The following is a 132,661-nucleotide window of genomic DNA, read 5'->3' on the forward strand; positions in this document are numbered from 1 at the left end:
GGAACAAAAGGGACGAGTCATCAGTCAGGTGTCGGGAAACCCATTATTATTTAACATAATACTGGAGATATTGGCTAACACAAACAGACCAATGAAGGAAATTAGTTATAAAATTTGTAAAGAAGAGGTTAAAACTATTCCTATTTGCATATGATATGACTGGATATGTGAAAATATCAAAAGAAGTCACTGGAAACCTATTCAGAAGTAAAAGAATTCCATTAGATGGAAAGGGAAAAAATTATTACACAAAAATAAAAGAGAAACACACACATGCACGCAAACAATATATATTTACTAAGTCCTGATAAATACCAAAAGGTTTTTAAAATTAGATACATGACTCAAAAGTTCATATAAAAAACAAAAAGATAGGACACTCCGATAAAAGAGCAATTGGTGGTGGAGGGGATGACTAGGCTTGCTGGTGCATAATTAGACAGTGAAACAAAAGAGAAAGCACATAAATATATCCAAATATATGTAGAAGATAAATATATGGTCAATGTGGCATCTCAAATCAATGGGTCAAAGACAGACTATTTGACAAATGGCATTGGGTCAACTGTGTAGCCATCTGGAAGAAATGAATATGTTTGGTCCTTAACTTACACTATACACTAAGATAAACTCCAAATAGGGTGAACATTTAAATATAAGTAATGAGGCCAAAAGATTACTAGGATTTAAATATGGGGGGGGAGAGAGAAGACAGGGGAGAATTCTTTAATATCTTGGAGTGGGAAAGATCTAAATTTGATTCAAAATCTAAAATCATAAAATAAAGACCCATATATAGGTAAATATAGCACAATCAAAGTAAAAAGACAAGAAACTGGAAAAAAATACAACTTATCTGGCAAAGGACTAATCCTTAGAAATCAAAACAGAAAAACTTAACAAATCAATAGAAAAATAACCAAAAGACGTGAACAGATAATTCACAGAAAAGGAATCAGAAATGAATTAATACATGAAAATATGTTCAACCTCACTCATGACAGAAATTCAAATTTAAACTACATTGAGCTATGATTTTCTACCTATCAGACTGGCAAAAATCCAAATTTTTCCAAAATCCAAATTCACATGGGGAAGTATTCTCACACATTGCTGGTGGGATTGTAAATTGGTTTGGACTCTTTGATAGGCAATACAAAAATATCAAATAAATTTACAAATGCTCATTCCCTTTGAACCAGTAATCCCACACTTTGGAGTTTTGCCTGTAGACATACTTTTTTTTTTTATTAACTTTTATTGAGCTTCAAGTGAACGTTTACAAGTCCAGTCAGACTGTCACATATAAGTTTATATACATGTTACTCCATACTCCCACTTGCTCTCCCCCTAATGAGTCAGCCCTTCCGGTTTCTCCTTTCGTGACAATTTTGCCAGCTTCCCACTCTCTCTACCCTCCCATCCCCCCTCCAGACAGGAGATGCCAACACATGTAGACATACTTTTGATGTATATATAAATAATTCATACCATTTCTGTAATGGCTAGAGATTGGTGCATTATTTATCTACTGCTGCATAACAAACTACCCCAAAATTTAGTGACTTAAAACAATACACAATTATATTCTCACAGTTTCTGTGGGTCAGGAATCTAGCTGGGTCCTCTCTGGGTTTTCTCGTGTCTCAAAAGGCTGCAATCAAGGTGCCAACCCAGGGTCTTCAGTGTCATCTAAGGCTTATCGGAAAAAGAATGTTTCCAAGCTCATTCAATGGTTGTTGGCAGCATTCAGTTTCTCCAGAGCTGTTGGACCAAGGGCCTCAGTTTCTCTCTGGCTGTTGTCCAGAGGTTGCCCTCAGTTCCTTCCTACATGGCAACTGGCATCCTCAAAGTGTGCAAACTCAGAAGGCAATAGAGTCCACTAGCAAGACAGAAGTCACAGTCTTTTGCAACCTAATCATAGAAATGACATCCCATCGCCGTCACTGTATTCTATTCGTCAGAAGCAAATCCCTAGGCCCGGCCTATGCCAACAGGGGAGGATTACACAGAAGCATGAGAACCAGAAGGCAGGGATCCTTGGGGGCCATTTGCTGCCACAACTGAAAACACTCAAACCATCAAAAGTGAACTGGTTAAATAAAGTATGATATTTTCAGATAATATAATACTACACAACTTTAAAAAGGAACAGGATATGGAAAGATTTCCAAGATACATTAATTTTTTAAAAAACGCAAGGTATAGAACAATATATATAACATGCTACCCCTTGGGCCAATAAACATATTTATTTGTATCCGTTTGTGTTTTCATAAAGGAACTCTGGCCGTGTACTCACCAACTAATACAAGGGTTTACCTGCGAGGCGGGATGTGCATCAAGATGTTGTGCATACATATGCCATGAATTAAGTGATACACTGCATAGCTCAAATATTTTAAATAATAATAACAATGAAAAGGTTTTAAGTGGTGACGCTACTCAATGTCCTTTTGTATTTTTTAAATGAACCATGTGACTATATTACTTCTTAAAAAAATTTTAATTAATAAAAAATGTATTGATTTTTTGGTAGCCTCATTGAATTCTGCAGGAGTTCTCCTACATTATTTCTGCATAAGCACCTCCAGTTCATTTTCTTTGAACCACTTATCAGAATTTGCAACAATCTATTTATTTGCATATTAACTTCTTTATACTGTCTGTCCTCCTCTCACAATACTTTAAGCTTCAGGAAGGCAAGGGCCAGGTCTCTTTCTATACACCGTGCATTATCCAATACCAGCACAGACTCGACACACAGCAGACATTCAATAATTATTAGTTGAATACTGAAGAAACAATTAAATGATACAAAAAATAAGAGTGACAATGTATCCTCTTTTAAAATCCAGATGGCAAGATGTGGCTCTTATCCCTTTACTGTACTTCTACTATACTTGATCATGGTTTGTTTTTGTATTGTTTTGTTTTTTACACACTTGTGAGCTTTTTGGGAGATGATTAAAGTTGATACAAGAAGTATAAATAGAGCCCAAATTTATTATGATTTCCTTCTCAAACTTTGCTCTAGTATCTTTAATTCTGACATTCTGTCAACAATCATTGGTCCCCTACAATGAAATAACAGAGTTCCTATTCTTAGGGAGCATTCTAATAAAGAAGATAATTTATACACACTAATGAAAAGAACATCCCAGATAAAATGTTTTGGAAATCAGAAGAGGAAGAAATAATCTTTGTCTGGGAGGAATGAGAAAATGCCTTTCGGAGGAGATACCATTATCATGGGTCTTAAATAATGGGAAAGATTTGAGTATGAAAAAATAACAGGGAAGAACATCTTCGGAGGAGGGACAGCAGGAATCGAAGTATGAAGGCACGCATGGGAAGGAACAAATAATTCAGTATGAATGGAGCCTTGGTATGAGATTGGGAGGAGGGAGAGTTAAGACTGAGAGATAGGAGGGGACAGTTAATGTATTCGTTTTCTAGGGCTACCGTAACTAATTACCACTTAAAACAACATAAATTTATTCTTTCACAGTTCTGAAGGCTAGAAGTTTTAACTCAGGGTGTAGGTAAGGCCATACGCCTTCTAAAGACTCGAAGGGAAGATCCTCTCCTGTCTCTCTGTTTCTGATAGTCCCAGGTATTCCCGGGTTTGTAGCAGCTCCAATCTCTGCCTCCTTTTTCATGTGGCCATCTTCTCTGTGCATCTGTCTCTCTGTGTCTATTCTCCTCTTTTTATAAGGACACCAGTCAGATTGGATTTGGGCCCACCCTACCCCAGTAGGACCTCATGTTAACTAATTACATCTGCAAAGACCCTATTTTCAAATAAGGTCATAGTTACAGGGACAGAAGGTTAGAATTGCAACGTATCTTTTGGGAGAGAGAATTCAACCCCTAAGAGTTACCAAGGGTCACACATATTACTTACAGGAGCTTGGGCTTTATTGCTAGGAATTAGAATTCACTGATAGAGTTCAGTTAAAGAAAGGCATCTTCAGATTTTATAAAAATCATTTTGGCAGCAGTGTAGAAAATCAGAGAGAGGTAACGCTTAAGGCAGGGGGATGTCAATACATAAAATATTTAGGAATGGGGTCAACGGGAATTGGTAACCTAAGACACATGGAATGATCGTGAATGTCACAAGACAGCATCAATTCACAGTACTAAATTTTGAGGTACAGACTCTCTGTCCTATGGAGTTCAGGGCAGGGAGTGATTGAAAGAGGCTGGCGAGGCCTGGGAAGACTTTTGAATATCAAGTCATGAGGTCATGCCTTCTGTGGGTCCTTTAGCAGCTGCTGCTGCTAAATAAATCACAACTTTAGTGTTGTTAAAGATGCTTTATAATGCAGACAGCACACATACAAGTCTAGTGACCTGACTACTAGATGTTACTGTGAGGGTGTGTTGGTCCGACCCCAGGGACAGATTCTGGCAGCTAAGTGGAGTGTTAAGATACTTTGATGAGAAATATTGGGATTAGTAATTATAATCAGGATGAAAATTACATTTTATCGAGCTAATGTCCTGCCCCCAATATTGCATAGCCTGGCACCTCTTGGGCATCTCCACGACATAGTTAGATACAAGTCTTTGGAACAGAAATATCTAGGTGGTTGTTGCTGGGTGCCATGGAGTCGATTCTGATTCATAGCAACCTGCCCTATAGGGTTTTCTTGGCTGTACTCTTTATGAAAGCAGACCCCCAAGTCTTTATCCCGGGGAGCTGCTAGGTGGGTTTGAACCACCAACCTTTCAGTTAGTAGACAAGTCCTTCACTGTTGCACCACCAGGACCACCCTATCTAGGTTAATGATGTACTTTAGAAACATTTTTTAAAAATCAAAAGCATTAAAAAAAAAAAAAAAAGAGCTATGCTTTGCATTCAAGTACAGATCAAGAACCCAAAACATGGCTTGCTCTTTGTTATTAAAAGAACTAAATAATTAAAATACTTTGAACTACTCAAATAACATAGTATTTAGTCAGAATAATCTAAGAAAAAAGAAAATGAGTTGGAAAGGTATTTTGGAAGTTAATCTGTTTTAGTCAAGCACCTGCATTTTAAAAATTAGTTGTTATTTATTTGAAACAGGAAGAAACGTCCATTTTTTTTTAATTCAAAAGTCAAATGCAGTAGGATTGTATTTATCAAACATTAGACCTGGAATCATCCCAACTGCAATATGGTTAGTATCCCGAGACTGCAAGATAGCCAGCTTGCGCCGTTAGATTTCCGCTTCCAGCTGACGGAGTAGATTGTAGCAGGCAATGCTCCCACTGAGAACAGCTAGAAAACTGGGCAAAATAAAAGTAACGGCTGTTTGAAAGCACTGGAGAGCTTCTGAGGCAGCCAGGGCTGACAGGCCAAGATCCCAGAGAGAAGGGAAGCTCACTGAGATGAGTTGCCCATTCATAGTCTTTGCCCATTTTCTATATTTATCATTTCATATCTGTTTGTAAAAGTTCTTTGTGTATTATGGCACAATTAACTTTTTTCTGATTTAAAATATTAATTATATTAAAAGAAACACATGCTTGTAAAAATGTTAAACAGTCTTCCTGTCCAGATGTAACTACTTAAATAGTATTCCACTAGAAGGTAAGTGGAGTTCCTGGGTGCTGCAAACAGTCAGTGCACTCGCTGCTAACTAGAAGATTGATGGTTTGAGCCCACCCAGAATGCCTGGGAAGAAAGGCCTGGTGATCTACTTCCAAAAATCAGCCATTGAAAATCATATGGAGCACAGTTCTACTCTGACACACATGAGGGCGCCATGAATCAGAGTCAGCTTGGAAACAGCTGGTGGTGCGTAGCGGCCCTGACCAAGAGATGCTGCTATATCATTTCTGTGCTATTAGAGAAATAAAAGGAACGGTTATTTTTAAAAATAATTTTTAGAGTACTTTAAGTGAAAGTTTACAAATCAAGTCAGTCTCTCGTGTAAAAACTTATATACACCTTATTATTCCCCCAATTACTCTCCCCTCAACGAGACAGCCCGCTCCCTCCTTCCACTCTTTTCATGACCATTTTGCCAGCTTCTAACTCCCTCTATCCTCCCTTCTCCCCTCCAGGCGGGAGATGCCAACACAGTCTCAAGTGAAAAGGAACAGTTTTCTGCAGGAAAATTCCCAGTATCCTAGTTAACACCTTTCTTACCTTTTTTATTCCTGCCTGAAGGTTAATCACAAATAAAACTTCTAAGGAATACCCCACAGACTCTTTCAGTTTTTAATTATAGTCTTCTCCCCACCTAGGATCCAAATATGTGTCCAAAAGTTTGAGTCAAGTAATAATCATCTAGATATACTCCTCCCTCCACACACATCTGCCATGTGTCATTGGACAGCTTGCATATTGCACAAATCCAAGGAGTACCACCACATTCATCAGTGCCTCCGATGCTTAGACCTTGAAGCCTTTGGGGCTGCCTTTGAAACTGAAGAGCATAAACAGGGGAAAGTCACTGCCTCGGATCTCAGTTTAGTTCGTGATTTTTAACTGTTTTGGGAAGCTGACAAAAACATGAACTCTCTTCCAAGGAAGATTACATACGTACCTTCACACAAAATTTTGTATACAATTGCAGGTCACTCACAAACCTTCTGAAGCTTGTCCATGGACCACTGTTTAAGAATTCCTTTCTTAACCCTGCAGAGTTCTCTTTAGCTCTTCATGTTGATCCTTTAAAACAGCTTTTAATGGTTTTTCTTTCCTTAAACGCCCTATTTTCCTTGTTGTAAACGACAAAAGCCAGAGTGGACTATCTTAAAAATGGAATTAGATTTTTTTTCACCATTTTTCCTGCCATTTTTTATTAATCGATAACACAGCCCAATTGTTTTTCCACACGTGAAGACAATTGAGACTGCACTAAGAACATCTTGTGTTTTTTTTCTTTCACCTTTACTTTTTAGGTTTTTTCGGGACCTGCAAATACAGCTACAACAGAAGGTAAGGCAAAAATAAAGCAACTCCCTCTTTTCATCACCATTAATTCCCCCTTGCTTCTACAAAGGGCACTTGAAGGTCATGTTCTTGCATGCCTGGCTCTTCTTGGGGAAACTTTTTTTTTTCTTTTTTTAAGTGATTTACTAAAAAGAAAGTACTGTCACTCGCCTGCCTTTCCATTGCTCACAAGCTTGGAATCCCTAGATGTGTTTATTTATCTTGGTCTAATGGTCCCTAAAGGAATCTATAATGACAATCCTTGCACTGCATCTGGTTTATTTCTGTTTTCACACACTGCCTGAGTATCTAGCTGCTCAGTAGTGCATGGAGTATCTGAGCTCAAAGTAACTTCAGGGTTTGTTTACAGATGTATTACTGGGAAGATCTGCTCAGGGCACCACCATGGTGGACTCAGGCCTGAAAGCAAGGAGGGAAATAAAAAAATAAGCCAAAATTGCATTCAAACTAAAAGATGGCAGCCCCACAGAACAGACTCCGAGAGCTGCCGAGAAGTTCCTTCTCATGAGTGTAGAGACATTGTTGTCACCTCTCGTTTTCTCATACCCCTCACCCCACCCATCAGAAATCCTGATGGCTCCACCTTCAAAATACATATCCAAAGTCTTATATTTCTCAGCACCTCCACTAGGAACACACTGTTGCAAGCCAACCATCACCTCTCGGGGAAGCTGTGGTCATTGGATTTAAGACATTTTATCTTTTCTAAAATAAGCACTTAGTGCTATAAATTTTCCCCTAAGAACTACTTCAGTGGTCCATCGGGCATCTTAAAGACCACTGCCAGGTTTAATGACTCACCAGAAGGACTCGTAGTAAAAGTAGAGATTATACTTCGGAGCTTGTAGTTTTGCTTTCAGCTGGGACAAGTAAGCCAGCAAGAACTGGTTTACACTAGTTCAAGAGCTCTAAAGTTAACTTTGGCTCGTTAAGTGCCTCATACATGTTAACTTCCCCACCCCTAAGAGTCTGGCCGCCCTTTCCCGAACACCACATCCCGCGAAGTGCTGTGTAACCGCTACTGCACTTGCACAGCATGATTTAGAATGTTGCTGATGTAATTCACATGATCTCCCTGCTTTTATGCCCTATAAAAGTGACCTCCCTAAACTTTATCCTTGAACAGGCTTGGGGGCACCCGCCCTAACTGTTTCTTTCCCTGCACAATGAAATAAAGTTGCCTTTCTGATCTCCCACCTCAGCCTCTTGTTTATTGGCTGGGACAAGTCACACAGAGCAGGATCTGGTGCTCCTGGCAACAATAGGATTCAGTACGTAGGCATACTCACAGCTATGATTTATTACCAAACAGAGGGAGAAGGTGCACGGGGCAAGGCTTAAAGGTTTAAAGGAAATGAGGTGCAAACTTCCAAGAGTCTTCTCCCAGTGGTGTCACACAAGATGTGCTTAACCCCCTAGCAACAAGCTGTGACAACATGTGCAAAATGTTGCCAACCAGAAAAGCTCATTTGAGACTCGGTGCTCAGGGTCTTCACTGGGGGCTGGTCATGAGGGACCCCCCCTAGTGGTGCAGTGGTTAAAGCACTCAGCTGCCAACAGTTTGAACCCATCCACCACTCTGTGGGAAAACTTCCTTAAATAACACAGCTTTGGAAACCCTATGGGGCAGTTGTACCCTGTCCTAGAGGATCACTGTAAGTCAGAATTGACTCGACGGCAATGGCTTTTTCTTTTGTTTTGGTCACGTAGGCAGCCTCAGTCCTGGCACACACCCAAATTCCAGACTCCTAGAAGGAAAGCAGGTGTCCAACACAAGCTACATTGACTGCATAGTTAACCCACAGTGAACCACTCTGATTAGTCAGGGTGGTGGGACCCGTCCTGAAATGCAGGTTCTCAGATACCTGCAAAGGACAGACATTGCAAGCAGGCCTTTCTAAGAAGTACAAGTCTCAGGTCTGCTACGTAAACTGCTTCCTCCATAAGACCCCCACCAAAAAAAACCAAACTCCTTGCCATCGAATTGATTCCAACTCATAGCGACCTATAGGATAGAGTAGAACTTCCCCACAGGGTTTCCAAGGAGCCTCTGGTGGATTCGAACTGCTGACCTTTAGGTTAGCAGCTGTAGCACCTAACCACTATGCCACCAGGCCTCCACAAGCAGCATCCCACAAATTTTGATATGTTTGCTTTTGTTTTCATTTAGTTCACATACTTTCTAATTTCCCTTTTGAGTTCTTCTTTAATCCATGGGTTACTTAGACTCAAAATATTTGAGCATTTTTCCAGAGACCTTTCTGTGAGTACTTTCTAATTTAATCCCATTGTGGCCAGACAACATATTTTATATGACTTGAATCCCTTTAAATTTAGTGAGATTTGTTTTACGGCCCAGAATATGACTCAGTAAATGCTCCAGGTATACTCGAAAAGAATGTGTACTCTGCTGCTGTTGGCTGAATGTCCTATAAATGTTAATTAGGCTAAGTTAGTGGATTGCATTAGTTCAAGTCTGATTTTCTATGTACTTGTTCTACCAATTATTGAAATCTCCAACTACATTGAAGATTTGTCTACTTCTCTGTAGTTTTGCCAGTTTTGACTTCAAGTATATTGAAGCTTTGTTATTAACTGCATAAAAGTGATTTCAAGACTTATTTATCATTAAGCTATAGTAACCAAAGCAGTGTGATCTGTCATAAAAATAATACATAAAGAAAAAAGAATCTAGAAATAGACTCACATATATACAGTCATAATCAATATATGATTACTGACAAAGGTGCCAAGCAATTCATTTGGGAAAGGATAATCTTTTCAAAAATGATGCTAGAACGATTGGATACCCACATGCAAAAAAATGAGCCAACGCTCACCTCACACCATATACAAAAATTAATTCAAAATGGATCACAGACCTAAATGTAAGGGCTAAAATCAGAAAACTTCTGGTTGAAAATCTTTAGTGATTTGGGTAAACCTAAATTTTCTTAAATAGGACACATAAGTATGACCTATAAAATACAAAAACAGACAAACTGGACTTCATCAGAATTTAAACTCCAAATGGCATTGTTAATAAAATAAAAAGGCAAGCCAGACTGGGGTAAAATATTGGCAAAACATATGTGTAATAAAGGACATACAACCTTAACCACCAAGACATGTACCCAAAATATATAAAGAATGTGTTCTATAGGGTCACTATGTGTCAGAATCAACTCAATGGCAACGGGTTTGGTTTTTTTGGTTTGGTGGGCAACTCATTAATAAGACGAGCATCTTCCATTTTTCTACCTGTTCTTGAGTCAATTTTTATGTTTTTATCTTTATAAAGTCATCCATTTCATCTAGATTTTAAAATGTATGAGTTGAACTTCAAATTCTGAAAGCCCCAGAATTTGTATCAGAAATAAAACTATTTTTAGCTTTACATTCTTTCTTCCTATATTATGAACCTTATAAATTCATCTGAAGGGAACAACCACAAACTTATACAGAAATTCCATGACAAAAATAATCACTGTCTCATCTAATACTTATTATTAATTTCTATAGGTTTCTGAAAGCTTGGTACTTGAGGATAGGCGTCTCTTATACTTAGTAAAGAGATACATAAGTATAATTCTCTACGCAGTCGTCATTCACAGAAAGGAACTTTTCTTTAAATTAGTTTTAAGCATTAGTACTACAAAAGCAATGCATGCTAGGAGTGAAGTATTAAAACGATCAAAGCACCCTTTGCCTTCTACATCAGAATTTGACCTATGGTTAAGTTTCCAGCTCTGTTCCTTCTGGTAGTAAGTTAAATGAGTTACTAGAAAATACTGCATAAGTTAAAAAAAAAAAAAAAAACAACCCTGCTTGTATCTGGACTGGGACAAACTATGGATGAACTAGAAATATCTGATAATGACTCCATAGCTTTGGCCATGAGGGCCTAATTAGGCCTGACCAGCAGCATTCTAACTTTTGCTATTTAAATAAAAGAGGCAGAAGACAGCATTTGGGGTTATCTTTATTAACTAGATTAAGAATACCAATTAACTCTTGGTAACAAATTACTGTCAAAATTAGTAGTTATTTCAGCCATTTAAAAATAATTTTTTGCTCCCAGGTAAAAATCTCCCCCTTCCTTTTACCCTGTTCTATTTTTTCATGGCATTGATCGCTGTCTGGAATGATAGTATATACTGATTTATTTGCTTATTGTCTGTCATCCCATCTGAATGTTCCTCCATAAGGGCAAGAGCTTTCTTGGTCTTGTTCACTGCACCATTCCCAGTACGTAATATAGTAACTGGTACGTAGTAGGAGATCAATATCTGTTGAATGAAGCTCCTACTAATTAATGGGTGTTATCTGCTTAACTAAAATGTTACTGAGTACCTACTATGTGTCAAGTTCCATGCTAGTAAAGTATGGGAATAGAGTACTTATCATTTATAATTTTATGCCCCCACCCATGATAAACACAGAAAAGACTGAAGTTGTCAAGGATTTTCTTTTACTTGGATCCACAATCAATGCCCATGGAAGCAGCAGTTAAGAAATCAAACAACATGGTGCATTCGGAAAGCCTGCTGCAAAAGACCTCTTTAAATGTTGAAAAGCAAAGATACCACCTTGAAGACTAAAGTGTGCCTGACTCAAGCCATGGTGTTTTCAATCACCTCATACGTATATGAAAGCTGGACAATGAATAAGGAAGACCGAAAAATTGATACCTTTGAATTATAGTGTTGGTGAAGAATACTGACTACACCATGCACTGCCAAAAGAATGAACAAATCTGTCGTGGAAGAAGTACAGTCAGAATGCTCCTTAGAGGTAAGCACGGCAAAACTTTATCTCACGTACTCTGGACATGTTATCAGGTGGGACCAGTCCATGGAAAAGGACATCATGCTCAGTAGAAGGTCAGTGAAAAAGAAGACTCTCAATGAGATGGACTGACACAGTGGCTATAACAATGAGCTCAAGCAGAACAATGATTGTAAGGATGGCGCAGGACCAGGCAGTGTTTTGTTCTGTTGTACATAGGGTTGCTATGAGTCGGAACCAACTGGATGGCACGTAACAATATGATTTTATGAAACTAACAGTCGCAGGTAAAACTTTAGACAACTTTCTATTGATCAGGAATATTTTATTAAAATGTTTTATGTGTTAAGTGAAATAAGCTAGAAACAAAGGTCAAATATTGTATGATTCCTCCATTTTTATGAAATATCTAGATGAGGTAAACCATCAAGGAAAAAAAGAGGATTACTGGTTACCAGTACAGGCCATGGGGCTGAGGGAGAATGGGTAGTTTAAAAAAAAAAAAAAAAACCTCACTAAATAACAATAATAGTGCTGACATGTGAACTGAGCCCCAAATGATGAGGGGCAGAAAGTACAGGGACCCTAAAGCAGGTCCAGGCCGGCACATTCGAAGGACTTATTGATCCTGGAGTCTACCATGCTGTTCCTAGCACAGGGCAGGGCCCAGGGATGATCTCCACGAGTGTCGGTTGAACTGAACAGAGTTGAAGGATCTGCCCCTACCCCTGAGGAGTCCATAACTTTAAAGAGGTTTCTACAGGGTGAGACCAAGACAGGAAGGGCTTCAGTGCAAGGCAAATCGATCAATGCCATTGCAGAGGGACTGTTCTGGGCCTGATCCTGGGCTGGGAGCAGGTGAGACACAGAGATGTTGATGTAACTGTCCTTGACCCCAGGAGCTCCCTGGGCCACAGATTCACACCTGATTCAAGGAGTAAAGAAGATGGTGGCATTTGGGGTAAGGGAGTGGAAGGAGAGAACATTCCAGGGATCCAAAATAGTCTGAATAAAGGCTTATCAAAGACAAATCCTTGTGTCTATTTAAAAAAAAAAAAGCTGCATGATTTCTTCACCAAAATTCTATGTAATTCAGTTCACTTCGTAACATTTTATAACAAAAGTTTATTTTCAAAATGCTGTATTTTTATCCACAGATCCCAAACAATTCACAAACTACTTTGATCACTTTTCGAAACCATCTCTGTTCCTCTGAGGAAAACAGTGATCAAACCCTACAGGAGGAGCCTGCATTTATGGGTGGAATGAGGTCAGCAACAGTAGCAGACTGAATGTCTCCTAACTAATCTCTACTTCCAGATTTCTCAAAGCTCTTCTTTGGTACTTCCCCACAAGTTTTCTCTTTAACTAAAAAGATAGTTAGCTCAGTTTCCTATTAAAAACAAACAACTGAGCATTTCTTCCCCACACATGATATATTTATGCAGATGATCAGAGCTTTTGAAGAATCACACACCAGTTTCCCTGATCATAGTAGCTTTGCAGAATGCTGACATTACTCAAAGTCTGGCAGGTGGCTTCCAATTCTCCCTCACAGAATACATGGTAGTAACGATGAAACACAGGACTTGGGTCATGGGATCCTACTGTGCCAAACTGCTCAACAGGTTTGTCTTTAGCAGGGTTTCCCTTAAGGTGCCAGGGAACCAATAAGTCTTGAGAATGAAAAGAAGTCCTGTTAGTGTGAATAGGCAGTTTAGAATTAGTGAATTTACTTGAATTACAGCCGCCCTCCTGAAAGTCACTAATGGAGGGAACAGAACATGCTGAACCTTGATTGCCCACGTCAGGCGTTTGCTCCACCGGTGACTCCTGCACTGACGCATCACTGCTGATCTCCTCTTTCCTTCCTTGGCTATTTCTGTTTCCTCTAAGATACTTGGACTTCTGCTTGTTGTATTCTTGTTCCATTGCCCAGACATAAATAAGTGCCTTCCCACCGGGTCTCAGGAGTCGAACAAGTTCTCGGACAGCGACCACTCTACGCTCCTAATAAAAAAAAGACATTACCAGTTATCCACCAGGAGGGGATACAGAAAGGAAACAATATAACTGACTGTAGGGCTGTTTCAATTAGGATGAACAGCCCAGGAAAGCTAATAAAGTAATTTATATAAAAAAGAAAAAAGAGAGAAAGGCCATTTTGCTATGTGATTGAGAAAAAATATATTGAGGAAGTAAGGAAAAGGGAGTTTTCATTTATGTTAATCTTCCCTGTAACTTTTCCTCTGAACGACTGGATACATGAAATAACTGGTGACCTCTTGAAATGCTAGGAGCAGTAATATGAAGCACTTTCAGGCCAACTGTTATATTTATAAAATGCCTGTTGTACAAAGAAATTATATAAACTGTATAAGGGAGACTTCTACTTCTGTCTTGGATGATGTAGCTTATGTTGGACTAACCCTTCCTCTGAAAACAACCATAAAAGGTGGATGAAATACATAAACAGCTGCTTAAGGGCACTGAAAAGCAACACTGCAGGCAAGACTTGAAGGGCTATAATCCCTGAGAGAAGAAATTAAACCAAAGTGAGCTCTACATTTACCCCAGGTTTTTTCTGAGATTATTTGCCAATTTGCGATGTGGGAGAATAGTGCACCAGCAGAAAGCTGCAGTCTCCTGGGTTGAGGAAACCAGGATCAGAGTTCAGGGAAGCCAATGGAGCTGGGAATTGAGGGACAGATTCCTGGAGAAAGGGAAACTGCAGGAAAGGGATCCCAAAAATCTACATGCAAACTTCTCTCAAGGTATCTGCCAATTCCTAAACATGCACAGGGTGAAATTCTAAGACACTCAGCAGAGAAGCACCTGGGAAGTTAAAAAGCTAAACAAAGAATTTAGTATCAAAATGATGCTAGAGAGACAGAGGCTCTTTTATCTTAGCCCACCAAGGTGTAATGTCCATGGAATACATTCCAGGCTTTTACTTGAGACCAGAAAAGCCACAACCTAGAAGTGGGGAAAAAACTAAAATAGACCTAAATCAATCCAAACAAAGCCTAAAACTAACTCTTCACAGAATTAAAATGATCTGCGGGCACTTTATTTGCTTGCCCTAAGAAAACTTAACACTCTTAGGAGGAAAATAAAATCATTCAAACACTTTAATACACAATGTCCAGCATCCAATCGAAAATTATGAGGTATGCTAAAAACAATCAGTACCAAATGACTAAAAACCAGAGAAAAAAACAAACCCTCAAACACAGTCTTTTAACTATGGTTAATATGTTCAAAAAGCTAAAGGAAAAGACGAAGAATTTCAGTAAGACCTAAAATATATTTAAAAAAAAAAAAAAAGTCAAACTAATTCTAGAACTGAAAAAATACAATAGTTGGGTTTAATAGCAAATGAGACACATCTGAACAGAGAATTACTGAACCAAAATTAGTATACAGATTGAGGCATAGACATAAAAAAGGATGGAAAATACAGAAAACAGTGTCAATCTAGAATTAAACACCTAGTGAAAATATCTTTTAAAATGAAGGCAAAATAAAGACATTTCAGAGACAAAAAAAGCTAAGAGAATTTGTTATGTACACTATACCTACGTTAAAGAAAACAGCAAAGAGAATTCTTTAAGCAAAAGAAACTAGTCCCTTACGAAACCTTGAAAACATGAGGAAGAAGGAAGAACATCAGAAATTGTAAATAATATAAGTGAATATTGACAGTTTAAAACAACAAAAATAATAATATACAATACTAATACCATAAAAAGGAGGAAGGGCTAAATGTAGTTAAACTGCTGTGATAGCTTTTGTTGTTTGGAAAGGGGGAGAAGTACCAACTGAAGGTAGACTCCAATTAGGTCTAATGCCTAACTAGCAAGCTAACCAAAAAAAACAAAAAAATCCAAACCCATTGCCTTCCAGACAATGCTGGCGGATTCGAACTGCCAACGTTTTGGTTAGCAGCCAAACGCCTAACAACTGTACCACCAGGGCTCCACCAAGCTAACAGAGGAGGAAAATATAATGAACTACATTAAGGATGCAAGCCTAGCAATCAAAGAAAAATGAGACGTGAAATGTTTATGCACACACATATGCACAGACATACATATATAAAGTTGATAAAAAGAAACAGATGTTTCCAGTTCCACAGCTCTCCTAGCCTTGGGTGATACCTTCTTTAATTGTCAAAGTAACATACACTGTATTATACACCTGATTCATTCAAAACGATCATAAAAACCAAAGAGATAATCTCACATCGCGTATATATTTGCTCAAGGTCACAAAGGTAAAAGAAACATAAAATACTAGGAGTGATATTAAGGAAGAATCAAGGAGACTGGAAAGGACACTGTAGTGGTGAAGGGATGAAGTATAGGCCAGTAGAAATCTTTCACTAATACTTGAACTCCCTTATCTCATTGTTCCCAGACACTTGGACAACTAAAATTGCCTATCCACCGTCAATCTTGCCTCACATCCTAAACAGGATCCCTATAAGGCGCAAATCTGATCAAGGCACTCGTACATGTAAGGCCTTTCAATGGCTCCCAAATTTCAAATCCATGGCATTCAACTAACAACATATGAATCCAAACCAACAAATAAATAAATGCTGCCTCTTCCACTAGACTATGAGCTCTATGAAAGCAGGGACTGAGTCTTTTTCAACTTACATTCACAGTGGTTTGCCTACTACCAGCCCATAATTGATTTTCGATGAATTATTTTTTAATATAAATAACAACAGATACAAGAGAAAGCTGGATATGAGAAATTTCTAAGAAGTTCATATAGGACTTTGTACAGGAAAGGACATTTAACATATCCGTAATTACAAAATATGGACATATGTGTATGTGTTTGTGACTATGTATATACATACATACATACACATTTGTAGAAGTATGTATTACTATCTTTTATAAATTGAAGGCAGGCAGTCCACTACCAATGAGTTGTACACATCCCTATGTGGTTAAAGGTACCAGTGTGTGCCAACATTTCATCCAAATGAACGGAATTTTTTTTTTTTTTAATTTACTGGTATAGTTGCTGCTTTCAAGCCTTTCTCTGCTCTCAATAATGCTTCTAGGTATACTGATGGCCAGAAGCTTTTGCTATAAAAAGCTTCCCCAGCCCCATTTGCTCCAGCTCAGCAGATTCTCTTGGTTACTAGTAAAAATAAAGAGCTAGTGACTGAAGGGACAAATGACACAGAAGGTCTTCTCTTCTGTTTTGAATTCAGTTAAAGTCATAAGGTCCACTGAAAATGCCAGTGACCCTACCACAGGGTGATCCGTAAAGTTATTTCCTACATCAGGCAAGAAACTACTGACATCCAGGAAAAAAAAAAAAAAAAATTCCAATAAGAGAAATATAAAATACTAACTTTACTTATTTTTAAATTGTGAACAAGGAACGAAGTTAGACTCGAATTACTGGGATCAGAGCAAGAACTCAGAAAGAAATATGGAAAACAGAAATAAAAAGACGCTCAAAGTCTGAGAAGACAGTAATCAAGTGGCCTACAGGCGATGATCGCCTAAAGTCTCTTCCAGCTAAAATTCTGTGACTCTGTAACTTTGAAGAAAGCCATTGAAAGGTAGAAGATACTTGGGGTAGAAAAAAGGCAGAAATATGTGGCAATAAAGGCAAACTAGAGTCCAATCAGGCCTCTGATTAAGGAAACAGGACTAACTCCCATGTAGCCCATCTCCATTCTGCATGCTTTTTTAACAAACTGGGCAAATTTTGTGACAGAAACAGAAAAGAATGGAAAGTAAAAGCTAAAACAGGGTCCATGACCATTCTTGCCACTTTGGTTACAAGTTCTTGAAGAGAGAAGGATAATACTTACTGCTGTTGCAAAATGGTGAATAACAGCAATGGAGATACAGGCATCACAAGACTCACTGCGGATTGGTACTGCCAACGCATCACAGACAAAGGCCTGATATTGCCTCTCCCTACAGATGGCCACGAGGTTTTGGCTACGGTCACAACCAATCTATAATAGAGAAAGAATTTCAAACATTTGGTTTAAACACTATGAGAAAATAAGAGCTATGGGTTTATTGCATACCTTAATTAGACAGATTTCATACTCATTGTGAAATGGGCTGAATTATCAGCTCTTACAGCCCAGTACGAAGCTGAAATATATATGAGTGGCAGTGTTTATTATCTCAACAAGTATCAAACAGAACTCAAATTAATGAATGGGAACAAATTTGACTATAATAAAAACAATAGTGATAGAAATGGGAGGTCCTAATTTGCATCTAATTGATCACTGTTCAGAATCTGGATCTTTCTGTAATACCACACATTAAAAAAACGGAAATTATCCCATAAACATTGACACTTAGTCCTTCAGAGGAAGCTACGTATATGATGACGTAAGGAATTGCTCATTATTATAAATACTATATTGTGATGGCACATAGTAGCAGGAGGATGATGGATTTTTTTTCTGCTTCTTAAACCCTGGTGGGGTAGTGGTGAAGTGCTATGGCTGCTAACCAAGAGGTCGGCAGTTCAAATCTGCCAGGCACTCCTTGGAAACTCTATGGGGCAATTCTACTCTGTCCTATAGGGTCGCTATAAGTTGGAATCGACTCGACGGCACTGGGTTTTTATACTTGCTAACATGTATAAATTTTACACTCACACAAAAAAAATCTCAAAATGAGTAAAATAATTTATTTCATTATTTTAAAGCTACTGAGTCTTGTTCTGCTAAATGCCTGATATGTATCAAGAATAAAGTACTGAATTCAAAATTTGTAAAATACTATTTAATTAAATCTTTTGGTACCACCAAGCCACCCTATGGGAATGAGGGCACTGAAGGCAGCTAGCAGCATGCTGTCGTCTCCCTTAGCAGGTGAGGCCTAATGTGCCTTATGCCTGTCTGGTTCTGTGGAAGGAGTCTAGGGCTAGGACTTCCCCTCCGCTCTCTAGTTTTGTTTTTGTATTCATGTAGTTCTAAGAATTTTCTTTCTCTCCATCTACACACACACACACACACACACACACACACACAGAGCAATGAACACATGTAAAGTGGGGAAGGAATGGGAGGGGCTGAAGAAACGTTAGATCACCAATTAATAATTATCCCTAGATATTTCTTCTTACTCTAATCTCTATAATAGGGAAAATAAATATATAAGCAGATTTAGCCAAACAGAAATGGTCACTGCAAGCTTATATTTACTTATTTAATTTTTTGATCTAAATAAGTACTGATCTTTAGAGTTCCCTCATCCCTTCTGAGAATAAAGGACCTAAATCTTCATGTCAACACACCACATTGAGTTAAATCACATTGCCATACTAATCATACTTAATATGAGTTTGTTCAATTTCCAATCAGAATTAAACAGCTCCTATATTCTATCCCAGATCTATATTAATTTCTAGGATAGAATAAAAAGTACCAAGCTAGAGGTAAAGTATAGCAATCTTCCCTGATCCATATTCAAGATGGAAAAGTACTATAGGGCCTATTAATAACAACAGTGGAGTGGCAAGATTCTCAATTAATAGCTCCCTCTGCTAATCAGGAAACCCTAGTGGCGCAGTAGTTAAGAGCTATGGCTGCTAACCAAAAGGTCAGCAGTTTGTCCCCCAGGCGCTCCTTGGAAACAGTTCTACCCTGTCCTAAGGGTCGCCATGAGTCGGAATTGACTAGATGGCAACAGGTTTGGTTTGTTTTTTGGTTTTACCCATGTAAGATAAAAGCCTGGCTTATTAATTTTACTTATTTTCATCCATATTCTATGCCACTCAGCCAACAGACACAATACCCAAAGGAAAATACTACTCAAATAATAAGCTTATTATATTTTGGTGCTAGCTAGCTTTCGTTACAATCAAATTCCATTCATGGGATCAGAGGTTTCAAGTATGCCCAGCTCTGACAAACAGCTGTACCTTGCTAAGAGTCCACAGGAAGAAATCAAACTTGCCTAGGCAACAAATTCTCCAGAGATAGAGCCCAGTATTTTCTGAAGAAGAAAGTTATTATCTGAGAATCAGAGACAGAATAAGAACAGGAGCCAAGCAAAGCAAGAGAAAATCGCCCTCTCCTTCCCGCCAGGCATTCGTGGTTGTTAGTCCACAGCGCTCCTTTCCAATGGGAAAGCAGGGAGAGCTTCAGTACTAACGCGTCAGGTCAGCTGCAGACTGCCCACTGACCTCGACTCACGCCTACCTCAGTACCTGCACTTATTTTGCCTGAGTCTTCCATACACTACAGTCAGATCATCACTATTTTTTCACTTCTCTTATTTTTACACCAAGAATAGTACCAAACATTTGAAAGGAGCCCTGGTGGTGCATGGGTAAGCACTTGGTTCGAATTCGCCCACAGGTCTGCAGGAGAAAGACCTGGCGATCTGCTTCTATGAAGATTACAGCCTAGAAAACCCTACAGGGCAGTTATACTTTGCCACATGAGGTCACTATGAGTCAAAATCGACTCAGTGGCACATTAGTTCATAACAGGAGCAACAACAGCAAAATGTTGTATAATGTTAACAACAGGATAGAGAATGGCTTATTTTAGATATCCCCATCTATTCAAGGAATTATGTAAAGTTACATGTTTCTGTGCGTTGGAAGGAGAACAATGACATAAAAAGGCATATTGGGCTTAAACTATATACCTTTGATCCTATATAATTTTTTAGACTCTTCAATAAAGCATTAAATACGCAATTCTGGAATTATAGGTAAAGTTAAAAAAAATTCAAACTAGCAATCAAAGTTGCAAACTAAAATAAAGCTCCATTTTTCTCCTATTAAACTACTAAATATTTCAAAACCTAAATATACCAGTGTGATAGAAGTGTGATAAAACTTATTCTCATATAGTGCTGGTGACAGTACAATTTGGCAAACCATTTTTTAAAATTTGTATTGTGCTTTAAGTGAAAGTTTACAAATCAAGTCAGTCTCTCATACAAAAATTTATACACACTTTGCTATATACTCCTAGTTGCCCTCCCCCTAGTGAGACAGCATAATCCCTCTCTCCACCCTGTACTTCTGTGTCCATTCAGCCAGCTCTGTTTCCCTCTGCCTTTTCATGTCCCCTCCAGACAAGAGCTGCCCACATAGTCTCATGTGTCCACTTGAGCCAAGAAGCTCACTCCTCACCAGTATCAGTCCAATTCCTGTCTGAAGAGTTGGCTTTGGGAATGGTTCCTGTCTTGGGCTAACAGAAAGTCTGGGGACCATGACCTCCGGGGTCCTTCTAGTCTCAGTTAGATCTTTAAGTGTGGTCTTTTTACGAGAATTTGAGGTCTACATCCCACCGCTCTCCTGCTCCTTCAGAGATTCTCTGTTGTGTTGCCTGTCAGGGTAGTCATTGGTTGTGGCCAGGCACCATCTAGTTCTTCTGGTCTCAGGATGATGTAGTCTCTGGATTATGTGGCCCTTTCTGTCTCTTGGACTCATGATTACTTTGTGTCATTGGTGTTCTTCATTCTCCTTTGCTCCACGTGGGTTGAGACCAATTGATGCATCTTAGATGGCCGCTTGCTTGTGTTTAAGACCCCAGACACCACTCTCCAAAGTGGGCTGCAGAATGTTTTCTTAATAGATTTTATTACATCAATTGACCTAGATGTCCCCTGAAACCATGGTCCCCGAATCCCCGCCCCTGCTACTCCGGCCTTCACAAAGTGTTTGGTTTATTCAGGAAACTTCTTTGCTTTTGGTTTAGTCCAGTTGTGCTGACCTCTCCTGTATTGTGTGTTGTCCTTCCCTTCACCTAAAATAGTTCTTACCTACTATCTAATTAGTGAATACCCCTCTCCCTTCCACCCTCCCCACTCTCATAACCATCAAAGAATATTTTCTTCTCTGTTTAAACTATTTCTTGAGTTCTTATAATAGTGGTCTCATATAATATCTGTCCTTTTACAACTGACTAATTTCACTCAGCATAATGCCCTCCAGATTCCTCCATGTTATGAAATGTTTCAAAGATCCATCATTTTTCTTTATCGATGCATAATATTCCATTGTGTGAATATACCGTAATTTATTTATCCATTCATCCGTTGATGGGTAACATGGTTGCTTCCATCTTTCTGCTATTGTAAACAGTGCTGCAATGAACATGGGTGTGCATATATCTGGCAAACCACTTTTTTAAGGAAGATAAAAATGTTCACAATGTTTTACCCAATAATTATATGCTTCTAAAATTTCTCATAACACAAAACATGGAAATAAACTAAACAGGTTAATAATAACTAATTACTGATTACCTACTATGTATTAGTTTCTTTGTACTAGTACACTTAATCTTCATAACACACCCTTGTTAGGTATTATTATCTCCATACTGCAGATGAGAAAAGTGACTCCAAATAGAAAAGTAATTTGCCCTAAGTTGAACAGTAGCTTAGTGATGGAGCAGGAATTCAAATCTGGGTCTTTCTCGCTACAACTCTCCATGTTCTTCCTTTTTCTCACATTGTCTCTCAATATACATGTTCATTACACTGTTATTTATAATAGCTCCAAACTGAAAACAACCAAAATGTCCACAACATCTACTTAATGAAACAGTAAAAAGTCCAGGAATTTTATAAGACTACATATCAAAATGTAAATATTAAGTAATAAAGGTGAGTTATCAAATTGCAGACTATTATATAAAACATTCATAGGAAAAACATTGGGAGCATATTCATCACAATAAACTGGTTGATTAGGGTGACAGAATTATGAGTGAGTACCTTTCCTTTCACCCATATTGTAAATTATGGTTATACTATTTTTATTTCTAAAAAATATAATTTTAAAAAATATGAAGAAAATATGCACTTGTAGGAACACCAGACTGGCAGCACATAGTTTAAAGTGCAGAGAAATGGGCAAAGGCGGTAAGTATAGTGATAAGAACACACCAAATTCTAGATCTGACCTCTGGCTTCACCAATAACTAGCTATACAACCCAGGAAATCTACTTAGTATCTCTAAGCCTCTGTTTTCTCTTTTTAAAAAATAATAGGACTATCTGCTTCTAAGGGTTAATGTAAGAATTAAATGAAATGATGCATATTAAATATTTTACTAACCACAGAAGTACAATGCAAATGTTAGTTATTATTACTGTATGGAAGAATGGGTAAACAAAAACTCTTGTCCTAAATTCTGGATATGAAGAACAATCTGCGTGTGATGGTTAACACTGTCAACTTGACTAGGCTATAATTCTCAGTGGTTTGGCAAACACTATGCATCACCTTCCATTTTGTGATCTGATGTGAGTAGTCCATCAGTTGGAAGAGGAGTTTCCTTGGGGTGTAGCCTGTATTCATGACATAAACGAATGTTCTGGCAAAGCTCGCTCTCTCAGTCCTGCATTTGTCTCATAAGCCTCTGATCTCTGCTTCTTGGAATGTGGGAAGTCTTCAGCCTGCTGCCTGACCTGCAGATTTTGGATTCTCCAGCTCCTGCAACCCCGTGAGCCAGCAGCCTGCTATCCGATCTGCAGATTTGGGGTTCCTTAGTCCCTGCAACCATGTGAGTCAAAAGAAGCCTGCAGCCTGTAGTCTGACACCCCACACACAGATTTAGGACTTGCCAGCCTCCACAATTACATGAGCCATTTCCTTGAAATGAATCTCTGTATATATACTTATATATGCTATTTATATATATGTCAATCTCTCCCTATATATTTATATATATGCTTCACTGATTTTGCTCCTCTAGAGAACTCAGCCTAAGACACTATGTACCTTAAAGGTATCTTACATGAGTTAAGGCTCACCCATTCTGAGGCTGTCACATCCTTCAAGGCTGTAGAACACAGCACTGTATATACTCCTGGTTTTCAAGTAAGAAATGAAAGGTAAATTCACAGGTATACTTCTCATCATTCAACGAACCACTTATAAGCTTCTACTGTGTGCCAAGTAAGTGGAGAACAAAACAGACATGATTCCTGCCATCTCTGAGCCTATAGTCTGGTGTTCTGTCACCAAAGCTAGTCTTCAAGATGTCTGTTGGCAAGTGCCGTAGAGCATGAACTCTGAAGTTGGAGATATAAGTTCTAATGCTTTCCCTAACAGTATGAGAACTTGGGTATGTCACAACCTATCTGAGCCTCAGTTTTCTTATTTGTAAAATGAAGATAGAAATACTAATCTCATAGACTATGTATGTGAGAAAACACAACACCGTACCTGGCATAAAGAAGATGCTTGAAAATGTTAGTTTTCTTTCCTCCGCTGGAGTAATCAATATAGTTTAAAAAAAATCAAGGTACAAAGAGGTCTTTATGAACAAATCCTCCAATTCTTATCATTATAAATAAACTTCTGGTAGTATCAAGTATGAGATTTACAATACCAACTATTTGCAGCAACAAAGAAAATCCATACCATGCATTAAGTAATTATCAAGGAAAAAAACTTGAACGGAATGTGTTCCGAGACCAAAGCACAGCGCAATCACTTACCGAATGAGCCCGGCCGAGATCAGGATACGTATGTCTTACCTGTTATTGGTAATGTTTATATTACATAAGTCTCTTCAAGGTATAAAATCTTGCTTATAAAATTTAACTCTGAAAAGAAGGCAAGCAACTAGTGCTGATGATACAAATGAAGAGTCAAAACTGTTCCTTGCCAGAAAATAGAAATTTTGAATTAATGAGAACAGCAAGGCCAGTGGCTCAGCTCTATGATAAAAAGTTTTGCCACATATACTTCTTACAGAAATGAAAAACAGTTCATAAAGCTATTTCCATGAGAGCTCAAGCTAGTATAAAAAATGGATTTTGTTAAGGAAATTTGGATGTAACAGTGATACTAATAATTTTTTAGATTTTCAGGCTATCCCCATTTGACAAAAAACGAATAACTCAGGGCAAGTCTCATGAATGTCAAGAAATGCACATACTTTTATGCTCAAAGATGATTGCTCAAAACAGACTCAAATAACATAGCTCCATTCAGGATGGAGCCTCAGCAGCTTAAAAAAACAGGCTTCCCTTTTCTCATAGATAATTCCAATTCTGTTATAATGACAGCCTTAACTCCAACCAGGCTAGTTTTCATTCATTCATGAGCCATAGAGCCTTCCCTGGAGGTTAGACAATGAAGTAGGCTCTGGAGAACAGCAGAGAGAAAGGAATGCATGCAGACCTCCCACTGATAAAATGAACAAGGACAATGGAGAGGCAGATAGATGTACATGTGATTTTCCAGTCCTTCCAAAAATCTGAATCAGCTTCAGGTTTCTGGTTCAGTTTTCTGTTTATCAAGAAATCATTCTCTCAATTGTAACAGGATAATGGTATCATTATGACTAAGTTAGTAAGGTTCACTTTACCCTAGTGTCACTGTCACAAATGATACTTAATTAGCATTTTTGGACAGTACTTAGAGATTAAAGTACCAGAAAATATTACTTTTTTCTGTGTTTAAAGTTGTGTTTTTAAGTGGCACATCAAAAATCTACTTCCTCTCCAACATGAACAAACAATTCACTAGACCTTATTCTTTATAAACAAAAATGTAGTTGTAAACATGATGACACTATATGAATATCAATGTCTTATTTTGATGAAAAGCTATTCTTTCACCTGCCTCCGAATGCATAAACTCTACCTTTCCTCAAATGCAGTAATAACTTCCTTCATACAGGTGTACAGTATCTAGGATGGGATAAAAATAAAGATTATAAGCAATCTGACAAACTACAATAACCCATGAATGTAGACTGCTCTTCATTCTCTTTATCTACTCCTTTACTCAAGTCCTTCCTCCCCTAATCGTGAGAAAAGGAAGCTCCAGTCCTCACATTAAAAAAAAAAAAAAAACCATTGCTGAGTCGACTTCAATTCATAGCAACCCTATAGGACAGAGTAGAACTGCCCTATAGTTTCCAAGGGGGGCCTGGTGGATTCGAAATGCCAACCTTTTGGTTAGCAGCCATAGCTCTTAACCACTACGCCATCAGGGTTTTCGGTCCTCACATAGCAGTGTTGATGTGAGTATTTACAACAGTGCAGTAGAGTAGGAAGGACTTCCAACCTCAGGCACAGCAGGGAAAAAGTGGTCCACTGAAAAAAAGTTATAGCACTAAAACAGAAACTTCGAAGTCAGAAATGGGTTCAGCCCTGGGTCTAGCATTGTGACCTTGGTCAAGTTAATTAATCATTTATCTGAGCCTTAGTTTACTCAGTAGTAAGATATGAATAAGTAACCTTTTTCTCCCCCCTAAGAATACTGCATTTGGAGCCAGAAGACATAGATTCAGGTTCCAGTTACATCACCTAATTATATGGCTTTGTTTATAAAAAGCGGATAAAAACATCCTCTTCATTTTTCTCACACTTAGGAGTAACTAAGCAAAGTTTCTACAAAATCCTTTCTGCTCTCTAGAGAGTTTCATAAATGTAAGATAGTTTTACTGAGAAAATAATCTTACTTGGAAACAAAATCTACAAAGGTGGGAAAAACCCCACAAAATATGGCATGTCCATAAATTTCTGGGGTGGGGGGAGGGAAAAGAATGGGAGTGCTCATTAATTTTCAATCTGTTTGTTATAAATCTTTTGTAATGTCATTTCATAAACAGACTGTCATTGAGCATAAAGAAATTAAAGGGAGTCTCATGCTTTCAGAGGTACAGGCTTCACGTTCTGGGGCAGTACTTAAAAATTACCAGAAATTAGCAGGGAGATTAAGTACATGGAAGTGAAACAACTAGAACAGAAATAATGCAAATGTTGACACAATGTAACCAATGTCACCAATCACTGTGACCAGAAACTGCAGAATGGGAGTAGGTTTTGCTGTGTATATTTTCATCAAAAATAAAATTTAAAAATTAATTAATTAAAAAAAACTACCTGGAATTAAAGAATTCTGATTATCATAAAACAAATCTTATAAATATAGGAGATAATTTTTCTTCAATTAAATATCTGTAAACTATACTAATTTTTTATAAGATCAAGAAAAATTATTAATAGTTCTCTAATTTAAGATGAAAACGAAGATGTCACAATAGTATTCATTATAATTTTCAATTCTGAAGAAACATTTGAACTGGAAAGTTTATTTTTTATTTACATGACCTGACAAATAGCATTGTATCATCAGGAAGACAGATACTGATAACCACTGAAAATAAGGAAAAAAGTCATAAACAAAAATTACTTACCATATGTAATTCTTTATTAATGCCAAGATATTTTCCATTTCCACATCCAATATCAGCCACTACTGAACCACTCGGCAAAGCTTTTAAAAACTCCACGATACGCGGCCAAGGAGTGTGTCTCGTGCTGCTGAAATGCCCAGCAATCTCTTCATAAACTCGATGGACATACTCCTGCTCCAGCTGTGTGGCTTCTCTATCGCTCTCTGGAACTGAGGGGGGAGCCTCTTTTCTCTGGCTGTCACAGACTAAGGGGTAATCTAAATGAAAAAATAAGGCAATATAAATCTTTCTTTTTTATCCAAATGATACATAATGAATCCAGTTTTCTCAAAAGAAATTTTGGTGCTTAAGAGAGGTAGGCTCTGAATTATCAGCTGCAATTCTGCATCTGCCTTGTAATGAGGATGTCTATTTCATTTTGGGATTAAAACGCCGAAACCAGACCAGCTGCCACGGATTTCAGCTCGTGGTGAACCCAGCGTGTCAAGGTAGAACTGTGCGGATTAAAACGCCGAAACCAGACCAGCTGCCACGGGCTCCAGCTCATGGTGAACCCAGCGTGTCAAGGTAGAACTGTGTGGATTAAAACGCCGAAACCAGACCAGCTGCCACGGATTCCAGCTCGTGGTGAACCCAGCGTGTGTCAAGGTAGAACTGTGTGGATTAAAACGCCGAAACCAGACCAGCTGCCACGGATTCCAGCTCGTGGTGAACCCAGCGTGTGTCAAGGTAGAACTGTGCGGATTAAAACGCCGAAACCAGACCAGCTGCCACGGATTCCAGCTCGTGGTGAACCCAGCGTGTGTCAAGGTAGAACTGTGTGGATTAAAACGCCGAAACCAGACCAGCTGCCACGGATTCCAGCTCGTGGTGAACCCAGCGTGTGTCAAGGTAGAACTGTGCGGATTAAAACGCCAAAACCAGACCAGCTGCCACGGACTCCAGCTCGTGGTGAACCCAGCGTGTGTCAAGGCAGAACTGTGCTCCGCGGGTTCAGTGCTCATCTTTTGGAAGCAGACTGCCAGGACTTTCTCCTGAGGCACCTCTGAGTGGATCTGAACCACCACACTTCAGGTTAGCAGCCAAGCTCTTGATTGTTTGTACCACCCAGGGACACCCAAATATAACTGGAAGATGCCAAACCTTAGGAAAGCCTAGAATGGGATGTGCGTGTCTAGCCACTAATAATATGTGAAATGCTAAACATTCTAATTTGGTATTTAAGAGCAGCTCCAGAGACATCTAGGTCAACTGGCATAACAAAGTGTATTAAGAAAATGTTATGCACCCCACTTTGGTGAGTGGTGTCTGGGGTCTTAAAAGCTAGCAAGTGGCCATCTAAGATGCATTGACTGGTCCCAACCCACCTGGAACAAAGGAGAATGCAGAACACTGAGGACACAAGGAAAATATTAGCCCAACAGACAAAAAGGGCCATATAAACCAGAGACTCCATCAGCCTGAGAACTAGATGGTGCCCGGCTACCACCAATGACTGACCTGTCAGGGAACACAAGAGACAGTCCTGACGGAGCAGGAGAAAAGTGGGGTACAGAACTCAAATTCTAGTAAAAAGGCCAGACTTAATGGTCTGACTACGACTGCGGGAACCCCAGAAGACACAGCCCCTGGACTTTCTGTTAACAGAGAACTAAAACCATTCCTGGAGCCAATTCTTCAGACAAAGATTAGGATGGACTATAAGACATAAAATGATACTCATGAAGAGTGTGCTTCTTAGTTCAGGTAGATAGATGAGACTAAATGGGCAGCTCCTGTCCGGAGGCGAGAAGAGAAGGCAGAAAAGGACAGGAGCTGGTTGAACGGACACAGGAAATCTGGGGTGGAAAGAAGTGTGCTGTCACATTACAGGGAGAGGAACTAGGGTCACAGAGCAATGTGTGTGTAAGTTTTTACATGAGAAACTAACTTGAGCTGTAAACTTTCGCTTAAAGCACAACGAAAAAAAAAAAAAGAGTAGCCCCAGAAAGCTTGAGAGCTCTAAAACATACATGTAGATACAGATGGCTTACATTATGTCCATTAAATTAGAATTACAATTACACTACAATGTATATTACAATTACCCTAAATTGATCTCTGTAATGACAATTTTATTTTCTTGGAAATCATGAACATCTAAGTTCCCTAGGTGGCGAGCGGTCTGCGATCGGCTGCTAACCTAAACGTTGCCGGTTCAAACCCACCCAGCAGCTCTGCACAAGAAAGGCCTGATGAACTGCTTCTATAAAGATTACAGCCAATAAAACCCTATGGAGCAGTTCTATTTTCTATACATGAGGTCTTCATGAGTCAGAATCGACTCTATATTAACAGGTTTGGGTTGTTTTTTTAATTGTCTAAAAGGAGGAGCAACCCTTGTCATTTAAAAATCCACAAGTTTTGACCAAAAGTATCCAAACAATGACCTTGAACTTAAAAAAAAATCTGTAAACTGAATGCCCAACGGGAGCTTCTTATGGTACCACTTACATTTAACAAATGCCCATAGAAAAGAAAATCTGCATAAGAAATCTGCAAAGACTTTCAGTCCCTAGGACCCAAGTTTATTTTTCTGTGCCTTTTAAAGCTCATGACAGTGTTAGATAGTCACCAAATACTAAATAAACACTGCTTAACTGATTTCAAAAAATGTTTTAAGTCCTCAGTGACACTTTTAGCAAAAGAAACAAAAACCTGTTTTAAACTCAGCTGTCAATTCAGATAACAAATATAAAGATTTCAAGTTTTCTAACAGGATAACATCTTGTAGGTATAATAAGGGTTTTTAATTTAAAATATTTTTATGATCATGACTGAATCAAAAGGCTTATTGCTAGATACTGCCCATAATTGAAAACCCAGGATATAAAAAGGGCTTTACTATCACTCTCATTATAAAATATTATTTATAAAATGAAAGAAGTTTTGGTTAATTGAGTCCACGTAACCCAGGGCACAATGTACTTGTACAGACAATTCAGAACAGCATCCTCCTGACAAGGTTTGGGCACTTGTTTTATTCCCTTCCAGGTTTCCAAACTGACCAGAACATAAATCATTGTTGATTCTCCGAGAGTTATTAACAACTGTCATCTCAGACTTCTCTGTTGGGTTAATGAGAAGTAATTCTGACAAGCTTTTTCCAACAAAGTCTATTTTTCGCCCAAGTGATACTTCACTGTCCTACAACTGTAGCACTCTTAACTGTGATTTCAATAAATAAAGTATTAAAATAATAAAATATAATCAAATACTAAGTTTGAGGAAAATAAATAAGATGCAGCCCCTGTATTCAAGAAATATTAGCTCTAATGGAGATGGTTAAGTATATAAATACAAGGCAGAATACAGGCAATGCCATTACAGAAGTTAAAAGAAAGTTCTCCTTGGTTTCAACGATACTTAAAGGATTTTCAAACTGGATTTACTTACTCCATTTTACAGTAGAAACAAATTATATACTTACTACAATTACAAGGTGTTTGTCTCACTTTTCTAAATGTGAATGACGTTCGTATTCCCCTCTTGCTTAAAGTTAGGTCTCCAACATCACTGATGATAATTCCACTTTTGTGACTCTCAGATGCTTGAACAGTATCAAATTTTCTAGGTGTGATCCTAAAGCCAATTAAAAAAAAAAAAAAAAAAAGCCAATAGCCAAAATAATTTATTTAATACTGTATACATAAAAGTATTTCAGGCTTTTTAAAAATATTAAGGGAACACATCTAGATTTTATTGCAAATATTGTTTTGGATTCCTTCAATTATAGAGAGAGTAAAGAAAGTCTCTGCCTTTAGGGAAGTTATATTCCAGTATAAAAATATTAAAAGAACGTGTAACTAACAAGTAATTCAAGGTGAAAATAGAATAACAGTAAATATTTAATTAATACAAATCAAAGCTGGGGGGGGGAGAAACAGTAAAAACAATTAAATGGTCAGTTTAAACCCAAGATCAGTAACTACATTAGATGTAAAAGGACTAAACACTCTGAATAAAGAACAAAGACTGACAGACTGGATTGAAAAAAATAAATCCAACCATATGCTGATTACAAGAGATACAGCTTAAAGATAAGGACAGAGAATGGTTGAAAATAAAAAAATAGGAAAAAAAAATATATATGAAAACACAATTATTTTGCATACACCAAGCAAAACCAAAAGTGGTACAGTTATATTAATCAAAGCAGTCCTTAAAACAAGAAGTATTACCAGAGATAAAATGGATATTTCATAGTAACAGCATCAGCCCAACAGAGATATATAAAAATCCTATATTTCGTATACACCTGAATAATAAAATAGCCCCAAAATACATTGAGCACAAAGTGAGAAAACGCTAAAAGAAGAAATAGACAAATACACAACTACTGACGGAATTTTTAATACATCTTTCTCAGTAACAAAAATCCAGCTGAGGATCAAGGACATCAACATCAGGAAACAAAAGAGGATGGAACAAAAGGGTATGTAATCAACTTTTTTTTTTTGGAACATTCTATTGTTGTTTAGCTGAAAGTTTACAGAGCAAGTTAGTTTCCCATTCAACAATTTATTTTAGTTTCGTGACATTGGTTGCAAACCCCTGAACATGTCAGCATTCTTCTTTCTTCCTCCCTAGGTCCCCCATGCCCACTCGCCCAGCTTTCTTGCCCCTACTGTCCTTCTGAACTTAGTTTTTGGGCAAATGCTATCCTTTGAGTCTTGTATCATATAGCTGGGGAACCCTGGTAGCGTAGTGGTTAAGTGCTACGACTGCTAACCAAAGTGTCAGCAGTTCAAATCCTCCAGGTGCTCCTTGGAAACTCTATGGGGCAGTTCTACTCTGTCCTATAGGGTCACTATGAGTCAGAATTGACTGGTCTGCACTGGGTTTGGTTTTTTTGGTTATCATACAGCTGATTGTTCTGAAGGGCACATTCCTCACTAGTGTTAATGTTCATTTTATAGGCCTGCCTATTGTATGGCTATTATGTGATCTCTAGGAGTGATTTCAGTTCCAAGTTTGAAGGGTATATAAGGGCCATAGTCTCAGGAGTTCCACCAGTCTCTATCAGACCAGTAAGTCTGACCTTATTATGAGTCTGAATTTTGTTCTACATGTCTCTCCCACTCTGTCCCTGACCTACTATTGTGGTCCCAGTCAGAGCAGTCACTAGGGGTAGCCAGGCACCATTTAGTTCTTCTGATCTCAAGCACATATAATCAACTCTTAAATTGGGTAATACAAATACAATAAGTAAAACAAAGATTGAAAAATAAAAAGGGAGCGGTACAAGCCATTGTGGATTGTAAGAAGGTTTAAAAGAGATCCTTAAAGTTAGATCAACTTTTTGAATGGGAAAAAAGGAATTATTTGGTAATCTTCCCTTTCAAAGTTTAGATTTGTTGTTTATTTGATAAAACTTTTCCTTCACCCAAGGAAATTCCCTTGTGTACCCTTCCAGTCAATCTTTCCCACCTTGAAACAATCACTGTTCTGATTTCTATCAGTATGGTTTCACCTGTTCCTGAATTTCATATACAGTGCATACTATTTTGTATCTGGCTTTGTCCATTTAACATAATGATTTTTAGATTATTCTTGTTGTATGTGTTAGTAGGTCATTCCCTTTTTATTGCTGATTAACACTGCATTGTACAAGCACATCACAATTTATTTACCCAAACTCTGCTGACAGACATTTTGGTGTTCCCAATTTGGGACTAATATAAATAAAGTTGCTGTGACCATTACTGTACATACCTTTTTTAGATACGTATTTTTATTACTCAAGTAAATACCTAGGAGTGAAAACGGTGGATCATAAGGTAAGAAACAGCCCGTTTTTCAAGACAGTTGTCCAGCTTTATACTCTCACTAGTAACACGTGAAAACGTCAGACTGCTCGGCATCCTCGGCAACACTTGGTATTATCTGAGGTTTTAATTTCAGCCATTTTAGTGGGTGGCAAGTGGTATCAAATTGTGCTTTAACTTGCATTTCTCTGAGGATTAATGACGGTGTAGACCTTCCTGTGTGCTTATTAGTCATTTATAGATCCTTTTTGGGTAAAGGATCTGTTCATTCTTTTATTTAATCCTTTGCTAGATGCACACATTATGGATATTTTTTCCCCACGTGTGGCTTGCCTCTTCATTTCTTAATGGTATCTTTAGATGAGCAGAAGTTTTCTTAAATTTTAATGCAGTCTAATTTGTTAATTTTTTTTTATCATGGTTAAGTGCTTTCTGTAATCTTTCTAAAAAAATGTTTGCCTGCCCAAGGCTGCAAAAATATTCTCCTGTATTTTGTTCTAGGCATTCTATAGTACTGCTCTTACATTTAAATCTTCGATCTACACAAATTGATTTTGCGAACGGTAATGAAGTAGGGACCGGTGCTCATTTTGTCTTCCACGGGGATGCCCCGTGTTCCAGGTAATGAAGTAGGGACCGCTGCTCATTTTGTCTTCCACGGGGATGGCCCGTGTTCCAGGTAATGAAGTAGGGACCGCTGCTCATTTTGTCTTCCACGGGGATGGCCCGTGTTCCAGGTAATGAAGTAGGGACCGCTGCTCATTTTGTCTTCCACGGGGATGGCCCGTGTTCCAGGTAATGAAGTAGGGACCGCTGCTCATTTTGTCTTCCACGGGGATGGCCCGTGTTCCAGGTAATGAAGTAGGGACCGCTGCTCATTTTGTCTTCCACGGGGATGGCCCGTGTTCCAGGTAATGAAGTAGGGACCGCTGCTCATTTTGTCTTCCATGGGGATGGCCCGTGTTCCAGCCCCGTATGCTGAAGAATTTCTTTTCTGCATTCAGTTGCGTTGATATCTTTGTCAAAAATCAACTGACCTTCTATGTGTGCATGTATTTATGGACTCTATTCTGTTCCACTGATCTTTTTGTCTGCCTGTACACTAATACTACAATCTTTTGATTACCGTAGCTTTATAATAAGTCTTAAAAATCAGGTAGAATAAATTCCCCAACATTATTCTTTCATATATCGGTTAAAATATTACCTAGATTAAAATTGTTTTTAAATATGCTGATTACCTATAACCCAACCTTCCACAGAAAACCACTATTAATATTTTTTTCTTTTTATTGTGCTTTAAGTGAAAGTTTACAAGTCAGTCCCTCACACAAAAATTTATATACACCTTTCTATATACTCCTAATTGGTCTCCCCCAAATGAGACGGCATATTCCCTCCCCGCTCCCTCCACTCTCTCTGTGTCCATTCAGCCAGCTTCTGACCTCATCTGCCCTCTCATCTCCCCTCCAAACAAGAAATGCCAACACAGTCTCATGTGTCTACTTGATCCAAGAAGCTCATTCTTCACCAGTATCATTTTCTATCCCATTGTCCAGTCCAATCCCTGTCTGAAGAGTTGGCATAAGGAATCGTTCCTGTCCTGGACCAACAGAAGGTCTGGGGACCATGACCACCAGGGTCCTTTTAGTCTCAGTCAGGCCATTAAGTCTGGTCTTTTTATGAGGATTTGGGGTCTGCATACCACTGCTCTCCTGCTCCCTCAAGGGTTCTCTGTTGTATTCCCTGCCAGGGCAGTCATCGGTTGTAGCCGGGCACCATCTAGTTCTTCTGGTCTCAGGCTGATGTAGTTTCTGATTTATGTGGCCCTTTCTGTCTCTTAGACTCATAATTACCTTGTGTCTTTGGTGTTCTTCATTCTCCTTTGCTCCAGGTGGGTTGAGACCAATTGATGCATCTTAGATGGTTGCTTGCTAGCTTTTAAGACCCCAGACGCCCCTCTCCAAAGTGGGATGCAGAATGAAAAAACTACTATTAATATTTAAAGGAAACCCTGGTGGCGTTAACAGTAAAATATGTTTTGAACAAGAGAATAATGTGATGAAAATGATGGCTACGTAGAGTCTATTGCACATTCTTCACTGTTGCTGTTTTTACAATCCTTTAAAAATCTAAAAACCATTATATTTGGTGCAAGTTTTTTTTTTTTTTAATATTTTATTGTGCTTTCATGAAAGTTTACACGGCAAATTGGGTTCCCATTTAACAACTTTTATACAAGTTGTTCCATGACATTGGTTACAATTTTCATAACATGTCAGCATTCTCATTATTTCCATTCTGTTTGTTTCCACTGATCTAGCTTTCCTTCCCCCCCTTGCCTTCTCATTTTGCGTTTGACTAAATTTGGTATCATACAGTTGATTGTTTAAGGGAGCACATTACTAACGGGTAATATTGTTTATTTTATAAGCCAAGCTATTATTTGGCTGAAAGGTGATCTCCAGGAGTAGCTTCAGTTTCAAGTTCAAAAAGTATCTTACGACGATAGTCTCACGGATCCCTCTAGTCTCTATTGGTCTCTATCTGGCCTTTTTTACGTATTTTAATTTTGTCCTACATTTTTCTCCCATTTTATCTGGTACCTTCTATTGTACCCCTGGTTGGAACAGCTGGTAGTGGTAGCTAGTTCTTCTGGTCTCAGGTTAGAAGAGGCTGTGGTTCGTGTGGGCTGTTAGTCTTGTGGACTAGTTTCTTCGAGTCTTTAGTTTCCTTCATTCTCTTTTGCTCCAAATGAGTAGAGACAAATGGTTGCATCTTAGATGGCTGCTCACAAGCTTTTAAGACCCCAGATGCTAGTCACCAAACTAGGATATAGAATATTATCTTTATAAACTACGTTCTGCCAATTGACTGAGTTATTCCACAAGACTCTGGTCCCAAGCCTGAGGGCAACTATTTTGGTGGACATATGCTTTGTTGGTGGTGGTGTTGTTATTGTTTCTCTTGGGTATAAAAACCATTTTTAGCTCAAGGGTTGAGCAAAATCAGTGTGAGGGCTGAATTTTGCCCACTGGCCATAGTTTGTCAACCCCTGACGTAGAGAATGTCCTTATTCTTAGGAAATACACAGAGTTATGATGTCTGCAAATAACTCTCAAATAATCCAGCAAAAATAATAGTAATGATGATATATGAGACAGAAGTAAAACACATGTGGTAAAATGTTCATAACTGGTGAATCTAAGTGAAAGGCAAATAGAGTTCACTGTACTAGGCTTACAAGTAAATCTGAATTTTTTTTCAAAATAAAAGGTTAATATTAACAAAAGGTTATATATGCCCCTAGAAGGTTTGGACCCAGAAGCCTCTGTATGCACAGACGGGGTATAGTTCAAGTAGTTTACACAGAGAATGACAACTCTCCCAAAGCAAAAGTTATCAAGGTCATCTCTATACATACCCATGTGTCCAAAGGTATCTAGATTCTCCTGTCATCACGAGCAAACTCCGACGAGGCAGCATGACTGGTACTGTGACACCATCTGAGTGCTTAAAATCCATGACAATCTTGAAGCAAAGACAAAACCATAAAGATCAATCCAAAATTTTATATACTTCGGGATAAGAATGATTAGTTGATTCCTAGACATATTTCTAGGTTAACAGAGATTAAAAAATAACCATGGTTGTAGCAGAGTGATTCTCAGATGTTAGTGTACATAACAATCAACTGAATGATTAAATACTTTGCCCACAAAGATTCTGATTCCGTAGGTCTGGGGAGAGGCTCAGGGATCTCCACTTCTAATAATCACGCCAGGGTAATGCAGATGATCTAAGGATCAAACTATGAAAAACATTAGGGTACGGGTCAAACACAGGGACTATGGAGCTGAAACACTCATATCCTGAAATGGCTCTTCTACTTACTAGCCATATGATCAATGAGAAGCCATTTAACCTTAGTTTTCTCTACCCTTACAGAGTAGTTACATAAATTAAATATATGATGGATATAAATCACAGTACCTGGCACAGAGTAAATTTTAAAAATTAGTAGCTGTTATTATTATTATTCATAGTATATTAATAATTAACAATCCAAGGAGAAATAACTATTACATGTAGATCCTCAAATAATCCATTTTGCCTTTAAAGTTAAGCAAGAGACTGGATATTAGACGCTAACTTACAAGAGATAACCAAAGAGAACAGAAATGTTTTCAGCAATTCTTCCTAAGATATGTTCAAATATTATTATAAATACCAACCTATAAAAATACAACACTCAAGAAATGTTTTGGTCCTCAGGAACCCTTCGAACATCAAAAACTGTAGTCTAAAAACAGCAATAACTGACAAATGTGAATTTAAAAGGCACGCCACAAGGCTGAAAAATATTTTTTAAGTGAACAAATCGGCCTATTTGAAAAGTAATTATGATCATCAGGTATCAGAATTTAGCATATCTTTCTACATACAAGAGCTGAAGGGAAAACTATCGCCAGGGCCATCTATCCATTAATGGTCACTCACAAAGGCTATAATAACTCCACTTTAAAGAAATTTGATCAACATAAGCCTACAGATAAATGTTTAAAAGTACATACAAATGTGCCAACAGGATTTGCCAAAATGCAATGCCAGGCACTTGGCAGGTATTCAGTAAACACTTGGTGACTGACCAATTACAACCTGCTCTAATGCTTTAAGGATAAATAAGAGAATTAGCAGCCTGATATGTGGAATTTAGACCTTAAACCAGGGACCAATAGTATTTTATGAATTTCAAGTCTAAAAAACGGAAGAAAGAAGGCAGTAAGCTATCTATGACAGTACTTCTCTGAAGACTAGAAAACAGAAAAAGGGGGAGGAAGGAGCAAGACCAAAATCAAAAGAGGGTACAAGGAAAGCCAGTGCAAGGGAGGGGGCACACATGAGCAAGCATGCAAGTGTATGCAAAGGAAGAACAGTACTCAGTTTTGGTCAGCCTCAAAGCTTCTGATCTTACCACCATATACTTAAAGTGATTTAGCATATAAGAGGATTTCTACCTACAAAGAACTCTACAAATGTGAGACCTCACTTCTGTGTAAATAGAAGAGCATCAAGATAATCACTCAGAAGACCTTATTGTAATTCCTAGTCTTGCCTCTACTCTGGATATAAGCCAAATTGGTTAACCTCTTTAGTCTAGGTTCCTAATCTGACTTTCCTAAAGTATAGCAGCAAAATTGTTGTTGTTGTTGTTAGGTGCCATCAGGTCACTTCCAACTCATAGTGACCCTACGCACAACAGAACAAAACACTGCCCAGTCCTGCATCATCCTCACAATCCTTGTTATGCTTAAGTCCAATGTTGCAGCCGCTGTGTCAATCCACCTCACTGAGAGTCTTCCTCTTTTTCGCTGACCATCTACTTTACTAAGCATGAAATCCTTCTCCAGGGTCTGATCCCTCCTGACAACATGTACAAAGTATGTGACACATAGTCTCGCCATCCTTGTTTCTAAGGAGCATTCTGGTTGTACTTCTTCCAAGACAGATTTGTTTGTTCTTTTGGCAGTCCATGGTATATCCAGTATTCTTTGCCAACACAATTCAAAGGCACCAATTCTTCTTCGATCTTTATTCATCATTCAGCTTTCACACGCATAGGAGGCCACTGAAAACGCCATGGCTTGAGTCAGGCGCACCTTAGTCTTCAAGGTGACATCTTTGCTTTTTAACACTTTAAAGGGGTCTTTTGCAGCAGACTTGCCCCATGCAATGCGTCTTTTGATTTCTTGACTGCTGCTTCCATGGCTGTTGATTGTGGATCCAAGTAAAATGAAATCCTTGACAACTTCAATCTCTTCTCCATTTATCATGATGTTGCTTATTAGTATAGCTGTGAGGATTTGTTTTCTTTATGTTGAGGCGTAATCCATTCTTAAGGCTGTGGTCTTTGATCTTCATCAGTAAGTGCTTCAAGTCCTCTTCACTTTCAGCAAACGAGGTTGTGTCATCTGCATATCTCAAGTTGTTAATCAATCTTCCTCCAATCCTGACGCCCCATTCTTCATATAGTCCAGCTTCTGTGATTATTCACTCGGCATACAGGTTAAATAGGTATGGAGAAAGGATACAACCCTGACGCATACCTTTCCTGACTTTAAAACACACAGTATTCCCTTGTTCCGTTCAAATGACTGCCTCTTGATCTATGCACAGGTTCCGCATGCACAATTAAGCGTTCTGGAATTCCCATTCTTCACAATGTTATCCATAATTTGGTATGATCCACACAGTCGAATGCCTTTGCATAGTCAATAAAACACAGGTAAACACCTTTCTGGTATTCTGTGCTTTCAACCAGGATCCATCTGACTTCAGCAGTGATATTCCTAGTTCGACGTCCTCTTCTGAATCTGGTTTGAATTTCTGGCAGTTCCATTGATATACTGCTGCAGCTGCTTTTGAATGATCTTCGGCAAAATTTTGCTTGCATGTGATATTAATGATAGTGTTTGATAATTTCCTCATTCAGTGGGATCACCTTTCTTGGGAATAGGCATAAATATAAATCTCTTCCAGTCAGTTGGCCAGATAGCTAGCTGTCTTTCAAATTTACTGGCATGGATGAGTGAGTACTTTTACTGCTGTATCTGTTTGTTGAAACATCTCAGTCGGGATTCCATCAATTCCTGAAGACTTGTTTTCTGCCAATGCCTTCAGTGCAATTTGGACCTCTTCTTTTAGTACCGCTGGTTCCTGCTCATGTGGTACCGCCTGAAATGGCTGAATGTTGACCAATTCTTTTTGGTATAGTGACTGTGCATTCCTTCCATCTTCTTTTGATGCTTCCTGAGTTGTTTAATATTTTCCCCACATAATTCTCCAATATTGCAACTCAAGGCTTGAATTTTTTCTTCAGTTCTTTCAGCTTGAGAAATGCTGAGGGTGTTCTTCCCTTTTGGTTTTCCAACTCCAGGTCTTTGCACATGTCATAATAATACTTTACTTTGTCTTCTTGAGCCGCCCTTTGAAATCTTCTGTTCAACTCTTTTACATCATCATTTCTTCCTTTCGTTTTATGTACCTGACATTCAAGAGAAAGTTTCAGAGTCTCTTTTGACAAGCATTTTGGTCTTTTCTTTCTTTCCTGGCTTTTTAATAACCTCTTGCTTTCTTCATGTATGATGTCCTTGATGTCATTCCACAACTCGTCTGGTCTTCAGTCGTTAGCGTTCAAAGCGTTGAATCTATTCTTGAGACGGCCTCTAAATCACATGGGATAAGTGTAATGATTAGGAGCACTGGATCTGGAGCCAGACAGCTTGAGTTCATACCCAAGGTTTGCCACTTCCTTGCTGTATAAGCCTAGGAAGGCAATAAATTTCTCTTGTCTCAGTTTCTTCATCTGTAAAATGTGGATAATCATAGTACCTAGCTTAGAGATAAACTCAGCACAATACCTGGCACAAAGTAATTATTCAATAACTGTTAGCTACTATTATTATCAATAACACCGGATCAAATTAGATAATATACATGAAAATCCTTTGCAAACAATAAAGAATTATATAGATCTAAACTATTTTTTGGTCAGTGGTTTGAATCCACCAGCTGCTTCACAGGAGAAAGATGTGGCAGTCTGTAGTAAAGATTTATAGCCTTGGAATCCCTATGGGGCAGTCCTACTCTGTTCTACAGTGTCGCTATGAGTCGGAATCAACTTGATAGCAATGGGTTTTTTTTTTTTTTAAAGCTTTTTTCCCTTTCTTACCTACTCTTCCAAGATAAGTATAGAAAATAAAGTAAGATGATAGAATCTACTTTTCTAGCAATTATCTGTTCCAAATACAATTCCAGAAAAAGGGATGAACTGATGAACAAATAGAGGGATAGACAGATATTTGATAAGACAAATATACACAGTGCTTTAAGGAATAACTTAATACATAAACCTATGTCAGAATTTCTACCTACTTAAAATAAGAGTTATCAGGCCAAGGGTATATGTCCACATATCAGAAAAATAATAAACATACTTTTTTTTTTTATTTATTAAGGGCAATCAATTGTTGCTTAAAAGAAATTCCAGATGAAAACTGTCATGATGGGAAAATATTCTAGGAGTATAGATTCCAATTCATTCATTAAACACAGTGTCAGGCATCAAAGGATGCAGTGGTGAATAAGAGAGACAGAGACTCCCTACCCATCTAGAATTACAGTTTCTGACCAATAGTTAACATATCATACAAATATACAATATACAATATATATATTGTACAATATATACTATACAGTATTTGCGAAATTCAAACACATTTCCTCATAGCAACAGAGATAAATGAAGTTAAAATAGGGAAATCTCAGTTTAAACAAATGATTAAAAACACAGTTGCTGTCGAGCCTATTCCGACTCACGGTGACCCCGTGTACAACAGAACAAAACACTGGCTGGTCTTGTACCATTCTCACAATCTTTGCTATGTTTGAGCCCACTGTTCCAGCCACTGTGTCGATCTATCTCATCGAAGCCCTTCCTCTTTTTCACTGACCCTCTACTTTACTAAGCATGATGTCCTTCTCCAGGGATTGGTCCCTCCAGATAACATGTGCAAAGTATGTGAGATGAAGTCTCGCCATTCTTGCTTCTAAGGAGCATTCTGGCTGCACTTCTTCCAAGACAGATTTGTTCATTCTTCTGGCAGTCTATAATACATTCGATATTCTTTACCAACACCATAATTCAAAGGCATCAATTCTTCGGTCTTCCAAATTCAGGATAATAACTTAAATTTAAAATTTACTAAGAATGGCATTAAATAGCAAATCAAAACCACCTTGACAGGCTGAGAGGGGAGCCACAGAAAGCTTCATATTTTCAAAGCTTTATATTTTAGCATCTTTAATGGTACTTTTTTCCTGATTTTTGAATAAAGAGCATCCATTTTCATTTTGCAGTGGGTCTGGAAATTTTTTAAGCCAGGCCTGGATGTTTTGCATTTTTTTTTTTTTTTTTTTATGTATTCAATCTATTGTTTTGTGAGGTTTTTTTTTTTTTTCTATAAAGATTTCTTCAATTGTTCATTCAACTGCTCTTCCCCATCCTGATCAGATAAATATCCACTCCTATTTCTTCCAGGCCTTTTTCTTATTTCATCCTTTACATTTACGTCTTCATACCTCTAAAACTTATTTTGATATACGGTGTGAGAAGTATAGTTTTCTGGAGTTGTTTTTTTTTTTTTTAAAGGAAATAATTTTTATTTATAAAATTGAATGTATAGTTTCTATAAAACTTAATTTTGTTCATGAAACATTCCATTATCAAAATAAAGTTTTATAAGTATCCTCCCATTTAAACTATATCTAAATAATGCAAACTTTAAAAGTCAAAAAGGTTTTTTGTTTTTTAATTTTTTTTTAAGGCTTTACAATCAATAATACTCCCCTCCAACTGATGAATCACTCTGCCTGTGACAACACTGCTCCACAGGAGCTTTTTCCAATTATTCTTTTTCGTTTTACCTATTTTCTTTATTTTCTGAGATGATAGAGTCAATAAAGAACAAGTTCCTAGCAAGTTCATAGGGTATTACTGAAGATACTGATTAGTTCAAAACAAACAAATATAAAACCCCCTAGACATTCTGATCTTATACAACCTTTTACACAAAATACAACAGAATGAATCCAGAAGCAGTCATCACTCTATCAACAAGTAAGATGAGATTCACAACAGAGAAGTACAGAAATGAGTAAACTTACCTCTGTTTAGACTAAACAGGAAAACGAACAATATACTGCTACTGGGAACATTTCTGAGAAGACAAAAAATTAGTTCTATCTGTAACGGCTAGAAATGGCTGAGATAGTTAACCCTTTGAGAGACACCCTGAAGAGTATCTAGACAAGAGACTATATCATGTGAAGAAGTATGATGTGTGATTCATAGAGAATGATGGAAGCTGAGAGGACAGAAGTTACTATATTTAACTGAAGAAAATATTTTCACAGCTGAGAATGTGGCAGAATAGAGAGAAATCTACCTTTCCCCTCAACTTGCCAAATACAAATCTCCTAAGAGCTCGGCTGCTAACCAAAAGGTCAGCAGTTCAAATCCACCAGGCACTCCTTGGAAACCCTACGGGGCAGCTCTACTCTGTCCTACAGGGTCACTATGAGTCAGAATCAACTCAATGGCAACAGGTTTGGTTTGGTATAGTGGCACAGTGGTCAATAGCTATGGTGAGCTACGGCTCTTAATCAAAAGGCTGGCAGCTCGAATCCACCAGGCACTCCTTGGAAACCCTATGGGGCAGCTCTACTCTGTCCTATAGGATCGCTATGAGTCGGAATCGACTCAACAGCTACGAGTTTGGTTTTCACTTGACCTAAATGGATTAAGAGTTTGCCTTTTATTTTAAATAGCAAATAAGGGATTCTGCTACCCCAACATGGGCATGTCTACCATGTCTGGGCAAGTGAGGAAGAAGAGAAGGAAAAGGAGAGACAGGCTCACCGTTGGCAAGGTTACAAGACTGAAGCTACAAACTACTTACAAGGAAATACAGCTATGCCAAAAATGTCTACTTATATACGTTCCCTGGATTTACAAATACAGGCCCCTGCCACATTGTGAGGAAATTAATCCCTAAGAGAGAGGGGAGGAACTTTGAGCATTTATAGTAAAACAAAATCATTTTCTGACTCTCCACAAAAGATGATACTCCCAAAAGTACACTTCGCAAAGCTGAAAAACAGCTGGAAAAAGAGCTCGCTGGTATGCTAATTTTTTCAGGACAAAGGAATTAACAGTAAATTTGCCTAGGACACCTTAGAGACCAATGGCTGATGCCAGCGACCTTTAGATCTCCTATTAATGATGTACAACCAGCTTAGTTTCTATCCTTTAAGACAAGTTAAAATCAAGGCCTACAACAAAACACCTTCCAAGTGGCAAGATAATGCTTTTTAAAAAGAGACAGAAGACTTGAATCCATTTGCCAAATTTCTTGAAAACTTTGAAACTTGGAATCTCAAAATTACCAAGTCTTGTGAAACCCAAAGGAAAGGAGACAATGGCAGCAACACACCTTGAAATCAACACGCAGGACCTCTCATTTTAAAACAACTAAAAGAAAACAAGCTCTGCTCCCTGGCCCTGCAGTCAAAAGCAATTTTACCAAGTACCAGCCTCCATATTCTAGTCCTCAGAGGAAAAAATCTCACATGTTAGAATATAAAGATGGGATGGAGCATGATGGCATATAAACATAAGCCCTAAAGTAGCGTAAGTAACAGCTAAATACCACTGCAGCCCAAAGGCACTTGTTTCTCGCTTTTGAGAGAAGATGTGGGAGGTAGAGAATTGCTTAATGCTTCTGGTTTCAAAACTTTCCCAGCTGATCAGGTACCATGTACACATTTACAATACACATCTCTTGTCTGCAGTGCATTTGTGAGGCAGGCAAAATTAGATCGAGAAAAAAGAAAAGTAACACAAAAATCCTGATATCGTACAAGTCAGCAAATTCCACCTTTCAAACACAGTCTGCCTTCCAAACTAGGTCTCAGCTGCTGAATTAAAAGACTCTGCCATCTCTCTTCTTCTTCACTCCCAAATGCAGATAGTTTTGAACTGTTTTGTCTGGTTAAGCTCAAGTGTAACGTAAAACCAAAAGTGAAGACATCTCTTAGTTTAATGGTCTAAACACATTACCAAATGGCAGAGAAACAACTCTGGATGAGAAAAAGACGCCAAACCAGAAACACTTTAGCCACCACTGAATACTCAGCTGCCTGAGTGACAATACGCTCGCGTACGTGTTTTACACTGAGATGGCTTGCTATCAGCTCTCATTTATGACAGTGTGACCATGTGTTTAAAGGAGCTGAGAAGTAAAATCCACCACCACCCAAAAATGGGCTCTCAAAAGGAAAGCCAGTCACAAACCACTACATATTTTATGTACATAATAAGGCTACAGAGGTAAGGAGACATTTTAGCTTAAAACATTAATTTTTTTGGATTTTCTTGTTAGATTCTGTCTTGTGCATTACACGCAAATATTTTTGAACGAAGGAATGAATAAATTCAACATAAACAATTTGAAAAAAAAAAAGGGCAGTGTATCTTATATTTTTGGACAGAAGACTTCCTAAATTCCATTTGTTTATTTTCTGACCTCTCCTCCTTAAGTCAAATACATCAAAAGGTTCATATACACAGATAACCAAACTACAACTACAGTAACAAGAACAATAATAGCTGTTATCTATTCCTGACGCACTGGATTGCTCCCCGTAAGGAAAAGGTCACTTAATAACAGCACCCACCACAATTCCTAGCATACAATTGGTGGCTGCTGGTAGTGGTGATCACGGTAGTGCCATCGTTGGTAGTGGTAGGAGTAGAAGCAACAGCAGCTGCTGTTACTATTATTAAATTCTTATCAACTCCCTATGGCAATTAAAAAATCAAGTATTAAATGCCAAATTCAGTTTACGACAGAAAGCACAGAAATGAAGTGCTTTCTCCATGGTCAGTTAAAAGCTACTGACAGAGATAATGGTGAAGGTTGCACAATACTGTGAATATAATTAATGCCACTGAGTTGTACACTTAAAAATTTGTTAAAATGGCAAATTTGATGTTATGTATATTTTACAATAATAATTGTTTTGAAGGACGTTACTGATAGGGATAAGCTAAAACCCAAATCTCCTGACTTGTCCATTGGTGAATCCGAGCCCAGATCAAATGCCTAAGGATCTGGAAACAAGACACGAATGGTTCACCTCTTCACTTTCTAGCCCTGCATTGGAATATTTGACTGAATGGTGATTAGAATCTCCACTGGGTGCCTATATTACTTCGTTTCTATTTATTCTTTGTCTGAAAGAATAAATCTGAAATTCAACTGCCTTTGAGACTGATACTGTGCAGATTTAGCCTTTCAGCATTCTCCAACTCAATGGTTCAAAATCCTAGCTGTATCTCACAATCACCTGTGAGCTTTCCGTAAATACAGAAATCAGAATAAGGCACCGTGTCTTTTCTGGAAGAAGATAATGGGTTTTGATTTGGGCAAGTAAAAATGTTTTTAATCTAAAATCTGAGGAAAAATATCAAAGCTAGAAATATTTTTGCACCCTCCACATTGCCGAGGACAATGCTGGTCACATAAGTAAAAGCTCTTTTAACAGGCCTCCATTTAATCACCCAATATTCTCCATTTCTTCTTTAAAGCGTACTTATGCCTTGAATATTGATAATAGGAAACTAACATGTTCATGTACCTCTATTATCAACTTAACAGGTCAATTGTGTATGTTTCCAAACCTCTTTGTGCCAGTTACATGTTATTTTAATTATTTAAATATTACATAAACCAATGAAAACTGAGTAAGAAAAAAGAGGTATTTTTTCTATATAAACCTAAGCTGAATGTTGCGGACTGACTCAAAAAAGTGAACAAATAAATAAATTATTGTTTTAACAGATACGCTAATTCAACAATAAAATACTGAAAATAAAAACATCAAAATATAAAAATCCACATGCAGATTGTTCTACGAGTATCTTAAAGCTTTTGCTTCACTTTAGAGAAAATTAAACTGTAAAGATAAGGCAGACTAGATGCTCACAGAAAGAAAGGCCTCGGCCCTACATCAGAATACCGGTAAGTGAATTTATATGTAGTACAAAATAAAGTGCTTGTCGTACGTATGTATCTTTTATTATTATTCCCCAATTTAAGTGGCTTTCTCAATTAACAGCTAAACAGCAGTTTCAACTACATCACTATGCAGGCTTCTACTATTGTTTCCTGGACTCCATTGATTTTCTAAATTTTATTCTAGTTCTACAATGTAGCCAGAGTGATATACTACTACTGTCTCACTACAAAGTAAACACAAACAATTCTAACTGAAAAGATAGCCGAATCAGCACTCTGAAGGCTGTTAAACTACGAATACAGCAAAATATTCCATTTTATGGTGTCACACTGTAAAACAGACTTTGTTAGCAGATTGCTGACTGAAATAAGTCTATCGCTGCCATTACCTTTATTGTAGTGGCATGAATAAAGGGGATCTTACTCCAGGTAAAGGAGAGAAGGAGTATGCTTTAAGAATGTTGGCAGTGAGTCTCATTTGTCCAATCTACACAAAAGGGAATTTTGGCTTCCGAGAGATCCTGAAAGATGAGAAAATTAGATGAAAATAGGAGAATCTTTAGAACATAATTTAGTAGGGAAAGTGATTAAAACATTTATTCCCTTCTCTCAGGCCCACACACCACCAAGTCTACTTGTCTACCTTTGTCTACCTAAGAATTTTTTAATGTTAGTGACACATTGAATAAGAAGAAAAATAAAGATTTGGTCCAATGTAATGCTGACTGTACTATGATGCAATTAAATTATCCTATGTGAGCATTTTGCTCTCTTTCCACATCTATATCAATAAACATAGTCAGCCATACAGAAGTTACCACAGCTATAGGTGCAAAGTGCATGTGTGCATGCACGTGTATATACACACGCGCACACACACACAAAGAAATACACACCCACTACGATGGTAGATCATTATCCTTTTAATGCTAAAGGCATTACTGAGATAGATGGAAAATATCACAAATAAGTTATAAAAGAATGAAAGAAGGGAGAAAGGAGCTACATAGCACAAACAATCCGTTAGACTTAACCTCCAAAAACATAAATATTCCAAGGAATCTCAGATCTGGAGTTTGGAATTAAAATAAAAATGGAGAGAAGAGATTTCTGGCTTCTGAGGCCACAAAAATTGCCTATATAATGCAAATTTTTTACCTTTTTTTTTAATTGTGGTAAAATTTATATAACCAAACATTTGCCATTTCAACAATTTTTAGGTGTACAATGCAGTGACATTAATTACTTTCACCATATATACAAATTTTAAAGGCTAAATTTGAGGTTGGAGACGAAGTTAGTATGGCTGGGGTCCAGACAGCATTTGCTATTTTAAATTCTATTTTAAAAAAAAAAAGTCTTTTTTTCCCCAGTTTGTGCTGAAGATCAGAACAGAATAAAGAATTCGTCCATTAAAACAATAAACTCGTAAAAGAGAAATGCACTGTGGAGTCGTTCCTGATAGACAGAAAAGTGATGAGAATTGCTCCAGGATCAGAACAGCTCTGGGGCAAACTACCCAGAGGCCAGGCTGAAAAAACCTAGGGAAGCCACAATGCCATTCAGTTGACAGTAGAGAAATTGGGTATCTCAAGACATTTCACAAGAAATTTTTATTCTTTCCTACTACTACGAGAGATCAAGTTGGACTCAATACCTTTTTACTGAAAGCATAAACCTGGAGAAAGAGAAAGAAATGTAACAAGACATGTAGGGAGTCCCTGGGTGGCACAACATGTGAAACACTTGACGACCAGCTGAAAGGTTGGCAGTTCAAACCCACCCACAGACACTTTGGAAGACAGGCCTGATAATCTGTTTCCAACAGGTCACAGCTTTGAAAACCCTATGCAGCAGTTCTCCTCTGTACACACAGGGTTGCCATGAGTCGGAACTGACTTGAAGGCAACAAACAACAACAAGCCCCCTAGTAAGCATTCAGTAGATGGGATCTTCACACCCAAGTGTTCAATTATCCCTGCCCATTCAGTTTAAAAGTCATCTCATAATAAAAAATATTTCTGATGAACTGACTTCTAAAATTAGCAGTCAACCAAATATTTCTCTGTTTAATACCAGCAATTATCTCTGCTCACTGTGATAACCTCTTTGGTCAGTCTTTCTGTGACTGCTGGATGTGATAAAAACTTTAGCCAATACAGTGCAAATATGAACAAACTGAAATTATAAATCTTACAAAAGGCAGAAGACTTCATAAAGTTGATGCAAGGCATTCCAGAGAGTCCTTAATTTACAGGCAAAGCCATTTAGCACTTGAGTCAGGACTTTTACAACTGAAGAAAAAAAATATGCACAATAGGTGCTTTAAAATGAAATAATCTGAATCAGAGGATTAGGATAGACTCTTAGAAAAACAGATAATAGTTTCAATAATTTTTTAGAAAAAAACATTCTCTTTATAATCAAGCTATGAAGGTCAAATGTTAAAGAAATTTTTATCATGTTATATTGTTTTCAGAAAAAAAAATGACAAATGTGACTCATTATTTTAAAAATTATTGCATAGCTCTAATATAATCTAAATGTTGTTAAATAAAAAACTGTTTTTACAACTATTTTCATAATTGTTAGTTTCATTTTTCCGGATAAGTTCTAATCAAAAGTACTTTTTCTTATTTACAAAAAATTTGGTTCTGGTTTTAAGTAGATGGATGTTAAGTCGTCATTTTTATTCTCATCTGACAAAATCCTATGGTATTTGCTGAACTGATAACGTGTCCAGCAATATTATTAGTTCATTATGACAAGAAGGTTTATGTCAAGGGCATCTCCCAAAGCATGTCTAGCCAGCAAAGGTAGGCTGCGATTTACAGCAGGACAAGCCTGTCATTGAGAGAGTAAATAAGAGCAAAAGCCTGACTGACCTTACAGGGTGTGTATTATTCTTATATGTCCTGATGCATCCTACCTGGAATGGATTGAATAGTGTCCCCCAAAAATATGTGTCAACTTGGTTAGGCCATGTGTGGTTGTCCTGCATTTTGTGATTTTCCTATATATTATAAATCATAATCTCTGCCTGTGGTTAAAGAGGATTAGGGTGGGATGTAACACCCTTGCTCAGGCCACATCCCCGGTCCAATGTAAAGGGATTTTCCCTGGGGTGTGGCCTGCACCACCTTTTATTTCTCAAGAGATAAAAGGAAAGGGAAGCAAACAGAGAGTTGGGGACCTCAGACCACCAAAGAGAAGCAGCAGGAGCAGAGCTCATCCTTTATACCCAGGGTTCCTGTGCAGACAAGCTCCTAGTCCAGGAGAAGACTGACAAGAAAGAACTTCCTCCAGAGCCGACAGAGAGAGAAAGCCTTCCCTGGAACTGACGCCCTGAGTTTGGACTTGTAGCCCACTAGACTGTGAGAAAATACATTTCTCTTTGTTAAAGCCATCCATTTGTGGTTTTTCTGTTCTAGCAGCACTAGACGACTAAGACGCCACCCTTGGTAGAATATTTCCCTGAACTAGTCCTTAGGTAGGGAAGCAGTTGAACAGCCACAGATGTGACAAGAAAAAACTAACAACCCCTTATCAACCTAGTGCACTCGATGCCAAGACAATGCTTTCACCTTTTTTTCTGCTCACTTAAGCCTCACAAATAATCATTTGCAGGAGAAATTATCATCCTGAATTACATGTGATGAAGCTAGAGTTGAGAGAGCTTCAATGATTTGCCCAAAATTTCGATAATACGTAGTGACAGAACAGTAACCAGAGCCCAGATGCTCTGAACTAGTATGCTTTCATTGCCTCATACATTTGCAACCATCAGACCTACAGGGACGTAAGGAAAAACAAACTATCACCCAATGTTACTTACCCAGCATAACTCAGTTGCTAACCTCTTCCTCCTCTTTACTGTTAAAAGCCTATTCAACTGTGTTTCCTCCTTTCTTATTTGCTGGCAGAGCCATCATTTTGTTCAAGTGTCAACTCCATGTTCATGTAACTCAGGGGTAAATGCCGATTAGTGTATACGTCAGGTGTCAACAATCTTTCTGTCAAGGGCTAGATAATAAATATTTTAGGCTTTGCTGGCAGTATGGTATCTATTGCAACTACTCAACTCTGCTGTTGCAATATAAAAGCAGCCATAGGCAATTCACAAACAAAAATGTGTGGCTATGTTCCAATAAAACTTTATATAAAAAAAACAGGTGAAGGGCTGGACTTGGCCCATAGGGCATAGTTTGCTCACCCAGTGATTGATTTAGGAGTGAGTAAGAGATTGCATTCTGGCCAAGAAAAAGTTAAGGAAGGTCATCAGGGACTCTGGCAAAGTTGCCCTTTAAAAGAAAACTAATGAACATTGTCACATGAACAATAAACTGAAATACCTGTCTTATTATCATGAAGGGAGCTAGGCTGGGAACTGAGGAAAACTAGGGTTGCGGGTGAGAGTATGGAAAGAACATGGTTCCTTAATGAAATCATTGAACTGAGTCAACAAATTAAAACTCTCAGGACTGGCCTTCTTTGAAACTATAAGACATTAACTTGTTTTTGTTATGTAATCACATTAAATTGGGTTTTCTGACATTATTTGTGGCTACAAGTCCCCTAATATATACATATCATATAACACATGTATGTACCACATTTTTGGAGGTATGAAAGCATTATAGAAGATCACAATCTAGTTATAGAGGTAAAACTAACATACTTGAAAAAAATAAATGCATACTTGTGTAAAAGTACACTAAGAGTCTTAACAAAAATATGCTCAGGTAATCAAAAAGATAAGGTATTCAAGTAAGATTTATATAAAAGTTAAGATGATCTTACAGGAACACCTTCAGTTGGAGCATTTAAGAGTTAGGAAAGATCTTAGAAATTCCCTGGGAAAGGGAAGAAAGTAAAGAGTCAAATGTAACTTCAGGATTTTAGTCCAAGAGGAGCAAACAAAACAATCACTACAAAAAATAATAAAATAGAATAAAAAAGAAACAATGATGCCACTGACAAATTATTACAATGAAATAGAACCTAGTGTAGACACTAAATTTTTTTAAACAGTTGACAATGTCAAGATGATAAAATAAAGAAAAAGGGACAAAAATATGGTGCAAAGATTCTAGGTCTAGGGAAAAAAAGTAGGAGAGAATTCAATAATTACACAGCACCAAAAACTAACAACACAGGGTACAACGCTGGGTAAATGAAAGAAGAAAAGATGACTGTCATCCTTCTGGTGACCACTGGAAATCTTACTGTAGGCCACGGGATTGTGAGCCTCCCGTTGTTACAGAAATAACAGCTTCACGTAAGACGTACAAGAAGCATACCTTCTTAAACCTTTATACGCATGGATTGCTCTGAGTTTGAAAAACATTTTCATATCCATAGCAGATTTTATTTCCATGACAATTCTTTGGCCAGGCAAGAGATATTATTAACCCCATTTTATAGATGAAACAAACACCCCAAATATAGCACCTGTTTTAAACTGAATAATAAACTGCTCGATAAACTGAAATCTTTAGTAAGCTAAATATTTTTTCAAAATTACAAAGATTCACTTACCCTCAAAGTCTAGAAAATCTAATGTCCTTTTCATAATTTATAACACGCATGTTTTCCAATTATTATAAAGAGGGATCTTAACAAATTATGGGTAACATTGCGAAGAATGGGAATTCCAGAACATTTAATTCTGCTCATGAGGAACCTGTACTTAGACCAAGAAGCAGTTGTTCAAACAGAACGAGGGGACAGTACATAGTTTAAAGTCATGTAAGGTGTGTGTTAGGGTTGTATCCTTTCACTATACTTATTCAATTTGTATGCTGAGTAAATAATCCGAGAAGCTAGACTGTATGAAGAAGAACGGGGCATCAGGATTGGAGGAAGACTCATTAACAACTTGCGATATGCAGATGACACAACCTTGCTTGCTGAAAGTGAAGAGGACTTGAAGCACTTACTGATGAAGATCAAAGACCACAGCCTTAAGAATGGATTACACCTCAACATAAAGAAAACAAAAATCCTCACAACTGGACCAATTAGCAACATTATGATAAATGGAGAAAAGCCTGAAGTTGTAGAGGATTTCATTTTTCTCAGATTCACAATCAACACCCATGGAAGCAGCAGTCAAGAAATCAAAATCTGCTGCAAAGGACCTCTTTAGAGTGTTAAAAAGCAAAGATGTCGCTTTAAGGACTAAGGTGTGCCTGACACAGGCCAAGGTGTTATCAATTGTCTCACATGCATGTGAAAGCTGGACAACGAATAGGGAAGACCAAAGAAGAACTGATGCCTCTGAATTATGATGTTGGCGAAGAATATTGAATATACCATGGACTGCCAGAAGAACTAACAAGTCTGTTCATTGGAAGATATTCAGCCAGAATGCTCCCTAGAAGTGAGGATGGCAAGACTTCGCCTCACATACTTTGGACATGTTATCAGGAGGGACCCGTCCCTGGAGAAGGACATCACGGTTGGTAGAGGAGAGGGTCTGTGAAAAAGAGGAAGACCATCAATGAGATGGATTGACAAAGTGGCAGCAACAATGGGCTCAAGCATAACAATGATTGTGAGGATGGTGCAGGAATGGGCAGTGTTATACTCTGCTGTACATAGGGTTGCTATGAATTGGAACTGACTTGACGGCACCTAACAACAACATAAACAGTGTTTTAACCAACAAATCCATCATTCAAACGGGCAGCTGAGAAATTATATGCCTCCAGAGACACCAAATGGAAATAACAATTTTAACAAATTTTCAGTTCAACTAAAGGGCAAGTTTTCCCTTCTTTACAACTTTTGATTAAAAACTGCATAATAATCTTGTTAAGGTGTTGGGGGAACACTTAGTCCCCATTCCTCTTATTTCCATAGAGGGGAAGGAATTTCCCTAGCCATGAAAAGTATAGGAAGAACACTACTAGCTTTTCTCCACCCTTTCATTTACAACTTTCCAGGAGTGAAGAAATGCTTTATCTGATTGGTCAGTCTGGACCCAAGCTTGTATGGCTCAGCCCTTTCTTCTTTTTCATAACCAGTTGGTTTATAGGCTCTAACACATGCTCCTTAATGTCCTAATGTTACATGGGCAGGCTCTGCCTCTCTAGAGCAGGTCTCCAGTTGTCCAGCTGTGCCTATGATAAGGTCGGTTATGTCTCTCTAATTCAGAAGTCAAGTATTAACAAGTCCACTTGGCTACAGATCTAAAGCCATATTCTTCTTTCAGTTTTATCCGTAGTAAAAGTGATATTCTAATCTCTATCTTTTGTCTCATTTCTCAACTGACTACAAATTTGGGAGGAAAAGACGAGGATGTTCTTTATTGGTTCTCTGAAGTTCCAAACCAATGCAGACATAAATCAGACAGAGAATTTTCTTTTCCCTCTCCCTTTACCAACATAGCTGAAAGCACCTATTAAGAACCCAAAAGTGAAGCTCACAAGGTTGGTTCTGCTCTATCAAAGGCACCTCTGTATCGACATGATCCCAGGGGCCAGCAAAGCTCTGAGAAGCCAAAGTGCTGAAGATCTAATAATGAGAACTATACAAACACTGGGAAAAAAACTAGTTAATAGTATTTACCTCCAGGAACAAGATTAGACTTCAAAGCAAACTCTAGTTAGATTAGATGACCTCATATTTTAAGGATTTTTTTTAGGCTTAAAATTGATTTTCGTCTAAAATTCTGTCTGCAGTTTGCATGGATCACCTGAAATCATACTTTTTATATCATCTTTAGCAGCTCAAGCATAGTTCAGCTACAAAAACAAACCCATCAATAAGCCTGAGCCTCTTATTCATCAACTGTAAAAATGAGGATGTTACTTTCTACTACACAGAGTTTCTGAAGGAACTGAATCAGGTAATATATGCAAAAAAGTTTACCAAAATTCCTGACATATTTTAGTTTTCTTACCCTTTTTGGGAAACCCTGGTGGCGTAGTGGTTGAGTTCTATGGATGCTAACCAAAGGGTCGGAGGTTCAAATCCACCAGGCGCTCCTTGGAAACTCTATGGAGCAGTTTTGCTCTGTCCTATAGGGTCGCTATGAGTCGGAATCAACTCCAAGTCACTGGGTTTGGTTTTTTTTTTTTTTTTGGTACCCTTTTCTATGGCCGGCAGCTACTACCTTTTGCCACTAGATGGCAATGCTGCATCAATAAGGTCAAAGTTGACAAGTTGCACCAAGGGAAGTCTGGATTTTATTTAACTGCTAAAAGTAAAATGTGTAAAAAATTACAAGTGTTTCACATTCTGGGAAAAATAAAAGTGATGATGGTGCCCTTATTTTTCATTCTAAATCACAATTCATTTTAATTAGAGACGTGAAATCTTATGAAAAAGACTTTTAACAGGGTATAAGACATGCAGACATGTTGATAGTGAATAAAAATGTTTCAAGGTTTACCTCTGCCCCCAAACTGAGAGAAATGATCTCATCCTCAAAAGCAGAATGTGTGTCAATATGAGCAGGAATTCCTGAAACGGAAAACAGGATGCCCGGTCACTTCATTTTTCCTTTTGGTAGATTTAAGATGATTCTAAATAGAGCTTTACACTATTGTGGTGAAAATACTACTTGGCAATAAGGAAGGCACCATAATTTTAGTTAAAAGAAAACATTTATAGGGAGGACGTGACTAAAATGAACCTAAATACAAAAATAACTTCAAGTTAAAAGTGCCATTGGGACGTGATTTTAAAATCAAGTCTTGAGTCACTGCTTAATTAGGACACTTATCCAATCCCAGCCCAAGAGGAAGATGTGGAAGATAAATATAAAGGGAATTGTTTCCGCTTGAGCACTGGGTTTTCTCAAGTACTTGCAGAACCTAAGCAATAGCCAGGTATAAAGACTATGCAGGTCAGCAATTAAGATATGGCTTCCTCTGGTAATCTATCAACCTATATTAATATACACCTCTTAATCAAGAAAAAGGAATTTTGTTACAAGGTAATGGTACAAAGCAAGACACAGTCCTTCTCTTTGGAGAGCTTACAGACCTACAGAGAGACAGATGAGTAAATAAGCAATTACAATATGCTGTGATAAATTCATACACAAAAAAATACTCCACAACTCCTGACATTAATAAAACCCTTAAAATCACTTGATTCCTGTAAGTATCAGATGAAGATGCTGATAACAAGTATATGGTATCAATAAACCTAAAGATTTTCATGAATATATCATCCTAGAGTTGTCTTCCACTTTCTCGAATGCAGGAGAAAAAAGAGCAAGATCAACAAATTAGTCTCCTTCGTTATATCTGTAAATTCTTTTATTTCTTCCATCATGCATGTCTCCTATGTGTTTCAAACAACCATCTCCCTCCCTTTAAATAAAGCATTGAGAGAGGAACAAAAACAAAAAAAATCATAGTTATTTGTGTTACTCTGAGATGCAAATTCCTCCTCAAGGCTTTGAAGCGTTGATTTGCAGCGATTAAAGTTAACAGAGGTAACAAACACAAGCAAATTAATCTAAGAAGTTAGTTTGAGCTAAAAAACATCTTTGATCGTACAGTTACATCATCTACTTAATTATGAAATATGTGACTGGAATTTTAAAACAGGAAATACTCACCATGACCAGGTTCATACTGGTTTATGGTCAACTGATCAGGTTTATGTTTAATGTAACCTTCCTTCAACCATTTCTCCAAAATGCTATCACAAATCTCAGGAAGACCTGAAGTCAGTAATCATAAAGGTGAAAAATTACAATATTTACTTTGCATGTTTTACCCAAGAATAAAAAATAATCATTGTGAAGTAGTCAGATCCATTGATATACCAACAAACTCACAAGCAAAACAAAGTCTTAAGAACCTTTTAAAGTTATTTCACTGATTTTAACAATAAAAATTCAAAAGAACTATCTAACCGACAACTTTGGTATTTTGTAGAATGGCAATAAAATTTATTATATACTAGAAATTAGCCTGACCATTTTCTTTTTTGTTATTTTACATGATCCCATTTATTAACAATTTAATTACTGTAAATTATTTTCCAAAAAAAAAAAAACCTTTCAGAGTGGAGCTTACTTTTATTGGAGTCATAAATGCTATTTCACAAGGAAAGGAAAGCGTTAAGACCAAACAAAGGCATAAAAAATAAATATAACTCCAACAAAAAATTATACCAAAGGACTAATACTCAGAATACATACCTCTAATAAATCAATTAGACAATCCATTAGAAAAAACACTGCCAAAGGATACGAAAATGAATTCACAACAAAGGAAATGCAAATAATAAGGACACTACAAATTAAAAGTAAAATATCACATGTTGGTAGGAATGGAGCAGAGTGGGTACATACTTGGTTAGAACATGCTGGTATAGCTGTTTTAGGGGCAATTTGTCAGGATCTGTTAAAATTTTTAACTGAACATAACCTTTGACAAACAATTCAACTTCTTAGTAGATCCCCTTGAGAAACTCTTGCATAGTGCGGAAGGAGGTACGTACAGAGCTATTCCCTGCAATAAGACTTGTAAAGGCTAAAAACTAGAAATTACCTAAATGTCTATCAATAGGCAATTAACTGAATAAGCTACGATGGGACATTCAATATAATGAAAAAGTATATAAAGATCTCTACACCATGGAGGAAAAAGGGCAAGTTGTTGTGCTAAACATAATATATGAATATAAAACACACACCATACAATATAATAACTACACATGCTAACAGCTATGTACTGTTATAGGTATATGTGTTTTAATATAAACTCATTTTTATAAAGTATTAGAAGGATCTAAAATAAACTGTTAACAGTACTTACTTCTGAGAAGTATTGGATTAAGGATAGTGGTCAAGAGGAACTTCAGTTTAATCTGTATGTTTGAATTTTTTAATGAAAAAACTGTACTATTTAATTAAAATGTTTTTGATTATTTGGAAAGCTTACCTACAAATGACAAATGAAACATACTCCCTCAACTATGATATAATTTTAATATATTAAATCTTTTTTTCTGAACCAGTATTTATTGTTTATTAATAATTACTTACCCCCAGGTAATGGCTTATTTTTATCTACATTGTTGGTCTCATAGTGGAATTCATAGCCAAAATGCTTTACTCTTCTGTGTTTTAAAGATTTTTGAACTGCATAAAGAGAAGAAAGTATTTGAAAGAAATATTAACTATTTGAAAGAAAAAGAATTGAGTTCCTTCATGTACTTCAAAGTCAACATTAAGGATTAGTTTAGTAATAGTAACTTCTGTTAATTGCAAGATTACTGACTTTAATAAATTAACTATTCTGCCTTGTATCTGCGATTCTTTCAATCTCAAGTTGTAACCAACACTTGAAGAGTTTCACCCATTAACTTGGAAGAGCCAAACATATACAGCAACACTCACAAGACTGCTAATGGGCTGGAAAGAATCCAAGTAGATAACTAACAGTATTACAGATTCCATTAAAATTCATGAGATATTTTATTTAGAATAAAAGTTTTATCTATAATTTCCATATATCTCCAGGAGGCTCTTACTATATTATAGTAGTATGGTACTAAATTGCTTATTCCTTACAGAAAAATGTGCCTTATGATGGAGAGGATCATTTAAATAATACATGTGAAAGGGTTTATAAATGTTAGCTACACCAACATTGTATAATAAATATTAATCAGTTTGCAGTTTGAAATTGATAGCTACATAAATGTTATTAGTGCCTCTAAGAACTGTTGGTATGGCTTGCCTAACATGGGATCCAGGTTACTCTGTAATTTTAAGGAAATACTAAGTTTTAAAAAACCAATGGGGGAGGAGAAGAAGAAGCAGTGACATGGCACTTTGCAGAAACTTTAAAATATCAGATTTTAAAAGTTTTACTTACCATTACCTTCTGTCCAATTAATGCTTTCCAAAAGCATTTTTTCATCCTCAGGAGAAATAATTTCTTCTACTACCATAAGGCCTGGAGGTAAGGCTTGATGCCCCGACTCTTTCCACTGTACTGCGGGCACCAAATTAAAACAGTCACATACAAAATCTAAGGTTTTTATATACAGTAGCCATTTATCAATTTGTAAACTCCCAATTATTTTCAGAAATAAGAATACTACAAGTGCAAAAAAAAAGACCAAAGATAAAAATTATGGCACAGTTTGCTCACTGCAGTTACCAGTAATAAAAGGACAGTATTTATTTAAGTATTCTGTTTGAACATGATTGGGTCACTTTTCAAATCTCACTAAGAAACAAAAGTTCGCATAATAACCATAGAATGCCCTCTATTAAAAAAGCCAGATTGTCTCTAAATAATTAATATACGAGTTTAAATGCTCATTTTTGTTCTTAGGCTGTTGATACTAGCTATGGTCAAGTAATAAAAAAAATGCGTAAAATAACATACAACTTTCTTAAAAAAAATAACGTCATTGTATGAAGAACTGTTTGGCATATATTAAAACAATTTAAGTTCCTGTGTCCTTTGAAGTTTTAGATTGATAGAGCTCTAGAAGGGAAAGAAAATAAGAATTTACAATTAAATAAAGGAAATAGTGTAATTCACATTTATTGCTAGGGATCTCATCTTTCATATTACAGACATGATTTCTGAAGCTTTTGGCCAAGCAGTTCTCATCTTTGGATCATTTAATATAAAAATTCACAAAAATAATAATAGACATCTATTAGATTTTATTAAAGAAACACTGGTGGCACAAACAGGTGAGTGCTGGATTGCTAATGGAAAGGTTGGTGGTTCGAATCCACCCAGTGACTCCTTGGGGGATTCTGTAAAGATTACAGCCAAAAAAACCCTATGGGGCAGTTCTACTGTCACTTGGGGTCACTACGAGTCAAAATCAACTCAACAGCACCTAAAAACAAACAACACATTTTATGAAGAGAATTTCAAGAATCTAAGTAGTGTGAATCATTTGATAAATATTTACCAACTGCCTATGATGTGCCAGACACTATATTATCTATTCAAATTACATAAAGAGAAACTTCGGGAAGCATTTCTTAAAGACAAGTAATTTATATTACAAATAATTTATACACCTACTCACTTATTGACTATCCCATTATCTGACATTTCGCATTTATGATAATAGTAAAAAATCTACTATCCGACAACTTTGTACACTAACAATGTACAACTGGCAGTAACGAACGCTGAGGTGTGAGATAAGAGTAACACTGGTTGTGATGGTTAAGGTTATGTGTCAACTTAGCTGGGCCATGATTCTCAGCGGTTTGGAAGTTATGTAATGATGTAATCTGGAGGTTATGTAATGATGTAGTCATCCTCCATTCTGTGATCTGATGTGGTCATCCTCCATTTTTGCATAAGGCTAATTTTCACATAACCTGGTCTTTGAAACCTAGCCATGTGAATGAGTGAGTAGTGGGTGTATTTAGTATTCTTCTCATGTAGACTAAATCAAATACATGTTTTTTTTTTTTTTTAAAAAAGAATTAAAAATACCTTGTGTATCTGTTAATTCACTATCTGCTACTCACAAGTATCAAAAGTTTGTGACACAGTTCTATTCTCAATTAAAAATGTTTCCAAGGTTGTAAAAGTGATTGCAACAGTCTTAGAAGTACATCTGGATCCAATGCAGGATTTCAAATAAAGAACACTCCAAAACTCACTTTATACAATTTCTTACAAAGCATTCAACATACTGAATGCGGGTAAACTCAAGACAGTATTTTATACAAGATTAAGTTGTGTCTTAAGCCAATCTCTTTTCAGATACAAAAGTGAGAAGCAAGCAGAGAGATATGGGGACCTCATACCACCAAGAAAGTAGTGCCAGTACCGGAGCGTGTCCTTTGGACTGGGAGTCCCCGCACTGAGAAGCTCCTAGTCCAGAGGAAGACTGAGGACAGGGATCTTCTTCCAGAGCCAGCAGAGAAAGAAAGCCTTCCCCTAAAGATGATGCCCTGAATTTGGACTTCTAGTCTACTAGAATATGAGAGAATAAACTTCTGTTTGTTAAAGCCATCCACTTGTGGTATTTCTGTTATAGCACTATTAGAGAACTAAGACACTGATTAAACAATTAGTTGAAAGCTTCTGGGTAGACACTGTGAAATAAACTGGTCACCTGAGAATCCTCAACATTAAACTCTGAAAAGCACAATGCTTTGAAAAGCATAATAAATACATCATTATGTGGGTGGGACCAGCTCCTTAAAGGGAGTCCCTGGGTGCAAGTGGTTAACTTGCTTGGCTGCTAACAGAAAGATTGGAGATTGAGGTCCACTCAGAGGCACCTCAGAAGAAAGGCCTGGTAATTTATTTCTGAAAAATCAGCCACCGAAAACCCTACAGACCATAGTTCTACTCTGATGCACACGGGGTCACCATGAGTCAGAATCGACTTGACAACAACTGATCTTTGATGTCTTATTTATCTACGTACCTTCACTACCAGTCCCACGCCTCGCACAATCTAGGTGCTTAATAAATATTTGTTAAACAAAAAGGTGCTGCTTAACTGCTGTCCTTCTTTGTATCACGAGAATGAACCTCCCAACTTACGTCTATTGAAAGAGAACTCACACAAAAGCAAGACTCATATTTAAAAAGATACCCACCATTAATGTTAAGTGAAAAAGTCAGACACAAAAGGACAAATAGTGTATAATCTTGCTTATACGAAGTATCTAGAATAGGTAAATGCATAAACCAAAAAAAAAAAAAAAACCAAACTCGCTGCCGTTGAGTAGATTCCGACTCACAGTGACCCTGCAGGACAGAGCAGAACTGCTCTATAGGGTTTCCAAGGAGCAGCTGGTGGATTCAAACTGCTGACCTTTTGCTTAGCAGCGAGCTCTTAACCACTGTACCACCACGGCTCCAGGTAAACGCAGAGACCAAAAGTTATTAGTGGTTCCCAGGGTGCACAGGGGGAAGTGGGAAACTGCTGCTTAAGGTACACTGCGTTTCTGTTAAGGATGATGAAAAAAATTTGAAAATGGACATTAATAATAGTTGTACAACATGGTGAATGTAATTAATGTCACTGATATGTACATGAAAAATGGTTGAAATGGCAAATGCTGTTATATACATTTTATCACAATAAAATTTAAAAAAGAGTTAGCCACATGATAATACCTTTTTCCACAAAATTCAAGTAGAGAATGATCTTTTGTCCTACATCACCTACTATCTCTTTTCCATTGAGTGAAATATAGGCTTTCTTGGATTCTTCCGTAGTTTTGTATCTCACAAATGAGTAGGGCTTATTAGGTGGCATCAAGAGAGCATCCACCAGTCCACATTTCTTCAAAACAGGGAGCAGTTGGTTCCTACTCACACCATTACCCAAGCCACCATTGGCAACAACCAGGATCTTAAACAAAAAAGAAAGTAACATGAGCAACTGACATCAACCTTTTTATTTTCAAATAAGATTATTTTAAGATAAGGTTTCTAAAAAGGTATAATTTAAGGAAGACAAAAAGGTTTCTTTATGGTGGCTATTTGGTTTGCTAATCTCATACAAAGAATACAAATCAATTTACTAAATATTTGGGCCTTAAAAAGTGCCCCTGTGTTGTAAATAAAGATTTTTAAATAGCTTATTTCAGTAAAATATTAATGACCACAAATTCAAATTAAAAGATAACTTTTTTTATTGCTTATGAATATAAATTTAACATAATGAAAAGGAAAGATGGGGCCAGAAGGATAAAAAAGAAGCAAAGTAGTTATATAACACTTGCTTTTTGTGAGACCCTGTGCTGTGCGCTTTACATACTTAATCCTCATTAGCATAATCTTCACGACAATCCTACAGAGCAGATAATACTAGCCCCACTATATAGAGGAAGAAACCGAAGATCAGAAAAATTAGGTTAAGATGCTGGCTGGGGGAGCTGGGTTTCAAACCTATTTCTGTCAGTTTCCAGAATATACACTTTTGATATAACCATTACACAGTTTCCACTAAAAACTAAAGGTAAAGGTTCTGGGTCTAAGACAAATCAAGTACAGATTCTATTCCACATAAAATAGGAAAATTTTCCCATGGCTAAGTAATGCAGTGAGTTTGCAATTAAAATTTTTCCTTTGTAAGTTTCATGTGTACTTCCTGTCGTTTGCAGCCCGAAAGGAAATTTTATTCTAGGGCTTTTTTTTCTCCCCTTTTTGGTCTCCTATTTGTATTCTGACGCTTACAGCCTGGTACTTAAAAAACATTTTACATGGTTTTGATTAAGATCTGTAAATTATGATCTAGGACTTCTAAAAACTTTACAATAAAAACAAATTAAACCATTTATGGCCTACTCCCATCAATTTCATCATTTATACCAGGGGTCAGCAATTTTTTTTCTAAAAAAGGCCAGATAGTAAGCCTTTTAGGCTTTGTAGGTCATATAAGTCTTTATCTCATAGTCTTGTTTGTTTGTATTTTTAAAGCTTTTAAAGCTGTAGAAACCATTTATAGCTCACAAATTAGATCTGGCTGAAAGGCAATAGTCTGCCAACCCCTGAAATCAGTATATAATATATTAATGTCAAATTATACACAAAATAGGAATATCTAGAACCTTGTTTAAACAATGTAATGAATTATCATAACTTGCTGTGACAGAACATCAAATACTTTGTATGCAAGTACACACAATAAATATAAGACCACGATACTATATGCCTAAAATTTAGTCTCAGATGGCTTGCCCCTGGACTCATTCAATGATATTTATTAATTACAGTACCAAAATAACTTGATTACATGTGGCCATATTTACAAAACACTTCCATACTCCCAAATCTAAGGAATCGTAAAACCCAAACCCTACTGCCATTGAGTCGATTCCACCTCCTAGTGACCCCACAGACTGTGAATTCCAAGCGATGATGCAGCACAGAAGACAGCACGATATGAGGGGCAAGTATTGATCTGAGAGTCAAGAAACCTAAATTTAATCCAAACTCTACCTTCACAGCTGTACATTTTGGGGCTTCGATTAGATAATATCTAAGCTTCCTTTCCACTTTATTCTGTAATCTTTATGAGCCAAAAGAATATAAAAACATCTCACATTCATGTCATATTTTAATGGCTGGTAAGTACTGTCATATACATGTTCTCCGTGGAATCTAACAATTCAGTGGGGTGTAAGGTATGCAGTACTACCCCATGTTTATAAATGAAGAAAGCTGAGATCGGAGGGGACTGCGCATGTCCAAGTAAGTGGAGAAGCTAAGAGTCAAACAGAGTTCTTCAATTCAGAGCCTATGAATTCTCACAAACTTCCTGCCGTCAAGTCGACTCCAACTCACAGGAACCCTACAGGACAGAGCAGAACTGCCCCGTAGGGTTCCCAAGGCTGTGGTCTTCACAGAAGCAGACGGTAGCACCTTTCTCCCATGGAACCACCGGTGGGTGAGAACCACAGACTTTTTAGTTAGCAGCTGAGCATTTAAGCACTGCCCTACCAGGGCTCCTTACAAAGTCTCATGTCCCTCATATACATTATCTCATTTACTTGCTGCCTTCAGATAATGAAAAGGCTTTGTAAATAAAATCTAACAAGTGAAAAATGTTTTATAGCATATGATCAAAGCACTTTTTTATGCTACAGATGAAGCTGAGTACGGAAAAAAGAAGACCACATTAGGATACAAAAGACGTAGCTTTAAGTGTCTATTTACCTACTTCCCACTTTATACTAATAAACACATCACAAGTACTCAGAACCTTAGTGTTCTCACCTATCTCATAGGGAATTTTAGGGAATTAAATATTATAATGAACATAATTATACTTTGGAAAATGAAAAGAGATGTACAGTGTTACTACTGTTAATATATACCCACAACTTTCTTCAGTTCAATTAACACAATTAATGGGAATTGAATCCATAGACTAGGCTACAAACTAGACCAAAAGTAGAAAGTTAGCAGGTCCTATCATATGTATGGAGCTCTGGTGGTACAGTAGTTAAGTGCTACAGCTGCTAACCAAAAGGTCGGCAGTTTGAATCCACCAGCTGCTCCTTGGAAACTAACCCTTGGGGCAGTTCTACTCTGTCCTACAGGGTTGCTATGAGTCAGAATCCACTCCACAGCAATGGTTTTATCATATGTGTATTTAATACAGATATAACACATGACTAAATAATTACAGCCTTTTTCTCTGAGACATTATTAGCATATATTAATACAATAAGTTACTATGGCAATACATTTACATTCAAATGATCATAGTAGTTTTAGGTCACCTGAGTGGCATAGGACACTGTCTCAATGCCTTCGTGTCTCAGCAAAGTATGCCTGGCTTTAATCTGTTTCCTTAAGAACTTCTTCTCAGTTTTACTGTGTTTGTGATCACTTTGATGGTTGCCATCCATAGCAATACTGAAAAAAAAAATAAAAAGTGTCAATATCAATTATAATCATGCTGTTCATACATTCTACAGTTTAGAAATATTTCTATGACAATTTTTAAAAATTCTTGGTTTTTCTTTTACCAAGAAATGAGAATAAACAGATCCACAGACAATAAAGTAACGTCTAAGAAAGTAACAAAGTGGTAAGAACATCCAATAGCATCTCCAGGGGTTCTAAAAAACATTCTAATGCTTTAGGTCCATTAAGTGAGCTACTTTACCCAGAGGTGATGTATCTCTTTACTTATGAAATCCTAGGTAAAACGTATGTCTTAGTTATCTAAAACCAAAAACCAAAACCAAACCCACTGCCGTCGAGTCAATTCCAACTCATAGCGACCCTATAGGACAGAGTAGAACCGCCCCATAGAGTTTCCAAGGAGCACTTGGGGGATTTGAACTGCCGACCTCTTGGTTAGCAGCTATAGCACTTAACCACTATGCCACGAGGGTTTCCTAGTGCTGGTAAAACAAAAATACCACAATAGAAATCTAGTCTCTCACAGTTTAGAAGGCGATAAGTCTGAATTCAGGGTTCCAGCTCCATAGGAAGGCCTTCTCTCTCTCTCAGTTCTGGGTAAGGTCCTTATCATCAATCTTCCCCTGGTCTAGGAGTTTCTCAGTGCAGGGACCCCAAGTCCTAGGACATGCTCCGCTCCCAGCTCTTCTTTCTTGTAGTAGATGGTCCCTCTCTTCTCTGCTTGCTTCTTTCTTTTATATCTCAAAAGAGATTGACTCAAAATACAACCTAATCCTATAGAATGTGTCCTGCCTAATTAACATAAAAAAAATTAACATAGCTGCTGCTAATCCTGCCTCATTAACACCATAGACGTTAGGATTTACAAAAAAACTCTTTGCCTTCAAGTTGATTCTGACTCATAGAGACCCTACAGGATAGAGTAGAACTGTCCCATAGGGTTTCCAAGGAGGAGCTGGTGAATTCAAACTGCCAGAACCTTTCAGTTAGCAGCTGAGCTCTTTATCTCTGTGCCACCAGGTCTCTATACTCATAGAATAATTACATCAGATCGCAAAACAGAGGATAACCTCACAATACTGGGAATCATTCCCTAGCTAAGTTGACACAAATTGGAGGGGGGGGGGTCACAATTCAATCCATGACAACATACCACAAATTTCACAAATACACTGTTAGGACCAAATCTAATAGATATGTGTACATATGTGTACATGTGTGCGTGCGTGTGTGTGGGTATATATATATCTCATATTGTATGTATACACACACACAGTATGATTCCATTTACATAAAGTCTGAAATCTAAAAGTAAGTCTATATGTGTTTAGAAATACACATATACTTCAGGAAAACAGAAAAACACTAAACAATGAAAGAGTATGACACATCTTGGTAATACAGTTAACACATTGAGCTACTAACTGTAAGGCTGGAGTGCACCTACAGACACCTGGGAAAAGGTCTGGCTATTGATTTCCAAAAAATCAGCCACTGAAAACCTTATGGAGAACAGTTCTAGCTGACACACATAGGGTTGCCACAAGTCAGAATCGACTCAACGGCAACTGGTTTACACAATTAAGTGCTAATAGCACAGTATTTAGGTGTGACGTGAATTAGAGACAAAAAAAAAAACTGGAAAAGCTTAGGAAGACTTCAAAACAGAAGAGAATCTGGCTGAATACTGAAGGATAAGAAGAATATGGAGTCATATGGAAAGAAAATATGCAGTAAAGCTATAAAGAACAGAAGCTACAAAGAAAAATGGACAAGTCTGGCAAAGACAGAGGAGGTAAGCATAGTTTTCAGAGCACAGCGTTTGCTAACCCAATGGTCCCACTCTCCGCACACTTTTTAAAGTCTTCAAAGTTACAAACTGAATGTAGAGAGTTAAATCATATTCCAAAACACCTCACAAACAAGACAGGCAAAACTCTAATCACAAATCTCAAGAGAAGGAAAATGCCAGGCCTATGGAAGAGACAGCCAGTCCAGCCTAACTAGCACACAGAGTGCATGACAGGCGCTAAGGCTGGGAAAGTAAGCTGGCTGGAGAGCACAGAAGGGAGATGAGAGGCATGGGGACCTGCAGTAATCCAGCTTGACAAGTGGAAATGCTGGCCTGATCTAGTGTAGAGGCAACAGGAAGAAAGCAAAGGCAGGAGTCATGTAGAATCAATCGGCCTTGATGACTACCCAGAAGTGAGGAGAGGGAAATCAAAGATGACTTCTAGGTTGGAGCCTGAGTGACTAAGAGACTAGTGATGTCATTTCAAAACTGGAAAGTCAGGATGAGCTGCTCTGTAAGGGAGGTAATGAGTCAGATTTAGGATATATTATAGATGAACTACTAGTGAGATCTACAGTTGCAATGTCTGGCTAGTAGATGACAATACGAAGTGGCTCTCAGGAGAGAGACTGAGATTACAGACAGGTTTTGAAGTGATCACTAGACAGGAAGGGGATAGCTGAACGGATATTTCTAACATAGCACTAATTGTAATTATTTATTCTAATGTCTGTTGCCTTGCAATACTCTACCAGTGCTTTGACGACAGGGATTAAATCATACTTTTATTAGTTTCCCCAGAACCTCGGTGCTATGAGGCAATATAACACAGCAGTTAGGAGTCAAATCTCAGGTCTACCACTTATTAGTTGTATGAACCTGTTGAGTTAGTTCTCATCTCTGTGCTTCAGTTTCTTCATCTGTAAAACTGGTATAATAATAGTGCCTATCTCATACCTTTGTTAGGAGGATAAAATGCATCTATTACTGTATTAGGGCTAATTTTCAGAACAGCCAGATCAGAATGGTTTAAGAAGACAAGAAAAGCTGAGGACTTTTTATAGCCATCCATTCCAAGATCACCATCTCTGGAACAGCAACTTTGCAGTATGGGAAGGAGAACAAGAGATGAGTGCCCTATAGAACATTTTCTTAATATTTCACAGAGCAAAGACTGCAAAGTGGAAGAAATGAGAAAGGAAAGATGTTGAATACATCTTTTTAAAAGTCTGCCACTAAAAGTGCAGCTACCAGCAGATGGCGCCTTACAACCACATTTTTATCATCCCCTTTCCCTTCTCTCTCCCTCAGTCATGCAATATTACAGCATGTGAAAAAAGACAAATGCAGATAGCCCTGGAGACCCTTCTCTTCCCTGTTTCAGTGCTTTGGCAATGCCCTGGCCCAGCAGATCTGAGTCATCTCAACAAAAGAACCAGCTGAAAGAAGTTGCTGAGCTCTGGAGGTTCCCCTTCTACAACAAGACCACTTCCCGGACCAGGAAGTTTCCACTGTTGCACAAACGTTTGGATGCTCCTTGTCATGTCATGGGAGTCTTATAGGATGATACAGGAATGACGTCACCATTTACTAGAATACGACTCATGCTGAGTCCAGTCTGGTCATGTCCACTCTAAACACAGTCTCTGTGGGATTAATGAAATTATCGCACACACTCTGCTACTTGCTTGTTAATATGTTTGTTCTTGATAGCTGCCATAGAGTCAACTCCGACTCAGGGCGACCTTATATATACAACAGAACAAAACCTTGCCTGGTCCTGCATCACCCTCACAATTGCCAGCATGTCCCAGTCAATCATTATAGCTACTGTGCCAATCCATGTCACCCAGGGTCTCCCACGCCCTCGTCTGCCCTCTTATTTCACCAAACATGGTATACTTCTCCAGAGACTGAGCCCTCCTGATGACGTTTCCACAGCAAGTCAGAAAATGTTCTGTTGTAATCCATAAGATTTTCATTGGCTGATTTTTGGAAGCAGATTGCCAGGCCTTTCTTTCCAGTCTGTCTTAGCCTGGAAGCTCCCCTGAAACCTGTCCACCATGGGTTGACCCTGCTGTCAGTTTAAAGAGGGTGTAGGAGGCCTCGGTGAGATGAGTGGGTTGGCACAGTAGCTACAATGACGGACTCCCAACATGCTGGTGACTGTAAGGATGATGCAGGACTGGGCAACAGGTTTATTATGTTGTATAAAATTTTTTTATATAAAGTCGCCGTAAGTCCGAGCTGACTCGATGGCAGCTAACAACAGCCATTTGTAGAGTACCTCTCATACAGCAGACACTGAAGAAATGCTTGTTAAATAAAATCAGTCAAAACCAGAGGCTGATACCACCAGGGGCCCAAAGATGGCAGGGATTACTCAAATACTAGCACACGAGAACTCGGGGTGTTAGCGATCCGGCCACCTGCAATGACCTTGCTTCACCGGATTGACGCCGCTCAAAAAAGCCCCAGAAACGCCTAACATGCCCAAGTTTGCAACAGCTCGTCAACTCCAAAGAAGCAGAATACTGACACAGACACCACAAAAGCACCTGCACCTGAAACATGACAGAATCACCCAACGCAAAGACACCCAACCGCCCACGGATCGCAACAGAGAGCCACCCAGGCCACCCCCGCCCCTTCCCGAGGATCTCAGCTCCATGCGGGCTAAGCGGAGAGATGAGACCGGAAGAGATGGACACCGGAAAGCAGCGACTTAAGCTCATCGCGCTCGCCAGCAAGAAACAAACCTTTGCCTCTACTCAGACCGAGTTTTCACGGGTCACCAGTCTCTCTACTCTAGCGGGTGCTCTCTCCGTCACCAATCTCCCCACTGTAGCTCCAGAAAGCCGGGGTGAATACTCACATACCACCTCATCTGGGCGCAGCCATGTTGGAGAAAACTGAACTACACTTCCCAGGAGTCAGCCGGAGAGGAGCGGCGCTCCCACAATCCCCTTCGCTTCCCAAAGTCCCGTGCGGCCACTTTAGCGGCTGAGAGTCTGTGGCCTGTAAGCGCCTCTTTTACGGAGGGAGTTCTTTTGTCTTACTGGAGGGAAATAGCAGCGGCTGGGAACCGGGTTATTTTTATCAGTGGGTACCCAAAACGGACAATGTCAAACAAGTTTATGTTTTCCATCAGTGTTCTCCACACCATAATTGGGACTGTTTGTAATCATTCCTTCTGAATCTTGAAGGGGACCCTAGGTTTGAAAGATGACCAAGCATGGGGGGGAGGAAGGTGAGCATGCATGAACATGTCAGGTGAATGGTGAGGACCACAGAGAGATGGGAAGCCGTGTGAAAGAATGTCGAGGAAGGAAAAGCGGACAGTCGCCAGATTGCCATCCTATTATTACAGAAATGGAATGATATAACCAGAGTTTCTGGTAGAAGGTGGGAGGAGAGACCACAAGAAGGTTATTTAGCAGGCCATCGCTGGGGTAAAGTGAAAAGCAACAAAATATTAACTAGGGCGCAGCAGTGACAGAAGGAAAGAAAAAATAGTTGGTGACAGATTAGAAATAAAACACACGGGAAAGGGTGATTGGATTCTACCTGCATTGGATTGTGAGCTCTGTGAGTTCCGGAAAGGCGGGGTGGGAGTGGGGGTGGAGGCACCATCCCTCTAGTGCTGTTACGGTGCCCCGTTCGCCGCCACCCACTACCCTCCACCACACACGCATGCACGCAGTGGGTTATCAAATTAAAGTTAAGGCTGGTTGGCTAGGAGAAGTGACACTAGACAGAGAATGTCTTTAACGAATGATGTGTGTGGAAAACAGATTAGAATGAGGAAAGACTAGAAGTTGGGAGGCCATTATAGGCAGCTATTTTAATGGTTGTGAAAGAGAGGGTGGGGCCCAAACTGGATAGCAAAAGTGAAGAGGAGAGGGCAAACCAGAAGTGAAATCACAGACAGGGCAAAGCACTGAAAAAAGGATGAGAGGAAACATGAGGAGTCTCCCATTGCCATCCTGCTTCTACACTACTAAAAAACTAGTTGCCATCCAGACAGTTCCCACTCATGGTAACCCCATGTGTGTCAGAGTAGAACTGTGTTCCATAGGGTTTTCAGTGGCTGGTTTTTTTGGAAGTAGATTTGTTAGGCCTTTTTTCCAAGGTGCCTCTGGGTGGACTTGAACCTCCAACCTTTATCTATTGCAGTTGAGCACTTTAACCATTTGCACCACCCAGGGACTTCATTCTACCCTACCAGATGCTTTAGAAAAGCAGTACATTCCAATAGAATTTTTGCATTGAAAATGTTTTATAACCTGAGCTTTCCAATATGGTAGCCACTAGCCACATATGCCTATTGAGCATTTGCAATGTGACTAGTGCAATTGAGGAATTGAATTTTGAATTTAAATTTTATTTAGTTTTAATTAAGTTTAAGTAGCCGTATGTGACTATGGCTACTTAATTGGACAACAGTGTAAAATACCACCAATTATTATCTATTCTTCAGATTCAATTACTTCATCTGTGTATCCATCCACAAGGACTCCTGGTGGCGCAGTGGTTAAAGTGCTGGCTGCTAACTAAAAGATTGGTGATTTGAAGCCACCAGCTGCTCCGCAGCAGAAAGATGTGGCAGTCTGCTTCCATAGAAGATTACAGCCTTGGAAACCCTATGGGGCAGTCCTACTCTGTCCTATAGAGTCACTATGAATCAAATAGGCTGGAAGTAACGGGCTCTTTGAAACGTTTGAATTTCTTAGCCTCTGTGACGAACTACTGTCACCTAGTTCTCTTTATACATTCTAATTACTTGTTTTCAGTCTTTTTCATCAGCTTCCCTCCCTCTGGCCACAATTAAATATAAGTCTTGTTTTTGACCCTTTTCTTATTCTACGGTCTCTCCCAGTCTGTCTCCTGGAGTTTTAAAGAGATTTGTGGATCATTCCCTAATCTTTATCTATAACCCAGACTTCCCTTTAGGTGGCAATTTGGTTTAGTGGAAGGAACATGGGCTTTTGAGTACGACCTGAAGTAGAAACTGCAAAACAACATTTACCTTTTGGGATTGATGTGATAATTAAATAAAATACTACACATAAAAAAAAAATTTTTTTTTTACACATAAAGTAGCTGTTAAATAGTTGTTTTTTCTCCTCTTCTGCTCCTGAGTTACAGGCCCAAATTTCCAACCACCGGCTGCCCATCTCTACCACCATACCCCTTGAAAAAGGTGGATACATAAAAATTTTGTATCCAATCCTTTGAATACAGGCCCTTATCTTTTGCTCGGAGTATTTCCTGGGCTAGTGCTCCCAGAGAAGGTGACTCTCTGAAGGGATTTTCAGCTACATTAATTTTGTAACCCCAGTGTCTTCCATAGTTTTGTTATAAGAATTCAATAAATGTTGAACTGAAAAGGAATTTAAGAAGGAATTTATCCTCACCTGTGCAAAAGCTTTGTATGGTGACCTCTAATAATTTTTCAAGGGTATTAAATGATGACCTAATGAGTCTGTACTTTTTAAAACCCTAGTTTCAACATCATGATAGCTGATGTTCTTCTGTGTAACTAGTGTAGGGATCGGCAAAATTTTTCTATAAAGGACTACATAATATTTTCACCTTTGCTGCAATACATGGTCTCTGTCACATTGTTGTTGGTGTTTTTACAACCCTTTAAAAATGTAGAAGTCATTCTTCGTTACCAGGGTTTAGACCACCAGGATTTGGCCGATGGGTTATAATTTGCCAGCCCCTGAACTTTCTTCCTGGACTCTGTAATTCTGAGCGTCTTCTCAAGGTGAAGCTAAGACTGAGACCTACAGCTGAAGACACATATTCAATACAAATGAACTTAATTAAATTATCCAGCACTACATTGTAAAGCATGGAAAAGTAGAGGTCTGTCCCACAGTGGAGTTCCAGAAATGACAGTGAGGAGAGACATATCGTTTAGAATTGCTTTTAGCTGCAAGTAACAGAAAACGGGGCTGATTGCTTAAACAAAGAGTTATTTTTCCTCAAAAGGTAAGTCATCCAGACAAAGGCTCACTGGCATCGGTTTACTCGCTCAAAAATGTCATCAAGAACCCAGGCAATTTCCATTCTTCTGCTCCACCATCCTTGGTGTGTTGACTTTTTTAACCTCGTTCTTGTTGCCTCACAGTTACAAGGTGGCTGCTGCAGCTCCAGATGTCATGTCTTCGTACTAATGTTTTAAGCTGGAAAAAAGGAACAGTCTCTGTCATTTTATCCAGGAAATGAAACTCCCAGTGGATTCCCCCTTGTTTCATTGGCCACATAGAGGTTACGTGCTGTGGTAGGCACAATAATGTCCCACGCCCCCAAAGATATCCACATCTTAATCCCTGGAACCTGTGAATATGCAGATATAATTAAAGTTATGGACCTTAAAATATGGAGACTATCCTGAATTATCCAGAGGCTCAATCTAATCACACAATTCCTTAAAAGCAGATAATTTACTCTGGCTGGAGCAAGAGAAATGAGATAGAAGGAAAAGACAGAACAATTCCAAGTGTGGAAGGATTTAATGTGGCATTGCTACCTCTGAGATGTAAGGGTTCATGTGCAAGGACTAGAGAAAGGCCTCTACTAAGCTAGGGGCAGCCCTCCAGCTGAAAGCCAGTAAGGAAATGGGGACCTCAGTCCTACAACCACAAGGAAATAGATTCTGCTAACAACTTGAATATGCTAGTAAGCAGATTCTCTCCAACACATCCTGGTAAGAGCCCAGCCTGAGCCATACCTTGATTTCATCCTTATGAAACCTACAGCAGAGAAACCAGCCAAGCCAACCGAAACTTCTAACCTATAGAACTGTGGAATAATGAATTTGTGTTTTTTTTTAACTGATAATTTTTTAGTAATTTGAATTACCAAATGGAAAACTCAATGCATACTCACCCCAGACCAGTCATTAGCTAAGGGAAGTGGAATTACATAACTCCATGGGGCTAGGATGAGGCCCATTCTCCTTGAGATCAAAAGACCTCAATGCTCTGGGGCGTGGGGGTGGCGGGGGGAGGAAATAGGGTTCTATGAGCAAGTAAAAGGAGGGAGTAGCTGTTGGGTAGGCAGTTAACAGTGTATTCCACATGGGGACTGGAAAATTTCTGGCTGGATTATCATAATACAGTTTATCTCAAAACCTAAGAGAAATGAGCACTAGAAGAATGAGTGCTCGCATTAACTAATAAAGCATCCAAAGGTATAATTCAAACAGCTTTTATACTTCTACTTCAACATTCTTCGATCAGAAAAGACTGAGAATGGCCCCAAACAGTCCGTGAAAACAGTTACATTTTCACTGTGGTTCCAAACTGTGATATTGTTTCACTGTTTTCAGATTCAATTCCTGTCTTGTGAGGTGCCTACCCCTCCTCCCCTCTCAACCCTCCCCTCCATAGACCATTTGTTAATGGTTACCTTCTGGGTTTTTCTTCTACTTTTTCCCAGAGGCAAGGGTTACTGGGTGGAATCCCCAAGTTCTTGCTTGGCATGACTCAGATTGGCCAATAAACAAGAGACCGAGATTGGGGAACAGGAAAGGCGCCTTTATTTCATTGTACAAGGAAAGGGAGTCAGTCGGAGCTGCTGCTGCAAGGACTGCTCCCCAAAGGCAGGCAGGCAAGGTAGTTTTAAGGGGTTTACAAGTAGGGAATTCATACAAGTTACTCCAGCCAGCAACATTCTTAATCATGCTATGCAGGCACAATGGGGTTTACACATAACCTCCAAGGGAAAAAAAAATAAAAATAAAGCAGGGTTCAAATGCAAAGCTGGGGAGGAGGAAGTCCAGTAAAGCAAAACCGGATTTTTAATACAACACTGTGGGGGTGGAAGCAAAGCAAACAGGGTTTTCAATACAACGCAGTGGGGTCTCTGTCTTACTCCTTCCATTTCTTTTTGGATATTTGTCATTCAGAACCAGTGTCCATTTTGAACTAGAGCCCAGCTTGGAATTGTTTGGCATATTTTCAGGAGGCGCAAATATTGGAACTAGGCCTTTCATTGTGGCTACTGACCTCTTGTTGGTTTATAATTGACTATTTACTAAATACTAAAAGAAAAAGAGTGGCTTTTATGCCCTATTTATGTGAATGTTTCCCTAAAAAAAAAAATTTTCTTTTTCCAGATTATTTTAGTTATTGTCTTTGTATCTCAGGGCCCAGTTGATCTTTCTTTATGAGTTTTTGTGAGTCCAGCTCCAACTGGGTCACATTCTTTATGCTCAACGACAGAGAATAATGGCTTCAGTATTATCTCCTAAGTCATTCCTTTCTTTTGATCAGAGATTGGAGATAACGCATTGACGATTAATAACCGGACTTAGTTGAGCCCTTAGATGGCAGCCATCGCAGGCTCTTTAAACTCATGGCACTGGTTTTCCCCTGGATGCCATCTGGTTCTTCACCAGTTAGAGTAATATTCTCATGAATCCCATTGCCGAAGTGAGCAGACTCAATGTACACCAACATTTTAGCCTGAGGCCTTCTTTTGCCTTTTAGGTATGCAAGACAATAGAAGATAAATTTTATCATGCCTAACACTATCAGGATGCAGACTAAGAATATTACTATCAACTGCAGTAGTGATCTAGCGCATGTACTTATTCTTGATGGTAACCAGCCAAATAAATCTGATGTTTGTAAGGGTGTGACAGTGTGTAACCAAGTAGCGTGCTTTCTAATTCTACATACATCCTATCCTGCTTCTCCTTTGTTATTTAACCAAATGGAACAGGAGGTATTTGCTACAGTACAGACTATACTTTCTTGGGCTAATAAAAAAATCTAAGGGTATTTTGTTACCTCATGTCACCGTGGCTAATGAGGTCAGAGATTACTGTTGTGTTTTTATCCCTGTAGCAACTTCATCTGCTATTTGTCCCATAGTGATTGACAAATTTCTTAATGATTTCTCCAATTCAGCTATACCGTAAATAGGAATTAAAGCTACCAACCATACCCTGAGTGTTGGACCAATGGGTTTCACTTTGACTCTTGTTTCATAATGTGTAACAATTTCACATTAATTTTTTAATATTTACTAGCATCATTACTATGAATATATAAAGGTAATCTTAAAATTCTCAAAGTGTGTTGCCCATACACTCACCAGAAATCTAAACAAAAGATTGCACACGCAAACTCACTGTCAGTTGGAAAGGGATCATTTAAACTAGTATAGCTGGATCCACCACATGAAAACGTATATCCATAGGAGAACAAAAAGTTTGTCTACAGGAAACAGAAGGTATAGAAAAATTCACTTATGACAACCAAATTTTCATTAGAGAATACATGATTAAAAATATAGGATGGACCTTTCCAACTGGAAGTGCCCAGTTAATCTGTTTAAAACATACTAAGTGTTCTTCTCTAGGGCAAGCTGCCCGCCTTGGTTTGCCTATTAACCATTGTGGGTCACTTTCTCAGAAGCAGAAGTGTCACAAAACTGTTTTTATGAGAGAAGAACTTCTAATTCAAGAGTTACAATATCTAAACCCATTAGTTAATTTAGGGGAAAGGAAAAGGTTTCTTATATCCAGAAGGTAGGACCTTAAAACATCAGCAGTATTCCCACACAAAACTCACAGTATTCCTTTACTCAGTCTTATGTAGTTAATTTCTGTTTCACAGGGTTCCAGATCAGCCACAGTCTGCGAACTCATCAGCTTCTACATAAGAGTTTTTGGAAATCTTGATTCAGTCTAGTCACAGTTCTTTTCATCAGTCTCATATAGTCCATCTTTTTGCTGAGATATTTTGGTGAAACGATTTCAGCAAATCAGCAAAGTAAAAATTTATCTGCAGATGACATATCGTAATATGGCCATGATTAATTTATAAACATAATACTCCTAATTATAAAAAATTCAGAACCAAATAAAGTCGGTTTAAAAAAACTTTACACAAAAATATTTTTAAATATAACAACCTTATTTTTAAAGAGCTTCAGATACAATACACTATATAATAATTTTCAGACAAAACACCATATAGTCAGGATATACCAAGACTGTCAAGTCTCTAAATACCTCAATAGTAATAAAAAGACTTCAGAGGCGAGGCCAAGATGGCGGAGTAGTCAGACGCTTCCTGTGGCACCTCTTACAGCAAAGACATGAGAAAACAAGTGAATCAATTATATATGACAATCTAGGAGCCCTGAACATCAAAGGCAAAGTTGAGGAATTGGACTGAGCAGGCAAGGGGAGGAAGAGATGGTTCAGAAGCGATAAAGAGTTGCCAGACCCGACCCAGCAGGAACCAGCATCCTGTAGGTGGGGATCAGCCGGCACCAGCGGTGAAGCAAGCAGTGGCATTCGGGACACGTTTTCCACATGAGGAGAGACAGAGCAGGCAAGAGTCCACTCACGCATCCAGAATCAGCAAAAAGCGGCACTCAATTGGCAAAAGATAAGTACCTGCATCTAACCTGCCGCCTGGATAAAAAAACACCCCTTTGGGAAAAACCTCTCTCCCACTTACTTGCCCTCTACCGGCTCTGCGCTGGGTCCGAGCTGGCTTAAGAATTGCTGCATCCCCTGGGCTGGAAGTAGGACCTGTCATGTGTTCTAAGCCATTCTCCAGGCCTTGGAGAGGGAACAAATGAACAAACAGGGAAAAGATATTCTGCCAGCTTCCCTAAGCTGGGAACTCAGAGCAGAAACAGCTCCTTTGCACAGGCACAGGCATAAGGGGTCCATGGATTTTGAATGCCTTTCGCCCCTGCATAGAACTGTGTGGACCCATTTCAACAGTGTAGGCCCTTATTAGCACAGTACAACAGGGTATATATCTGAAGTCCAACTTCAACTTTTTCAGTTATATGGTGAAGAGGTAGGTTTGTGACATTTGACATCACTCTGCCTATTAAGCCGGGTCCTCATCTACCCACATCAGGGGCCTGAGGACTAGTGGCTCCACCCACACCACTTAGCCACCAATGACAGGGGACCAAGAATAAATGGTGCCTCCCAGTCCTTACAGCCAACAGCACTGGGTGCCCTCAGTCTACCTGCAAAACCCACCCACCTACGTGTTCTAGGAAACAGGGTCATGCCTTCCTCACAGACAATCAGGGGTAGTTGTCAATCCTGTGCCTTGCTCAGCACGTGACCCCCTACTGCAGCCAAATACCTGTGCCTACACCAAATACCCCTGCTCGTCTAGGACTGTAGGTGAGAGCCTGCTGCACACACTTGGTGACCAACTACCTGAACACCGGAGATGAATCTATACAAGAAAAGTAAACAGATTCCTGGGCTCACATACCTAGTAACAGCTCTAACCACCTGGTGACAGGACGTTAGAGCTTTGAAGTCACCAATAATCAAACTAGCTTACTCAAGCAGCCTATTTAGGCATATGAAAACAAAACAAAGTGAGAAGCTAGGACACAGTAAGCAAATATAAAATAAACAAATCCAATACTTATTGATGGCTCAATATCAAATCACATAATGAAGCAGACCACGATGGCTTCAGCAAGCTCCCAAAACAATTGAGAAATCTTCCAGATGAAGAGAACTTCTGGGAATTACTGAAGCCAGAATACAAAAGGTTAACATACTGAACTCTTCAAGAGATCAAGAAGGAGCTCAGGCAAATTGCAGAACAAGCCAAGGAGCACACAGATAAAGCATTAGAGGAATTTAAGATTAGAGAAGGGCGAAATGACAAATTTAAAAGGCTGCAAGAATCCACAGAGAAACAGCAAACAGAAATCCAGAAGATTAACAATAAAATTTCAGAATTAGACAACTCAATAGAAAGTCATAGAAGCAGAATTGAGGCAATGGAAGTCAGAATTAGTAAGACTGAAGATAAAGCACTTGACACCAACATATCTGAGGAAAAATCAGACAAAAGAATTTAAAAAAATGAAGAAACACTAAAAATTATGTGGGACTCTATCAAGAGGAATAATATATGTGTGACTGGAGTACCAGAATGGGGGGGGGCAACAGAAAATATGGAGAGAATTGTTGAAGATTTATTGGCGGAAAGCTTCCCTGATATCATGAAAGATGAGAAGATATCTATCCAAGGTGCTCATTGAACCTCACACAAGGTAGATTCCAAAGAAAGTTACCAAGACATATTATAATCAAACTAGCCAAAACCAAAGGTAAAAAGAGAATTTTAAGAGCAACTAGGGATAGACAAAAAAAGAAAAACAAAAAGTCATCTACAAAGCAGAGTCAATAAGAATAACTTTGACTACTCAGCATAAACCATGCAGGCAAGAAGCCAATGGGATGACATATATAAAGCCGTGAAGGAAAAACATTGCCAGCCAAGAATTAAATATCCAGCAATACTGTCTCTCAAATATGATGCTGAAATTAGGACATTTCTAAATAAACAGAAGTTCAGGGAATTTGCAGAAACCAAACCAAAATTACAAGAAATACTAAAGGAAGTCCCCCAGTTAGAAAATCAATAATATCAGATAGGAACCCAACACAAGAAGACAGGACAGAGCAACCAGATATCAACCCAGATAGGGAAATCACAAAAATAAATCAAAGCTAAAATGCTCAAAACAAGGAAACAGAGACATCATTATGTAAAAGATGACAACACTAATACAAAAAAGGGGGACTAAAAAACATAGTCATAGATCTTTCATATGGAGAGGAAGTCAAGCCTATAAAAAGAAATAAAAGATTGGTTTAAACTTAGAAAAATAGGGGTAAATCTTAAGGTAACCAGAAAAGAAACTAAGAATCCTACACATCGAAATAAGACACAAGAAAAACATAAAGACTCAGCAAATACAAAATCAACAACAATGAAAAAGAGGAAAAGAAAATACATGAAGAAAAACAACTCAGCACAGAAAATTAAGTGGAACAAAGAAACTGTCAGCAACACACAAAAAAAGAGACATCAAAATAAACTCATACCTATCAATAATTACACTGACTGTAAATGGACTAAATGCCCCAATAAAGAGACAGAGAGTGGCAGAATGGATTAAAAAACACGATCCATCTATATGCTGCCTACAAGAGACACACTTAGACTTAAAGACACAAACTAAAACTCAAAGGATAGAAAAAATATGCCAAGTAAACAAAAATCAAAAAAGAGCAGGAATGCTGGTATTAATCTCTGACCAAATAGACTTTAAAGTAGAATCCACCACAAAGGATAAGGAAGGACACTATATAATGATTAAAGGGTCAGTACACCAGAAAGACATAACCATAATAAATATTTATGCACCCAATGACAGGGCTCCCAAATACATAAAACAAACTCTAACAGCACTAAAAAGTGAGATAGACAACTCTACAATAACAGTAGGATACTTCAACGCACCACATTCGGTGATGGAGAGGACATCCAGAAAGAAGCTCGATAAAGTCATGAAAGATCTAAATGCCACTATCAACCAACTTGACCTCATGGACATATACAGAACACTCCACCCAACAGTAGCCAAGTATACTTTCTTTTCCAACTCAAATGGAACATTCTCCAGAACAGACCACATATTAGGCCATAAAGCAAGCCTTAACAGAATTCAAAACATCAAAATATTGCAAAGCATCTTTTCTGATCATAAAGCCATAAAAGTAGAAATCAATAAGAGAAAAAAACAAGGAAAAAAAATCAAATACATGGAAACCGAACACCTTGCTAAAAAACTACTGGGTTAAAGAAGAAATTAAGGATGGAATAAAGAAATTCATAGAATCAAATGAGAATGAAAACACATCCTACCAGGACCTTTGGGACAAAGCAAAAACATGTACAGAGGTCAATTTATAGCAATAAATGCACACATCCAAAAAGAAAAAAGGGCCAAAATCAAAGCATTAACCCTACAACTCAAACAAATAAGAGAACAGCAAAAGAAGCCCTCAGGCACCAAAAGAAAGCAAATAATAAAAAATTAGAGCAAAATTAAATGAAATAGAGAATAGAAAAACAACTGAAAGAGTTGTTCTTTGAAAAAAGATTAACAAATTCGATAAACCACTGGTCAAACTGACAAAAGAAAAACAGGTGAGGAAGCAAATAACCCAAATAAGAAATGAGATGGGCGATATTACAATACACCCAACTGAAATTAAAAGAATCGTAACAGAATACTACGAAAAATTGTATTCTAACAAATTTGAGAACCTAGAGGAAATGGACACATTTCTAGAAACACACGGCCTATCTGTCTTAGTCATCTAGTGCAGCTATTACAGAAATATTACCAGTGGATGGCTTTAACAAGAGAAATTTATCGTCTCACACTAGTAGGTTACAAGCACAAATTCAGGGTGTCAGCTTCAGGAGATGGCTTTCTCTATCGGCTCTGGAGGAAGATTCCTTGTATCAATCTTCCCCTGGTCAACGAGCTTCTCAGGCACAGGGATCCCAGGCTGAAAGGATGCGCTGTGCTCCCGTGGCTGCTTTCTTTGTGGTGTGAGGTCCCCAACTCTCTGCTTGCTTCCCTTTATTTTTATCTCTTGAGAGATTCAAGGTGCTGCAGGCCACATCCCAGGGAAACTCCCTTTACATTGGCTCAGGGATGTGACCTTAGTAAGGGTGTTACAATCCCATCCTAATCCTCTTTAACATAAAATTACAGTCACAAAATGGAGGACAACCACACAATACTGGGAATCATGGCCTAACGAAGTTGACACATATTTTGGGGGGACACAATTCAATCCATAACACTACCTAAACTAAGACAAACAGAGGTAGAACAACTAAATAAAACCATAACAAAAGAAGAGATTGAAAAAGTAATTTAACAACTACAAAAAAAAAAAAAGCCCTGGCCCTGATGGCTTCCCTGGAGAGTTTTACCAAACTTTCAGAGAAGAGTTAATACCGCTACTACTAAAGGTATTTCAGAGCATAGAAAAGGATGGAATACTCCCAAACTCATTCTATGAAGCCATCATAACCCTGATTCCAAAACCAGGTAAAAACACCACAAAAAAAGAAAACTATAGACCAATATCTGTCATGAACTTAGATGCAAAAATCGTCAACAAAATTCTAACCTGTAGAATTCAACAACATATCAAAAAAATAATTCACCATGACCAAGTGGGATTCATACCAGGTATGTGATTGTATAGCACTATATGCAGGGACGATCTAGAATTAGAAAAACAATCAATGTAAGCCATCACATAAATAAAACAAAAGACAAGAACCTCATAATCTTATCAATTGATGCAGAAAAGGCATTTGACAAAGTCCAACACCCATTCATGATAAAAATGAAAAATAATAAATGTTGGAGAGGTTGTTGAGAGACTGGAACACTTATACACAGCTGGTGGGAATGTAAGATGGTACAACTACTTTGGAAATCGATTTGATGCTTCCTTAAAAAGCTAGAAATAGAACTACCATACAATGCAGCAATCCAACTCCTTGGAATATATCAAAGAGAAATAAGAGCCCTCACACGAATAGATATATGCACACCTATAGGGTCGCTATGAGTCGGAATCAACTCAACGGCAACGAGTTTGATTTTGGGTTTTTTCTTATGTTCATTGCAGCACTGTTTACAAAAGCAAAGAGATGGAAAGAACCTAGTGCCCATCAATGGATGAATGGAAAAACAAATTATAGAGTATTCACACAATGGAATACTATGCAACGATAAAGAAAACAACGATGAATCTGTGAAACATCTCATAACATGGATGAATCTGGAAGGCATTATGCTGAGTGATATTAGTCAATCACAAATGAACAAATATTATATGAGAGCACTATTATAAGAACTCAAGAAAAGGTTTAAACACAGAAGAAAACATTCTTTGATGGCTATTAGGTTGCGGAGGAAGGGAGGGGGTATTTACTGACTAGATAAAGACCAGAATTATTTTAGGTGAAGGGAAGGACAACACACAGTACAGGGAAAGTCAGCCCAACTGGACTAAACTAAAACCTAAGAAGTTTCCTGAATACAACCAAACACTTCAAGGGACAGAGTAGCAGGGGAGGGGGTCTGGGGACCATGGTTTCAGGGGACATCTAGGTCAATCGGCATAACAAAGTTTATTAAGAAAATGTTCTGCATCCCACTTTGGTGAGTGGCGTCTGGGATCTTAAAAGCTAGCAAGTGGCCGTCTAAGATGCATCAACTGATCTCAACCCATTTGGAACAAAGGAGAATGAAGAACACCAAAGACTCAAGGAAAATATGAGTGCAAGAAACAGAAAAGGTGACATAAACCAGAGATTCCATCAGCCTGAGACCAGAAGAACTAGGTGGTACCCAGCTCCCACCAATGACTGCCCTGACAGGGAACACAACAAAGAGTCCGTGATGGAGCAGGAGAAAAGTGGGGTGCAGAACTGAAATTCTAGTAAAAAGACCAGACTTAATGGTCTGAGGGAGACTGGAGGGACCCCAGAAGACATGGCTCCCAGACTCTCTGTTAGCCTAAAACTAAAACCATTCCTGAAGCCAACTCTTTAGATAAAGATTAGACTGGACTATAAGACATAAAACGATACTGGTGAGGAGTGTGCTTCTTAGCTCAAGTAGACACATGAGACCAAGTGGGCAGCTCCTGTCTGGAGGTGAGATGAGAAGGCAGAGGGGGACAGGAGTTGGTTGAATGTACAGGGGAAATACAGGGTGAAGAGGAGGAGTATGCTGTCACATTATAGGGAGAGCAACTAGGGTCACATAACAATGTGTATATAAATTTTTATATGAGAAACTAACTTGAATTGTAAACTTTCACTGAAAGAGCAATTAAAGAAAAAAAGACTTCATAGGTAGATGATGTGAATGCCCCAGTAAGCCATTGGCTTTGATGCTAGATTTAAAAAAAAAAAAAAAAAGAAGGTGCAGTCAAGTTAGCAATAAAGAAATAATAATAAAATTATGGTATAATATTATGCATCTTTGACGAAGATTACACAAAGAATAAATTCTGTAACTCAGAAATCAAAGAAAATTTTTATTTTAACAGTGAGAAACTCAATTCTTTGTTTTATATATTATTTAACATTAAAGCTCTTTAAAAATCTTATAAACCATCAAACTTTAGTTGGACAGATAAAACTTGCAACCATATTAAATAAATTTCTTTTTAATACACCTCTTAAACATTGTCTTTGTTCTATAACTCTTATAATACATCTTTTTAAAATGGCAAAAATGAAAACCTTCATTAGCAGACTCAAATATATATATATAAAATACTTGTGTGTGTGTGTGAGCTATAAAAAGCAAAAGGATATAAACTTAAATTATGATGAATATCTATTTACTCAGTTTAATATCTGAAAATTACCTAGAAGTTCTTAGAAACTATTTTAAGCTTATATACCATAAAACACAATTGTTGAAATGAAGTTTGTTCAAACATTCCAAGTTTTTATTTAAATTTTACTATTTTTCTTACTTTTCTCAATCTAACTTTAGCCCTTAAAGATTTTGTCAGCCAGCTTTGGAAATGACAGTTTCTGTTCAACTGACCAATTAATTGAGATAGATATAACCTTATCTCTGGCTAGGGATGGAAACATTTTTTTAGGCCATTTTAAGTGTGTCTCATTGTGATACTTATTTTTTGCTTTTTAGAATTCTCTTAAGATAGAGAGAGACCTTGTTTACAGTTCTTTTATGATTGAGATCTATCTAATTGTTGGTAACTTTTTTTTTTTTTAATAGTAAAGTAGCAATTTTTTCTTATTTTCTTTTGTCTTAAAAAAGTCTCCACTAACTTGGAAGGCGTCTTTCAAAATCTTCCCTGAAGCTATATGACTTCAGAGTCTGGGGGCTGGGGAGGCCTGATTCCTTACTCTCTTGACTCAAGGGAAACAAGTTTGAGTCATCCCAATTCATTTACATATGTTTAAGTTGGCCTAGGCATTTTGAAGGGCCATCTACTCAGTAAATACCAAAGCTCTCTAGCAATTTTGTAAAGGAACACATCAATTTTTGGCTAGCCAGACAGGCGGCTGGGGAGGTCTGGTCTTGCCATGCCCTCACTTTCTTGACTCAATTCACAGAAAAAAAAAAAAAGTTTTAGATACAACTTCTTAACTGGCCAGAGCCTCAGATGGAGGAATATCAGACCTTTTGTCAATGGCACTGGGGTTCGGGTTTGACAAAAACTGAGCATCAAGCAAAAGTTCCCCAAAAAGGAAAAGACAGGACACCACAAATGGAAAGCTCATTTTCCCAAAGTGTCCACTGAAATTCTAAATTGTTTTTAGTATATTTAAATTATAGTGTTTTTAAATATGAACCCTAAACCAGTGTCTCAGTAGCAGGACAAATCCAGGCTAATTTATTAAAAATATTAAGCTCTAAGTTTCAAGCTTTTGGTTTTCTTTTTTTTAACTTAATTCATTTTCTTGGCTAAGACCTAATCTCTTATTTTTGATCTCAAATATACTAGTTTCTTTAATTGCAAAGTAGTTTAAAGTAGCTACTGATGATTTTAATTTTAACATTGTGATTTTTTATTGAGAAACTATACCATAAAACAGGTACCGAGCTACCACCTCTCCCTGCGAATCTGAGAAAACAGAGCGCTGTTTCCCAGGTTTTCTCAAGAGCTCTAGGCTGTCTCGTGACCAATTTATCCTGTCACAGGAGTCTTTAATGCTCATGATGAGCACCAGCGACTGTCCTAATGGCTTTTACTGATTGACCCGTGCCCAAATTTTGTGACTTAAAGTGACCCAGAGCTCTTTGGAAATAAAATTGTCTGTTTAATGTTTCAAATGCCTGAATCCAGACACTAAACGCAGTTCTTTATGAGTTAGTAAACCGAACGATCAAGTAAAAACATCTAAGAAAGATTTTCCTTAATCAAATAACTGGTTTTCAAAACAAATAGGACAAACAAAGCTTAAGAAAACATGAGAAATAGAACAAAAAGAATAAGCGAAGGCTCGTTTTCTAAGGGCACTCACCCTGTCAGTGTCAAAGGGACATGGAGTGCAAGCGTTTGGGTCCAGGAGACAGAACCTCTTTTTTTGCTGGCTTCTGCTCCACAGTCCAGGTCTCCTCTACACTGACTGGATTCGTGGTTTTAGAATCCCTGCAACAACTACACCATTAACTCTTGTAGGGTGGAAACACCACAAAGTTTAGTAAAGCAAAAAGAAAGGTGTTATTCAGCATATATTAAAAGAGTCAGAAGTACAGAAGGGACAAGCATGCTGCCAGAGCCATGTCTGTCCGAGCCTCTGTTCTCAGTTTTTAAGGATGCAACTTAGTGGGCTGCATTCCGGGATCCCTTGAACGTTCTCCATTCTCTAGATACACACCCTTACACACTCACACAACCTAATCCTGTGTACCAACTTAACAGGCACCTGAGCCTTTTATGCCCTCAGCAGTCAGTTCCTCCTGCTTCTTAGGTCTCTCCTAAGGCCTTACCTAGAAATTACCCTATTATTTACCAAATAACCTCAGATTCCTAATGCCCTCAAAGGTCAATTTCTCCCACTTCCTGGAACTCTTCTAAGGCCTTACCTAGGTACTTACCAAACAACCCAGGCGTGTTTCACGTCTCCCACAGAGCCATGGTTTGGGTCCCAGATGGATCGGCTTTCAGAGCTGCTCCAAGGTCCCCAGGAGAAACCTTTTGATGGCTCCACACAACAGGGCTGGTCTGTTTTCCAATCCACCTCAGGAACCAAGCAGATGGCTCCTGCTCCTGGCTGGCTCACCAGAAATGTTACCAGGTGGAAATCCCAGGTTCTTGCTCGGTATGACTTATTGGCCAACAAATGAGAGACCATGGTGGGAGAACAGGAAAGGCATCTTTATCTCATTGTACAAAGAAAAGGAGTCACTTGGAACTGCTGCAGCCAGAACTGCTCCCCAAGGGCAGGCAGGCAAGTTACTTTTAAGGGGTTTACAAGAAGGGAGTTCATACAAGTTACGTCATCAGCATTCTTCATCATACTACGCTGGCAAAATGGAGATTACATATAACCTCCAAGCAAAAGCAGGGTTCAAATGCAAAGCTAGGGGGTGGAGGGGTAGGGGAAGAAGTCCAGAAAAGGAAACAGGATTTTTAATATAGCACTGTGGGGGCTCTGTCTCACTAGGTTGTTTTTTTTTTTTTTTCCTATTTATGGTTAAAAACTTTCATTTCTCAGTCTTTCCTCTCCATTTAGTCTTCTGTTACTTATTTTATCCTTCTTGGATAAAAGATAAGTTTGTATCAAGTTTCCTTTCTACGTTTTTGTCTTTCTCTGCTGCTTCCCTGGAGTTCTAACTTCTTAATACTCCAGCAAGAATGCATTATGTAAAACCATTTGATGTTCACTGTGACATTTCAGGGCTGAATGCATTATTCATCTACGGTGATAAAAATTCAAGAAAAAGTTTGCAGTTTTGTAAGTCGTATGGTGAAAGTATTCCCTTTGCAGTAATTAGAGATGAGAAGTAACCCACCACCCCTGCCACCAAAAGAAAAATAACACCATAAGAAAAGATAAGGGGCCAGCTTTTAATTTGTAATATAAAACATAAAACTCTGCTTGGAGGATTGTTTTTTGGTCATTGCAATTTGCAATATATAAGATTTTAGCTGTAAAGTATTAATTCCCCAAAGTGGTTTATTATTGACCTGCTTACTTTACAGAATAATTTTATTTCTGCAACGCATTTTTTTAAGTAGAAGAGAATAAAGAGATACCAAACAACTTAGGGTGCAAGAAAAGCTTAGGATGGCTACAAGAGTAAGGTTTGTGTACTTTAAAAGAACGTGATAAAATGCAACAATTTTTTAATGTTTTCCTTAACTCTACAAGCAAAAAAATTCTTTTAAAATTATACTTTATTTTTTAAATGTCTGGCTATTTTGAGGTTTCATGCTATCATTAATTTCTCAAAGACACAAAGATATTTGCACAAAGATTGCAAGCTTCTTCATTAACTGTACCCATACACCCTGCTGTCAAGTCAATTCTGACTCATAAGAGACCCTATAGGACAGAGTAGAACTGCCCCAGAGAGTTTCCAAGGAGCGGCTGGTAGATTCAAACTGCGACCTTTTGGTTAGCAGCCTAACTCTTCACCACTGTGTCACCAGGGCCTCCTTCATTAACTATATTACAGGATATAAATTCATATTATATGTAGTTCTCTTAATAATTTCTAATTTGGGGAGTAGACTTCTTGACAGATCTGATTAAATGGCATTTGGTTTTGACTTTACATTGTGGCTAATTAAGACTTCATATTAAAAAAAACCAATTGCCATTGCATCAATTCTGACTCCTGGTGACCCCATGTGTTTCAGAGTAGAACAATATCCCATAGGGTTTTCAATGACTGTGACCTTTTGGAAGATCACCAGCCTTTCTTCTGAGGTGCTTTTGGGAGGATTTGAACTGCCAACCTCTCTGTTATTGGCTGAGCACTTAACCATCTGCACCACCCAGGGTCTCTGATCTCATGCTAGGAGTATCAATTTTACTATTTTCTGTTGGTTACTTGTGTTTGAATTTTAATCTTTATTCATCTTCACTGTAGGGAATTTAAAATTTTCTCATCCACATGTTCATTTTGCGAAAATAGTTTTTGGATTACATAATCCAAAAGTCTATTTACCAGGCACAAAAATCATGTCTTGCTAAAAGCAAAGAAAAGAGGGTGCCAGAGTCAGCTCCCCTGCCTTATGAACTCCTACTCTACTCTTGTTTTAGAGTACTTCCCATGAGGCCTGTGACAGGTGACAATCAGACGTGCAGGCCTAAGGAAGGCTCCAGCATGTTAAATGTGAGTGGAGATTAATTTCTTTTTAGATAAAAATATAAATAAAGTTTCTAGTATATTCTTCCAGAACCCCTATGTTGTGCATACTTCAGCTTAGAGGCTACTGCACCAGGCCATATTTCTCAAAGGGGGGATCCTTAGACTACCTATATCAGAACCACTGAAGTACCTGTTAACAATGCAGAGTCTCAGACCTCTCAATACGTAATGAATCAAATAAAACCAAATACACTATACAAAAAAAAAAAAAAACCTGTTGCCTTTGAGTCAATTCCAACTCATAGTTGACTCTATGGGACAGAGTAGAAATGCCCCATAGAGCTTCCAAGGAGCGGCTGGTTGATTCGAACTACCAACCTTTTGGTTAGCAGCCAAGCTCTTAACTACTGTGGCACTGGGGTTCCAAATATGTTATAGGTTTTAATATTTTCTCTATGAACTCTAGTGGGGTATAATATATGCTCCAAAATCTCTGAGTTCAGGGCCCAGGAATCTGCATGTTTAATAAGCAATCTTGCTGCTCTTTGTAAGTGTTCAATCTTTCATGAAAAACATTGTATATTATTGGTTAACATAAAACTTTAAAAAACTGTGGCAGAGTGACAAGCTGCCAGATTTCTAGTATTTTGGAATTTTCATTTTAGGTGAAGTTTTTTAATTGTACAAGGTACAAGGGAACAAGAAGCCAGATGATCCAGAGCTCAGATGATCAAATTACTAAGGAACCTGTAAAATTGTGCCTCAAAAACAAACTATTTATTAGTGATGAAGCCAAGAGTCCAGCCCAAAGTTCCTCCTCTTTACCAACTACAAGCATTGTTGCTGTGGTAGACCATTGCAGAGAAGATTAATTCCTTTTTTGATATTTTGGAGCTTATTCAAGTGTAATGCGACAAATGTAGACATATAGATTTTTGTTTAAATAGATACATCTTTTAAGCAAAGCACATGCAAGAATAATTTACACATTATTGCTTTTAAACCTTCAATAAAGATAGTGTGTACAGAATCTTAATTGAAAGTTTAAGTGCAATATCACTCATAAAAAAGACCAACAGCATCACTCATCTCATTTCCTTTTGTTTGCCCCAGCTTTCAAAGTCAGATATAATATTATTCCCACATATTTGATATTATGGCTTAAGAGATCATGTGGTCAACAGGAAGTTAGCCAGAACCTAGAAACTACTTTTCAACATCTCTAGGAAACCTGTTGACATCCTGAAGACCAGGAATTAATAATTAATTAGCATTGATTATGGCACTCTTCATGAAATTTAACACACCAATAGATAGCTTTGAAAAATCATTTGAAACAAGAGGCTAGTTAAGTTGAATTATTGACATGGTGATATATGTAGACCATGAACTCAGATTAACAAACGTTGTCCATGGCCAGTCATTATTTGACAGGAGCAGTGGTGGCACAGTGGTCAAAGGTGAGCAGTTGGAACCCACTAGCTGCTCCCTGGAAGAAAGATGTGGCGGTCTGATGGCGGCAGTTCTACTCTGTCCTATAGGGTTGCTATAAGTCAGAATCGACTCGAGGGCAGTGGGTTTGGTTTTTGGTGGGTCATTATTTGGGACTTAGGAATCTCTGCCATATTTTTTGTGTCATCCCCTGCACTACAAATTCTTCCACAGTTCCATATGCTCTTTCAGCCCAATGAATATAAATAAATGTTACGCTGGCAGTAGCTTCACACTAATTGGCTCTAACCTAACCCCAGGAAATTAGAGGAGCGGTTAGGAAACCCTTGCCTGAGAGTTTAGGGGAAAATTGTTTAAGGAACTAAGGATATAGAAACACAGTAAACTCTTAGTTAATACTCCTTTCAGTGTAGCAGATACCTATGACCAGGAGATGGCAGCAGGGGGAGAAGGAACTTTAAAGAAAAAAAAGGACTCCTGGGCAAATAACAAGGCTAGGAAATCAGGATCCTTCCTCAAAAATACCAAAGGCATCTGGCTGGTATGGAGGTCTCTAGGAAGTGCCTTATTACAGAAGTGATCCCAGGCTTCTGTTCAGGGTTCAAAACAGGAGTCTAAGTACTAATGCCTGGGTCTAGAAGGTGTTTTGTCAGTGGAGAGGCATCATGCATTTGTGAATAGCTCAGCTTTCTGGGCCGTATTGAAGGTGGCTGTGAGAGCAGCTAGAATCTAATGGTGTAGATTACAAGTGCACCCTGTCTTTACAATTAGCTGTTAATCTAAGTAGAATCACAAAGAATAAAATGAGGGTGTCAATTAGTCAGATAAAAGAAATGATTCAGTATCTTGAAAAGGTGTTTCATGAAAAATCATACTGAATCACCACAAAGTGGAAAGATACTACAGTAAAAAGTTCACTTCTAGTACAATGCCATACATTCTTGGTTGTGCTATTTTATTAAGCATGGTGTGATTTTATGATGATCTAGAATTGCCTTTAGTTCTTCTAGGCTGTCTACTGCAAGGACGGCGATTGGAGCTGTAAACACCTAGGGACATTGAAAGGGAGAAGTGGGGTCCATGGTATCAACTAAAGAAGAGCTGAGAGCCTTTGTTTGGTGCTGTAAACTAAAATCTTTAGATTTTAGAGAGCTAATTGCATTTCCTGAGGGAAAATGTGCCTCAGGAATACAACTTCCCCTAGCCAAACTCTTTTCGGTTTTTATAAGCATGGCTAAGACCACTTGTACTGGATTGCCTGGGCCAGAGCCCAGAAGTAGGTGAAAATTAGTTATCCATCCTTCTTTTAAGTTACAGGAGAAAGTGCTCAGCATCAGATGTACAACAGAACCTTTGGGAAGCTCCTGGTAGGCTCAAAACAGTCTTCCCACTCTCTCCTTTCTCACATCCAAATCCAAGCTCATACACTCCTGCCTAGGTCAGGTTTGGAACAAGTGCTTGGCAGTTGGTCCTCAGATAAAGGATGGCGGATAGGCAATGACAGCATTGAGAGTTCAATAATCATCAATAATCAACCAAGTACCCTGGTTTTGATCTTACATAAATGGGACAAGAGAGCCTCCAAGGAATGTTCCCCATTAGCTATGGAATCCTGGTCTCCACACTAGAAGTCGTCAGACCACAGAAGTGACAGAATTCAAAGGAAGGATCCGCTCTCAGTTTACCAGATTAGGGCCCAGCTACAGCAAGCCAAATAAGAAGTACTAGGAGAATAGCAAGCATTAGAAGAAAGTACGTCCAGGTGGGGTCCTATATGGACCTGGAGATGGAGGCTCCCACCAATAGTCTATCACTAAAGACATAGCCAAGGTTTACAAAGATCCAGTCCTACTAGAACATCCCTTTACTAAACAAGGCTGGTTCCACACCAAGCACTGGTCTGGAAACTAGTGCCCCAGGATCATGCGCAGGTGCTGAAAGTAGAGAGAAGAATCCCCGAAGGAGAGATCTGTCAGGGCTTTAACATGGACCTGAGCTGTCTCCACCCTTGGTGTACACTGGAAAATTATCAAGTTTCCACAATTTATACGGACCTGTTGTAAACAGTTGGGCCTCCAGCTCCTCTCTGCTATACTGCACTTCAAGTTCCATTGGCGAGAGACCTCTAGCCTAGAATTTAACAGCTGGTTTACAGCTTTTCTCTCACACCATTGCTGCCTCCTTCCTGCAAAACTTATCAGGACTTGTCCGTAAATGCTATCATAGGAGAATTCAATAGGGCTGTTACTCACACATAGAGCACATACATGCAGCAAGTCGCTTACCACCTGAGGCAAATGATCTTAAGTCTGGTTTTTGTGTGGTCGGTAGAGGAGTCTATGACTAGACTCCAGGCCCTAAAGGACTAGAAAAAGGTAAATCCACACCAAATAGCAACTCCTCTGCACATGTCCAGCTGCCAGTGAGATAGGCCACACTGGGTCTTCAAGAGCTGGTCTTTCTCAGTGAGGAAGGAGATGTAAGGCAGCAGAGCAGCTTTCTCCTCTAATCACTGCTGTTTGAGATGCCACAGAGCTGCAGTTTTACCACAGTGGAGTTTAACGCCTGTCAAGCCCAGGCTGAGGCTGTTAGACCCTCCATGCTCTTCCTTGAACCCTTTAGTGGAAATGAGGGCCTATTAGGTAAAAACACTTCCAGGTTAAGACAAAACATACTCAGTTATTCCCGTAGTAGCGAAGACCAGGAGATGCCACCAGCAAAAACAGGAGTTCTTCAACCACTGCTGTGTATGTATGTGTGTATTTTAGGTGAAAGTTAACAACGCAAAGTTAACATTCAAAAAATTTACACACAAATTGTTTTGTGAAATTGGTTGCAATCCCTGCAATGTGTCAGCACTCTCCTTCTTTCCCTTTACAACCCAGGTTCCCTGCTTCCATTCACCTTGATTTCCTGTCCCTTCCTGCCTTCTTGTCATCATTGCTTTTGGGCAGGTGTTGCCCACTAGGTTTCCTATACCTGACTGAACTAAGAAGCACATTCCTCATGTGTGTTATTGTTCTGTAGGTCTGTTTCACCTTTGGCTGAAAGGTGGATTTCAGGAGTGGCTTCAGTTCTGAGTTTGCAGGGTGTCCGGGAACCAGAGTTTTGGGGGGTCCTCAACCACTATTCTTAAGATCTGCTTAAACCCAAGAGAAGATGTGGAACTACACCTGGAACTAGACACCAATTCACTGGGATGGGAGTGTCATGAGAAAACAGTTCATCCAAACGCAGGATACAGGCCTGCAAGTGACGTGCAAGCAACATAAAGTAGATGAGTTATCGACACAAAACACGGTGACAAAAAAAAAAAGAGAGAGAGAGATCCAAAAACAAGTAATTCTTGGAATTACCAGCAAGCATTTTCAGGGAAGTCTACAAGTAGGTAAAAGGGCTCACTTACTGGCCTAAGGCTTTAAGGGTAAAGTCCACTCCTTAGGTGCACTCCCAAACACAAGGTAAGGCCTTGATTCTTAGGGAAAGCAAGTTCCCGTGCATACCTCTCTCACACTTCTGGACTCAGACATCTTAAACATGTAAATGCCTCTCTTTCCTCTAGCCTTAGTATTAACCTAATTGCTGTCCTAATTGTTGGGAGACCCACCTGGGACACCTCCCGCCCTCCACTCAGCTTGGATGTTTTCCTGGTTCTTTCTGCTTTTCCTTTCCATAGTTAGACCAGCAGTCTGTCTGCCACCTTGAATACACAAAGGGCTGTGGCTGCCATCTTCTGTGATACAGGAACTAACTCCCTGTCTTTAAGCTATCTCCTGATTTAGGGATGCTTCCTGTTTCTGGCCAAGTTGAGGAAAACAAGAGACTGGGGTTGCAGGACTAGCTGAAACTGGCAAGAACTAGATCTGGCCTGCCTGACATGCTGTAGAGTAATGCGATTCAGCTATATGCATCCCCTCCCTAATAGAATCAGCTTTGCTCTTCCCCGAAACATGCTGGGGATGAATTCGGGATGGACTCAGGCTAAGGTACGAGGCCAGGAGCGGCATGACTGGGCCAGCGGCCAATGCCAAAGAATGCCTTAGCAACAAGAAGGAAAACACCTGGGCTTGGACGTGAAATCCCTGGGAACACTCACTGCCCAAGAACTTGCGAGAGAAACAATGAGCCTTGGTCCCAACTGGAATGGTATATAAGCTTGGGTCCCTTGCTAGGTGGTTGCGGAAAATACTCCAGCTGGCTGCCACTGGAGAGCAGCTGCTTACCCGTGTCAGTAAGTTTCCCTGAACTCATGAATCTGGAAACGGCTACCTGTCAGTTCTTTGGATTATCTGCCAGGATGCACAGTGAGTGTCTTTCCTTGCTGGGGCTGTCCCCCAACACATGCACAGAACCAGCGACCCCCATCCTCTGGGTGACCCCAGTACTCTTCTCCCTCTAGACAGAACCAAACGTTAGCGGCCCAAAATTGGGGGAAGGCTTTCAGAAGTGAAGGGTCCAAGCCTAAGATCCGGTTTGAGGGACTCCCCCCTTTTTAGACTGAGCTAGTGCAGATAGGCTGGACTGCCCTGGGAATGGTTTTTTGGGCCAGACCAGTCAGCAAGCTGGCCTCGCCTCAAGATGCATTCCTGAAGACCCCAGACCCCATTTACTTCACCCATATAAACCCCTTGGGCTACTGTTTTGGGAACCATCTTGGCAACACAAGTCCTGGTGTGCTCCTTTGCTTGGCCAACCAAATGAGGCTTTTTCTTTCACTTTCACTGGTTTTGTGTCTCTGTGGCCACGTCGAGCAAACCTGGAACAGTCCGGTTACAATAGCATTCTTACTTTTTAATATCCTTCTCTTTTGCTGGCATAGTGCTCAACTTTTTTTCCTCTCTGCATATTTGTACCTGACAGTTCTCAAGAACACTAACAAATTTCTGTGAGTGATGTCTGTAGATTAACAGCCTAAGTAATGGAGAAGGAAAAGGGATAAGGGAAGAAGAAAAAAAAAAAAAGAGGAGCAAATGAGGAGGGCGTGTATGGTCTCTTGGCATATGTGATATCCACTCTTCCTTGCCCCTTCTCTAAACAACATCTCAAATTTCCACTATAGATAAAGCTATTTTTGACTAAAAATCCAGTAAAAATAAAAAAATAGAACTACCACCCTCCACCCCATTTCACTAATAGCAGTCAACTAGTTCCTGGGTGGTGCAAACCATTAACACGCTTGGCTCCTAACTGAAAGGTTGGAGGTTTGAGCCCACCCAGAAGCACCTCAGAAGAAAGGCCTGGTGATCTACCTCCGAAAAGTCAGCCACTGAAAGCCCTACAGAATACAGCTCTTCTCTGAAACACACGGGGTCGCCAACAGTTGGGACAGACAATGATGGCAGCTGGGTTAAGTACGATTTTCAGAGTCAATATCACACAGTAATTAAAATGTAGCTTCTAAAGTCAGACTATCTGGATTCAAATCTTGCCGATACCTCCATTACTATCTTTGTGACCTTGACCTAATTTGTTTCAGGTTCCTCCTTTGTAAAGTGGGGATAATAACCGAGCCTACCTTTGGAAACCCTGGTGGCATAGGTCTAATAAATTTTGGCCATTATTACTAAAAAAAAAAAAGTTTTGCTTTAAGGTGCTTCCCCCATCTCTGTCTGTTACATCATTTTCCTTTCTTAATGAATTGGTTGGCCTGGGCCCTGTGGCTTTACCATGCCTACCACAGCCTACCAAATGTTAATGGTGAACTATGGCAAACACTGGGGCAACCGATGCTCTTCTCTCTGTGGAGTTGCCTATTAAATGATCTCACTAGTGTGCTAGTGTTTCACTTAGGCAAAGAAAGAAAATAACCACATTGTAGTCTAACCTCAATAGGCCTGTTTAGAAGTTTCAGCCAGGAACAACATACACATTTTATTGTCTTATTCCAAGAATATAATAAAATATGAAACGAATGAGCCGCAGTTGACTCTTCTACAGAACTTGGCTTATCTCCTAGGTGTGTGGTTCTTAAGCAGCTGTGCACATTAGAATCACCTGAGGGAGTTTTCAAAGAACATTCATGCATGGGCCCCACCCCCAAGGTTCTGATTTACTAAGCCTAATTTGATGTTCTGGCATGTTTATTTGGAATACGTTGCCCAAGTGATTTTGAGGCAAAACTGTTCTTTCTGGCCCCTTTCCTCCCATTCAACAAAAACCAGCTTCGGTTAGAATATGAAGACCATGCACAATTTTGATGCCACTCTTCACATAACTAGGCATACAAGGAATTTCTTGGCATGTTCTCCACTCACAGAAGAAAATGTCTTTAGTTCAAATCCTTAGCATAACCTTGATGTTCCATTAAGGCTGAGCTACTAGCAACTTCCAGCAGCAACAAAAGCCTTCCTGTATAATTTTGTGACTCAGTTCCATCCCCAGATGCTGTCTCTACATGGAATACTAAAAGCATGATGGCATGCTGTTACAATTTTAATTTTTCTCTTGGCTGCTTTTTCCTCATCCTACTTATTTTAGGAGACTTGCCTACAGTCATATATGTGGGACCCCAGTCACTTACAACTTTGATCTGGAGACAAAAAGGGAACTGGGAAAAGATAATTGAATTCTGTTCTATTTAATTAAAGTATGCTTTTTGGTGTCATAAAAGCATTGATGTTATTAATAAAAAAGACATATTGGTTCACCTACTTGGGGCCCCTGAGGCTCCAAAATTCTCCCTATTATCATTGGCTGCTTTTCTGCCTTTAAACATGTTGCCTTCTCTATCAGTCCCTTCTATACCGGCCCTAGGGAAACAATGGGTGAAGTGACCTGGCAAATAAAAAGGGGATTTTAAAAGGGTGCTTTATTTACTTATACATTCAAACACAATTTTGTCATTATCTTTTCCAAGTCTACAGAAAACAGAATTAAGTTGGGGACTTGTGAAAGCCCCCTTCGCGTATCATTTTAATTGAGTTAATATGTAAAGTACTAAGCATAATGTTAGTTATTTTTATCATTATTACTATTTTTTGTTATCTTCAGATATCATTAGGAGCCCTGGAATCACAGTGGTTAAGAGCTACGGTTGCTAACCAAAAAGGTCAGCAGTTTGAATCCACCAGCTGCTCCTTGGAAGCCCGACGGGGCGGGGGGGGGGGGCAGTTCTCTCTCCTATATGGTCGCTGTGAGTTGGAGTCGACTCCACGGCTTTAGGTGTTTAGGTTTTTCAGGTATTATTATTATGTTTTGGCTACAACTAATGTCTAGGATCTAAATATGTGGAATCTCTTCTAGAATTCTTTCTTATTAGTGACAGAAGTAAACGGATTGTGACTTCAAAAATAATGTTTTTGTGTTTCACAGACGCTTCACAGAATAAATGCCATTTCTACAATAACAAAAGAACAGGCACTCTGAATACATGAACTGTCAAGAGCTGAAAAGTCAGGCTTTCAAAGGCACAGCACTCCGTGCTGCTCTGTATTGTGATTAATACACTTAAACACAGGATGCCACGAAATGTAATGCCACAGACTTTTACGTGACCTACATACCTGCCCTGCATGAGTAACAGGGCACTGCCATGACATGCCACTGAGCTAAGAGTAGACATGCTCTTTGGTGGAAATTTTCTATTGTGTGTAGGAAACTTCTGGTCATACTAAAGAAAGATACATCACAGTCGCCTCTTCCAGTGGGCTCCCAACAGAAATCCATCCATGTTTCTAGTCTACCACTTACTCTTTTGCATTATGTTTACCTATTTACATGTCTTTTTCTGGTACTAGACTGTGAGCTTCTTCATGGCAGGCACCACATTATTTATCTTTGTATCTTCAGCACCCACTCAGAACCCAGCACATAGAAAGCACTCAATAAATGTTCACAGTAATCTTCATCTTTTTCAGTTTGCATATGAAATTAGTAGGAGAAATGTCTCCATGTATACGGTAATATTTTCTGAACCAAAACCTGAGACACGTCAAAAATACTTGAAAAATATATAGTGTCATAAAATTCTGGACAAATGTCTTATCCACGTGCTAGATGCATCATTCATTCATTCATTCATTCATTCTTCCACCTATCTACTTATCCACCACTCATCTATACACCTATTTCATATTTATTTAAAGTACACTACCAACTCCTAGGAGCCCTGGTGGTGCAGTGGCTAAAGCACTCAGCTGCTAACTGAAAGGTCACTGGTTTGAACTCACCAGCTGTTCCATGAGAGAAAGATGTGGCAGTCTGCTTCTGTAAAGATTTACAGCCTTGGAAACCCTATGGGGAAGTTTTACTCTCTCCTATAAGGTCGCTGTGAGTTGGAACCGACTTGACGGCGATTGGTTTGGTTTGGTTTTTACCAACTCCAACTCATACTTCTAAAAATGAAAAAATGTTGCATTTGACTTATTAAAATAAATTAAGAAACCAGTTGCCACTGAGTCGACTCCAACTCATGGAGACCCCATGTGTGTCAGAGTAGAACTGTGCTCCACAGGGTTTTCAATGGCTGATTTTTGGGGAAGTAGATCACCAGGCCATTCTCCAAGGCACCTCTGGGTAAACTTGTGGTTAGCAGCCACGGTTTTAACCATTTGCACCATCCAAGGAACTCCATTAAAATAAGTACATAGTCATAAAGATCACTTTTTTTTTTCCTTCTTAGTATAGAATTTTTTGCTAATAACTCATAAAATATAGCATCTTACTTAAATTAGTAAACAGGTCTAAAAAGCTTTACCGAAATTTAAACAAAAACTTAAATCAAATTCTTCCCCACCACATTAAAACCATGAAAAATGCCATACTTACTCAACAAGAAGACAAACAACTCAATCAAAAAATGGGCAAAAGAAAGGGCCACATAAACCAGAGGCTACATCAGCCTGAGACCAGAAGAACTAGATGGTGTCTGCCTACAACCAATGACTGCCCTGGCAAGGAACACAACAGAGAACCCCTGAGGGAGCAGGAGAGCAGTGGGATGCAGACCTCAAATTTTCATAAAAAGACAAGACTTAATGGTCTGACTGAGACTAGAAGGACCCCAGAGGTCATGGTGCCCAGATATTCTGTTAGCCCAAGACAGGAACCATTCCCAAAGCCAACTCTTCAGACAGGGATTGGACTGGACTATGGAATAGAAAATGATACTGGTAAAGAGTGAGCTCCTTGGATCAATTAGACACATGAGACTATGTGGGCAGCTCCTGTCTGGAGAAGAGATGAGAAGGCAGGGGGTTCAGAAGCTGGCCGAATGGACATGAAAATAGAGAGTGGAGGGAAGGAGTGTGCTGTCTCAGCAACTAGGAGTATATAGCAAGGTATAGATAAGTTTTTTTTTTTAATGAGAGACCGACTTGGTTTGTAAACTTTCACTTAAAGCACAATAAAAACATTTTTTTAATGGGCAAAAGACTTAAATAGACATTTGTTCAAGGAAGATATACAAATGCACAATAACCACATTAAAAGATGCTCAACATCATTAGTCATTAAAAAAAAAGGAAATGTAAATGAAAACCACAATGAGATACCACTTCATACCCATGAGGATGACTGAGATCAAAATCGCAGAAAATAACAAGTGCTGGCAAGGATGTGGAGAAATCAGAATCCTCATTCTTTGCTGGTGAGAATGTAAAATGGTACAGCCACCATGAAAAACGGTTTGTCTGTTTCTGAAAATGGTTCAGCATAGAATTAACCTATGTTCCAGGAATTCTACTCCTAGATAGATTCCCAAAAGAACTGAAAGCAGATACCCAGATACTTGTACACCAGTGGTCATCGCAGCAGTATTTGCAATAGCCAAAAGGTGGAAACAATCCAAATGTCCCATCAACATATGAATGGATAAACAAAATGTGGAATATTATTTATCCATAAAAAGGAGTGAAGTTCTAAAACATGCTATAACATTAATGAACCTGGAAAACATTATGCTAAGTGAAATAAGTCAGATAGAAAAGAACAAACACTGTGTGATCCCACTTATATGAAATATCTAAAATGGGCAAATGCATAGAGACAGAAGTAGATCCCTAAACAGGGATCGAGGGAAGGGTGAATTGGGAGTTAAGGGGTGCAGAGTTTCTGTTGGGGGTGATGAAAAAGTTTTGGAAACAAATAGTGCTGATGATTGCACAACACTGTGAATATAATTAATGCTACTGAATTAGCTGTATACTTAAAAATAGCTAAAATGGTAAATTTTACCATAATAAAAAAGCTACATTTCCCTTATTACATTTTCCCATCTTTTCACTACATTTTCCCATCTTTTCACTACAAACTGGTGAGTTAAGACACCAACATCCATAACATAACTTGATCTTCAGTATTATCTCACCTGAAAATGAATTAATTATATAGATTTTTTCAGAAGAATCAGAATTTTTCAGTTTTGAAATAAAAAATTGTGTTTGGTCACATAACGACTCATAGTGGCCCTATAGGACAGAGAAGAACTGCCCCACAGAGTTTCCAAGGAGCACCTGGTGGATTCAAGCTGCTGACCTTTTGGTTAGGAGCTGTAGCTCTTAAACACTACTGCTACCAGGGTTTCCCAGCATGTGCTAAAATACGAAATTTGCAAACATGTTGTAATGTGTAATAGCTATCTGTTAGAATGTTTCAATTCTATCCTTTAAATGGTTAATATGATCAAGCCCTCTGCTTTAAATGTAATTTCTTATTAGCCAAAAAAACCCACTGCCGAAGAGTTGATTCTATAGCAGAACTGCCCCATGGAGCTTCCAAGGAGTACCTGGTAGATTCGAACTGCTGACCTTTTGATTAGCAGCCATAGCACTCAACCACTACACCACCAGGGCTATTCTGGACTAAATACTCAGTAGAACTCTCTTTTAAAAATCAGGGCCTAATTCAAGTTTTCCACTATATCCACGTTGTTTGGCCATATAGATTGCTCTCAAAAGTCAGCAATGTACTGTTTATTGACAGGTTTACCCTGACAAAGAAGAAGGAGGTCATGGGCCATTACTCTAATGAAAACTATATGTGGAATAAGAATTATTTAGGCTATCTAGATTCCTGAAAAAAATACAGATTTAAGATTTTTTCGTTCTATGATTCCTGACCGTTCCTCCTCCCCCTTCCCCCGCCCCCTTTTTTCCTCAATTGGATAAAGCATTTTCTTCACAGCAATGAGAGCTGTCCCTTTTTCTGGGACGGCAACTTCTTTCCCCAATGGATTAGAAATAAGACATCATTTCTTTTACCAGCCTGACTGTATCCTCTATGTCAATGGCAGAAGTAATGGGAAGTGGCTGTCGTGGAGTACGTTCTGATGATTTTGGACTTTGATTACTTCAAATCTGACTATCAGAGGAGACCTGAGTTTTAGTTCTCGGTAGAATTTGATGATGCCATCAGCAATGATAACAAATTCACTATTCCTCCGAAAACAATGCTGAGAATGGCTTCAACTTTAGAATCAGCAACAAGCAATTTCAAAGTTTAATATCAGCTGAACTTCCTACACACCACTACTGAGACCCGGGAAGCTGGCTGGTTTTCGAACATTAAGGGAAATCCCGTCGATGTTACACTGTAGCCGTGGCTAGCCAGACCGTTCCCAAGGCAACTGATATTTTATATACTTTAGCTTACAGCTTGTGACTTAATTTTCAATGAATGCTGTTTTGACTTGTTGTGCATGAAAAATATCTTTTTGTGGGTATTCTGCATTGTCTTCCAAGTTTATCTTGACATCAAAACAGACAACATGTCCTTCCAGAGTTTCACCTAAAGGTTTCATTTTCAGTCAAAGTAGCACCAATTTTCAGGAAGAAATTATACAGTTCCTTAATTTGATCCATAGCCTGATTTTCATAGACTAAAACCTAAATCTTCTCTTATCCACTAAACTTGACTGTTCCTTATGCCTTCAAAAATGTAAATTTCCTCCTTAAAAGTAAATTCTGGTGTAAAAGCTGCCACCTATTCAATGTCAACGTCCCCTCCAACCCTCCTAGGTTGCCCATTGGTAAAGGTCATTGTAGAATTAGTCCATTAAAATTTTCACGTTGGTTTCTCTGGAAACACCTGCGGCTTCAGCAAACATTATTTTGTTAATTTCCACACTTTTGTTCAGAGTTTGCTCTCTTGCAAATAATGGATAATTCTCAATCATCTGTTTCAGTAGCAGTCTCACCACTTTAGGGCTTTTAGTTCAATAAATGCCTCCTTTCAATCCACTGTTAAAGGTATCTTTTCCTCTCCCTTCTGCTAATGTCTGAGCTCTAAACAAATTCTTTTGCATTTAGCTCCTTAACAGGCCTCAAGAGTATCATTCACAGTGTCTGTCACAAAACGACACGGTCTCTTGCTCTTGGGTTCCTGCAGTATCAGCCATCTTTTAGATATTAGTTAAGATCCCTTGGACTTGGCTAACAAGAGTGGGGGTCTTAGCAGCAGGCCTCACAGATGATTTTTGACCCACACTGTCATGCAGGATGGAGCCCTGGTGGCACAGTGGCTAGAAGCTCGGCTGCTAACCAAAAGGTCCACAGTTTGAATCCATAATATGTGTTACTTATTTTTATCACATTACCCTGCAAATTTCCCAATTTGCTGAAACTTTCCTGTCAAATGTTTCTAAATAGATAACTTCACTATGTTCTGATTATATGAAATTTTGGAAACTCTATGGGGCAGTTCTACCCTGTCCTGTAGGGTCACTATTAGTCAGAATCAACTTGAAGGCAACGGATTTGGTTTGGTTTGATCATGGGGGAAACCAGTCCTAAACAAAACCAGGCACAGGGTCTGACTGGGCAACTGAGGTAGAGGACAAAGAAGCTTAGTACTGGTTTAATTCTGTATTGGAAACAAGGCTCAAGAAAAAGCCCACATTGTGTATGTGTGTACTTGCTCCTCTATCTGGATATGAATTTCCCCAAATAATAGACTGTGTCTTATCCATCTGTATCCCCAACGTGCGACATAATGCCTGATACATAGTAGGTGCTCAAAAAATTATTACAGGAATTGCATTTTGAACTAGTCCTTAGGCCACATGGAAAGCCCTCTGTTTTGAGAACCACTGCCATAGCAGCATGTCTACGAGTCTTAGTATATTTGATTTAAAGCATTTCTTAAACATGATGATTGACTTTCACATAATCCCAGTCACAGTTTTATCAGTATAGATATTAATAGGCACGTTGACTCCAACTGCCACTTCAGTTTAATACTCAGAACTCCATAGGCCTATAAAGTCCATTCTACTGGAAAACCAGAGTGGCCTCATATTAGTTTCTAAACTTTACACAACAATCAAGGAAAAACTGACAAGGCTTAAGACTTTCTAAATCGAGAAGCTTCCTTTCTAGTTTCATTCCAAAGCTCTCATCAAAGAAAACTCTTAAAGTACCAATTCTTCAAGTTACAATGCTTGAGACCAGAACTAGATTAAAAATAAATGACCCAGGACTCCAATCCCACCCACAGAATAATCAAGCAGGAAATTACTACTTGTCCCATTGCTCAATCTTACCTTGCTAAAGAAAGAAACCTCTGGGTGGAGGCAATTTTATTCAAATAAATACCTAAGGGTGATGCTCAGTAGGAGGTCTCCTGAGCAGAGAAGTCTGTTCACCTGTCTGGAAAGATACCCAAAGTCTGCGTCACTTGTAATGGGCCAACGTGAAGTCTAAGCAGAAGGAAGAGCACAGCATCTCCTAGGTTTCCTCTTCCTCTTCAGCTCTACTGTGGTCATTTTGGCTAGGCTTTAAAAAAAAAAATTTTTTTTTTTTTGTTTTAGGAGCACAATTTCCTCCATAGATTCTTTACTCATTACGTGTAAATGCTACCTCAAGTGATCTCAGTTCCCTCGTCTACCCTCTCTGTTGATCTCATGCTAATCTACTAGTTTTTCTAAATCCAAAATAATGCATCTGGATTCATGGCTATTATTTATTGTGCACTTATGGGCCAGTCACTATGCTAAGCACTTTACAAATCATTAATTTAATCCTGACAGCAACACAATGAGGCAGATGCTCCTATCATCCTCACTTTAGAAATGAAGATGAAAGATAATAAACCCAGATCCCTCTAACTCCTGGGCTGATGCCTTAACATTATGTAATATTGCTCCAACAAATTTCACCAAACACTTTACTTCCTTCATGCAAACAAGTAGCTGCTTCCAAACTACATGAACCTGCGTCACTACCAGTTTGAAAGCAGGAATCCACCGCTTCCATGAGGACTTCTTGAATAATCCAAAGATATACTCGTCCCCAACAACTCTATTACCTGCAAATTCTATAAACTTGTCTGTATGTAATCCTAGATTACATACATAATAGATCCCAGATTACATACACAATAGGTTGTCTGTTATATTTTTCCATTGTTTATTAACTGATGAGAAATGCTTTGTTTCTCTATGATAAACCTGCTTATCATTGTAGTTTTTCTTGAACAGAGCCTACTGCTCTACTAAAAGATGTTTGAGGATGGGGGTACTTAGGAAAATGGTCCCACATTCAAAGAGCATGAGGTCACACATCTTTGTGTACTTACAGATTTGGCAGGTGTAAATGCAGCCACAACAAAGCACAAAAGAAATGCCTAGGTATGGAAAAGAGGAAATGAGTTGTTTTTTAAAGGGCCTCTGAGAATTTTAGACCAGGTTGTTTACTTTTCGACATCTTAAAAGGGCATTAGAGTCAAGTTAGGGTTTGTTAAAGCCTAAAAAACTCAATATGTTTATTCGAAGATGACGGTGGTTGAGAGAGATGAGAGCAAGAGAGAGAAAGTTGGTGATATCCACAAGAGAGGGAATAAAGATGGGAGACAGAAGTCCATGGGTATAGGCTAGTATTCAAGAATACTACTTTACTGAGATAGAAGAGAAAGAGGAAAGAAAGTGGGTGGGGGTAAATTTTATAATGATGAGCTAATTCCTAGAGAGATGACATTTGATGGTCTCTCTTGTCTGGTGCAGGGGGTAGAGCTGTATCAGCACTCTTAGAAACACAGTAGTGTGGGAAGGTAGAGAAAATTTTAAAAAATCATTGTTATGGATTGGAGGAAGCAATAATGATGCAGATTTATAGATGATGCTGAGCACTTATGGGATTTAGCTAAAAACACAAAATTTTAATGAATTATGGCTAAAGCTTTCTTCCATAGGACTTTGTGAATCCAGAAGTGGAGGGATTTGTGGCGCTGTGGTTGGAGGGAAATTAGTACACTGGGAAAGTGCAAAAATGAGCCAAATTTTGGTAAATCAGTTCTAGGGTTAGTAGGAAGACCAATTAGAAAAGAATTAAGTTCTGAGGAAACAAGTAGAGTTGAGAACCTAGGATTGATGCATGCCTGCATACTTTCTCTGCACAAACTTCACCTGAGGATTTATGACATATTGGTCATCTGCTAAACTCTGGAATATGAGGCATATCTTACTTTAGGCAGTAGATATGCAACAGGGACCACAGAGGGATGCAAGTAAGTGAAATTATTTCTAAAAGAATGTGGAATGAAACTCTTTTGTCATGTGAATAAATCTGTCCTTAATGAATCTCTCCGGAAAAGCTTCTCTCTCCAAAAAGAACATGCATTCGGCTTTGGCCCAGTTTTTCCAAAAGATTTGTTCAGGAGAATTATGAAAAAACTGGAGAGTTGAAAGAAAAGTAAATTGTGGCTAATACTTTTAACAGTGATAGAAAATTAGAGTGATCAAGACTTTGGGGTTATTTAATGTGGGGAGGGAACGTAAAAAACGTTCACTTTCGGATGATCACTAACCCAACCTTTCATAAAAACAGAATAGTGGAGGTAGAACCTGTGGAGACTTTTATTCAGTGAACAGCTACTATGTGCCAGGTGCATACGTTGCCTCACTTAATCCCCACAACAGCCCAGAGAGGTAAGTGTCACCACACTCCATTTTACAGAGGAGGAAACTGAGGCGCAGAATGGCCAGGTGACCTGATCGGGTGGTAAACGAAACTGAAATCAAGGCCAACCTTGAAGCTCATCCACTTTTCCTGATCCCCAAAAAAACCCAGTGCCATTGAGTGGATTCTGACTCATAGCAACCCTGTAGGACGGAGTAGAACTGCCCCATAGAGTTTCCAAGGAGCGCCTGGTGGATTTGAGCTGCCGACCCTTTGGCTAGCAGCCATGGCCCTTAACCACTAAGCCACCAGGGTTTCCTTCCTGATTCCAGCTACCTCTAATAAAAGCCTTTTGATTAGATACAGAGAAAATGTTCTTCATCAAACAAGAACTACAGTCCCAGAGAAAGGCACCTCTTTCCGTGTGTACGCATGTGCGTAAGAAGTAGGTTCTGAGGCCAGTCCTATTGCCCTCATAAGGGACGCTTTAAGTAATGTTCCCCAAGTAGCCCTAGACCAGAGTGCCTATAATTCCTCGAATTATAATTAACCGTGGGGTTAAGGTATTGTTTCCGAAGCTGTGGTTGAAATGCAGATACGTGACCTGGGAGGACTGACATGATCTCTCAATGCCTAATTAAAGAGCAATGTCTGAGAACTTGACCCAACTGGTCTAGGAGTTGGGAAAGGTGGGGGCTGCCTGGGCACTCTGGCTGGGGAGGTCCCCAGGCAAAAGAAAGCGGTTGAGGGGTGGGTGTCTGGGATGGAGCTAAGGTAAAAGCAAACTTTGGCTTCTGGACAATTCTCTGGGGAGATGGAGGGGAACAATCCGTGGCCTCATTCCGGGACTCTTCGGGAATCCCTTCACAAGGTCCGCAAAGTTCACCATCTCCCAGTCCCAGGCGCTTCCGGAGGGTCTCACTGGGCTGCGCAACCAGCTCCCCGCCCTCTCCTCACAGCTGCCGGGTCCGCAGACTCAACCCCTTACCCCCAGCCTCCGGCTCCGGGGCCGCTATCCCTCCACCCCGAGCCCGCGCCCCCGGCGCCCGGACTGGGCATGCTCAGTCGCCTGCCGCGTCGCGCTCCCACAGAAACCTCTCTGCACGCCCTACCGGGCTGCTCTCGCTTTCCTGCCAGCCGCCCGGGGTGCATCTCGGCTTGCTCCTTTCCACGCGACCCAGATTTCTTGCCCCACCCACGCTCCTCCCGCGCCCGCAGCCTGCGCTGCATCCGCGGCCTCCCCTGTTCAGCCTGCGCGCCAGGGCCGGACAGGCTCGTTCGCCGCCGCGGAGCGCGCAGCCGGGCGCCTGGGGAGGCGGGGATGGCGACAGGGTTGCCGCGCGCTGGGACCTGCTGAGCCTGTCGCCGCCGCCGGAGCCCAGGTGAGGAGCGGCGCCTCGGGCCGACCCGGGAGGAACCGAGGGGCGAGGGGCGAATGCCCTTGGAAAGGAGAGAGGCGGCGGTGTCTGGAGCGAAGCAGAAATGCTGCGTCTGGGGCGAAACAGGAATGCTAAGGGTTGGGGTCAGAAAAGGGGGCATGAATGAGAGGGCACGTTGCCTCGGCTCAGGGGCTCCAGGGTCCCCTAGGATCGTAATCCTCCCCCCGAATTCCACCCCAAAATTAAAATCCGCGAAGCTGCCGATGGGCTCAAGAGGCTGTTTGCATCTCGGCCTGGGTGCAGGTCGCTTAGCGACTGAACGCCGAGGACTCCGGGGGAGGGAACCCGGCTGAGGCCCAAATGGGAGGCGGGGACAAAGGGCGGCCCGGCCAGGGCGAGTGGGCGATCTGGGTCCTGGGGAACCCTTGCTCCGCTGGCTTCAGCACTAGGCGGTTCAGGGCAGAGGTTTGGTGGGTATACGGGATTGGGGGTCTTTCGCGCTCCGAGCCCGGAGGAGCTGGCTGAGGGGCTGTCGCGGCGCCTCCTTCAACTGTTGGGAAACTCCTCACTTATTAGAGCGTCTCTTTTTCCTGGGCAGGTAGAATTGAACGGGCCGGTAGGGAGAGACAGTCCATGGAGCTGTTAAAAGATCAGGGGAAATGTGGTGGTGGCTTGTGCTGTTGTGGGTGCCTTTTTTCAAAGTGTGGGTGCGGGCTGCTCGCGAGTCCGGTAACACATCTTATGAATATTTCAGGAACGACCTCGCAGGCTCGCTTGCTTCAGATCAAGTTTAATGAATATGTTCGTCAGCCTCTGATCTGCATAGGGCAGGTGGAAGCCCCAGCCAATGCCTTGAGTTTTCCAAATGTCATCCTCTCCCCTCCACCCCCACCCCGCCCCAACAGCTAGGAAAAAGAGGCTGCAACCCCCCCGGTGAGATTCAGATTGGTACCATAAATTGAGCCTGTCATTGGAAGAGACCAGTTTTGGGCAGGCATCCAGGCATTGTTCTGCATCTCTGCAGTGCCTGTGCGGGTTGTGGTGGTAGCTTGACAACCGTCCTTAACTGGAGCTGCCAATATGGTGGAAAGCAGGTAGTGTGCTGGTGTTGGGATAAACATCTTAATTATCATCTTATGGCATCACGTAGTTACAGCAGACTTAGTCATTCTCTGCCTAAAAGTTTTCTCTGAGGTCAGCCTAGTTGAAATGTTGATGAAGGTTAACCCTTCCATCCCACTACATTGGAGATATGTGTTTATCCATCCCTAATCTCTTTCATGGGAATAAGAAATGAACGCCTTCTCAGTAATCACTGTCAAGAAATCTGAAAGAAGAGCCCATTAATGTAGAAAACTTTCTAAATTGGAACAGGCTGTAAAGTATCTTTCTCTACACTTGGGTTATAAGTTCCGTTGCACCATTACATTAATCAATGAACTGACAAACAGCAGTTGGTAACCTAAAATGACACTCCTTTGCAGAAAAAACTTGCTTTTGACCCCTAAAGTGAGACAGGCACGTAACCTTCTAAAATGACCCCTGAGAAACTCCTCTTCTGGCCAAAATTTCAAGCCTCCAATATGTGATGCCAAAAGAGGCAACTCTTTTCTCTTGTCAGCCTATACAGAATCAAGCTGAAGTGCTTACATGCACAGATGTTTCACATTTAGGGAAGGCTCTTCCAACAAAGACCCACTGCAGTTACGTCACAGGCCCCACCTCCGCCTGCCTGGCTGCTTCTCCCCAGCCGGTTAAAGGGGACAGTGTGTATCACTACGCTCGATTAATGAAATGAAAAATCCCAAAATGAAAGGTTTTCCTTATTGTGCTTTGCTGGTTTAATTGAAAATATGACATTTTCACAAAATGTAAATTATTAATACATATAGTCGGGACTTACCTCAGGCATATAAATAACTTCGTGCATATCAGCTGTCTAAAAAATTTTGAGGAATGTTACAATATTCTTTGTGCTAATATTGATAGATCATATTAGAAGGGAATTGCATGAAATTAGAAATGTAAGTGAAAATGTTATGTAATAAGCATTTCCTAAAGCATGTTACTGTTCTCCCCGGAGATGCTGACAAAGAAACCCCACTGCATCAACAGACAAATCTGGCTAATTGCAGGGCTCCCATGCAGAACTCCAGTGCTCTGACAAAGCATTCCCTTAGTCCTCTTAGAATCTTTAAAGAGTCACTGGTAGAGTTTCCAGACTTAGGAAGCAAAAATATAGGACGTCCAGTTAAAACTGAATTGAAAACTTATTTTAGTGTAAGCATGTCCCATGCAATATTTGGGACATACTTGTACAAAAAAAAAAAAAATTATTGCTTACCTGAAACTCAGTTTTAACATTGGCAGCCTGTATTTTATGTGGCAACCTTAAATCACTGAAATTGTCTCATTTCTCCTTTTTGGGTCACTGATGTGTTGAAAAAAATAAAGTGGAGCAGAAATCATACATCGTTCCTCAGACAATCTGGGACAAGTTTAGTTCTGGTTTAAGGTATTGAAAATAATTCACGCTTAAAACAGTGAGTAGTTTCAGTTCAACACACATTTGTTGAGTATCTTCTGCTTGCTACGGTTAGTGAGAGGTGTCAAGGATACAAAGATAAGTAGGGGAAAAGGGGAGGACTACATTATAAGATTCATGGGACATTGTGGTCCAGTGGTAGAACTTTTGCCTTCCATGTGGGAGACCCGTGTTCAAGTCCTGGCCAGTGTACCTCATGCACGGCCAACACCCATCTATCAGCAGTGGTTTGCGTCTTGTTATAATAATGAACAGGTTTCAGTGGAGCTTCCAGACTTCGGAAGAAAGGTTTAGAGATCTACTTACAAAAATGAGGCAGTGAAAACACATGGATCACAAGGTCCAATCCACAACTGACCATAAGGAGGGTGCAGGAGTGCACAGCATTTGGTTCTATTGTACATGGGGTCGCCATGAGTTGGGGCTGACTAGAGGGAAGTTAGCAACAACAACATAATCAGAAGATGTGGAACGTGCTATGCCGCTATGCCAGAAGTGTGTGGGGGCTTCAGTGTGGAACCTCACTTCAGCGAGGTTCACAGAACCAAACCGAACCCTGCTGGGTGGCTCCAGTTGGGGAATGAGATCAGCAGCCATTTTCATAGGGCTGGCTTTGAATAGGATCCCTTGTGGTTAAGAGCTATGGCTGCTAACCAAAAGTTCTGCAGTTGGAATCCAGCAACCACTCCTTGGAAACCCTATGGGGCAGCTCTACACTGTCCTATGGGGTTGCTATGAGTTGGAATCAACTCGATGGCAAGGAGTTTGGTTTTTGGCTTGGTTTGGCTTTGAATAAGAGAGTGAGATCTTACCCTGGGAGGAAAAGAGGAAAGAAATACTGGAGCTGGAAGTTGAAGGATTTTACCTAATGATCTCAGAGAACAGAGTGGCCTGCTGAGAATGAGGAAAGTGAAAAGGGGATTCTAGAAGGAAGATTTTAAATAGTTGCTCATGGAATAGAAGAGGGGGCTGAAAAGGGACAAGTGCAGGGATTGGCAAATGGTACTTTTAAATGCGTCTCATTGCATTTAAAAAAGCAGCTGGTCTACTCATTGACTAATAAAGACCTAAGTGCTCCTTTGGTCTCCCACCACTATTCCAGTTTCCCCAGGTAAAAAGTCATCATCACATAGTTCTGGGGTATAATATTTAAAAGTTTTTATTACTTTTATATAAAAGTAGATATTGAAATACAATATTTGAGATGCTAATGAATGTTCAGTTGCTTCTGGCACAAGCTCCTGAAATAAGATAAGCAGATGCTTTGGTTTTAGCAAGTCTGTTGCTTCAAGTAGGAAAAGCTTAAATTGCAATCATTTTCTCATTTGGTCCAGCTATATTTGAGGGAGCAGATTCTGATGATGGGAAGAATATAAATTTAACAGAAATAGCACTATGTGAAAATGATCATATGCTTGTAGTACCAGAGAGTACCTACTCAGAATTTCCAAATGCAATTAATTCGAGAAAATAGCACACCACATACGTTCGTGTCTTTGAAGACCTAGCAGGTACTTTCACTACTGATCTGCACAGGCAAGTTTCCAGGGAAGCTGAAGATGAAACCAGTGCAGTCCATGTAAAGAACAGTTACTCATCTCTTGAAGATTCCAATTTGTAAAATCAAGCAGATGACAGTAGAGTGCCATTCGGAATTACATTTCTGTCAACAAATCTAGGGATCATGTTTCAGAAGGGCCTAATATGTTTGAGTATGCTAATACATTTGTGTGATTAAATTTCCACTTCGTATTGTACAATCAGTTCTTAAAATCATCAGAATTACCCTATGCTAAAAATGTATAAGGAAGTAGTTAAGGTCTTTCTCGTCAAATAATTATCGTTTACAACTGAACAGAAATCAGTTCTATCTCAGGTATTTGTACTTGTTCCTTTCTGCAGTGTCTTCCAGGTGTCCTGCTCTGTGATTCTGATAGCTTATGAGAAAAAAAAAAAAGGTGTTCAGGGGCATATTGAAGTTGCTAAAATTTCATGGCAATTAGACTATAGGTTTTACTTTCAGCGAGGTTCACATAACCATTGCTGTCAAGTCAATTCTGACTGATAGTGACACTATAGGACAGAGTAGAACTGCCCCATAGAGTTTCCAAGGAGTGCCTGGTGGATTTGAACCGCTGACCTTTCGGTTAGCAGCCGTAGCACTTAACCACTATACCACCTGGGTTTCCGAGGTTCGCATGGGTGGGGCTTATTAAAAAAAAACTTGCTACAGTGATTTCTAATGGCAGCTTATGTGGACTGTCCCCCAGAGAGAGCCTTAGCTGAAACTGTGTGCTCAGTTCACATACTAAATTCTCAGTAAATATTCTGAATTAAAAAATTCTGAATAGTCTGTTCTTGCGTCCCAGGAGCTTTTAACCCTACAGCTCACTTAGGCTGACTATGGCAAGCCATTTATTTTAAATCAGGTTCTGTCCTGTAAAATGGAAGATGCACACATTTTTAAAAAGAATGTAGTAGCAAGTCTAATCCTTTATGTCTATAAAAGAAAAATTAACTGTTGCTATGGCTCTTTTTTTTTTTTTTTTTATGGCTCTAAGAGAAGCCCTGGTGGGACAGTGGTTAAACGCTCAGCTGCTAACTGAAAGGCCGGCAGTTCGAACCCACCAACCGCTACTCAGGAGAAAGATGTATCAGTCTGCTCCTATAAAGGTTACAGCCGTGGAAACCCTGTGGGGCAGCTCTACTCAGTCTTATATGGTCACTGTGAGTCGGAATTGACTTGATGGCAATGCATTATGGGTTATGGTGCTAAGGGATGAATAACTTTATTCTCAGGGTACTTAGACAATTTATATAATGTCTCTGTACCTACCCTATATGATGTTTCAGATGCCATAAAAATAATTTACAATTTATGTTTAATTTTTTGCTTTTTTTCGTGCAAAGCAAGATGATTATTATGATAAATGTCTAAGGTGGGCTTGTTATTGTTGTCATTGTTAGTTGCCGTTGAGTTGATTCAGATTCATGGCAAGCCCATGTATGCAGAGTAGAACAGCACCTCATAGGGTTTTCAAGGCTGTAACCTTTTGAAAGCAGATTGCCAGGCCTGTCTTCTGAGGCACCTCTGAATGTGTTCAAACCACCAGCCTTTTGGCCAGTAGTCAGGCATTTAACCATTTGCATCACCCAGGGACTCCTAGAGGGTTAATTAAAAAAAAGCCCCTCTAAAAAAATTGGTCTCAAACAAAGCTGTAGACTCAATGGTCTGTAAACAAACAAAAAAAAACCCAAACCTGTTGCCGCTGAGTTGATTCCCACTCATAGAGACTCTGTAGGACAGAGTAGAGCTGCCTCATAGGTTTCTAAGGAGCAGCTGGTGGATTTGAACTGCCAACCTTTTGGTTAGCAGCTATAGCTCTTAATCACTGTGCCACCAGGGCTCCTCGATGGTCTTCACATATCTTTTAAATGTAGTTTTCATTTTAATGATTGGAATTAGGACTTGGTTAATTAGAATGCTTGGTATAAGAGCTTATTTCAGCAGCTGTGAATCTCCTTCCAATTTTTCCTTGTACAAGTAGTTGAAGAGCTGCCATATGTTTTGAAGGTTTCATCCATGATGAAATTGATAATTTATTTATCACCCAGATGTTCTTTGGTTTAACAAATATCATCAATGACATGATGAGCCCTGTCCCCTAAACTTTTCTTGCATCACCAGTTGGCATTATAAATATTTAAAGTGTCAAACCATTTCTGGAATGAATTTATTATACAAGCCCATTTCTTCTTTTTTCCTTTAGGAAAAGAATAAGAATATTCTTCTCTTCAGAATTTGGAAGGCAAATTTTCCAGAGAGTCCGTATTCCAGTAGAACACTTATATTTCTTTGGTCTTAGAATGTATTGGAATTAGCAGGAAATTTAAAACAGTTGTTTTAAGTTGAAAAGTTTAATCCTAATTCTCTTAAAATGCTAAACATTTATCAAAGCTGCTTTAATTGAAATGCAAACTGTGCACATGGTTAGTCATGATTTTAAAAACCTTTGTTAAAATAACTAATACTGAATTTTTACTTTCATATTCTGCCTTATGTGTAATGTGTATATAGCTCAATATGTAGATCCAATATATGAAAATCAGCAATTACAAAACAGATGAATTGGGTTACAGTTTTTGCTTCACCAATGAGTTCTGTGCTGTACCAAAAATTCCCCCTAAAATATCCTTAAATTGTAGGTAACCTGAAATATTTAAAATAGAGCCAGACTCATCATGTTTTTACATATACACAATTTTTCGGGAACACATCTGTCTACTAGGCTCTTGAGTAATCTTTGTGGGTACGATGCAAAAATGAGGTCCAGGCTGTGGACTCATAGCTACATTCATCAGCTGTACTCAAAGAATGTTCTTAAGTGCAGAAGCCAACATAGAAGTTGGTTCCTGCTGGCTTCCTACTGCTCTTCACTTGATCCTGACATTTCAACAGTTTTATTGAAGACTCGGATATACATAGATCATACGTATATCAGACTTGTTGATGACGCAAAACTCAAAGGGTTAGTTAATTTGTATGACAATCAGGATTAAACTTGATATCCCTTAACCCAGAGCCAGGGCAATGAAGATTACATTTGAAAAGATTGGATATGAGGTTCATTTACGTTCTAAAATTAATTGCCCAAGCATATTGTCTTTGTTATCTCGTGCTGCTGTAACAGAAATACCACAAGTGAATGGCTTCAACAAACAGAAGTTTATTCTCTCACAGCCTAGTAGGCTAGATGTCCAAATTCAGGGTGCCAGCTCCAGCAAACAGCTCTCTCTGTCAGCTCTGGAGGAAAGTCCTTATTATCAACCTTCCCTTAGGCTAGGAGCTTCTCCATGTAGGAACCCTAGATCCCTATATCCACTCTGCTCCTGGTCCTCCTTTCTTGGTGGTATGAGGTCCCCATGTCTCTGCTCATTTCTCTCTTTTATATCTCAAAAGAGGTTGGTTTAAGACAACCAATTCCAAGAGGAACTTTTTGCCCTCATTTTTTTTAAGCCACTAAGTTTGTGTGTGTGATAATATTGTTACACAGCAATGTTGTTGTTAATTGCTGTCGAGTCAGTTCTGACTCAGGGTGATACCATGTGTGCAGACTAGAACTGCTCTGTAGGGTTTTCAAGGCTGTGCCCTTTCAGAAGCAGATCACCAGGCCTGTCTTTCAAGGTGGCTGTGGGTGGATTTGAGTCACCAACCTTTTGGCTAGTAGTCGAGCACTTAAGTGTTAGTGGCTCCTTTTCCTCATTTTTTATATTTCTGAGAGTAGGATGTATTGTGAGAGCGTGTAATATTTTAAATGTCACTTTTTTTCTCCTCAACCCATCCACCATATTTTACTGAATCTAAGGCGTCATTTGTCTTAGTTATCTAGTGCTGTTGTAACAGAAATACCACAAGTGGATGGCTTTAACAAACAGAAATTTATTCTCTCACAGTTTAGGAGGCTAGAAGTTCGAATTCAGGGCACCAGCTCCGGAGGAAGGCTTTCTCTCTCTGTCAGCTCTGGGGGAGGTCCTCATCATCACTTTTGCCTTGGTCTAGGAGCTTCTCATCACAGGGACCCTGGCTCCAAAGGATGTGCTCCACTCCTGGCTCTTCTTGCTTGATGGTAATGAGGTCTCTCTTCTCTCTGTTCAATTCTCTTTTATATCTCAAAAGAGATTGACTCAAGATACAACTTTATCCTATAGATTGAGTCCTGCCTCATTAACATAACTACCTGTAATCCTGCCTCATTAATATCATAAAGGTTAAGATTTACATTACATCAGATCACAAAATGGTGGACAACCACACAATACTGGGAATTGTGGCCTAGTCAAGTTGACACATATTTTGGGGGAGACACAATTCAATCCATGACATCATTGACATATACCAGTAAATGTTTTCATTGTGGTGAAAATATATACAACAAAACACATGCCAATTTAACAGCTTCTAAGTGTACAGCTCAGTGACACTGATGATATTCTTTGAATTGCGCAACCATCCCTACTATCCCCGTCCAAATCATTCCACCACCATTAACATAAACTCAGTGCCCCCCTAGCCTTTTGGATTCATGCCTTTTTTTATTTCTTTACTATTGTTTTAGTGAGATTCCATTCCATTTTATTTGTCATATTTAAATGGAAGTCCATGACACAAGTTTTAGAGACACACTTAAAAGATGTAAACAGTGTTAAATACATTAGCAGTAATTATTGTGAAACAGTTGCTGCTTAGTAAGTGTCTCACATTGTCTGTGTAAGTTTCCACGATTACACTTGTTTGGCTTACTTCACTTATCTCCTAACCCACAGAAGTTGTAATATTCCCTTGATCTGGTCATATCACCTTCTTAGCAAAATATTCAACCAAACACATATTACTGTAAATAATATGTCTCGCATTGTAAAAAAAAAAAAAAAATTGTACAATCAGTGATCAGAATTTTGTCACAATGTATGTGAAGAATACACAAAACTATGGTATGCTGGTTGAGAACCCGTGCCTTAGACTATAGTCTGGTATGCCTGTGTATTTTCATTTGAGACAGCTCAGAGCTTCTGTGTTGGCTTCTAAAAAGAATACTAGATTCTGCGTGTGAAATCTACTAGATTTCCCATTCCTTGAGGGCAAAGACTATGTTTTCTCATTTTGTGTCTCTAGTGCCTGGAAAGAACTGAATATAATAAACCAAATCAAAATCAAACCCATTGCCATCAAATTGATTTTGATTCACGGTGACCCTATAGGACAGAGCAGAACTGCCCCATAAGGTTTCCAAGGAGCAGCTGGTGGATTCAAACTACTGACCTTTTGGTTAGCAGCCAAATGCTGAACCACTGTGCCACCAGAACATAATAAGTGCTCAGTAAATGTTTATTGACTAGAATTAAGAGCTGTGGTCTTTTCCTACTAACTGTCTGTCTGACCTTGGTCATTTGTTGAATTTTGGTTGAGGCCCTGAGAGAGAAGCTTGCTTAGGAGAGGTTTAGAGGAAGAAAATGGCCAAGAATAGACCATTGGGGAATACCTACACTTAAAAGGTGGGCTGAGAAGGAGTTAGTGAGAGAGATGGAAAACCAGGAGAGGGTGGGGTCATGAAAGCCAAAGGAGGGCCTTTCAAGAAGCAGCATCACATATATTAGAGGTCAAATAAGATAACAGGAAAATGGAGCTTGGACTATACGTGCTTTGCCTTCAACCAAGCATTTACTCACACACCCTTTGCGTAAATAAGAAGTATTCTCACTCTTGAGACGTTTGTGGTAGAGCTGTCTTTGTGGTATAAGGAAGTTGACATGAGCCATGTGTAAGTGGGTGAATGTGTATGGGTGTGTGTATATTGGAGGGATGGTGATAAAGGAAGGGAACAAGAGCCTAGAGGCTATGGAGTAAAGGAGTTGGGAGGCTCTTCAACTAGGGTAAGAACGACATGAGTTGCTCATATGTAAAGAACCTGTTGCATAATCAAAATGTTTGAGTCAGGGACTAAGAATCCCACAGTGTGACTTGCTGTCAGCCATTACCACAAACAATGGATTCTCCCACAGAAACATCGTAACTTGGAATTTTGAAATAAGTAGGCTTCAGTCTTACAGTATTTCATCAATTTTAAGATGCTTTTTTCCCCCACATCATGGAAATGGGAATGTGCCATAGATTAGTTGGCAGCATTTTTTTATTTCTCAAGGGCACATGAGATATTGGTGCATTTTACCATTGAAGGCACTGATGAAGTACCATCAAAAAGAATAAAGTAATATTCATTCAGCCATGCATACTCATGCATAGTCATAGTGCTAAAGTGAGTTAAAGGCAGTTCTGTTTGTTTCACAGCGCAAGTTGTTGCAGAATCCTGACCTAAGTGTCCTAATGGTCCCCTTCTTCCCAGAAGTGAATGCTCTTACGTCATTAGTGTGGTCAGGGTCAGCAGGATCAGCAGCTGCTTTAGAAACAGAGCACCTCATTTGTCTCCAGTTACCCTGGAAATTACCCAATTTGCTGAAACTTCCCTGTCAAATGTTTCTAAATAGATAACTTCACTATGTTCTAATTATATGAAATTTTGCAAAAAGTGCCAGTTAAATTGGCAAAACTATATCCATTTTGAGGAGCCCCGGTGGCACAGTGGTTGAGTGCTCAGCTGCTAACTGAAAGGTTGGTGGTTGGAATCCATCAGCCATTCCATGGGACAAAGATGTGGCAGTCTGCTTCTGTAAAAGATTACAGCCTGGGAAACCCTATGGGGCAGTTCTATTCTCTCCTATAGGGTCTCTATGAGTCGGAATCAACTTTATGGCAATGGATTTGGTTTTGGTTTTATATCCATTTCATTGTTATGTAAAGATAAGTTTACCATTGCTTTATTGTGGCTTTATTTAGATATTTTAATTTTTAAAAACCAAAATATGTAATTGCGTATGTACAAAATCTAGTTTGAGTATTTTTGAGGAAGAAAAATAGGATTAATATTTCAATTTTGAAAAATCTTATTCTTTTGTGGATTATTTTAGAGACAAACCTCATCAATCTTGCTCTCCATCCTTTTGTCCCCCTCCACAGAAACAGTAAATAAGATGTAGGTGATCATGGTCAAAGCCAGAAAAAAGACTGTACCTTTGAAGCAGATCATAAATATACTTTCAGGCAGCTCTGGATTCAGTGACTGGTGTGAACCTCCATTGCTATAAATCACAAAAATAAACTGTGGACGAATGTTTTATTTCTGAGGAAGGGGAGAAAATGCTTCTTAGTTGTCATTTTTGTGAGTGTCAGCAGAGCAGTTTTCAAGTTAATCACCAGGAAAAGAGGAAAGGAAAGTGCTAGAATGTGGCCTCAGAGGGATCCTTATACATGAGCATTATACCTCTAATCTGACATGCTGGCTGTCTTGTATGAAATGTAAATGCATAATTTGACAATTTTTTCATTTCTAATGGTAAATTTTCATATTGCGTGCTTTCTCTGATCATATGCATATTTGTACAAAGTCAAAACTTGCATTTTATACATGATTTGAATGCTCATAAACAGCCTTAGAAAATATTTCATTTCTTACAACTAGATGGTGCCCAGCTACCACCACTGACTGCTCTGACAGGGATCACAATAGAGGGTTCCAGACAGAGCTGGAGAAAAATGTAGAACAAAATTCTAACTCAAAAAGAGAGACCAGACTTGCTGGACTGATGGAGTCTGGAGAAACCCTGAGAGTATGGCCCCCAGACACCCTTTCAGCTCAGTAATGTAGTCACTTCTGAGGTTCACCCTTCAGCCAAAGATTGGACAGACCCATAAAACAAAACGAGACTAAAGGGACACACCAGCCCTGGGACAAGGACTAGAAGGCAGGAGGGACAGGAAAGCTGTAATTGGGAACCCAAGGCTGAGAAGGGAGAGTGTTGACATGTGGTGAGGTTGTTAACCAATGTCATAAAACAGTATGTGTACTAACTGTTTAATGAGAAACTCGTTTGTTCTGTAAACCTTCATCTAAAGGACAATAAAAAAAAAAAAGAAAGTATTTCTTCTTTCCCCTGTTCTTTCCTTCCTTTCCCTTCCCTTTATCTTTTCAAGTGGTAAGTCTTATCGCATTATATGCTTTGAAGATTATAAGTTTCTCATCTGACTAGGTCTCCCTTGCACTGAAGCAGTGTTTCTATGACTTGATGAAACAAGAAGCATGAGGTGAACTTAGCCATTATCTGAATCTAGTACTTCAGACCCGTGGTGTTCATTTGCCAGATTGATTCTGATACTTCGTCCCTCTGCTTTAAGGAGACTGACCTCCTTGTATTGTTTAGTGGATGGTCTCATCTAGCACCCCCACCAGCCACTCCTTAGCCCCAAACCTTCTGTGCCCTTTCCTCGTGTTCCTACAGAGACGTGCTTCCTGTTGGGAGGTCAGGCTTGTTTTGGGAAAGTTTCTCTAATTTCTTGAAAATTTTTCACAGGCATGCACACATGCAGAGCATAATAGAGAACCAATGGGAACTGTGAGCTAAATTAGTCAAATATTAAAACTACCAAAATGCTCCTTAGAACAAGGATGGCAAGACTATGTCTCACATACTTTGGACATGTTATCAGGCGGGGCCAGTCCCTGGAGAAGAACATCTTGCTTGGTAGAGTATCAATGAAAAAGAGCAAGACCCTCAATGAAATGGATTGATCCAGTGGCTGCAACAATGGACTCAAGCATAACAACTATTGTGAGGGTGGCACAAGACTGGGCAGTGTTTTGTTCTATTGTACATAGGGTCGCTATGAGTCAGAACCGTCTCAACGGCACCTAACAACAACCCTGATTGTAATCATCTGTAAGTTTTGGCTTTTACCAGAATATTTGCCTTCTCCACCTTTGTATGTATGTTCTCCACCTAGAGATTGATGAGGATAGGGTGGAAAAAGAGAAGCTGTATCTGTCTGCTAGATTCCCAAATCTCAGAGTGATTGCGGGATGTCACCACTATGATTTCATTAGACCTCAGAACGGTACAAGTATCTGTTGTCAGACCATTCAAGGGGGTAGCTGAAATTTTCATCTGAGTTAAGAGAATCTAGTTTGGGTTTACCGTTGCCACTGGAGCCCTAGTACCACAGTGGGTAAGAGCTCGGCTACTGATCAAAAGGTCAGCAGTTTGAATCCACCAGCTGCTCCTTGGAAACCCTATGGGGCGGTTCTACTCTGTCCTGTGGGGCTGCTATGAGTTGAAATCGACTGAATGGCAATGGGTTTATTGCCATCAGGAAACTTTCCCGATTACTTTTAGAAAAGACTTGGAAGTGATATGGTAGTAAAGACACAGGATAAATGGAACTGATCCAAACTAGCCACAGGCTTCCTTCGGATACCCAAAGCAGCTTTTGACCAATCTTATTTCTAGGAGACAGAACTATAAAAATTATTTATGGATCTTTTCTAAAATCTATATGATTCTGTCAAAACTCAACCACAAAAAGACAACCCAATCAAGAAGTGGGCAAAGGATATGAACACGCACTTCACTAAAGAAGATATTCAGGCAGCTAACAGATACATGAGAAAATGCTCTCGATCATTAGCCATTAGAGAAATGCAAATTAAAACTACGATGAGATTCCATCTCACTCCAACAAGGCTGGCATTAATCCAAAAAACACAAAATAATAAATGTTGGAGAGGCTGCGGAGAGATTGGAACTCTTATATACTGCTGATGGGAATGTAAAATGGTACAACCACTTTGGAAATCTATCTGGCGTTATCTTAAACAGTTAGAAATAGAACTACCATACAACCCAGAAATCCCACTCCTCGGAATATACCCTAGAGAAACAAGAGCCTTCACACAAACAGATATATGCACACCCATGTTTATTGCAGCACTATTTACAATAGCAAAAAGCTGGAAGCAACCAAGGTGTCCATCAATGGATGAATGGTTAAATAAATTGTGGTATATTCACACAATGGAATACTACGCATTGATAAAGAACAGTGACAAATCTATGAAACATTTCATAATGTGGAGGAACCTGGAAGGCATTATGCTGAGCGAAATGAGTCAGAGGCAAAAGGACAAATATTGTATAAGACCAGTATTATAAGATCTTGAGAAATAGTATAAACTGAGAAGAACACATACGTTTGTGGTTACGAGGTGGGGAGGGAGGGAGGGTGGGAGAGGGTTTTTTACTGATTAGTTAGTAGATAAGAACTACTTTAGGTGAAGGGAAGGACAATACTCAATACATGGAAGGTCAGCTCAACTAGCCTGGGCCAAAAGCAAAGAAGTTTCCGGGATAAACTGAATGCTTCAAAGGTCAGCGAAGCAAGGGCGGGGATTTGGGGATTATGGCTTAAGGGGACTTCTAAGTCAATTGGCAAAATAATACTATTTTGAAAACATTCTTCATCCTACTTTGAAATGTGGCATCTGGGGTCTTAAATGCTAACAAGCGGCCATCTAAGATGCATCAATTGGTCTCAACCCACCTGGATCAAAGGAGAATGAAGAACACCAAGGTCACACAACAACTATGAGCCCAAGAAACAGAAAGGGCCACATGAACCAGAGACTTACATCATCCTGAGACCAGAAGAACTAGATGGTGTCTGGCCACAACTGATGACTGCCCTGACAGGGAGCACAACAGAGAACCCCTGAGGGAGCAGGAGATCAGTGGGATGCAGACCCCAAATTCTCATAAAAAGACCAGACTTAATGGTCTGACTGAGACTAGAGGAATCCCGGTGGTCATGGTCCCCAAACCTTCTGTTGGCCCAGGACAGGAACCATTCCCGAAGACAACTCATCAGACATGGAAGGGACTGGACAATGGGTTGGAGAGAGATTCTGATGGAGAGTGAGCTACTTGTATCAGGTGGACACTTGAGACTGTGTTGGCATCTCCTGTCTGGAGGGGAGATAGGAGGGTAGAGAGGGTTAGAAACTGGCAAAATTTTTACGAAAGGAGAGACCGGAAGGGCTGACTCATTAGGGGGAGAGTAAGTGGGAGTATGGAGTAAGGTGTATATAAGCTTATACGTGACAGACTGACTTGATTTGTAAACATTCACTTAAAGCTCAATAAAAATTATTAAAAAAAAATTATTTATGGATCTTATGATTCAACATGCCCTTCCCTCTATTACCTGAAATGGGAAGAATAGCCCAAGCTGAGAAAATTAAATCAGTGGCAAATAATTTATATGTTGCTCATCTTGAAATTATCATCTGCAGAGGAAACTTGGTGTCTGTGTATGTGTGTGTGTGTGTATGTCTGTCTGTGTTTTCTCTTTGTTAAATGGAATGTGATATATATTTTTTTCACTACTGCTAAAAAAATTTGGCCTAACATTTCTCTTTTTAAACTAGATTCAGGGTGGGGTAGTGGGATATATTTTTATCTTCTGGTTATCATTAATTACAATAAATTGTATTTTGAGGGTGACCCACTTGGCTGGGATTTTTTTGGTTAAAAAAAATTTGTAGCATGAAAAGAAAACATCAACAATAAGAAGAAGCAATTAGGGAAATCTAGAGGAGAATTAAATTTATTTCACTTTCCAATGAATTCAGAAAAACTCATTCAAGTTATATATCTCTTAGGTAGCTTTGGAATATTTTACCAGCAACTAGCTATATTTTAGGAGCCCTGGTGGTGCAGTGATTAAGCATTTGGCTGTTAACTGAAAAGTTGATGATTTGAATCTACCAGCCAGTCCACAGGTGAAAGATGTGGCAGCCTGCTTCTGTAAAGATTACAGCCTTGGAAACCCTATGGGGCAGCTCTGCTCTGTCCTATAGGGTCATTATAAGTTGGAATGAACTCAGTGGCAATGGGTTTTGATATATTTTAATATTTTATGGATAGTAGAAAAAGGTAAAGAAACATTTTCATCTACAAAGGAAAATATCTAATGTATTATTAAGGCAAACATATAGAGGTAGACTGAAAGGAAAATGAGGGAAAATGTTGATTTGAAGGCCTAGTCACACAATTCCCTTGGAGCCGTTGAGAATGAAATCATCACTCAAGTAGCAGTGTAGACCAGGAGTTTGAATTTCATTGGATTTTCTAAACCCAAGGTAGCATTAGATTTACATCATAGGGGTTATATTTGTTATTAGTTATTTCAGAGTTACACTGCCAAGAATTCTTATCTCCTTGGGAATGTGACTCAATAAAGAATAACAAAAAACTCGTATTTTTTGGCTGCGCTGTATAATTTCCTTCCATAACATTTTCTAGTTTAAGAACTTCCAGGTCTGTAGTACATTTGCTTTGGGAAAGAAAAGAAGTTACTTTCCAGTGGCATAGTAACCCTTCCTATTCAAGAGCTCCCCGGTAACTCCCAGTGGAACGGTGTTAAATTTGAGGTGCAGGAGTACATGCAGGCTTTGATTATCTCAGTCTGAGTTTAGTTTGAGTTGAATATTCTATACATTCTCTTTACTTTTACCTCAATTCAAAATTTTACCTCAGAGGTTCCCAGAGACAGTATCCCTGATAGGAGAATGATTAATTGTGCTACGTCAGGAGCCAGGCTGAGAGGGTTTGAATCCTAGCTCTGCCAGGTACTAGCTGTGTGGCCTTAGAAGGTTCCTTAACCTTTTTGTGATTCAATTTCCTCAGCTATAAAATGGAGGTAAAAATTATTACTCACTTAATAGGATTTCTAAAAGTAATTGGGAAATTTTCCTGATGGAAATAATAAACCCAGTTAAATTCACTTTATGATTAAGTGAGTTAATATTAATAAAACCCATAGAATATTACCTGGCACATATAAATACTTTATAAATATTAACTATTATTATGACTAGTTTCACAAGACCTTGCACTGAAACTTTTAATTTTTAATTAAATTTTATTTTTAAATGTGTTCTGTATTTAATATATTTCTTAAAAACCAGAATACTCTAATTTTAGGCAAATACAAGAGTGTAACAGTATTTGTTTGTTACTCTTTTATTTACGCATAAACCAGCACCAGTTTCCACAGAGGTGATTCTGACTCATGACGACTCCACGGATTTCAGAGTAAAACTGCGCTACGTTGGGTTTTCAATGTCTGTGACCTTTCAGAGGCAGATCACCAGGCCTTTCTTCCAAGGTCTCTCTGAGTAGATTTGAATCGCCAGCCTTTCGGCTAGTAGCTGAGGGCTTCACCATTTCCCCCACATGGGGACTCCTTTATTATGTATCACCGTTATAAATCCACAAGCATTTTGGTTGTTGCAGGGGATACAGAATTTGAAGGGCTACATAGAAAGTAGCTTTTCCCATCTAAGGATTAAGATTTTAAGGAAAGGAGTTCTGTTCCCTTTAGTTGAGTCTCTAATTCATGCCCTGGGATGTTCAATGGACAGACTGACCTCTAAGAGGCAGAGTTGCCCCATGGTACTTTACAAAGAGCCTCAGGGGGCTGCTCCCTACAAGCAGGCAGGGCAAGTTCCTTGATACCAGGCAGAAGGATGAGCTTTCAGAAGCGACAGACCACTCACTGCTGCCCTTTTCTTCCCAGCTGGAAAAAGAGGTCCAAGGGGCAGATAACCCTACAGCGCAGCACCGAAGTGTCAATTGATCTCTGGGGGTGTTTGATCCACAGGCACAATCATTTGATCCTTCCCTTTGGATGAGTCCAGCATAATGTCCCTGTACACATTAAAAAAAATTTACTGCATATAAATTACTGCGTATAAACTGAAAAAGTTAGGAAACTCAGGTTTATGATTATATCCTTTATTTTGGTTTAAAAAGATCTGTATTTTTTTCCTTCCAATTGGGAGATTTTTAGTTTATTATCACTCTTATTGAATAATGCTGTTAAGAAGTGAACTTTTCAAAAAGGATGCCAAGTTCATTTCAACCAGTATGCATTGAGCACATAGTGTGCCAGGCATTGTACCAGGCCCTAGGCTTCCCTGGTGCCCTAGAGGAGCATATAGTTTAGAGAGGAAAGAAGCATGAAACAGATCATTTCACAACAACATGAGAGATTTAAAATAGAGTAGGTAATTCTAATGTCCACCTCAGTTTGAAAAACCCTATAGAGATGAAGTCATAGGGAAGGAATTACACACTGAGCTGCTTTCATATTCTCCTTGCATCTATGAGAGAGATGACGTTAGCGTTAATCTCTGACTGGAGAAAGGGTAACTCCATTCTGTCAGTTTGTTGTATTGTGGTGGCTTGCATCTTACTGTGATTCTAGAAGCTCTGCCACCTGTATTTCAAATATCAGCAGAGTCACCCATGGTGGACACATTTCTGCAGAGCTTCTAGACTAAGAAAGACTGGGAAGAAAGGCTTGGTGATCTACTTCCAAAAATTAGTCAGTGTAAACTTTACGGATCACAAAAAAAAAAAAAAATTGTCTGACTTCCTTGCTTTGAACATGTCATCAGGAGGCTTAATCTCTAGAGGAAGACATCATGTTTGGTAAAGTAGAGGGCCAAAAAAGGGGTAGGAGACCCCCAGTGAGATGGATTGGCATAGGAGCCACAATGATGGACTCAAACATGCTGGTGATTGTGAGGATGACGTAGGACCAGGCAACATTTCATTCTGTTGGACATAAGGTCACCATCAGTTGGAGTCAACTCAGTGTCGGCTAACAATTGTACCTCAGTAAACCTGAATTGTACAAATAAAAAGTTAATATCGGTATTTTTTCAATTAGTGAACCAGCTATAAACAGGGCAATTAACTTACTTTTCATCAAATTAAAGTCAGCAGGCCGGTGTGTAAAAATACACGGAGAAGTCTGTCTGGGCTACGATTTTGTTAGAGCACTGTGCAGATGCGGGGCAAACTTAAATTGGTCATGCCTTTAGGCTTTGGGCAGCCACTTCAGAAATGTTGCGTTGGCTATTAAAAAATATCTAGCAAAAAGGAGTAGGTTCACCTAGCATCACTCATAGAAAAAGAACTCAAAGGACATTTCTCATTAGTACTGGCTCAGAAGTATGTGCTGCTCACCATGATTTGTTATATGTCCCTCCCTTTTACACAGATTGTCTACTTTAACATAAATAGGACATTAACAAGTGTTCCTCCTTAAAAACAATGCTAGATTTAAAAATAAAGCAAGCAATAATTCTTTTTGTTTTTCTATAGAGATTTTTTAGAGAAGTTAAATCACGAATGCCTAGGAAGCAGTGAGTTAAATAGCATTTGTGCAGGCTTTCTTCTGCCATCCAAAGCCATTTTTGGCGTTGCCTCTTTAGGGACAGATAATTAGAACTAATTGTTACTGTTATCTTTGTTTCCTGTTTGGGGACAGATAATTAGAATAAATGATTATTTTCCTTCCCTTCTCTTTTCTCATCCAATCAGTAAGTCAGTTGATTCTACCTTCTAAATATATTCACCTCTGTTCACTTCTCTCCATCACCGTGTCATTCTAGTTCAGGTTCCATGAACTTGCCAGAATTTATTTTAACAGCTTCCTAAGTGACTCTTCACTGGACAGAATTACTTTTTATTTTAGAGAATACAATAAAAAGAACAAAAATAATAATACCAATAAGGAGTTGTCATTGTTGTTAGTTGCCATTGAGTCATTTCAGACTCATAGCGACCCCATAGGTAGCACTCATTTGATGCATATTAAACAAACAAAAAAATGCGTCACCCATTGAATTAATTCTGGCTCGTAGTGATCCCATAGGACAGAGTAGAACTGCCCCATAGGGTTTCCAAGGCTGTAATCTTTACAGAAGCAGACTCTCACATCTTCTTCCACGGAGCAGCTGGGAACTTTGAATCACCGACTTTAACCGGTGGGTCACCAGGGCTCCTCTGATGCATATTACATGCCAGGAACTATGCTAAACCAAATACATGCTTCAGTTAATTTTATCCTCAGAACCCTACAAGGTAGGTGTAATTACTGTCCCGATTTTACAGGGAAAAAACTGAGTCCTAGAGAGAGGTTAAGCAACTTGCCAGTTGGCTAGTGGTAGAGCCCAGATATGAACTCTGCCTCCAAAACTTGGGTACTTATCTACCATGCATACTGCCTGCCATATGTGCTGAATTTTCCCCCATAGGCTTCCTCATGGTATTAACATACCTACTAGTAAAATAGTAGATAATAAATATTAATAAATTATTAATAAGTTGATACTAAATTAATTCAGTATTAAATATTAAAATATGAAGGCTCATTTGCAATATTAAAATATGTTGTGTTACTCAGCATAATGCTGGTCCCATAAGCATTCAAGAAGCTTTTTAGTTTCTTAGTTCAATCAAATATATGAGACCAAAGGGGCAACTCGTACCCAAAAGCACGCTGAGAAGACAGGAAGGGACAAGAAAACTGGACGAATGGACACAGAGAACCTGGGGGTGGGAAGGGGGAGAGTGCTGTCACATTGCGGGGATTGCAACCAATGTCATAGAACGATATGTGTATAAATTTTTAAATGAGAAACTAACTTGAGCTGTAAACTTTCACCTGAATCACACACACACACACAAAAGAAACTTTTTAAATGAATGGATTCAGGAACCACTATGTAGAGGGCAGGGAGCTGAAATACTGTATTACTTCATTATCTTACACCATTATAAAATGAGACTTTTTAAGGTAAACTAGTTTTTTCTAATTAACTGAAATTAAATCATTTAAGGGTAAAACTTTTTTTTTTTTTTAATTCTGATAAATTGTTTCTGAAATGTATTCCAGGAGTATGAGAATTCTAATTTTATCCTAATAACAAAAACTATTGTTATGAACAACAAGTGTTATATATGCTTATTTAGTAATTCCTTCTAGACTATGATTTTAATTATCAGCTATATGCTGAGATAGCCCAAATCTTTGTCTCCTACCTGGATTCTCTCCTGACCTTCAAATCCAAGTATATCCATGGTATCATGTAGCCCTGAAAATGAAAAATGTCCAAAAGATCTCTTAAACCTCCATAACCCGAAGTCTGCTTCTCCAGAATTCCGTATCTTAGCGAATAAAATCACTGTTTACTCAGTTGCTAACCATAAACACTGGCCTATGTTTGACTCTCTTTTTTTTTTTTTCTTGACCAACTCCCAGTCAATTAACAAGAGTCCTGCTGATTCTACCTTCCAAATATCTCTCAAATCCATCACACTTTGTCTCTGTCCTTTGCTTATCCTGCTACTATTATCTTTGCTTGGATTACTATAACAACCTTCTAAGCAGTGTCCTTACCTATAATTTTACCATAATCCAGTTTATTCTCCACGCTACAATCCGTGTATATTTTTAGACATAAAAATCTGATCATGTCACATCTCAGCTTGAAAACTTTCAGTGATTCTCTATTGTTCGTAGGATAAGATTTAAACTTTAGATTGCTTATGAAGCCTTCCATGATCTGACCCTTATTGCTTTTCCATTTCATCTCTTGCCAACCCTATTCTTACCTGCCCCTCTCACCTAACACCACAGAGTCATACTGAACGTTTTCCCCTATACACATTGTACTTTCTTTTGCTTCTGGGACTTTGTAGTGCTGTTCCTTCGATATGGAGACCCCTGTCCCCCGATTCCTAAGCCTGGAATAGATATCTCCCATATCCATTGTCACAGCATCTGTCTTCCACTTGTAATGTTGTGGTTAGGTACATATTAGCGTATCGTCTTGCCTTCTCTCCTCGCTCAACCTGTGGGGTCTGGAGTTAGGGTCCATGCCCCTTTTGTTCACCTTGTGTCCTAGTGCCTAACTCTGTGTCTAGAGCATAGTAGATAAAAAAAAAATACTAACGTATTAATAAACTTTTTACTTTAGAATAGTTTTAGGTTCACAGAGAAGTTGCACAGAATCCGCATATACCCCACACTCAGTTTCCCCTATTGTTAACACCTCACATTAATATGATACGATTGACACACTTAGTGGACCAATATTGATATATTAGTACTAACTAAGGTCATCCTTTATTCACATTTGCTAGTTCTTTTCTCTTCTGGGATCTCATTCAGGATGCCACATTGTAATTAGTCATCATGTCTCTTTAAAAGAGTCTTCTCAGTCCCTTCTTGTTTATCAATACTTTGACAGTTTTGAGGAGGGACTGGTTAGGTATTTTGTAGAATGTTCCTCAGTTTAGATTTCTTGAGGTATTTCTCACAATTAGACTGGGGTTATGAGTTTTGGGGAGAAAGACTACAGAGATCAAGTGTCATATTCTCATCATATCAAGGGTACATGATATCAATGTGACTTATCAGTTAACCTCAGTTACCTGGCTGAGGTAGTATTTGTCAGGTTTCTCTACTGTTAAGTTACTCGTTTCTCTGTTTCCACGTTGCGCTCTTTTAAATGAAGTCATGCTCTACGCACAACTAGGGGATGGAAAGTTATGTCCCACCTCTTTGAGAGCAGAGTTGTTGCTGTGTGCCGTTGAGTTGATTCTGACTCATAGTGACCCGTGTGATAGAGTAGAACTGCCTCATAGGGTTTTCTAGGTTGTGATCTTTATAGGAGCAGAACACCAGGTCTTTCTCCCCCGGAGTTGCTGGGTGGATTCAAACCACCAACCTTTTGGTTAGCAGCAAGCGCTTAACCAGGGCTGTGTCACCAGGGCTCCTTTGAAGGCAGAGTATCTGCTTAAATTATGTGGGATTCTTTTGTGTAGGAGATTTTCTCCCCCATTTATTTAGTCAATCATTTATATCAGTATGGGCTTATGGATATTTATGTTATACTTTGGGTTATAATCTAATACTACTTTATTTTATTACTCAGATTATCTCAGCTTTGGCCATTGGGAGATCTTTCGGTTGTCCAGTTGACATCTCCCCATTTGTTTGTTTTTTTGAGCAATTCTTGCTTTCTCGAGCTACAAGATGCTTCAGGCTCATCTTATATATTCCTTGCCCCAACCTAGAATTAGCCATTTCTCCAAGGAGCCTTGGTTTCTTTTAGTAGAGAATGGCATTAGAACCCAAGATCTGGGCACTTGGTGAGCATTAACGCTTCTAAATTAAAATTTGGATTCATTTTTAAAAGCCACAGAAGTACAAAGAATAACACACAAAACAAGTAAATGTTTTCCCCTTTTATTTTGCTTCAGATATATTTTAAGAAATAAAACACTTATAAAGTTGAAGGCCATTTTCCCCTTCCTCAGTTCTGAGCCCCTCTCTCCACAGAAGCAACCACAATCCTAAATTGAGTGTGTAAACATTTTTTTCAAGTATGCATGGAATATTTATAAGAGCAAATAGGTGTTAAATAAGTAGCTGGATTTTATTAATATTTGGCTGAGTTCCCGGCACTCCCAGCATACTCTGGTGAGTAATCGTGTTTCCTCCCTCAGCCATTTGTTTGTACACTGAGTTCCCCACGTTGCTGTTGCTGGTGTTCCATTTGCCTCCTCTTGTGAGGTAACTTCTCTATGCTGTTGTTTCTCTGTTTCATCGCATCTCATCCCACCTTGCCACTTTGCAGGCAGCTCTGTGTGTTCTTATCAGAAAGAAGAAAACCATTAACCAGAATTATAGTCTTTGTGAAGGCAAACTGTAAAGAGAAAAATGCCAAATACTATATAAAGCCTTACTGCTATACTCACAGTGCAAAAAAAAGGTGGTGGGGGGGGGGCAGGGGAATATTGTTAATTTGTTTGGAATGCTTGGCTCTTTAACAGCTGTTTTTGAGCTTAAAGACATTATCAGTTGTTTCTAGTTAATTTTAAGTTGTACTTCTGGAAGGTTGAGGCGGCCACATTTCAGACCGCGGGGTATCTGGGAGTTGGACGGTTAATTTTAACGTTTGCTTTTTTTTCCTTGCAAATACTGTTGTTCCCCAGGATATAGAAACAATACCCAAAATAGAGAAAAAGTTTATTTTTGAAGGGATTGCTCATGAAACTAATAATTTCTCCTACAAGTGACTTAAAATGAACGTCTAATTGTACGAATTATAAAATGAAAGACTATAGCCGTAGTCTCCATCTATTGCAGTGTGCTGCTATGTGGGCAGTTCAGCTGATATTGTTCTGGTGCATAGCATATTGTCCCCTCAGTAAGCAGAAATTTGGCTTGGAATTTCCAACCCCCTTATTAGTAAATATATCTAATTTCTTTCCACAGCTTACACTTACTTTGACAGAAGCTAATTGGGAGCAGTTACTTGACAACAGTTCTGTATAGTGTCTGCATAGTCAAAACAGGCACAATGAAGCACTTCCTGAGGTAAGTGTGTGTGGTTCCCTGGATGAGCCCTCTAGAATGGAGAGATTTCCTTGCAATTAGGATAATATTTCTTTTCACCTTTGACCAGGTCTCTTCAGATTACATTAAATAGCATTGTATTTTTGTAAAGAATAATTTGATCATGAGGATCTTCTGCTAACTCTGTATGGATGTTGATGCTAAGAGAGAGCACTTGTAGATGACAAGAGAGCATGGGCACAAAAGCATGAGGCACCGTGAGGCCAGGTGTCTCTCAAGAATAGTATGGTTTGAGGAATTAGCAGTTAAGGAATCAAGTAATCCAATTTGTATAGAATTGTTTTCCTGAAATAAGTAGTTTACAATAAGGCTTAATTTAAACTTTGGTTGTATGCCCAATCCATACAAGCATTTTAAAAGAGTCCTTTTTGGAACGATGATGAATCCGTGAAACGTTTCATAACATGGAGGAATCTGGAAGGCATTATGCTGAGTGAAATTAGTCAGTTGCAAAAGGACAAATATTGTGAGACCACTATTATAAGAACTCGAGAAATAGTTTAAACAGAGAAGAAAATATTCTTTAATAGTTAGGAGAGTGGGGAGGGAGAGGGGTATTTACTAATTAGACAGTAGACAAAAACTATTTTAGGTGAAGAGAAAGACAATACACAGTACAGGAGAAGTCAGAACAACTAGACTAAACCAAAAGCAAAGAAGTTTCCTGAATAAACTAAATGCTTTGAAGGCCAGCATAGAAGGGTTTAGGGACCATGGTTTCAGGGGACGTCTCGGTCAACTGGCATAATAAAATCTATTAAGAAAACATTCTGCATTCCACTTTGGAGAGTGGCATCTGGAGTCTTAAACGCTAGCAAGCGGCCATCAAAGATGCATCAGTTAGTCTCAACCCACCTGGAGCAAAGGAGAATGAAGAACACCAAAGATACAAGGTAATTATGAGCCCAAGAGACAGAAAGGGCCACATAAACCAGAGACTACATCAGCCTGAGACTAGAAGGACTAGATGGTGCCTGGCTAGAACCGATGGCTACCCTGACAGGGAACATAACAGAGAACCCCTGAGGGAGCAGGAGAGCAGTGGGATGCAGACCCCAAATTCTCATAAAAAGACCAGACTTAATGGTCTGACTGAGACTAGAAGGACCCAGGAGGTCATGGTCCCCAGACCTTCTGTTAGCCCAAGACAGGAACCATTCCCAAAGCCAACTCTCCAGACAGGGACTGGACTGGACAATGGGATAGAAAATGATACTGGTGAGGAGTGAGCTTCTTGGATCAAGTAGACACATGAGACTGTGGGTAGCTCCTGTCTGGAGGAGAGATGAGAGGGCAGAGGGGATCAGAAGCTGGCCGAATGGACAGGAAAATAGAGAGTGGAAGGAAGGAATGTGTTGTCTCATTAGGGGGAGAGCAACTAGGAGTATATAGCAAGGTGTATATAAATTTTTGTATGAGAGACTGACTTGATTTGTAAACTTTCACTTAAGGCACAATAAAAATTAAAAAAAGAGTA

The 132,661-nt window shown here is 39.0% G+C and overlaps 1 protein-coding gene and 1 pseudogene across 4 annotated transcripts; both read right to left on the reverse strand.

Moving 5' to 3' along the window:
- Window positions 1–12,850: 12,850 nt before the first annotated feature.
- On the reverse strand, window positions 12,851–69,531 carry ALKBH8 (alkB homolog 8, tRNA methyltransferase). 4 transcript variants are annotated; one of them, XM_064288872.1, is made up of 12 exons: window positions 69,410–69,531; window positions 64,595–64,730; window positions 61,479–61,716; window positions 58,233–58,352; window positions 57,398–57,493; window positions 55,961–56,065; window positions 54,782–54,852; window positions 36,168–36,274; window positions 30,406–30,557; window positions 26,937–27,193; window positions 17,592–17,741; window positions 12,851–13,753 (listed from the first exon to the last, which is right to left on the reverse strand). In XM_064288872.1, exons 2-12 carry the CDS (start codon window positions 64,721–64,723, stop codon window positions 13,196–13,198), a joined length of 1,983 nt encoding a protein of 660 aa, XP_064144942.1. In that variant the 5' UTR covers window positions 64,724–64,730; window positions 69,410–69,531; the 3' UTR covers window positions 12,851–13,195. The 4 variants fall into 4 exon arrangements, with proteins under 4 accessions (XP_064144942.1, XP_023410518.2, XP_064144940.1 ...); XM_023554750.2 differs by having other exon boundaries at window positions 69,414–69,499; XM_064288870.1 differs by having other exon boundaries at window positions 69,294–69,458.
- Window positions 69,532–100,937: 31,406 nt separating this feature from the next.
- Window positions 100,938–102,632, reverse strand: LOC111752114 (succinate--CoA ligase [GDP-forming] subunit beta, mitochondrial-like; annotated as a pseudogene).
- Between the last annotated feature and the right edge of the window lie 30,029 nt (window positions 102,633–132,661).

The sequence above is a fragment of the Loxodonta africana genome, chromosome 7 (assembly GCF_030014295.1).
Source record: "Loxodonta africana isolate mLoxAfr1 chromosome 7, mLoxAfr1.hap2, whole genome shotgun sequence".
NCBI lineage: Eukaryota > Metazoa > Chordata > Mammalia > Proboscidea > Elephantidae > Loxodonta > Loxodonta africana.

Bases quoted from the DNA above. Each gene is read 5' to 3' on its own strand.
- ALKBH8 (XM_064288869.1), bottom strand. From the start codon at position 65,355: ATGATAAGGACCTTACCCAGAACTGAGAGAGAGAGAAGGCCTTCCTAT. The intron at 58,353-61,478 runs GTATTATCATGT...TGGTGCCCGCAG, and splicing joins CTTGAATTTTGTGGAAAAAG to TACAGTGGAAAGAGTCGGGG. The intron at 27,194-30,405 runs GTAAGTATATAA...TTTTTCATTTAG, and splicing joins ACAAACACCTTGTAATTGTA to ATTACCCCTTAGTCTGTGAC.